Here is a 144,179-nt window from a genome sequence, read left to right on the forward strand (position 1 = left end):
CTTCATAGGACTTAATATTTAAAGCAACACTGGTTAAAATAAAATCTAGGACACCAAATTTGGACAGCTTGCTATTTTTGTTCTAAAATTAGTTAAAATAGCGATGCCTGGGTGGCTCAGCCAGTTAAGTGTTTGCCTTCGGCTCAGGTCATGATCCCAGGGTCCTGGGACTGAGTCCCACGTCGGGCTCCCTGCTCAGCGGAGAGCCTGCTTCTCCCTCTCCCTCTGCCTGCCACTCCCTCTGCTTGTGCTCTCTCGCTGACAATAAAATAAAATCTTTAAATAAAATAAAATTGGTTAAAATAAAAGGCTATCCTATATAACTCACCAAATCACATGAAATGACTTAGTTCTTCCACTTACCAGACTAATAGTACCATTTGCACAAACTGCAGTTTAAGTATTATTATTAGCTCTTCTACAGATGTTAATGAAATTGCTAAGACTTTGAAGGCTTTTGCTGGATGTGAACTGAAAGAAAAAGAATCACCCTTTTTGGCTGTTCTTTGTTGATTAAAAGGACTGAGGGGGTCAAACTCATTACTGTCAAAATAATGAAGTTTAATATGATCCAGCCATTCCACTTCTGCATATGTACCCAAAAGAAATGAAAGCAGGCACTCAGACATCTGTGCACCCTTGTTCACAGCAGAAGTACTCACAGCAGCCAAAAGGAAGAAGCAACCCAAGTATCCAAAGACAGACAAATGGATAAATAAAATGTGGTACATATAATGGAGTACTATTTAGCTTTAAAAAGGAAATTCTGGGGCACCTGGGTGGCTCAGTGGTTAAAGCCTCTGCCTTCGGCTCGGGTCATGATCTCAGGGTCCTGGGATCGAGCCTCACATCGGGCTCTCTGCTCAGCAGGAAGCCTGCCTCCTCCTCCTCTCTGTCTGCCTGCCTCTCTGCCTACTTGTGATCTGTCTGTCAAATAAATAAAAATTTTTATTAAAAAAAAAAAAAAAGGAAATTCTGACATATGCTGCAACGTGGATGAGCCGTGAGGATACTATGCTGATTGTGTTTTTGTGATTGTGTAATAAGCCAATCACAAAAACACAAATACTATATGAATCCGTTTAGATGAGATTTCTGAAGTAGTTAAATTTAGGGGCGCCTGGGTGGCTCAGTGGGTTAAGTGTCTGCCTTGCCTCAGGTCATGATTTCAGGGTCCTGGGATCAAGCCAGTGTCAGGCTCTCTGCTCAGCGGGGAGTCTGCTTCTCTCTCTCCCTCTACCCCTGCCCCCATCACAGCCCGCCACCCCTCATGCTTACCATATCCATCGCAAATAAATAAATAAAATCTTAAGAAAAAAAAAGTAGTCAAATTCATAGAAACAGAAAACAGAACAGTAGTTGCCAGGGGAGGGCAGGGAGGGGAGGGCTAATTGGGGAGTTAATGTTCAGTAAGTACAGTTTCATTTTTGCAAGATGAAAGGTTCCTGAGAGAGACGGCAGTGGCGCTGCACAGCAAAGGGCACACACTTGGCTTACTGTACGTTCAAGAATAATGACAACGGTAAATCCTCTGTGCATTTACCACAATAAGAAAAACAGTAAAGTTTAATGACCAAGAAATTTAGGAAAGCAAAAAGGCTAAGAACCTTGGAAAACAGGCAAAACTCATAAACCAAACGGAGAAGAGCTCCCATGGTACTTCGGATCCTCTAGGCTGCTTTAATCTGCAGAGAGTGTTCCTTGGGTAGAAAGCAAGAACAGACCATAAAGATTACACTTATCATGGGCCACCTGGCTGGCTCAGTTGGTACAGCACTGGACTCTTGACTTTGGGGTCGGGAGTCTGAGCCCTACGTTGGGGGTAGAGTTTAAAAAGAAAAAAAGAAGTACACTTAACCATGATGAGCACTGAGTAATGTGGAGAATTGTTGAATGGCTATATTGTACACCTGAAACTAATATAACACTATTAACTATGCTGAAACTAAAAACGAAAAAAAGAGAACAGTCCAAATTATGAAACAGTATTTCTTATGAAAGTCTTAAGGGCAAAAAAGCTGACTGGGGATCAGGCAGGCGCTAAGACAAATAACCCTATGAGAGAAACTCTATGGCTCCACACTAAGCCAAAAGACTACCCTTAAATGAACCAAAGAGAACAGAGAGATGGGAAGGTGAACCCCTCTGTAGAGCAAAGTCACCAACACCCAGGAATGCTTTTATTTTTAGTACGTCTAAAGTCTAAGGAAGGAATATTTGGGACTAGAAAAAGTAAAGCTTCTTTCTAGGTTAGGAAACTGGGCAACTGCACTGTAAAAAAAGTCAAAGAGAAAAGCCCAAGAAGCATTTAACATGGCTAATGCAGCAGGAAGCAGATTCTACACTTACCCAATCTCATCGTATCTAGTAGTAATTACGGCCGAGTGAAACCTACCACCAAGAAGGACCTAGCAATTTGACAACCAGGCAAGGTAGAGAAGAACAAGACTGACCAAGCCAAATCATCCCTAGACTCAGGGCTGAAATACAAAATCACTAATAATATAAATTCCCCTTTTCCTTGCCTTCTTAAAAAGAGCTTTAGGGAATATTTCAATTCAGTCTTTATTTTTAACTAAAAGTAAACAGAGAATAAGAAATAGCACAAATGACTCTAATGGCCAGGAGGGATAATAATGACAATACCACATACAGGAAGTAAGGAAGCAGATGAGAAGTGAAAACTGGAGAAACCTAGGTATGGATTCTTACCCGCTATGGCACAAGAGTAAATGAACACTTTATAAGTGTTAAACAGGTTTGTTTTACTACCATATAAAAAAGTGAAATGAGAAATTACTGTACCAAAATCCATGAGAGGACAAAACTCAGAAAGGTAAGATCAGCACTCAAAAAAAAAAAAAAAAAAAAATTATTTCTATTTGAGGGCATTAGCTGATTTAATTCCAAAGTAAAACTGTGAAACTGAGCTGCACTTTAGGAGGCCTGGAGGGATGGGAAGAGAATGAAGTCAAAGCCCAGGCCCTTCCCAGTGAACGGAGTCTAGGAAATCCACCCCATATTTTAAAACAAGGAGTCCAGCTACCTTTACAGGACAAGAGTGACCCAGAAACAAACCAGCCTTCATGGAAACTCAATGGATAGGTTTACGCAGATTAGACAAATTAAAAAAAAAATAAAGAAGGGGGAGGTAGGTCAGAAGAAACTACCCAGCATTAGCTTTGGAAATAAAGACCAGCAATCCAGAAAACAGAGTAGGAGGCAGAGAAAATACAGTAAGAAGGTCTAATATGTTTAAACAGAGTGCAAGAGGGAGAAGACAGAGTAAGGCAGAAGCAACATATAAGGTGACAATGGCTGAGAATATTCTAGAACCGATTAAAACCAGCAACCCACAGATTTAAGAATCCCAACAGAATAAGTAAAATTCAACCATTCACAAAAATCTACACATAGATGTTTACAGCGGCTTTCTTCATAACTGCTAAAACTTAAACACAACCAAGATATCCCTCAGTAGCTGGCTGGATAATAAACTGTGGTACATCTGGACAATGGAATATTATTCAGTGCTAAAAAGAAATGGGCTAACAAGTTATGAAAAGCCATGGAGAACACTTAAATATTACAAAGTGAAAGAGGCCAGTCTGCAAGGCTACATATTGTGTGATTCTGACTATATGACATTCCATAAACCATAAAACTATGGTGACAGTAAAAAGGTCAGTAGCTGGCAAGGCTTAGGGGAAGGAGGGATAAACAGCTGGAGCACAGAGGATTCTTAAGGCAAGAGAACTACTGTGTACGATACTATAATAGAGTAAGATCCTTACACATTTGACGAAACCCATAGAATGTACCACACCAAGACTGAATCCTAACGTAAACTACGGACTCTGGGTGATAAAGATGTGTCAACAGATTCATCAATTCTGACAAATGTACCACTCTCGTGGGAGATATTGATACTGTGGGAGGTGATGCATATGGGGGGTCAAAGAGTTTATTGGAAATCTAGGCACATTTTCCCCAATTTTGTCCTGAGCCTAAAACCTCTCTAAAAACTAAAATCTATTTTTTTTAAAGATTTTATTTATTTATTTGACACAGAGAGATCACAAGTAGGCAGAGAGGCAGGCAGAGAGAGAGAAGGAGAAGCAGGTTCCTCGCTGAGCAGAGAGCCCGATGCAGGGCTCGATCCCAGGACCCTGAGATCATGACCTGAGCCGAAGGCAGAGGCTCAACCCACTGAGCCACCCAGGTGCCCTAAAATCTATTTTTTTAAGTGAATGCTCAGGTTCCCCCCAAAATATTCAAATGTAAATAAAGCACAGAGAAGTAATAAAGGCAAAAAAGTAATCCAACATAGACATATCACCCATTCCCACTTCATAATACAGAAAATCAAAGACAAACAGAGAATCTCAAAAATGGGCAAAGACAGATTATCTTCAACAGAACGGCAATGGAACTAAAAATAAAAAGGATATAATGAAACCCAGTAGACAACAGTGAACAGTGTACTGAAAGAAAATAACAGCCAACCTAAAATTTTAAACTTAACAGAAATACCATTAAAGAATAAAGCAAAGAGGCACCTGGGTGGCTCGGTCGGTTAAGTGCCCTACTCTTGATTTCAACTCAGGTCATGATCTCAGCGTGGTGAGGTGGAGCCCCAGGTTGTACTTCACGATCGGTGTGGAGCCTGCTTATGGTGCCCTCTCTCTCTTCCTCCCTCTCCCTCTGCCCCTCCCCACCTTAAAAAAAAAGAGTAAAGCAAAAAACCCAGCTATTTTAAAGCAGATGAAATGGAGGACGATCACTGGTAGACCCACACTAGAGGAATTTCAAAGGATTTATGTTAGGAATATATTTATAATATCTTAGAAGAAAAAGTGTTCCAGATTAAAGGTCAGGGACACAAAAAGGAATGAAGAACAAAATGGTAAACACAGGTTTACCTATGTAGATTAGGTTAAAATAACACTGAGTACATAAACAGAGTCAATAATAATGTGAATCTTAAAAATATATATACAAAGAGTGGGTACATGACATTTCTTGAATTTATCAAAACCCACAGAATTGTGCAACACAAAGTGTAAACCCTAATGTTAAACTACAGATTTTGGTTAATAGTAACATAACAATATGGCTTCATCAGTTGTAACAAATCTACCACACTAATGTTAAGATTTAATAATGGGGGAAAGTAGGGATGCCTGTCTGGCTCAGTCCACAGAGCATTAACTTTTAATCAATCTCCGGGTCATGAGTTCAAGCCCATGGTGGGTATGGAGCTTACTTTAAAAAAAAAAAAAAAAAAAATAGTGGGCAGAATCTAGAGAGGCAGGGAGGAAGTATGAGAACTTGGTACTATCTGCTCAATTTTCTATAAACCTAAAACTGTTCTAAAAAATAAAGTTTATTAATTAAAAATATGTGTGTAATTAAATATGCAATAGCATGTGAGTTGGAAGAGGAATAATGGAGTTAAATCTTCAAGCCCCTTGTACTGACAAAGAATAGGACTGGGTGGCACAGTGGGTTAAAGCCTCAGGTCATGATCCCAGGATCCTGGGATCCAGCCAAGCATTGGGCTCTCTGCTCAGCAGGGAGCCTGCTTCCTCCCTCTCTCTCTGCCGGCCTCTCTGCCTAGTTGTGATCTCTCTCTCTGTCAAATAAATAAATAAAATCTTTAAAAAAAAAAAAAAGGAATAGGACAAAGGTGCTGATTAACATTAATCTTTGACAACAGATAACACATTGTAATTTCTGTGGTAACCAATAAAAGAGTATAACTTTCAAACCAGAAGATGGAAAAATGGAATGTTAAAAATAAATAATAGTATAACTGACAAAAATCTGAAAGTGGGGAAAGAAAAAGTATTAAGGGCTTATTTCTTTATCTCTCACAGTAGAAAGCTAATCAAAAAATGAAAAAAAAAATCATTTCAAAAAAAGGTAAAAAAGGCTTAAGGTTTAAAAAGGGGCGCCTGGGTGGCTCAGTGGGTTAAGCCTCTGCCTTCGGTTCAGGTTATGATCTCAGGGTCCTTGGATCAAGCCCCACACCGGGCTCTCTGCTTGGTGGGGAGCCTGCTTCCCCCTTTCTCTCTGCCTGCCTCTCTGCCTACTTGTGATCTCTCTTTCAAAAAACAAAAACAAAACAAAAACAAAAAAAGCTTCAGAAAGACTTATAAAGAAACACCAGTAAGATTTAAGCCTAAATATGTCATTGCATTAAATGTAAATGAACCAAACCTTCTAACTGAAGGACAAGAATTTTTAGACTGGAGTAAAAGGATAAGCTAGAGCAGCCAGAACAGATCATGCCTATATGGATGACAACTAACTCTACTTTCATCTTCTCAATACTCTTTTCCATTCAACAAAAACTTATTCAATGTACACAACGTGTTAAGCATTTCAACAGAGATAAAGATATCATACATGTTCCCAAGGAGACTAATAAGGGAAACAAATAGTATGTTATAATAAAAGGAGGTTATCAAGTACTAATAAAATAATGCAACTAGAATAGTGCAGGTATCTAGAAAAGCTATAAAGATGACATGTCTAGATTATGCTTTGAAGAAAAAGCTGAAAGCTCATCAGGCAAATAAAAGAGGTAAGGTAAAGGAGAAAGTATGAGCCTGTTTGCTAACATTACAGGTTAGGAGATCAGTCACAGTTTACGACAGAAGAGGGAGAGAAGACAGCCAATGAAGTTGAAAAATTAGGGTAGGAGTTTTAGCTCTATCCAACAGGGCAACAGGAGCCTTTAAAGCAACAGAGGAAAATAATAATGCTGGTACTTTTAGAGATCTATTTTTTAAAAAATTTTTTTTTAAAATTTAGAGAGTGCATGAATGGGTGGGGGGAGGGGTAAAGGGAGAGAATCCTCAAGCACACTCCCAGCTGAGTGCAGAGCTCCAGGGGAGGCTCAATCCCACGACCCATGAGACCATGACCTGAGCCAAAACCAAGAGTTATAAACCTAACCTACTAAGCCACCCAAGCACCCCTATTTTTAGAAATCTAACTGGGGACAGTTTACAGAGAGATATATGGGATAGGAGAGACTGGCTACTACGGTATGAATGAGGAAGGACTGAGAAAGTAGCAGTCAGGACAGACAACTGCTTCAGAAATTTCAGAGTAAGTAGAGACATGAGTTGATACTTGACTACATGTGAAAATGAGAGGAAAATTAAACAAATACTAAGTTAATGAAAGGGTGAAGACAACATAAAGCCAAACATAATAATAAATTTAACAGTGCCTTAAAATTCAATGGTGTTAAGTGTAGACTTTTTCTTAGAATTTATGCTTATTGAGCACTGTCTAACTATGAATTAAATATAAAACACCAAAACGTGTATTTTTTAAAATTACTGGATTGGTATGTAAAATAGCTAACACTAGATATCCATAACTAACACCTTTTTTTTAAGGGTTGGGCAGAGGGAGAATCTTTTTTTTTTTTTTTTTTAAGATTTTTTTTTTCTTTTTTAAAGAGAGAGGGCACACAAACATGGGGGGTTGGGGCAGGGCAGATGGAGAGGGAGAAGCAGACTCCCCACTGAGCAGAGGACCCTGGGATCATGACCTGAGCTGAAGGCAGATGCTTATTAGCCGACTGAGCCACCCAGGTGCCTGAGAGGGAGAATCTTAAGCAGGCTCCACACCCAGTGCAGAGCGTAATGTGGGGCTCAATCTCATGACCCTGAGATCATGACCTGAGCTGAAATTAAGAATCAGGGACTTAACTGAGCCACCCAGACGCCCCCATAAATAACACCTTATAATTGATCCGATTAACTAAATGACAGGAGAAAAAGTGTAAGTTGGTTAAACATCTTTTCAGAAGTCAAATTTGATCGTTTAAAATGATCACGTATCAGAAAAAATAAAAATAAAATTTTTAAATAAAGTGATCATGAGGTGCCTGGGTGGTCAGCTGGTTAAACATATGACGCTTGATTTCAGCTCAGGTCACGATCTCGGGGTCATGAGATTGAGCCCCATTTGGGGCTCTGTGCTCAGCGTGGAGTCTGCTTGAGATTCTCTCCCTCTGCCTCTGCCCTTCCTGTGCTCATGTGTGCACACTCTCTCTCAAAATATATAGGCAAAATCTTTATTAAAAAAAAAAGTGGTCATGTAACACAAATTTACAGAATGTAGAAAAATAGATCATTTTTCTTTAAGACATCAAAAATCTACTATGTGATACTAGAAGTATTTGGTCTTACTTCAGGCTCTACAAAGTGAAGGTTCTTATTGTGCCAAAAGAGACTGTCCCACTTTCATGGCTTTTCATTTTGTTCTTTTCAATACCATCACATACTATATAATCTTTTTTATTCAATACAACTGAAATTAATGACAGTCGAAACAGCAGACTGCAATGGGGAAATGTAAAAAAATGTAAAAAATGTAAAAAAAAATGTAAAATATAAATGTAAAAATGTAAAAAAAATTACACCTTAAACATTTTCTTTGAACTTCAAACCTATAAATGTATATTCTGTTGCCAGTCTTTGGATGCAGGCCTTCTGAGTTATAGATCCACTGACTACAGCTCCAGTCGCACACAAACCACACCCAAAATGCATTGTCCAAATTTCTAGTTTCAATTTCTTTAAAAGTGAAGCAAGACTTAAAAGATGCTTGTCAAGGATCTAAATGAAGAATTCTTCCATCTTACAAAAATAAAAAAAATTTTGTAAACATTTAAAGGTATCTCCTTATTGGCTCACCTCTTACAGTCTTTCCAAGGCAGTTAATTTAGTTTTCAGAGAATCAACAATTCTCACATTTTACAGTTACATTTCTTAGGGTTAGGAAATTTTACATTAAATTATATAATTATAATGCAAGTGCAAGTTGTCATAATGCAACCCTTTCTAAGTCTGTAATTCAACCAGTGGGCATCGGTATGTCTTACAAAAAGAGAACACAATTTATTAAGACTAGCATCCCTGTTACAAAAGATTTAAATTCGGGCGCCTGGGTGGTTCAGTGGGTTAAGCCGCTGCCTTCAGCTCAGGTCATGATCCCAGGGTCCTGGGATCGAGTCCCGCATCGGGCTCTCTGCTCAGCAAGGAGCCTGCTTCCCTTCCTCTCTCTCCGCCTGCCTCTCTGCCTACTTGTGATCTCTGTCAAATAAATAAATAAAATCTTTAAAAAAAAAAAAAAGATTTAAATTCACTTCTTATTGCTCTTATTGTACTTGGAACAATACCTGGCACAAAGTAAGTACTACTTAAGTATTTGCTACTATATTAGCATTAAAACTAAACTAGCTACAGGGGTGGCTGGCTGGCTCAATAGGAAGAGAATGTGACTCTTGATCTCAAGGTCATGAGTTTGAGCTCCACGTTGGGTAGAGATTTAAATAAATAAATAAACTTAAACAAACAAACTACAGGGTCCTGGATGGCTGTCGGGTAAGTGTCCAACTCTTGATTTCAGCTCAGGTCATGATCTCAGGGTCTTGACAATCAGACCCGCATCAGTCTCTACGCCCTGCATGGAGTCTGCTTGAAGATTCTCTCCCTCAACCCACTCCCGACTCTCACAAGCTCTTTAAACAAACAAATAAATCTTAAAAACAACAAAAAAACCCACTAAAGTAAACTAGCTACAGAGTGCATGCAATGGTGGAATTCTAGCTACTTTACACAACCCCTGGAGTCAGAGACGACCTGTACTTTGTCAAAATGGGGCTCCTGGCCAGCTCAGTCAGTGGAGCATGCGACTCTTGATCTTGGGGTTGTGACTTCGAGCCCCATGTTGAATAGAGAGATTACTTTAAAAAATGTTAAAAAAGTGAGAGAAAGAGCAGAGTAGGGAAGAGAAACTGCAATAGGTCCTCAATGAAAACACATGAATACAAGGCAGGCAGTTTCACATAACTACAAGTGGATTATCCAGTACTTAAGGGAGGAGATCTTAAAGAAAGAAGGAGGCTAGCTCACATACCAGGTCAACAAGAAATGAAAAAGTAGGTTCACAGCCCAATATAACCTCATCACCTCAAAAATGCTAAGATGGTTACATGTCCTCCTAAAAAGTGGCACTAGATAGAGAAGGAAAACCAGCTGTATTTTCTCAGGACATATTAATTAGGCTACTTTCCTCCCACTAATGACAGAAAACACCAAGCTTTTAAAAAAAAATCCATGCAGTGCACCCCAAGGCACTAAACAAATCTTTTGGTTTACCGATTATGAATTAAAAACACTAACAGAAACTGAATGCATATAAATGCAATATGCAAAAAAATTTCTAATTGGTGGATTAAAATTCTAGACATCAGTGAAGAGCAACTGAAACATAAATGATGAATGTGGTAGCTTTACCATTTTGTTTTCACCTGAGTTTTGTGATGCAGATCTAGTTTGCAGGTGTAAAAAAACTCGAAGCAACATGACGGAAGATCTATTAGCAACCAGAAGTTCAAACACCACAGCTACTTAAAACACTCTTGTCCATTAGGAAAGAATCCACAGTGGCACTAACTTTCTTCCTTCTATGGACATCAAAAAGTACTGAAAATGGTATGAATAGTTAGGAGAAACTCAAGAGACAGCCCCTGAGGGCTACAGCAGTCCCACTAGATGGCACTATCACAGGAAAGTCACTCGGTTCTCCCATTTAGAGCAAGGGCTGAAAGCTCTCTTGATCTTTGCGAAACTGAAAACTATCAATTCAATGACATCCTCGTTGGGAAATTATGTTATGACCCATAATGAGGAATTCAAAACTAGGAGGAGTTTCTCTCAAAGCACCTTTTCTCCCAGTAGCATGGCCTCCTCCTCCCCAGTCCTATTTCAAATCAGTGGTCTAAGCGATACCATGTCTTATAGGCAAAGGAAGTCTCACAAAATGGAGATTTTTTTCTTCTTCTTAACTCCAAGCTACAGAAAAATTTACTTGCTCCCCCCCTACCACCCAGAGATTCTTTGCTATGGAAAAAAAAAAAATCAATCTTGATCCTTGTACATTTACTGTCGTCAGTATACTTACAATGACTAAAAACATCGATATAACATGCAATTAAGGACATTAAAACATGTGGATATAAATAAATTTCTTATATATAAGAGGAAAAACTTCCTATTAAACAGGCAGATTAAGTTTCCTGACACCTTAATTACATGATTTTAACTTGGGCCTGGGCAGCAAGATTCACAATGTCCATTATCCCCATCACTTATGCCCTACTCCATCAAAAGTATACCTGGATATAGCTATCATGACCTTAAAAACTGAAGAAAAGAAAGGCATACTGGGGCGCCTGGGTGGCTCACTGGGTTAAAGCCTCTGCCTTCGGCTCGGGTCATGATCCCAGGGTTCTGGGATCGAGCCCCGCGTTGGGCTTTCTGCTCGGCAGGGAGCCTGCTTCCTCCTCTCTCTCTGCCTGCCTCTCTGCCTACTTGCGATCTCTATCTGTCAAATAAATAAATAAAATCTTTAAAAAAAAAAAAAGGCATACTAATGACAAAACCCAATGAATTTAAACAACATACAATTTGAATACAAACTTACTTTTATTCCATAGGTGATCACTTGAACAGACAGATTTGGATATGAAATTTCTGCTGAATTCCCAAATTAAAAGACACATCAAAAGTCACTATTAGATAATCAACTGAATCAGAGATCAATTTTATACTCAAATATACTGCTCACTTCCAGCTGAAGCTACTTCTCCTAGATCAGAGAACTCACGTTTATACATGTATCTTTAATATCCATCAACAGTCACTACAGCCACTCCAAAGTGCCACAAGTCCATTATTTAATAACAGTGGCCAAAGAAACCAAGAACTACAAAATGTGGGGCACCTGGGTGGCTCAGTGGGTTACACCTCTGCCTTTGGCTCAGGTCATGATCTCAGGGTGCTGGGATTGAGCCCCACATCGGGCTCTCTGCTCAGCGGGGAGCCTGCTTCCCCTCTCTCTCTGCCTGCCTCTCTGCCTACTTGTGATCTCACTCTCTGTCAAATGGATGAATAAAATCTTTAAAAATAATAATAATGATAACTATAGAATGTGTAACAAATCCTGTGTTCCCATAGCACCTTGTCACAGTTCTAATACAAATCTCACCAAAGTATCATTTCCCTCTCACTTTCTCCACATCAGAGGCTTGGAAGCACTGAGCTATCTATCATTCCTGAAACCCTGCACAATGCCTAGTATACAGGAGGCACTCAATAGCTATTGAATGAACAAAAAAACTATCAGGCTATTCCAGCTCACCAAAACTATGAGACCCTCAAAGCAGCCAGTTTTCCAACTAAACCTTGCCAACACCTTCTCCTTTAAGAAGCTGCTCACCAAAGCCTGAGACTAACATTTAGGTCACCGTAAGAAGTAAGATTTGCTGCAAAGCACAGACAGAAATGTATCGCATTAAGTCAAAGATCAAAAATTCCCAAGTCTCAAGGCCAAATAATGCAACAATCTCGGATTGGTGAAGCTTTTAAATAAAACATAACAAATATATGTTACATGTTGTATTAAAATCATAAATATATTGCACTAAAACCATCTTATGAAAGCAGAGGGGTGAACTACATGAAGACGCATAGGAAGCCATTAACGCTGCTTAATTTAACCAAACATTAATGGGGTCTTGATCTTACTTTATGCTCCTAGTACAAAAATGAGGAGCGAGTAGAAGGAAAAATAGGAGGAAGGAGAAGGCAGTTTGGCGGGTGCAGCCAGGAGTCTGCTGAACTGCCGACTGGGAGAACTAACACACTTAACAGAAGCAGATTTTTCAAAACTCTAGCATGTAACTATCCAAAAACAAAAACAAAACAAAAACCTGTAATGAATCTATGCCAAGTTCTTTCCATTAACAGCTTTTTTTTTTTTTTTTGAATGACTGAGTTTTGGCAAAATATGGCACAAAATCCAGATATACAACCCCATCAGTATCCTTGCAGCAAGACCCATGGGAAACCTCTCCCATATTAGAGGGGAAAGAGAAGCATATACCCTCACTTAAAGTCCCTTCAATACTGTTAGGTTAGTGGAATGACTGGTAGGATCTAAGAAAAGTTCACTGGAACCATGAGCTGATCTCCCCTGCAAATCTATCCGTATGGCCCACCCAAACTGATCTCTAATTGATATCTAAATGTGTTTCAATTAGACTATGAACAGTGTTCATGATCAGGATTTTACTCACCTTACTAACACCAACTCCTGTAAACCTGGCCTCTAATAATTCCTGCCTTCGAGGGTCCAGGCTATGCAATTCTTCCATCATTTCTACTGAAAAAGACAAAGTAAGTTGTAAGACCAGAAAAACGAAAACATGAGATACCAATTTTTAAATACAATAAAATGCAGTAATTATTTCACTGAATGTTCACACACAGGTAAGCCTCAAGTAAATACAGCAATACAAAGAACAATACATTTAAAGTTCAAAATGGCTCAGAAGTCCTCTTCCAAGGGCTACTTATCCTTGTCTAGTTCTGATCTGATTTTAACAGCAAAAACCCTCAAACCCTTCATATAATCTCCATAAAAGTTGAGCAAGGGCTAACTTGCAAAGTAACAACAAAAAATTCCTCCTACCAAGCTTTGAATTTAACTAAGTACTTCTGGATATTTGTTTCCCAAACCCACAGGAACTAGTTCTTAAACTAAAAATATGAATCGTTAATAATAATTTAAAAATAATGTAGCATGAATCAGTAGCTACAAATAACTTCAAATAACTCTATTATATTATATAGGGCCCTTCTCTGAAGAGCTCACAGGAGCTCATGAAAAAAGGAATTAATTATTTTAAATTTAATAGAGAACCCATGGTAAAACCATCAACCAGCATTCACTCAGGAAATTAGTAGAGCTCCATAACCATCCCTTTAGAAAATCTTTTTCTGACCACTCCCTGGAGCAGTAGGTTTCTCTAGACATCTGCTTTTAGCACTCCTTCCAAGCAGGGAAGGGCAGGAGGACACCATTTTTAAACTCCTTCCACGACCAATAAATGCACAGGCTACTTTCAGCAAATACGTCCATCCACTGCAAGAGATGAACTCTTGCAGAACCCACTGGAAACCTCTCTAGTATTAAAAGTGGAATAGGAGCATACACCATTACACAGACCCCCCTTTGAACATATTACTAAACAGCGATCGGAACGATTGGCATGATTTAAAAGTTCACTGGGAACATGAATTAAACATTCTCCTCTGCAATCTAACAACTCCACATTAACTGTAACAACCCCTACCAGTGTTCCAGTTTCATTTCCCTTCCTGGATTGAGAGCCTGGGGCAAAGGGGAATGAAAGGGTGACAAATTAAAGTTTCACCCTCACAAACAAGTGCAGGTTAGCGAGGGAATAAGGAAATTCTCGAAAAAGGCAGAAAGGCATCTTAAAAAAGAAAAAGAAAGGAAAAGGGAGATTGGGAGAGAGTCTTTTCCCCCCCAAGTGGCCTTCCCCGCGTCTGGCCCTGCCCTAATCAAGGCCGGAATGGCAGAGGTTGCAGCTTCCCTCAAACCCTAGGGTCTCTCGGAACATTTCCTAAACCTCCATCCCCAGGCCTGGTCCGGAAAATGACGCCCCAGCGGTTATTCCATTTAATGTCAACTCATGTTAAGGAAATCTCCACTCTGTCTCATTCCAGCGGGGCCTTGGACTGGGATCCTCCCTGCAGCCCTCCCTGCAGCCCTCCCTACAGCCGGGAAGCAGAACCGATGGGGCCTGATCCCGGCGCCCCTCGCCTCCCGCCGGCTCCAAACTTTCCCCAACTCCAGGCCCACCTGTCACGGAGGGAGGGCGGGCCGGCTCTCGGGGGCGCCCGGGAGGCTGCCGGGGCCTGCAGCTGCCGGGGCGTCCCCTTCGCCCTGGCGGCCGCCGGCCCCACTTCCAGGCCGGGGCCGCCTGGGCCTCCCCCATCTTCAGCCCGGCCCCTCGGCGACCCGCAGCCCTCGGGGAGCCCCTCCCGCCTCAGTGCCGAGGAGCTGTGGCCCGGCGCCAGCCCCCGGGTGGGCCCGGGCCGCAGCCTTCTCAGCTGAGGGGGTCCCCCGGACGGTTAATGCCCCAGGCCCGGCGCCCTCCCCCGCCCGGGGCTCAGCCTCTCACCTGCCGCCGCCGCCGCTCCACGCTCCTCCTGGGAGGGGCCCCGACCCGACCCGGCCGCGGACCGCTCTGCTCTCCCCCTGGGCAGGCCCGGGGCGGAGCCGGGGCCTCTCCTGAGCGCCGCAACCCCCCGCCCGGGCAGCCGCCGCCGGCGCCGGGCTCCACGAGAGGGCGGGCGGGGGAGGGGGGCCGCGGAGGCCGCAGATCCCCGGGCTCGCGTACAGAGCCAGGCGCCTGACGCGGGCCCGGGCCCGGGCGGCCGCGGGGGGCGCGGGACCGGCCTCCTGGCGCCGGACAAAGGCCAAGAGAGGCGCAGGAGGGCCCAGGCCGGGCCGGGAGGTGGGGGCCCGCTCGGCTGGGGGCCACTCGGGTGCGGCGCGGAGGGCGGGGGGGTCAGAACCGCTGGTGCCCAGGACCCGCCTCCGGCCCCTTAATCCGGATCGGTTCGGTCCGGATTAGTAGTGATCGGTGTAAACACACTAGTGAAACCGCGTGTTTCCTCGCGAGATTTGCACGGCTGGGAGGCGGGGGGGGGGGTCCTGGGGGGGTGGGGGAAGAGCCGACAGTGGGGGAGGAGGGGGAGGGGACGAGGAAGGTGGGGGGGGTCCCCGCTGCCCCGGCGCCCCGCCTCCTCCAATCAGCGGCCAGGCTGGCGGGCAGGGGTTAACCAGGGGACCCCGCGCCGGCGGAGCAGGCCGCCGCCTCGCCGGGCGGCTGAGGGAGGACGAACGGGCGGCGCCGGCGACCGGCCGCTCGGAGCCCGACCCGGGCCGGAGTCCGGGAGCCCCCGCCGCCGTCCGTGGGCTACCGGCCCCCGGCTCGCGAGACCGGCCCGGCCGAGGCGGTTGGGCCGGCGCCCTGGGCCGCGGACCGGCCCTGGAGGGGCCTCCCAGATCCGCCTCGCCGAACCCCGCTCCCGTCTAGTCCCACGTCTCCACGAGTTTGGGTGAGAACTGGGCTCGCTCTACCCGGGGATTGATCTTAGAGGAAGAAAGCCCGTGAGCCGGCGGACCCCGCCCGAACTTCCTCGGAGACGCCCAGTTAGTGAGTTCGCTGTGCCCACCGCGTTGGCTTCTCGCACGCCCCGCCACTCTCCAAAGGGACCCTCCGGCTCCCCAAACCCACACCGGCCGCCCTGGAAAGCGGACAGCCACTTTCCCTCCACATACCTGGCTGGCAGAGGGCGCCTCTAGGGACAAAAGGTGCCCTGGGATCAAAGCTGGGCCCCCACCCCCGCCGGGATGCTGCCCTCTGGAAGAGGGGGGGGGGGCGCTACCCCAAAGGGACACCCGGACACCCAGAGGGGAGGTTCTATTTCAACCTCTGACAAGAAAAAAAAAAACAAAAACACGGCCCTCTTAGGTACTTAGCGGGACCTGCGGGTAAGTGCTAGAATGGAAAATACAGGTCTGCCTTTCACAGAATGTCTACTGAGGAATGAGCTCTTGTGCGCGGTAGCCCCTGAAGCAAGGAGGGCCTCCTGCATAGGAGAAGCTCCCACTCTGATCACCCAGCACCAAATGGGAAAAAAAAAAAAAAAAAAAAAAAAAAGAAAGAAAAGAAAGAAAGAAAAGAAAGCATATTCTCCACCGACTCGTAGGAGCCAGGACACTTGACTTCGATGCAAATACTCAACTTTGTATTTTGCTCTATCTCTTCCTTGATCAGACGTGTGAAGATGATTTAAGGAATACAAGTAATTCACAAGGGGGAAATTCAGACAATGAACAACAGCCTTGAACTTTTCCAGGGGGTAGGCCAGTACTTCAAATGGAGTTTTTCTCTTATTTTTTCTTAATTCATGTTATATTAACAGAACACAGACTTGCCGAAAGGGCAGAGGATGGCAGTTTACTTTTTGTTCATTGCTCGACCTTCCATACCCTTGGACCAATTCAGGCAGGAAAAAAAATCCATTAAACCAAGAGTCACCTTGCCCCAGATCCCAGCCAGGTTGGAAAATGCACACACATATTTCCAAAGATAACAGTGTTTCAAGGGGGAGGGGAAGAGCCAACTGGGGGTAGAGGGTAGGGAAAAAGGCCAAGGTGGAGGGCTGTAAGGAGAGCCAGAGAACTGAGGAGCAGATAGAATACATAGGACTTGCCTTCCCCTCCAACACAAAACACCAGCAAATGAGGCAAGCTCTTGGGTTACGGTGAATGATCAAGAAAGCAACTCCTGGGGGCACCTGAGTGGCTCAGTGGTTGTTAAGCCTCTGCCTTGGGCTCAGGTCATGGTCTCAGGGTCCTGGGATCTAGCCCTGAATCAGGCTCTCTGCTCAGCGGGGAGCCTGCTTCTCCTTCCTTCTCTGCCTGCCTCTCTGCCTACTTGTGATCTCTGTCAAATAAATAAATAAAATCTTGAAAAAAAAAAAAAAAAAGAAAGAAAGCAACTCCTTAAAGAGACACCAGAATGTCAATGGGAAAGACTTTAAGAGAAGGAGCACTGGACAGAGTCAGAGCTGAGTTCCAGTCCAGCCCCTCCACAGACAAGCTGCATTGACCTATTACCCAAACTTCTCAAGCTTTGCCAACCTCATCTACGAAGGAAGGGTTTGGACTAGGTTTACAAAGTCCTTGCCAGGTCTAAAAGGCTATGATTCCATTTTATGAGGTAATTGTCTCAAATAATCAGTGGAATACGGGGAAAAGTTATATTTTTAGTTTCGGTTTTCCTAGTGTGTTTTTTCTCTGTGTCAAAGAACTTACACAGTCATAGGTATATTCACAGCCCCACTCTAGATTTAACACTCATCCTAGTAGGAATTGTTTGTAGGAATTTAATGAATTTGCTTACCACAAAGATTGGGTGCTTCTATTTATATGCATTGTAGAAATGAAGATATCAAGTGTTGGGAGCAAGGGAAAAGAACTTTACCCTTTCCCAGAGAAAGATGGGTAATTTCAAAATAAATTCTGCTGTCAGATGGTTCCTCTCACAATGTGATTGAACCTTGGGTTCATGAATCAATTTGTTTAAAATGTGTTTGTTCACATGGCAACTACGTCAGACTCAGCTTGTCATAGACCGGCAAATGGTGACATGCCCCATGCAAGGACCCAATTCCCATTAGCTGTGGAAGGCTCAAACACAGATCCAACTAGAAGCTGTGCATATTGATGATCTGCTCCTTGTCTCCAGGGCCCATGCAAGGACCCAATTCCCATTAACTGTGGAAGGCTCAAACACAGATCCAACTAGAAGCTGTGCATATTGATGATCTGCTCCTTGTCTCCAGGGGAACATATGACTACTCCTCCAAGTTCATGTTCATAGTCACAGGGAAGACCATGGAGAGCTCGCTGGACATGCTTTAGTCTAGTCTTGGTGTTCCCCAAGGTGTGCTCTGGAAGCTTCGATAGGTTAATATGCTTTAAAGGGAGTAGCCACACATTGGTCCTTGGGAAGCTCTTGGTTAAAGTGAAGTGGAATCTGTTACTTCAGTACTACTTGCCCAAAACATGTAATAGGCATATGGCAGTCGGGTTGGGGGAGGGGTGATGGAGGTTTTCAGTACTTTTCCATTTAATTTTGGAACCACCACTCTGGTTTTGATTGGTTGGCTGGTTGGTTGGTTGGTTGGTTGGTTGAGTGTAGTCATGGAAAAGGTGTTCTGAGACACTGGGGGAAACTGGTTTAACCTCCTTTTGCTTTTTGACCTGTACCACACTAATGACTGTCCAGCATCTCCTTGAATGTTTCATAATATCCACCATCTGCAAGCAAAAAGATCCTGGCATGTGATACTGAGCAGGCTGACAGTCTTAGTGTGATTGCACCTTTTCTAAAAGGAGCCTGCAATGTGGTGGCTTAAGACGACACACTTACTAGGCAGCGTCCTTGATTTTAATCCATTCTGCCCCTTATCAGCTGTGTAGCCTTAAGCAAGGTATTTAAGTTCTCTGTGCCTCAGTTTCTTTATCCACAAAATGGTGTTAAAATCTCCCAGGACTGTTGGCTGTTGGCGGATTAAATGAGATCCTGAATGGTCCCCAAACTCCACATTTCTGCAAAGGATTTATGTACATTTGTCATTAGACTGGTCTAAGGACACACAGTTTAACTTTGGAAGCCCAGCTGCCAGTGTACTGAGTTGTTTAGGTGTTTTGTCTCATAACAGAAAAGGGACAAAAAAAAGGAAAAGGACTTGATATCTTTTTTTTTTTTTTAAGAATTTTTTTAAGGTTTTATTTGTTTGTTTAACAGAAAGGGAGAGTATAAGCAGGGAGAGCAGCAGGCAGAGTGGGAGGGAGAAGCAAGCTCTCCGCTGAGTCAGGAGCCAGATATGGGACTCGATCCCAGGACGCTGGGATCATGACCTGAGCCGAAGGCAGCCGCCCAACGAACTGAGCCACCCAGGCGTCCCAGGACTTGATATCTTAAAGAAAGCATTACATTTGTCAGGAGGGGGGAGGACGGGTGTGGGGAGTAGAGAAAAACAGGTCACCTGCCCAGTCTCTATGCTGTTCTCCCCCCACACCCAAGAATTGTGGGTTTCTCATATGAATAAATAAGAAATGGCACGAAGGCAATATTTCCACTATAAATTGCACTAGATGGGGCAGTGTAGAATCCTAAAGTATTTGTGACTGGACAGACTACGTTTCCAATCCTGACTCCACCTCTCGGGTTCCCCGTCTGAAAACTGGCCAGCACACCTAATTCCATGAGTTGCTTTAATTAAAACCGAAACAGTGATGGGAAATGGCTTGTCGCCATGCCTGATCTACAGTAGGTGTTAAGTCAACGTTTTCTCTCTTCTCCCCATTCCTAACAAAAGGAGAAAGTGGTTGGTTCCCGTGATCCTGCACTACAAATTTTTTAAAAAATCCAGATCCCAGCCTTTGTCAAACTCTGCCAGTCATTCTCCTGTCTCTGTGTTTGTCATAGCCTCCTCCCGCCGAACTTGCTTTACAAACTTCTCTTGAGCACGTGCCCTTGACACCGTTTGCTTTATTTATCAAGTCATACATTCTTCCCCACAGTGCACTGACGGGCAGGTGGGGAGCAATTTTCTTATTCTCCTGGAGAGTACCTCCCATTTCTAATTTCCTCTTCCAACTCCCTCCCTGAAAGTTTTTTTTTTTAATAAATGTCTTTTCCCTGCATCTTGTGTTCCTTCTTCCCAGCAGCTGAAATGCAACATAGAGCAAAAGAGAGTAAGTGTACTTAAATGTAACAAGACCCTTCCCTTAGCTACTGAAACCCCCCTATTGGTTGTGCTCAGAAAGAAAACTTCAAGTTGGAAAGAACGGCAAACATGGTATTTGTGGAAAGTGGCAAAAGTATATTTTTAAAGTCTCAGTTCTGTTGGCTTTTAAAAAAAATATGTCCTCAAAGTTTATAATTGTTTAGTAACCTCTGTACCCTATGTGGGGCCAGAACTCAACTCCAAGATCAAGAGTTAGGTGTTCCCCTGACTGAGCCAGCCAGGCAGCCTAATGTTGGCTTTTTTTTTTTTTTAAAGATTTTATTTATTTTATTTGACAGACAGAGATTACAAGTAGGCAGAGAGGCAGGCAGAGAGAGAGAGGAGGAAGCAGGCTCCCTGCTGAACAGAGAGTCTGATGCGGGGCTCGATCCCAGGACTCTGGGATCATGACCTGAGCCGAAGGCAGAGGCTTTAACCCACTGAGCCACCCAGGTGCCCCCTAATGTTGGCTTTTTATGTTAGGTTTAAGTCATCAACCTTCTGACACGGTGACACAAGTCATGAGGGAAAGGGAGCCCGAGCCCCAGGCCCATAGAAAGGAAAGAAGGATCACCCGGCGTGGGGCAGGAGGCTTGGGAATGGCCAGCCCCTAAAGGCAAGTCAGAAGATGAGCCCTTTTCTGTACAGCCTCTGAGCTAAGAATGAGCTTTACAATTTTAAACTGTTGAAAGAAGATAGGAGGAGGAATAGTATGGCACATGAAAATTACATAAAATTCTAATTTTGGCATCCATAAATAAAGTTCCATTAGAACACAGCCACACTCATCCTTTACATGTCTGTGGCTGCTTTTGGACCACAGAAACAAAACAATAATTGTGACAGGCCAGTAAAACCTGAAATCTTTCTATCTGGTCCTTTACAGAAAGTTAGTCCACCTCAGCTCTGGGCCAAGGAACATTGTAAGGAACATATATAACCCCTGGGCATCTTGCTAAATGCAGGTTCTGGCTTAAAAAGTCTGGGATGGGGCCTGAGACTCTGCATTTCCAGCAGCTCCCAGGTGATGCCCTTGCTGTTGGTCTGCAGACCATACTGAATATCATGCCCTTCAAAGTCTTGTCCGTTTTATGTTAATTTTTGTGAATGATTTCTACATAAGCAAATCTTAGAAAATATGAAAACTTGGAGTGTAACCCAGGATAATAACCTCAAACAGATTTTCCACGTTTCATCCCATATTTTGGCATCATGTAATGGCCTGATGGCCATGGAAATGGACTTACTGGCAACCTTGCTGGGGCCAAAGGGATTGCAGCCCCAACATTCCTGGGATGTGAGGTTCCCTTGTATTTGCCGTAAACTTACCATTCTGGCTCCAGAAAGACCCTTCTGAGTTCACCTTATCCAACTTATTCTTAAAGAAAAAAAAAGATGATTTTATTTGAGAGAGGGAGAGAACATAAGGAGAAGGGAGGAGGGGAAGGAGAAGCAGCAGACTCTCCACTGAGCGGGGAGCCTGATGCGGGACTCGATCCTAGGACCATGGGATCATGACATGAGCTGAAGACAGATGCTTAACCGACTGAGCCATCCAAATTATTCTTACCTAGCCCCCAAATTATTCTTGATTTTTCCAATTTGAGGCAAGTCTCCTCTCTCAGCTTTTCCTTCAGGGACCAGCACTTCTCAGAGCAACTGACCCTTGGAGAAACATCCAGGTTCAAATCCCAGCCCTTCTAACATGTTCTAAGACCTAGGGACACGCAAGTTCCAGTGCCTCCATTTTCCTACCTGTGCAGTGGAGATAAAGTACGTAAAGCCACTGGATTTGTGGTAGGAGCTTCTAACCTGCAAGCATCTCAAAACTTCACATACCCCAAGCCCAAGCCTGCTCCTCCCCTGAGTGGACTTATTTTAGCAAATGTCAATTCCATTTTTTCATGATCTAAACCAGAAACCTTGGAATTATCCTCTTCTACCTTTACCCCCGGCTCCTCCACTTCAGCCTGTCTGCTCCCACCTCAGGGCCTTTGCACTTACTATCCCTCTACCTGGAATGCACTCCATCACATACCCCACTGGTGTTGGCCACAAGGCTTTACATCACATGAAGTGCATCCTATCTTCTATGTACATATGATAATGGGATATAACTGGCAAATAGCTACCCTTCTATGATAGAAAAGAGCCTCCCACCACTATCAAGGAAACCATTCTAGGCTTCTGAAGTAAGTGAGGACTAAAAAGAGCACAGCCCCAAATCAAATGCTTGCTCTTATGTGCCCGCCACTTGGAAAAACACACAGTAAACATGTAACTGTATGTCAAGGGTAATGCGTGTATGAGAAGAAAGCAAGTAGGAAACATGAATAGAACCCTAGGCCCTGGGGGTAGTGTAGATGCTACTTTTTTTTTTAGATGCTACTTTCTGTAGGCAGGTAGGTCGAGCAGAGCTTTTCTCCCATAAAATGCCATCTGAGCACGTGCCTAAAAGGAAATGAAAGTGCAAACCTTGTCAGTCTAGGGGTAGAGCCTTCCAGGGAGAGAGAACAGTGAATGAAAATGCCCTGGGCCCAGAACTTGCAGGCCAAAGTCGTCAAAAGTGTTTCTGGGCTTTCCAAGCTGTGCGTGATAGACACATGCCGCAGAGCAGAGAACACAGGTGGGCCACAACTGCAGCCAGGTTCTGGTGTAATGGGGTACTTAATGCTGTGGTGCGTTTCAACAGTTTCGAGCCTGTGTATAATGTCTAGTCCCAAAGGATAGGGATTATAACAGAAAGCACTTACTGAGCATTTAAGGACAGGCACCAGAATGAGATCATGTTCATTATCACATTTAATCCTTTCAGCCTTGAGGAAGGCCCACCATACAGATGAGGAGGAGAGAGTACAGAAGAGGTATAAGGTCCCCAGTCAGCTCATAGGCAGCTGAATCAGAATTCTCCCAGAGAACATCTGGGTCCAGAGCGCAACCCCCCTCTCCCCCGCTCCACTGGGTCTAGGTCTAGGCTGTTTCGGGTGGCCCAAGTGCTCTGTTCTGCCCCTCCTGGCCTGTCCCAGGTTCCACCTGCTCTTTTACTTTAGTTCAATTAACTTTACTCCACCTCGTTCTGGTGTCTTGTTTCATAACCCCATATTTATTGTTTCCCCCATCTTTCCCATCTGCCAGCTAGTTTTAACTTCCTGTGAAGGTTTACCCATAGACGGCTGGGTAGTTACTTAAGTAAGACTCTTATCAAATTCATCATCACCCAGAATGTGGTTCTTGGTTCTTCAGGTCCCTTGCTTCAGAGCTCATCTAACTCAGGAAGAATGTAATCAAAATATGGAGAGAATGGTACACACCCATGATGTTGATTCACTTTAAAAGGAGAACATGACCGCCAAGCAGCAACATTTGACCAGCTGACTTTCCTCATAGAAAAGCTACTCAGGAAGGCAAACCACACCACAAGGTTCCTCCACAAGCCAGGGGGATGAGTGGGCTAATCTTCCTGGCTCCACCATGGTAAGCTACATTCAGCTGCTGTTCCCGATTCCTCGAAACAGGACACTGTCTTCTAAAAAGCCAGGGCGTTGGTCTGTCCCTGCTGTAGAATGACACCAAAGCCCTGCTTTTTAGACTTCTCTCTTGGGTGCTGGGTGGGCAGATCACAGCTCTTCTGAAACCACAAGCAATGTAGAGGCTTACGTTTTCTTAGACATTTGGATCGCCCATTTTTAGCCAACTCTGCTTCTTTGTAGGTGGCTGATCTCAGCCTACACTTGTTGAGTCTTCCAAGTCTTCTTCTCAGGGTTTTGCAGGTATCTTGGTGAGGCCTCGGGTTTTAGGTTCTGCTTTAACATTTATTAGCATAAGACTTTAGGAAATTGAAGTAACTTTCCTAAAGTCTTATCTATCAAGCTGACAGCTAACACCTGTCCTCCTCCCGAGCTTGCTCTAAGGATGAAACCTGTTAACACAATAAAGCTTTTTGAGATTTGGAAGAAAAAAAAAAGATCATGTAAATGCAAAAATGAAATAATTTCTCAAGGCAAGATCTCCCTAAAACAATAGTTGCAACAGGGAAAGAGAAGCTGACATCACAACTGGGCCCAGAAACCTGCACACAGTCTACAGCCTACCCAGTAGCCCAGGGTCCATTACTGATGGCAGCATGGTTCCATCTGGTCCAAGAACTGCCACCCTAAAATACACTTTCATATCTTGGTATTTTTTTAGGATTTATTTTAGAGAAAGAGAGAACATGTGAGTGGGGGGAGGGGCAGAGGGAGAGATAGAGAATTGTTAAGCAGATGCTCTACTGAACATGGGGCCCAATGTGGGGCTTCATCCCAGGACCCTGAGATCATGACCTGAGCTGAAACCAAGAGTCAGACACTTAACTGAGGGAACCATCCAGGTCCCTTCTTGATTTGAAGCCATCCACAGACTATAGAGATATTGTTTGCCTGGTCTCCCATTGTTCTTTCCCTAATCCAGATTTTGGTGCAGAGTGAATGTGATGCTGTGAAAGCAATACAAGAATCAGAGTTATAAGACCTGGTTCAAAACTCAGCTCTGCCTCCCTGTCAGTGAGGCTCAGTCCAATGTCATTCCCCTGACTGAGCTCTGGCCACCCAACTGTTAAGGGGCCCCTCAGAATTGCTGGGAGGCTGGAATGTGGTAACCTAGAGAGACTAGCATAAGGCCAGTATGTAGAAGACACTCAGAAGATGCTTAGATGCTTATTAATTTTGTTCAAAGAAGCTTGTTTAAAATAGACATGTCGGGGCACCGGGGTGGCTCAGTCAATTAAGCATCTGACTCGATTTCAGCTCAAGTCATGATCTTGAGGTTATGGGAAGAAGCCCTCCCCTACCCCATAACAGCACTCCCTCTTTCTCTCTCTCTCAAATAAATAAATATTTTTTTTAAATATTAACAATAAAAATATCTGGTCACAATCACTGATTTGTTTGATGAGAGAAAGCTGTTTATCATTAGTCTCCTCAAAACAGAGATTTTAACTTCTAAGGTTTTCCCAGACATCCCGAGCTCTTTTGCTTAAGAATGTTTTTTGTTGAAAAACACAAAAAAGAATGTTTTTTTAATCTTCCTAAACAGATAACTGTGTACAGGAGAGGGGATTTCCAGGCACCTGGGTGGCTCAGTCGGTTAAGTGTCCGTCTTCAGCTCAGGTCATGACCCAGAGTCCTGGGATTGAGTCCTGCAATCGGGCTGCCTGCTCCACAGGGAGGCTGCTTCTCCCTCTGCTTCTTTCTCTCCTTCTGTCTCTCATGAATAAATACATAAAATCTTAAAAAAAAAAAAAAAAAAAGACTTCCTTAGTTGCTGCTTTTGCTACCAAGACAATGGTGTATCAGCTCCCAGGCTGCTTAAGGGGTGGCAGGATTTTACTTTTGTTCTGATGTTCAGTTGTAGCATCAATGTTGCCAGGATATCACACGGTAACAGATTCCCCAGTCTGACTGCAAACTTGGCATCTTACTGACCAGCGCATCCATTCTACTCTTGTATCGGAGCAGGAAACACCCTGGTAGGTACTTTTTTCCTCACACATGGACGGAAGACTTGCTTGACCAACAGGTCCTTCTTCCCTGGGGTGCCCTTATACATACCCCCACATTGACAGCCAGGAGCTGGGCAGAGGCCCTGTCGCCTTCCGTACAGGTACTTGAGGAAAGGGAAGGGCGCTGGGAGGCCTTGGGTGTAAACACTGCCTGAAGGCCGGCCTCCCACCTGGCACTGATGCAGAATTTGCATGCTGCCCTGTGGGGCTGGTGCAGGGGGAGCTGGTCCTGTGCCCTCGTGGGCCCTCCGTCTCCTCTCCCTCCCCTCATTGTGCTCCCTGGAGCACCCCCCACCCCCAAGAACACCCCCAAGAAGTAGGCCTGGGTTTGGTTTTCCAGCGCCTGCACGTTTATCTCTTCCACTAGAGAAAGTATGAAAAATATGTTACGTTAACAGATTCTTGGCCAGCGTCCCTTAGTCACTGGGGGCATTGTCTTAGAGGCTGACCGGGAGCAAGGCTGACCCCAGGATCCCGTTCAAGCTCTATGCCGCTGAACTCTGGTTACTTTTCCTTCTGAGCCTCAACTTCCTCATCTGTAAAATGGGGACACAATACCCATCCAGAAGGGTATACCCAAAGCATCAAGCACAGTGCTTGGCCAAAGAGTCAGACAGTAACATGGGGCTTCCTGGAATGAGGACTTCTTTTTGCTCATTTGACTTTTAAAAAAACCATCTTCCTAATTGTGTTGACCAATATGTATTTATGATACATAAAATTGACTTTGTTTATACAGTTTTCAGGAGGTCTCTAAACTAGAGCTGAGTCCCAGCACCAGCAGCCTGAAGTGTGATAGCCAGAGGCCCCAGCAGCACCAGCCACAGGAGGGAGGTGAGGGAGCAAGGGGACCAGCCTCTCCTCACCCCCACTCCTTGGGAGGCAGCAAACTTTTTCTGAAAAGGGCCAGATACAGGAACTATTTCAGGCTACTGTCCCTGTTGCAACTACTTAACTCTATGGGCTAGCAGGAAAATAGCCACAGATGATACGTAAGTGAAGACCATGGTTATTCCCAGTTAAACTCTGTTTGCAAAAGTAAGAGGCTGGCTGCAACAGCTCCGTGATTCCCAGACTGTGGCTTATGTTAGAATTCACCTGGGGGCTGTTTCTTACCACTCTGCCCCCACCCCCCGCCAGAGTTTCTGATTCAGTGGGTCTGTGGTGGAGCCTGTCATTTGCATTTTTAATTTCCCAGGTGAGGCTGGTGCTGCTGGTCTGGGAACCACTCTGAGAAACCACCACAGCCATTCCCACTCCCTTTCTTTCTCTGTGCACCTAACACTTTATTCCTGCTGTGAATATAGCATTTATTATGTATGTATATGTGTATGTGTATATATATATATAGTTAGTGGTCAGTGTGGGGGGTCTCCAGGATTTTTTTTTTTTTTTTAGATTTTTAAGTAAGCTTTACACCCAACATAGGGCTTGAACTCATGACTGGGAGAGTGAGAGTATTATTGTCTGAGCTAGCCCAGTGCCGCTCTGGGATCCTTCCTAATCACCTTCCTATCCTAATGCCCGATGATAACAGTTGCTCATCATTTAGTGACTTCAAGGGAGGGTCACAGCCATTGAAGCCCCAGGTCCCTCCCTGCTCCTTGGTGGTCATTTCTGTCTGGAGCTCTGTGCAGCCTACGCCCAGCCCTGCCACAGAGAAAGGAAAAGGGACTTGTCTCCCTGCCTATCCAGAAACAGGCCAAGAAAGGAGACATTCCCTCCTCAGACTAGACCTTGAACCTGGACTGTTTCCTAAGGAAATAAACCAAGGGAGGGTGGGGGCTGGTTTGTTTGATTTTGTTATTATCATCATCATCATTATTATTTTGCTTCTAAATGGACTGTTCAATTTGTAAGGGGGCCAGGGTTCCATCCAGATGAGTGTTTGCTGTGGAAAACCACCATTTCTGAGTTACACTAAGGGAGCATTTAAAATGAACTGCAGGGGGATGCCTGGATGGCTCAGTTTACGTGCTCAGGTCCTGATCCCAGGGTCCTGGGATCAAGTCCCACACCCAGCTCCTGGCTCAGCAGGGAGTATGCTCTCCCTCCCACTCTGCCTGCTGCTCTCCCTGCTTATACTCTCCCTCTCTGTTAAATGAAGAAGTAAAATCTTAAAAAATAAAATAAAATGAACTGCAGGGGCGCCTGGGTGAGTCAGTGGGTTAAAGCCTCTGCTTTCAGCTCAGGTCATGATCTCAAGGTCCTGGGATCGAGCCCCACATCAGGCTCTCTGCTCGGCAGGGAGCCTGCTTCCCCCTCTTTCTCTGCCTGCCTCTCTGCCTACTTGTGATCTGTCAAATAAATAAATAAAATATAAAAAAAAATGAACTGCAGCCACAGCTTTTGCTCATATCAGACAGAATTCAGTTTGGTCTTGATAAAAAGGAATGATAGTAGAGACCTTTCCATGCTTTGAGTGGCAGGAGCTTCAGCAACTCATGGATCTGCCTCGCTCTCCTGGAACTTACTGCCTCCCTTTTGGTTTTTACTCCTGGGATGCTCTGCAAGAGGCAGGTGTGGAGTGGCACGTGCTTCCCCCAACCTCCTTTGAGGAGGACACATTGGCAGGAGCTCCGCAGAGACAGAGCTGAACAGCGGGGTAACGGGGGTAATCCCAGTCCTGGGCTGGCTGCAAACTGCAGATGTAACTTGTGACCTCCCTCTTTCCGATTCCCAGGCCTGTCTCAGGGAGGCTTACACAGGATTTCCTTTGGTCTGTGAAGTTTCATCACCATCCCTACCTAAGTCCCATCCCTCACTCTCTCCTTTCCAAATTATTAGACAAAACAGGGAGTCAGGACTCCTTCCCCTCCCCACCTCGATGGGCTCCCTGAACACTGCCCAAGGTCCAGACAACATTTGCTGCCCCTCTGGACTGTAGCGCACACGGCTAGGACCCAGTAACCTGGAGCACGGGCAGTCAGCATGGCAAAGGAACACGACTGACCCCAGCGTGGCTGGGACTCCTTCTGCTCTGCCCTGTCCCTGCCACCTCGTTACCCCTGCCTGCCAATCAGTTTTGCATCAATAAACTTTATGTTCAGGGCTTTGCAGAATGAATCAAAGGAGAGCAGCTAAAGGCTGATCTCTGACCTTGGCACATAAACAGCCTACAGATTGGGCTTGACAGTTAATAAAGGAAAGGCCCCGCAATTCTCTGATGCCTCTTTGCCTTAATTAGATCGAGCATTCATAAGCTATGGGGAAATCTTCAATTTGAAGAGAAAGACCCCACAAGACAGGCACTCACAGCTCCACTCATTCATTCACCCGTTCAGACCGTCAGTCCCTCTCCCAACCAGACGGATACTTGTCAAGCTCAGCGCTGTGCTAGGGCTTTCGAGCAAAGGGCTCTATAGAGTTCTAAGGTCTGCACCGTGCTCTCCTGGAAGACAGCAGCCGACCGGCAGTTGAGAGCACAAGCTCCGGGGCAGAGACATCTGAACTTGAATCCTGATTCTGCCGGGTGGCCTTTGGCAAGTTATTTAACCTCTCTGCCCTTGGTTTCCTCTTGGGGTTAATAATACCAACCGTCGAGGGCTGTCATCAAGACTAAGTGAGACCATCTGCACAAAGCATTCAGCACAGAGCACGGCGCCCAGCAAGCCCGCCAGAAACGGACTTCCCAGTACCGTGCACTTGGCTGGCCAGCCAGCTCTGGGTGGGGGGGGGGGGGGGTGTTTGAGAGGTGCCTTCCCTCCCCCTGGGGCTCGGCCCATAACAGGGAGCCGGTGATGACATCCCCTGTCTCTGCCCTCAATGATACTGGAAGCCGACTGCTGTCTGCTCTTAGTTTCTTCATCTCTAAAATGGGGTACAGGTGGTGATCCCTCCAGAGGCCCCGGAAAGAGCATTCACAGAGAAGCTGGCAGCTGCACCTTGCTGGGGAAAGGACCGCAGGGATATCAAGTTCCAGCGCAGCCTCTGGCTTGTCTTCAGTGCCACCGCAGCCCCGCGGGCTGTCTTTAATAATAGATATTTTAAAATTCCCGAACCCACTTCATGCTATATTTGCCCGCACACAGAGGTTTATTCAGTGTTAATCACATTAATCTGCTGTTTCATTTCACGCTGTGCGATGCCAACTTCAGTGAGAGCCAGGAGAGAGCAGAATTTACTCACAAAGGGCTTCGTGCTGCGTTCACCCAAACGGCGTCTTGTCAAGGCATCTCAGAACCCCAGGGACCTCTGGGCCACCCCCGTACTCCCCAGGGGTGCCCCGAAGGCTTACACAGCCTGCCTTTCAAGGGTCTCTCTGTGTATGTTAGTTTTTACTCTCAATTAGAAATCTCTTAGGCAAGCGTCCAGTTTTTACTAGCTATCTCTAATTCTTAAACAATGCAAACACATGCTCTTCAGTAAAACTCCCCAGCAGGTGCCTGTCACAAAGGGCCCCTGAGCGCACTGGAGTGTGGAGGGTCCTTTGAGATCCCCAAGTACGACTCCCTCCTGTTACAGATGGAAAAACTGAGGTGAAAGGACTTAAATCTCTCCTCTCTTGGCTCCTTCCTTAAGCCAATGAAGAACATTCATTCAGATCTTAAACACAAAACCACACATTTGCCAATTTTTTCTTGGCCCCATGCCCCAATCTGCTTGAACCTCCCACTTGCCCTCGGGGTCCTGTCAGCCAGCTGCCAGCCCCAGATCTTACTTGGGTGAGGAAAATGGAAGGCATCAGACAGGAACATCTACCATCAGTGACCCCCGTGGCCCAGCCCAGCATGGAACAGTGTCCCCTCAGGCCACAGGCTGCCCTCCGTGTGTTGGTGGCCCTTGTCCGCCGCCTGCCTACCCAAGGACCTTGCCCCGCACCTCTCACCCGGTTCTGACTTCACCAATTTATCTTCCCATAGGATCATTCCTCTCAACATACATATGCACATGTTCTCATTTAAAAAACTTTTTTTCATTTTTAAAAATTGTGTTTAAAATCCTGCCCTGACGTCACGTTCCGCTCCAGCTCCTGTACCATTTCTCTCCTTCAGAATTCTGTGGTTTCCCTTTCCTCATCACCTGCCGCTCACTTTTTCTAAGTTGCCATTTTCCCAATTTTTTTTTTTTCGAGGAAAAACATAAGCCTACAGCAATGTTGAAAAGTATTAAAATACCCTTGGCCTAGCCACATTTGCTTTTCTTTTCTCTAATAGATAACATACCTATATATAGTACATAACATATACATAGGTAATAGATGCATAAATGAGTATCTACAAACTATGTATATAAATACATGTAGGTGGGCATGTTTAGTTTTGTTGCTATTGTTGAATCACTGGGAAGTTGCAGGCATCCTGCTTCTTCACCCCTCAATACTACAATAAATACTACAATGTGTGTCTCCTAAAAGCCAGGATACTCTTACTTAACCACAGACCGTTATTACAAGAAATTGAATGCTAATACCATATTATTTAACATAAGGTCCGCTTTCACAGTTCTCCATTTGCACTGAAAATGTTCTTCATAATTATTTTTTAATCCAGATTCCAGAAGGATGAGGCCCGCCCCAATTTAACATCCAGATTAAACCTCCACCCAGATTGTCCAAGATCAGGGTAACTTCATTACCAAATCTAAAGGCTCTTTCTCTGGCCTCAATGGGGGTTCAGCCAGGGCAGTCTCCTCTGGACTTCCAGATCACCACATAGTCCTTTCCTCCCACGTTCCTGCTCCTTCCCCTCTCCCCGTCCTCTGATTGTCCTCCCCAGGCCTCTGTGTTGGGCCCTCCTCCCCAGCTCCCAGGTGGTCTCATCTATGCCCATGGTTTTAGCACCAGCAGCCCACTGATGCCACCCACGTTTCCAGCATCCAGGGCCAACCCATTATAACCCATCTCTCCCCAACTCCAGACCGATGTACCCCACTGCCTTCTTCTCGGCCTCTCCCCTCGGACATGCCAGCAGGGCCTTCAACCTGATTATGTCCAAATGTTAGCCCCGATGTTTCCCTTCTTTGCCATCTCAGTAACAGCGTCACCATCACCTACTTACCATTTGGTCCTGATTCTCTCCTTCCTTGCCCCCCCCCCCCGCTCCTGCCAGGGTCCTGTCTCGATTCACGTTCCCTCCATCTTGTCAGCTACCACAAAATCTGGTTCCACTCTTAGTGGCCTGGACAACCCCAGGGGGCTTCCAAACTGCTCTCTACCCTTGCCCCACCCCCACAATGCATTTTCCAGCTCTGTTAATCTTTTAAAATATAATCCAGGTCGGGCCACCCCCTCTCTTAAAACTCTTCTACAACTTCTCATTGTATTGAGTCTGTTAATCTTTTAAAATATAATCCAGGTCGGGCCACTCCCTCTCTTAAAACTCTTCTACAGGGGCGCCTGGGTGGCTCAGTGGGTTAAAGCCTCTGCCTTCGGCTCAGGTCATGATCCCAAGTTCCTGGGATCGAGCCCCGCATCGGGCTCTCTGCTCTGCGGGGAGCCTGCTTCCCCCTCTCTCTCTGCCTGCCTCTCTGCCTACTTGTGATCTGTCAAATAAATAAAATCTTAAAAAAAAAAAAAAAAACTCTTCTACAACTTCTCAATGTATTGAGAGAACATCCCAAATCAGCAGGGTTCATGAGGCGCTTGGTGGTCTTACGAGCCCTGGCTCTTTCCGATCCTCCTCTACCATTGCTCCTGGTGACCCAACCCTGGCCTCCCTCGGGGCTCTTGTTTGTACGGATCTTTGGCCTCTGCCTGCCACGCTCACCCGGGATCCCAATGGCTGCCTGGCCTTCCGCCTTCATGGCAGCCAACTGCCCCGAAGCTCACACCGCCCGGATCCGGCCGCCATCTTCAGCGGCCCTCTCTTGGCGACGTCCTGGGAAGGGCTCTGATTGGCTTAGCCAGTGTCACATGCACACCCCGTCCAATCATCTGTGGCCAGAGAGGTCACTGGACGGAAACACGGCAGCCATGGTGCCCTAGTTCCTCTGGGGTTGGAGGGTTGCGAGTGGGAGCCTTTGCTGGCGAAGGGGTTTGTGTGATGAGCCGGGGTTTACCGTCTCTGTCTCTCTGATTAGTGTTCAGTGCGCTGCGCTGGTCAGCAGCGCTTAACCTACTGGGGACTGCCTCTTTTATTTGGTCAGTGAAAAGTTGTTTTAAACCAGTATATAGTCACTGATAAAAGAATTCAAAAATATAGAAAATTGTGGGGAAAGAGACCCCAGATCTCTACCAGCTGATGACAACCACTGTTAGCCTTCTCTGGCTGTGCTGTCCTCTCTCTGGACAAGCTCCAGTCACAACCTGAAGGGCCCCTCTCCTGCCAGCTTCCTCAGAGTGCAGTTATGAGTCCCCCCCTTTTTTTCCTTTAAAGATTTTATTTATTTGAGAGACAGAGTGGGCACCCGAAGCGGGGTGGGGAGAGAGAGAGAGAGAAAGCATGACCAGGGGAAGGGGCAGAGAGAGGGAGAAGCAAGCTCCCCGTTGAGCAGGGAGCTGGAGGTGGGGCTCAATCCCAGGACCCTGGGATGATGACCTGAGCTGAAGGCAGACGCTTAACCGACTGAGCCACCCAGGAGCCCCCCCCCCTTTATTTATTTTTTTAAGGAGGCTCCACACCCAATGCAAAGCCTGACCTCAACACCCTGAGCTGAGATCAAGAGGCTTAAACAACTTAAACAGTTGTTTAAGATCAAGAGATCTTAAACAGCTGAACCAACCAGGCAACCCTTAGTTCTGATTCCTCTTTTTTTTAAGGGAGAGGGTGGGGCAGAAAGGATCTTAAGTCCCCTCCATAGCTATCTTGGAGCCCATGGTTTTATCTCACAACCTCTGATATTATGACCTGAGCTGAAATCAAGCGTCAGATGCTTAACCAACTGAGCCACCTAGCTGCCCCCAGTTCTGATTCTTAACCCCATTTTTTCTAATTCTCACTCATTCCCTGCAGTGGCTTCAACTACCACCTTTGTGCTGGTGATTCCCTCATTAAATCCTCTCCTATTTCTTAGTTACAAATTTTTATCTGTCTGTTGGACCTGGCATGTCCATGAGATGCCTGTGGGTGGCTCAAACTATAGGCTCATTACTCTCCCTCCATATCCTCAAATCTCTTCCTCTTTATCTTGATTGAAACCCTAATTACAGCATCAACATTCCCCCTATGGTTACAGCCAGAAAATTCCAGGTTATTCTCAGTTTCTCTCACTCCCTGCTTCCCTTACCTCATACCCATCGGCAATCCTATCCATTGTACTGGTTAAATGTGGCTGGCCCTGTTCCAACCTTTCTGCCCTCAGTTCCACGCATTGGTTCATTCCCTCTTGTTGGAACTAGTGGAATCTTCTTTCTGTCCTCCCTGGCACTGGTCTCCCCTGCCCCTGCATCACCCACCCACCCAACACACACACCCTTTCATCCCCTGTGATCATCTCTATGATTTGGGGCCAGAGGTAATTTTCTTGAATGCCCACGCAATTATTCTGTTGTCTTCCTTTCAGTTTCTGCAGTGGCCCTCTGCTGTCCACAGGATTAAGGCCCATTAAGGCCCAACTCCTCAGCCTGGCATCTGAGGCTCCCACCTGTCTGGGAGGAACTGACTGGAAGACATCTGTAATTCTCAGGAGACACTCCAAGACCTGCCCCACGCAGGACATCCACAACGTTGTCCTCTTGCTGCTCCTCCGTGTAAATGGGTCTTTGTGAAATTCCATTCTTTTGATCAGGCACTATCACCTCATCCCCATCCACCAGGAAAAAACTTCACCTCAGGGCACTTGGGTGGTTCAGTCAGTTAAGAGGCTGACTCTTGATCTCGGCTCAGGTCATGATCTCAGGGTCCTGGGACTGTGCCCTGCATCGGGCTCCCCACTCGTGGAGAGTCTGCTTGAGATTCTCTCTCTCCTTCTGCCCCTCCCCCCAGCTCTTGCGCAAGCCCTTTCTCTCTCCAAAATAAGTAAATCTTTAAAAAACAAAAACACTTCACTCTCCAAGACCCTGCCTGAGGGTTACCTGCTTGTGACATCCACCCTGAGAAGGCCTGTTTTTCTGTGCTCTGGGAAAATGGAATTTATAGCAAGAAACATATAAATAGAAACCACTTCTGTAAGAATAAATGCAAAAGGCTAGATTTTGTTACTTGAAGCCCTGGACGCTGCCATGCCAAGCTACTCCCACACAGATATCTTGCCCAGTTAGACCCCCTCCGCCACGTGCATATATAAATGCTAAATACTTCACCCAACACTTCTCTCCACAAATGTTTCCCTGAGGCAGTGTGAGTTGGACAGAGAGGGAAGGTGGAGTGAGAGGTCACCCACATTTAGCTCTACTAGCTCTGCCCCTGCACCTGGGGGGCTGATGCCAGCGAGATTGCATTGTGACGTACACGGGTCCTGAGCATTTCTGCTTTCGCGGGTCCTTTCCTCCCTTCCAAAAAAAAAAGAAAGAAAGAAAAAACAACTTTCTGAACTGTATCACACATACATGTTGATACAAAAACAAACATAAGGCTGCATTCACGATCGTATATTCATTAGTGTTACATTTTTTTATTTTCTGGTTTTAAAATAAATGAAAATGAAGGGGCACAGTCTGCTAAGGATCCAACTCTTGGTTCAGCTCAGGTGGTGATCTCAGGGATGTGAGATCGAGCCCCGTAGTGGGTCTGCTTGAGACCTCCCCCTGTCCCTCTGCCCCCCCACCGCCCCTGCTTGTGCATGCACGCCCTCTCTCTCTCACACATAAATAAATAAATCTTTAAAAACAAACAAACAAACAAACATTTCCCAGGGCCCCTGAGGTATCACAGGCCTGAGGCACTGTGCCATAGAGAATGTGCTCTGTACCTTATGGAGAAGCTGACCTTGACTAAGGGCAAATACCCCAAATTTGTTAAAAGCCTGAAGGTCTTACCTCCTCTATGTCACAGCTCTTTGGGACCTTAGGGAAGAAACGTAGATTAGTGATCCTGCTATCATCTCATACACACTCACACAACAACACGTTTATTCTCTCCAGGCTGAGGGACAAACCATTGATACAACTACTAAATACGCAACACAGAATGACACGTACCTTACACGAAGGAGTCATTAAAAGCAGAACAGCCCACTGAAGTTGGCATCTGACGCTGTTCCCTGCGAGGAGTTGGGTTTATGTGATGGGGCTACCAGGGCTGCCAGATCATGTGTATTCTCTCACTTAAATCCAAGTCACAGTTGCAGAGATAGACTCAGGGGAATCCAGTAACTGGGCCAAGATGGCCCAGAGAACTGACCCAACGGTGACTCCAGCATCTCACCCTCTATCTGCGCTCTCATGAGTTGTTCTAGACACTTGGAGTTTGAGGTGCCCAAAGGCCTTCCAGTGGAGAGGTCTAGGAGGCATTTGGATAAACTAGTTCAAGGCTCAAGTGAGAGCCTTAACTTATGACACAGATTAGGGAATTATCCAAGCATGGGTGGCCTCTGGCGATTCAAAGCGGACCACCTCGTTCGTTTGTTCGCTGTGCTGGTTTCTCCGTGTCACGGGGCCAGTCGGCCGGTTTCCCTAGAGCTGCTTATGTTTTTTAAACAGATTTATTTATTTATTTTTTAGAGGAGAGACAATGCACATGCGTGGGGAGAGGAGCAGAGGAAGAGGGAGAGAAATCTCAAGGCAGACTCCCCGCTGAGCAGGGGAGCCCACGTGAGGCTCGATCTTAGGACCCTGAGCATCTAACCAAGAGTTGGATGCTTAACCGAGTGAGCCACCCAGGTGCCTGTTTCTGTACCTTTAAACTGTTCTGACTGGTTCTCGTCTTGGGAGCTGGGCAGCCTTGCTCCCTTGGTGGCTCTTGCTCCCTCCTCTTTCGCAGGGATGGCTGGTTTCTGAGAGAAGTTTAGGGGGCACCTTCCATCCACAGCCTCGGGGCTTCCATCTCCAGACCCACTACTCCTCGCTGGATGAAATGACAGCATTGGACTTTCTTCACTTTGGTGACATGCTCTAGGGACCCAGTTCCTGGGTGACATTCTATGTACCCACCCACCTGAGAAATATTCACTGAGCACATTCTATGTACCGGACATCATTGTAGGTACTAAGGACACAATTGTGATCAAAGTAGACAAAATCCCTGACCCCAAAGAGGTCATATCATAGTAGAGAGGCAGGAGATAGATAATAAAACATTAAGAGCGATGCTGTTTGTCAGGAGGAAGATAAGGCCATATGATGTAGTAGGATTGAGGGCCAGGAGAGAGGGCTCTAGGGGGTGGTGGTGAAACTGGTCAAGGGTGTCAGCAGAGAAGGACTCTCATGAGTCAGGGGACATTCGAGTTGAAATCTGGGCGAGGAGAAGACACAAGTCATGGACAGGTGGGGTAAACGCAGGGCCCTGAGGGCAGGAGCAGCAAGTCCTGAGGGGTCTGGGCATGGACTGTCTGGAAAGCCTGCTTGACGGGAGAATGGAGAAGGAGCTTGGAAAGTCAGGAAGAGCAGAGGGCGGGCAAGGGGTCCTGCCCCGGCCAAGAGGGCCCCACCCAGAGCAGCCGAGAGTCCGCAGATAGGTGGGAAGGGACAAGTAAGTCAAGAGAACACCACTCCTTCCTAAGAAAGGAGAGAGAGGGAGGAAGAAGGAGCAAGAAGGAAGCAACAGCAAGACTGGCTAAGCAATTTGCCGGGCCCTTTGTTAAAACTTACCAAGAATTTCCAGATGGCAACAGCAAGAGCAGTGAGCCTTACTGGCCCCTCTGAGTGTGGCCGGCGCGACAGAACAGGACCCGGCCTCTGCTGCCGGCCCCCTCCCGGGAAGATAAGGCGCAGGTCCTCCCTGCACCCCAGGGGGCTCACAGACAGGCCCCCGAGCACAGGGTCAAGGTGGCGGATTACGTTTCTCTCTTTTCATGAAAATGTTGCAAATTGTACCATGTTGTCAAACCAACACAATCGCCATAGCTGATTTTGTGGCCCCTCCATAATCGTGGGACACTTCTGAGAGTTGCGCTGTTTTCTTTTCCCTTGGGGGGTGGGTAGAGGGGGCCCGGTACCCTTTCTCCTCCCTCCGCCCGCACATGGCAGGCTGCGGGGCTGACCTCTGAGCAGGCGAAGCATCTTCCAGACAGGCGCAGTAGGCTGGAGCCAAGAATGTTTAAACCCAGGCACTATGTCAAATACCATTTATATCAAAACACCCCTCCTTAATCTTAGGCTAATTACCTTACAATTAACACTCGTCGTCTGACCTTGGTAAACCATGTATTCCCCCCAACATCGGAGTTCCTCATCTGTAAAATAGAGATAATTACACTAGATTTCACAGGGGTGCTATGAGGATTAAATCATATGAAAAGCTTTTTAAAGAGTATTAAGGTCTAAACAAATGTCTGCTAACGTGCCCGCAGATCCGCTCAGCAGCCGCTCACGGGGTGCGGGTGCGGTACCTCGGTTTGCCGGGAACCTTGAGGCCACCTAACTCCTGGGCTCTAGTGTATTCTTAACCATGAACTTCTGATCTTCAGTTTCTCAAGTAGCTTCCTTTCCTGGGGGGAGTCCCCTCCCCTTTCAGTCATGCTTGAGGTCAAGATCAATAATCCTGGCTTATGTGCCAGGTTCTTGCGAGTCGGGCTGGCTTCGTAATTTTTTTTTTTTAAAGATTCTATTTATTTATTTGACAGAGAGAGGGAGAGAGATCACAAGTAGACAGAGAGGCAGGCAGAGAGAGGGAGGGGGAAGCAGGCTCCCCACCGAGCAGAGAGGGTTAGGGTTCAGAGCCTTTGGGCAGTGATGGCATCCAGCTAGAACTTATAAGATTCTTTCGTTTTCACTGTATTTATTTATTTAAAAGATGTATTAATTTTTTAGAGAAAGAGAGAGACAGCACAGGGTGGGGAGAGGCGGATGGAGACAGGGAGAGAATCCAAGCAGACTCTGGACTGAGTACAGAGCCCAACATGGGGCTCGACCTTATGACTCTGAGGTCAAGACCTGAGCCAAAACCAAGAGTTGGATGCTTAACCCACTGTGCCATCCAAGTGTCCCTCATTTTATATATATATATATACTTGTATATGTAATATATATGTATATATAATATAATTAATATATAAATATATTTATTTTAAAAAATACCATCCTGGGGGCACCTGCATGGCTCAGTGAGTTAAAGCCTCTGCCTTCAGCTCAGGTCATGATCCTGGGGTCCTGGGATCGAGCCCTGCATCGGGCTCTCTGCTCAGCGGGGAGCCTGCTTCCCTCTCTCTCTCTCTGCCTGCTTCTCTGCCTACTTGTGATCCCTCTTTCTCTCTCTATGTCAAATAAATAAATAAAATATTAAAAAAAAATACCACCCTGGGTGGCTCAGGGATTTAAGCAGCTGACTTAAATTCAAGAATGTAAGTTATTTAATTTTTATTATGATTTTGTGGGCGAGGGGCAGAAGGAGGAGAGAGAATCTTAAGTAGGCTCCACACCCAGCGTGTGAGTCCAATGGGGGGCTTGATCTCACAACCCTGAGATCACGCCCTGAGCCCGAATCAAGAGTTGGACTTTTAACCGACTGGGCCACCCAGGTGCCCCAGGATATTTTAAGTTTTAATGACGAAATCCAAACTCAGAGGAAGGAAGGTGGGGAATGAAGGACTGAATGCAATTTGGAGGCTCACCTTGGGGTGAAGCTGCGGAGTTCGAGCCTTTGTCAAGGCTACTGGCTTCTGTGTCTTAGGTCCCCCCTGCTGGGGCCCGGGATCTGACTGTGGCTGTTTGCTCGGTGACTTGATCACACACTTGGTTCCACTGACTACAGGTGAGACAATGTCCAATCTTGGACCTAGAAATTTATGGAAATGACGTAAGCTGGCCACGGCGCACCCCTGCAGTGTTTTTACCCATGAAACTTACTGCGAGGGCTTCTTCTACCGCCTCCCCAAGGTCCCCACATCAACCTGCACGCCAGCTTCAGAAGCGTAGAAAGAGCCGGCGACGCATCAGTGCAGCTGGGCTCTGAAAATAGCAGCCGAAGCCACAAACCAGAGAACAGACCTTTGTGAATAGAGTGAAAGAAGCAGTTTGCCCCGGGCTCATCTTTTAAGCCACAGATACAACTCCCCGCTATTACTAAAATAACATAGTAAAGGTAGGAATCAGCTGGAGAAAAGTAGAAAGTAGAATGTCTTAATACATTAGCTTTTCCTTTCCTGATTAAGTTTCCAAGGCCCTAATTTGCCTGCGGGAGCCCAAGAGAGTGAACTGACCAGAAGGCGGGTCATGGAGTCAACGCAAAGCAGAGGTGTGGCCCCGCCCACAGAGGCCAGGCTCAGGATGAAGCAGATGAGGCCCCGACGATGAATAGGTTCACAGGGCAAGAGCTGGCACTCTCCAGATGCCTGACCCTGGGTGCCAACGTGGCTTTGCCAACGTGGCTTTACTCCCGTGGTTCCAGAGCACTGGTCTCAAATTAAACTGTTATTCATTTTCCAAACACCATCAAATTTATCTCCTCAGCCAAATTACGACTACGTAGGCAGAGCAGCAGGTTTCAGAAACTTCTCCATTCGACCCGAATCTAAACCACAAAACTTCCTGAGCAGCTTCACACGTGGAGCTGCCTTCCCAGCCAGCGCGGCATTTTTCTTGCACCAAGAATATCAAGAGATCAGACCTGAAAATACAAAGTACCAACTGGGGGTTGCCAGACGGGGAGGACGGAAGAAGTGAAGAAGGGGGATGAAAGGCATAGCCTTGGGAACAGAGTCAATGCGACTAGAGGACTGTTGTATGCTCACATTGGGAGCTCCACACAGCATAACGCAGAGCTGTTGAATCACTGTGTTATACATGTGAAACTGACGTAACATTGCTTGTTGACTATATTAAAAAAAAAAAAAAAGAATACCAAGTGATACTTTTGGGAGTCAGACCTATTGTCTGGACAGTCTATGTGTTTTTGAGTGGCACCAAAGTCATACTCTAATCATTTCTTTTTCTTTTTTTTTTTTTTTTTAAGATTTTTTGTTTATTTATTTGACAGAGAGAAGAGACACAGCAAGAGAGGGAACACAAGCAGGGGGAGCAGGAGAGGGAGAAGCAGGCTTCCCACTGAGCAGGGAGCCCGATGTGGGCCTCGATCCTGGGACCCTTGGATCATGACCTGAGCTGAAGGCAGCTGCTTAACGACTGAACCACCCAGGTGCCCCGCCATACTCTCATCTTTCCCTGACCATATTTAATTTTCCTCGGACCATTACTAGTGATTCCAAGGCTAAAAAGTTATGCCGAGTCCCTTACGGAGTTTGAGGTAGCTTGACAGATTAAAAAGTCAGAGAGGAAGGGAAGAGAGCTTAGCAGATGACAGAGAAGAAAAGAGAGCAACAGGCAGGAAGAGGCTCATTTTTTTTATACTTTAAGCCCAAAACCCAAGCCCGGTGGCCCGAAGATGGAGTAAAACCTCTTCCTGTTACTTTGAAGTGCCTCAGAGATGCCAAAGGAAGGTTTTAGTGGATCATTTAATATATCTGTTCTTGCTTCCAAAAGATAAATGAAATACCATCACCTCCATTAAGGGATCAAGGTTACCACCACCAGCAGGGTAATTCAAAATTCTGTTACCTCAATAGGATGCAGTGGGAGGAGCACAGAACCACCGATATTCCTGCCAGAAATGTGTAACTGGAACCCAAACCCTGAGAAAAGCATCAACAAACCCAAACTGAGGGACAGTCTGCAAAACAGCCTGTAATCTTCAAATGTCAAGGTCATTGAAACAAATGTGGATTGTTCCAGACTATAGGAGACGGAGACAGGACTACTCCGTGCAACATTTTTCTGGTGATAGAAGGTATTATTGGGCTCATTGGGAAAATCTGTGGATGGTAGTGTTTTCAGGTTTATTTTTACTTCTGATGGATTTATTTGGTGATATAGAACATCTTCAGTTATGGGAATTACGCATTAAAATATGCAGGAGTGTTGGGATATCGCCTTGCAACCCACTTAATCTTAAAAGATTCAGAAGAAAATGGCCTATTCTTGTAATATTCTTGGTAATTGGTTACTTTTAAATTCAAAATTATCAGGGGCATCTAGGTGGCTCAGTTAAGCATCCAACTCTTGATTTTGGTTCAGGTCATGATCTCATGGTTGTGAGATCGAGACCCACCTCAGGCTCTGAGCTCAGTGGGGAGCTGGCTTGAGATTCTCTTTCTGCCCCCTTCCCAGCTCCCCCATCCCCGCTCTCTCTCTCAATCCTTAAAGTTCTCTCAATGCCTTTTGTGTCAAACATTTAGGAGCACAATAAAAAATAAATAAATAAAAAATAAAAAAAGAGACAATTTTGCTAAAAGTCAAAATTCTTTTAATTTTTTATAAAGAGGTTATAAGGGAAACAGTGCTTAAAATTCCACAGAACTAAGGTTAAGTGGCGACCATAACCAAATAAATACACAAGGACTCGTTTTGACACTCTTTAAAGCAGTATTTTTATCCAAAGAAAGATGGTTCTTCTTGATGTGCTTCTCGTTGAATGAAACTTTTATTGACCTTTGTATATATCAAATGCCTAGCTTACGTATCTGAACTCTGAAATAATTTAATGAGACTTACAGTCAAGTGACCTGTTATTGATAATACATAATAATGTCTTGATTTATTATATTCATATATAATAAATTCTTGATGCCTTTAAGTTCATTTCCATGACCATTTTAGTTATGATAAATTACAAAATGGCAAGGAAGATTCTGAGGGAGCTTCTGGGTGGTTCAGTGTCAAGCATCCGACTCTTGATCTCAACTGAGGTCTTAATCTTAGGGTTGTGAGTTCAAGCCCGGTGATGGGCTCCATGCCAAGCACGGAGCCTGCTTAAAAAAATAGAAAAAGAAAAAAGAAAAAGACCCCCCTCCCCCACAAATCCTTAAGGAAAGTATATAGTAAAGGGCTTCACAAATAAGGGCAATTATTAGAATAAAAAAAAAAAAGATTTGTTCGAGGTTCAAAGTTCAAGTCTGAATCCTTGAACTTATAAGATCAACGAAACACCGTTTGTGAATGTTCTTTCTTAAAAAACCGCCGATGAACTCAGTATCCTGTCAGCAACGGGTGGCTCTGGGCCAGCACCAGACACAAGAGGCTTGCGGTATTTGCACTGAATCCAAACCCGGTACATTGTCAGCTGCTTCCCTCGGTTGACTTGCAGTCGGCGATCCACCAGGTTCTGAACCTTTTCCAGTCCAGCGGCAGTGAAAAGCGTGTCCAGCTCCTCTGGTTTGGAAAAGAGATGTTTATGTACTTCCCGCTGAAGAAAAAACATTGTCTACCACTTCCTATGTTTAATGGGGCTCTGTGAGACCATTTTTATTTATATTTTTCAAGTGGCTTGAGCCGGGCTGTTTATTTATAAATGCAGTAGCAGCTTGGTAACAGCAAGCTCGCATTTAAACGGGGGAACCCAAACCATCTGCAAAGGGCAGCTTGATATCCAGAGGGAGAGCTGAAGAGTCAGCTCAGGGGAGGAATGTTCCAGAAGGGCTTTATGGACACCTTAAGATGACATGCAAAAATCTACACAAATGTAATAACAAAGCCACTTTTTTAGGGGAGAGGTTCTGCCACTTTCACCCAGGGCTCAACAAAGCAACACAATAAAGGGTCCCGGAATGGCAGTGGGCATGAGAGGCAGGGCTGGCCACCGAGGAGAGCCATTCTGGGCTACAGCTGGAGCCGGGGAGCACAGGCCTGGCTCCGGGCACCTATAGGATGACCCAGTCTGCAGGGTGACACCAGTTGCACTTAAGTCTCGCAAAATGGGACAGCCTTCCTGTTTGGGACAGAGTGACAGGGAGGAAGAGGAGACAGCAGAAGGGCCCTGCGGAGGGCGGAAGGCTCCTGGAAGCAGTGAGCGGGTCCCGGGCGGCTGAGCGCAGGGGGATGAACGGCAAGAAAAGGCTGCCAAAGGCGGGAGGGGCCCCCCAGTCTTCCCTCTGAGGGTGAACAGAGCAATGTCCAAGCTGGTGTCTGGGGGACACTGGCACATGTAAAGAGGAGCGTTTTTGTACCTTGTGTGAAGAAGTAAACTCTCGTGCCGTCCCCTCTCACATAGAAACTTTCGGACAAACACTGACCTGCGAAGCGAGGTGATAAAAATCAGAGAAACTTTCTGGCGCCTCTTTGACTCTCACTGCCAATCCCATGTGCAGCACCGACACCGATTTCTTGGGCAGAGAACAGAAGGCTTTCCTCGTGACGCGGGGCACCTGTGGGCTCTTGCTGTGGACATGGGCAGCCCCGGGGGCGCTCAAACCCCAGTGCTCCGTCCTGCGGGCCTCTGCCTTCTCGTCTAGAGCCGGTTCATGCTGCAAATGTTTTGCCCCCTCCCGCATTCAATAAATACCAGACTCTTTGTAAAACAAAATAAAAATCAGTCAATCGATCAAAGCCACAGACTGTAGCTAGACCGACGGGGAGGAAACCTGAGCCACCACGACCGTTCCCCACATCTCTCCACACTGCCACACACACTCATGGGTACGGTCCGCGTGCCCGCCCCTCAGCCAGCACGGCCTCTGACCTAACATCAGCTTACCAGCCTGCTAGGTAATCCTACACCTCTGGAACGTCACTATAATCTCACTTGCTTTGCTTATTCCTCCCCAGCCACTCTTGTACGCGCGAACCAGTTGGAGACAGTCACCCCGCACGCTGCTTTTCTCGTCTGGGAATGCAGGACAGAGACCCCCCCACCCCAGGACCATTGGTGTGGGGTCCACCTCACGCGGCATGTGTGATGCCCCCCTTCCGCAGAGACATTCACTTTGTTTCGAAGACTTTGCCTAAACCCACATTACGTGCTAGTTCTTGAGTAATTCCCCAAAGGACTTTCAGACTGAGTAGATAACACCAGTGTGCTTAAAAAAACAAAACGGAACAAAACAAAAACAAAACCCAAACACCATTTAACAACTTATTTCTACCAGTAATGGAAAAGTGTATCTCCTTCTTTGAAATGGCCAGCAGTAGGTTTAAGAAGTGGTTATCTCACTCTTAAGTTTTGTTACCTTTGTTTCTGGCCACTTGGATCTGCCCTTCGGTGAATCAACTCTAAAATTTTCCTTCCTGTTGTTTTGGGTGGGAGGCCGATCTTCTCCTTATCAATTTGCCAAGAGGCCCTTGAAGAGCAGAGATAATAACTAAGTCTTCATCTGTTCTAGACACGGAAATGTTTTGTCTTTCAATTTATGAATGGCATCTTGGGCCATGCCACGTTTAAAATTACTTATGCAATCAAATCTTTTCCCCAAGGTAGCTATTCTGAAAGTAGCTGTCTTGGTTAAGGGATCCCCCCAATACCTAGAGGGCACCAGTCTTCAAAAACATACGGCTCTCATCATGTATTAGGTGGCTTTATATACGGAGCTCTAGTTCTAGAGTTTCTATGCGATTTCACTGACTTGCAGGTCTAGTCTGATGGCACAACTGTTGCTTTGGTTATAGCAGTAAAATACCTTTTTTAAACCGAAGCTGTGCCATGTCGTAGCGGCCGTAGTCTCGCAGAAGCATCATCCCGCCGGGCTTCAGCAGCCTGCTCAGCCTGCTGATAGCCTTCTGCATCCTGCGGGCCAACAGAGAATGAAGACCAGGTCTCCTCAAGGACAGCATTCCTCTTCCTTGCAGCGTGCCTGGAATAGCCAGAGGACTTCCTAACCCTGACACACACAAACCCCGACATTTCTGCTCCTCACTTCGATGACAATGGGAGCACACACCCTGCTTCTCAGGTGCCTTCTGCTGTCCGCTCACGGACATGGCTTTGACCCACTCCCTTCGATATGCAGAGGCCTGAGGATAACCTGCTTCTGCTGGAGGGCTCCAACTTCCATACTCTGCGGCTGGTTCACTTCCTTTTCCTCCTGGGACGGCCTCATGGGGAAGCCACCCCTGCCCTGTGCTCCCGGGGCTCTCAGGGCACAGCCCTAAGAATCCCCGGTGAGGACTGCTGGTGAGCTGACTCATCCGTCTGCCCCCAGGGCCTGAGCGCTCCGAAGGCACAGACTGCACCTTTCCATTTCTTAAATGAAGACGAAACCTCAAGCACTCACAATTTACACGGTGAGTCAGTAGGTGAACGGGTGCCACGGGCAGAGCACTCTACCTTCTGACTGCATGATCCACACGCAGGCCCAGTGCCGGTTTCGGCTGTACTAACCTCCAAGTATCAATGCTACAAAGCCCACTTAAATATTGAATCAAGAGTTTTAACTTTAATGTTTTGTTTCAGTCCACGTCAGCTTTTAAGTCTGTAGCATTTAAACTTCTACTGATATTTTAGCTATCAAACTCTATCGCCAACATGGGACTTGAACTCATGACCCTGAGATCAAGAGTTGCGTGGTCTACCAGCTGCGCCAGCCAGGTGCCCTGAGACCTCTGCAGTTACGAATATTTAGAACCACACCTGGCCTTTTGGGTTGTCCTGCACCTGCCTATTTGCACGCTCACAATATCCCTGTTAGGTCAGATGACTCAGTGCTGGCCTCAAGGAAATGTGGGACAGAGACAATCGCTCATTCCTCTGGGTCTCTGGCTGACGCTGCTTCCTGAGGACAGTATCTCATCAGGACAGCTGGCTCCCCCACGTCCAGGAAGCTCTAACAGTATCCTGCAGGGTTCAGGAACTGACTTTCATTTCACCTGAACTTGATCTTACGGAATTCCCCTATACTGCGGTTTTCCAAAGTGCTTAAACATAAAGGAACCCCTGAGTAAGGCTCCACTATAAATTCTGTGTTAATAAGCCTGCTTTACTGAAAGCATATGAAAAGCCCAACAAGGGGAGGCCGGCTGGTTCAGTCCGTAGAGTGTGTGGCTCTTGATCGTAGGGTTGTGGGTTTGAGTCCCACGCTGGGTGTAGAGATTACTTAAAAATAACATGTTATAGGTTTATTTATTTATTTATTTTTCAAGATTTTAGTTATTTATTTGAGAGAGAGAGAGTGAGTGAGAGTGAGACATCACAGGAGGGGGTGAGATGGGGGTAGGCAGACTCCCCACTGAGCAGGGAGCCCACTGCAAGACTTGATCCCAGGACCCCGAGATCATGACCCGAGCCTAGGGCAGACGCTTAGCCACCTGAGCCACCCAGGCGCCCTGTAAAATAACATCCTAAAGAAAAATAAAAAAGGCCAACGAGGGGATGGTATCTAACAGCTGTGGCACACAGCGTTCTAAAACAGCATGCTGACACTATCAGCAGGAGGTGTCTCCACACACCCACTGGCGACCGCTCTCCTATCCCGGGACGTTCAACCTGAGCACTGAAAAGAAGAACCACCGCAGCTAGCAGGCAGCGGTTTACAGGCAAACAGGTTCAGGAAAAGGGGTGAGGCACTTGCATCGCTCTGACAGAGTGGCCTTTCCAGGCCCATCAGATCATCCTGCTTACTCAGGGTCCAACCCTGCTATCAAGGTGCCTGACCTGAGCTTCGTTTTTGTCACACTACTGGTTAAGGGACCCAAAACTTACTTGTCTGGAATGACCGCCGAGAGAACAAATATGAGGATGATGACATCAAGGCTACCCCCGGGCACTGGGTAAGTCGCGTCTTCATCACACAGATCGTGAACAAAGGCAAAGCACCGACAAGGATCATATGCTGAATTTGTCTGCACAGTTGGAAGACCACAGGTTAGAAAATGTTCACACATACACACACACACACACGAGCCCGGAGGAAAGCTTATCTTGCTTTAAGTGTAACTGAGGCTACTGCGTGCCGAGGGTTATTGCCCTAAATCATGAAGGCGTGCATTCTGACTCAAAGGCTAAGAACGCCCAACAATTCCGGGGAGGAGGCTGTGGAATCCAAGTGGCATTTTCATTTTATTTACTTATTTTTAAAGATTTTATTTACTTATTTGACAAACAGAAATCACAAGTAGGCAGAGAGTCAGGCAGAGGTGGGGGGAGTAGGCTCCCTGCTGAGCAGAGAGCCCAATGAGGGGCTCGATCCCAGGAAACTGGGATCATGACCTGAGCTGAAGGCAGAGGCTTTAACCCACTGGACCACCCAGGCGCCCCATTCATTTTATTTATTTTTTAAACTTTTTTTTAAAACAAGATTTTATTTGAGGGAGAGAGCAGAGCGAGTGAGAGAGCATGGGGTGAGGCAGAGGGAGAAGCAGACTCCCAACTGGTCCTTTTTTTTTTAAGATTTTCATTTATTTGGGAGAGAGTGCACGTGAGAGAGAGAGCATGAGCCGGGGAGAGGGGTAGAGAGAGAAGGGAACCAGACTCCCCGCTGAGCAGGGAACCTGATGTGGTGGCTCAGTCCCAGGACCCTGGGATCATGACCTGAGCTGAAGGCAGATCCTTAACCCACCGAGCCACCCAGGTGCCCGCACCCCCCCAAAAATGGTACCTTTAAAATGGAATGTTTTAGGGGCACCTGGCTGGTTCAGTTGCTAGAACATGTGACTCTTGATCTCAGGGTTGTGAGTTCAAGTCCCATGTTGAGGGTACAGCTTACTCAATTTTAAAAAATAAATGAATGAATGAATGAATGGGGGAGGCGCCTGCGTTGCTCAGTTAGTTAAGCATCTGACTCTTGATCTCAACTCAGGTCATGATCTCAGGGTTGTGAGATGGAGCCCTGTGTTGGGGTCCATGGAGGGGGTGGAGCCTGCTGAGGATTCTCTCTCTCTCTTCTGCCTCCCCCACCCCCACTCTCACACACTTGCAGTCTCTTAAAAAAAAAAAAAAGAATGTTCTTGATTATTCTGCTTTTATTTTTTTTTTAAAGATTTTATTTATTTGACAAGGAGAGATCTAATGAGAGAGCGGACACAAGCAGGGGGAGTGGGAGAGGGAGAAGCAGGCTTCCCGCTGAGCAGGGAGCCTGATGCGGGGCTTGATCCCAGAACCCTGGGATCATGACCTGAACCGAAGGCAGATGCTTAATGACCGAGCCACCCAGGCGCCCCTATTCTACTTTTATTCTTTATTCTTACTCTGATGCACAAAAATTAGATTTGAGGACTGCAAAGTGCTCAGGGAGGTAAATGGCCACAAGGAAAAAGAAAAATCTCATCAGGAGAGAGAGAAAACACACTGACACTGAAACATTTAAAAGCATGATTTAAAACAACTCCCAACCCAACTATAGCATATTACACAGATCACAGAATTCTCCAGGAAAACCTATTAGATGTGGAAAATTTAACTTTATATTTTGTCCTAAAATTAACAAAAGATAAAAATAAATAAAATTAACTAAAGAGAAGTCTCAATATTCAACTGGTCTAGATCCATAAAAGTAACTCACTCCAGAAAGACATGGAGTTACAACTCTGGAGCTCCTGTGCTAGGAGCAGTAGACATGATTGTAACAGACTTATTTTAGGGTAATTCCTCTTTCTGTATCTCTCTTCTCCAAAAATGTGACTTCGCTTCTCACTGGCCACAGCTAATTCAAACAGGGCAAGTAGATCACCAGCTTGGCCAGGTCAACCAGACTCTTTCTGGGGACTTTGGAATCAGGACAAGCCGTTCTGGTGAGGTTCTGAGAATGCCTGAATGGGGTAGATGTGTAAGGGGCAGGTATGTCGGGATCATGTGAAAAACCTATTACGGAAAGCTGGTCTGTAAAGAGAACAAAGGACAAATCGGCTGTGGGCTATGTGAGATACGAAACCATGAGCTTGAGGGAGTTACTGTGACAGGAAGAGGAGGGAGTAGTAACATGTCACCAGCTAGTCAACCTCCTTGGTATCTGCCACCTCTTCAGGGCTGAGTGACAGCCCTGGCTACATTTTATGCCCTTGGGTTCTAGGACCTTCTCTTTCATTGACTGAGTTGGTCTAGGTGTTTCTGTGACTTGTAACTCAAAGAACCCTGACTAGAAACAATCTTCTCATTTTAATACTTAAAACCTATGTTTACAGAGGTCAGGACACCTGCCGGAAGCTCCACAGCGGCCAGTGACACCTTCCAGGTTCACGCTTCGTTCTTTCCTCTAGTCCCAGCTATTTCAGTAAGTCTTTTACTTTCAAACCACATAATAATAAAAATTTGCTAGAGACCTTGATTTTTAAGAGACCCTCTCCTCTTTAATCAGAGACAGTCACAGACAGGAACTACTGCACTTACCCGGACCAGTTCTATGGCTGTGGAAGAAAAATCACAACAGTAAACAAAGAGTCCCGGATCACTGAAATGGGCAGAAAAAACAGAACAATTAAGACTAGAAACTGAATTATTTCTGTTTTCTCTCCTGTGTAGCAAAGTTAAAATATCAAAGGCATCAGATATTAGCAGTCAAACAGGTTTTGAAGCTCACCAATTTTCCTGATGACAAAGATAACTTAGAAATTGACACCTCCCGTCACCCATGGTTCCCAGTAACCACTATTACCAGTCTGCTGCAGTAAGTTTTGAGAAACAACACACCCCTTTCTCCTCTTTGCTGTCCTATAGTTAAACTTTACAACACACTTACTTGTTGGTTTGTAAAATCGGAAAGACTGTGTTTCCCACACCACAACCAACCTGCAGACAGAAATGAACTTTTAGTTACAGGACTTTCCAAAGAATGAATTTTAATTCCCTAGCGCTAGATAAATAATCAACAATAGATAATCTTGCTTAATTGTGACCATAGTTGAATAGTACCCATAACAATCCCTGACCTTGACCTCAGGAAGTTTAAAAAGAGGTAGCCATAAAAGACAAGAGCATGGGCTCTTGATAGCAGAAGGGAGCTGATGTGGAAAAAAGGGCATGGATTGCTTTTACTTTTTGAGTTTTAGCAAATGGTCCTATAGATGAAATGATTTTTTTTTTCTTATTAATACAGTATTTATTTGTCTTCCCTGTCAAACCCTGAGCCAACCACTTGCCCCAGGCTGCCTGGGAGGTATAGGAAAAGGAACATACAGGACAGACGAGATACAGAAAGGACTATGGGAGGCGGAGACAGCTCCTCCCCATAATGGGAGAGGAGAAAGGCCACCATCAGGCAAAAGAGCCCCATGGCCTCTGAGACGGCAACACCCAGAATGGCATGGGAGAAGAGCTGCTGCTTCAGAGAGGGGGCATGACCAGTGATGAGGTTCCCAAACAGTCCCAATTCCAGCCCCAGAGCCAGTCTCCCTGACCGTGGCAGCCCCAGCCCCAATGAACTTGGCTACCATGTCGATGTCCCTTGAAATGGCATTGGTTTGGAAGCTGCACCTAGTAGAGAGGTCAGGGGATGTGGGGCTGCCGAGCTGCTACGCTCTCATCTGTCAGTGTCTCGGGGCTTTCAGCACCGCTGCAGTGATCGACTCAACAGCTGAGAGGTGCACCTGACCAAGGAGGGGGTGGAGACGATCTTTGCACAGGTGTACATTTTCCGGGGATGAGGGGCTATGGCAGGAGAGCCGCTCCCGGTGCAGAGAAGACAGAGAGAGCAGATAAAATATTTTCTTACTGAACGGCACTGTATCATTATTGGAAACATGCTTCTCAGACTTAGCAGAAATATTCATGAAAAGGGGATCATGGATCACAGTGTCCTAAACATGGTGCTGGGTGTCCTAATAACAGTGACCATTTGGGATTGGGTGCCTAACCCTTGGTTTCAGCTCGGGTCATGATCTTGGGGTCATGGGATGGAGCCCTGCATCAGGCTCTGTGTTCAGTGCGGAGTCCACTAGAAATGACCTCCCTTTCCCTATCCCTCTGCTTCTCCCCTCTTTCACGCATGACCTCTTTCTAAAATAATGAATGAAATCTTTAAAAACAAAAACAAAAACAACCCCAAAACCCCCCCAAAAAAGAGTGCCCATTTACTAAGGTCTTACTCCACGCCAGGCACTATTGTTAGCCATTTTACATCAACATCTTAATATATGTAATTCTCACAACCGCTGTGAGGCAGACAGAGCGGGAGAAGACCCCTTCCGCTTGGGGAGGAGAAGGGATTAGGAACAAGGTCAGGACTAGAGTACTCAACCCCAAGGCTAATCAGCCTCCAGTGGAGTGCAGAGTCACCACTTACAAATCTGCATTACAGTCCCTACCCAGACATGTTTCCAGGTCTAGCCTGGCCTCAGCACCAACATGCACACGAAGAAGACAAGAATTCTCCTCTGCCTGAGAAGCAGGCACCATCCCAACCAACCCCCTCCCCACCCCAGGACTCCTCCAGTGGCCGGTAGAGCAAGATACGACAATGTTCGGATGCAAGAGGAGGTTCCCAGGAAGCACCTCAGGTGATCTACCTTTGCCACAACACCCAGCTATCTGGACTGAAATCAGGGCAAGTCATTAGTTCCAAAGTGGAGGTGTTTCTAGGCCAACCTAAGGGTCAGTGCTAGTCAGCGTCTTCAGGAAGAATCACTTTTGGGGTCTGCCTCTCTAGGCCGAGCACGTGTACAAGAGAACAGCCTCATTAACCCCACTATCAGGACAACAGAGGGGGGTTACCTCAAGTATTCTTTTTTTTTTTTTTTAAAGATTTATTTATTTGAGAGAGAGAGAGAGCACGTGTGCATGTGAGAGAGAGATCACAAGTGGGGGGGGGGAGCAGGCTCCCCGTTGAGCAACGAGCCTGATGCAGGGCTCGATCCCAGGACCCTGAGATCATGACCTGAGCCCAAGGCAGAGGCTTAATCCACTGAGCCACCCAGGCGCCCCTACCTCAAGTATTCTGTAGGTGGCTGAGGATCCAGGGAACTCATCGGCACGGATTTCCAGGTGACTGAGTTTCCGAGTCACATCTTCTTCCAAAGGAGGCATCTGTGTTTTATGTCCAAGGCTATCTGAAGGACACGTGTGCTGTTCTTCTGTTTTTAAACCAGGTCCCTCCTCTTTGCTCCTACCTTCAGGTACTTCACTCCTCTTGTTCTCTGAGAGCCAATCATTCAAGTCATTGTGGTTTGGGTTAGGTGCCAACTCTGGGAATTCAGTGAAAAGCCAATGTCTATCCTTGAAAAACCCATTTTCGTGGATTTTGTAGAACTCGTTCCAGTATTTGTGGGCATTGACTTCATAATCAACTGTAAACATTAAAGAAAGAATTTAAAAACCCATCTCTTGGTATTTTATGTACCCTTAATGTCAAATGTCATTCCGCTTCACTGAGTGTCATTTTATATCAAAAGCATCCTCAAGTGGCGCCATAATCTCAGAGCTGGAAACCTTGTAGTCCTAACCACCTACCCTATCTGAATTCCCTCTGCATCTTGTCCTTCTAGGGAGAAACGTCTACCAGGGAACTTTCTACCAATTCTTCACCCACAACTCTGGGTGACTCTTAGCTATTAGAAAATTCTAACATTAAGGAAAAAAAAAATTCTGACAATTAAGCAAAAAAAAAAAAAAATCTACCTTCTGGTCAGAAAGTCCTACTACCTTTTTTTTTTTTTCCCTAAGATTTTATTTATTTATTTGACAGACAGAGATCACAAGTAGGCAGAGAGGCAGGCAGAGAGAGAGAGGGAAGCAGGGTCCCTGCTGAGCAGAGAGTCCGATGTGGGACTCGATCTCAGGACCCTGAGATCATGACCTGAGCCGAAGTCAGCGGCTTAACCCACTGAGCCACCCAGGCGCCCAGAAAGTCCTACTACTTCTTATGGCCACACAGAACAATTCTCTTGTATTTAAGGGCAGTTATTTTCCCCCTCTAAATCCTCTATTTTACAGGCGAAATGTTCCAGGTTCTGCAGTCATTCCCCATGTGAACTCAAGTGTTAATGACACATACGGCTCTTCTTTACATACACTCCTCTGTCTGCGGTTTTTATTGAATGTGGAGCTAAGAAATGAATTCAATACTACTAAAAGATCCTAAAAACGGGAACAAGGCTAAAAGGAAAGGAGAAATGCTGAGAAGAGGGAAAAATATCTTCAGATGATTATAGAGTTTTGATGAGAGAGGACAGGAGAGACTTAAGAAAGGTAGACTGTTTCCATTGTAGTTTCAGGTGATCAAGGCAGTGGCAAGTCCTAGACGTCAGTTTTCTCTTTGCAATACAGGGCCTTGACGAGAGTAGTAGAAACGGAAAAAAAAAAAAAATCTAAGGGGCGCCTGGGTGGCTCAGTGGGTTAAAGCCTCTGCTTTCGGCTCAGGTCATGATTCCAGGGTCATGGGATCGAGCCCCGCATCGGGCTCTCTGCTCGGCGGGGAGCCTGCTTCCTCCTCTCTCTCTGCCTGTTTCTCTGCCTACTTGTGATCTCTGTCTGTCAAATAAATAAATAAAATCTTTAAAAAAAAAAAAGAAGAAAAAACGAAAAAAAAAAAAAAATCTAAGAAATCAGATTTTAGTTTCTCCACTCCTACTACTATCTAACTGCTTACCTCTGGGTAAGGCACTTAATGTCCTGTGGTCCAAGTTTCTTTAACTGTAAAAAGAGGATATTGGACTACATGATTTTCAAAATCCCTTTCAATTCTAACTTACTTTGATCTATCTAGTTTCTGTCAAACTATGTAAGGTGAATATTTTATAACTGGAATCTTCTAATTGCTATAGTGAACTGTGGGATACTACTCTCCCAATTTCAAGTCCTACTTGCAAATTTTCTTTTAGGACATAGGCTCAGCCAGGCCTAGTTTTAGTATCTAGAGTTATTTTGCAATGAAATCACTCGCCTCTCCAGAAGTGTTCTCTTTTTTCTTTGGCCACACTTACCTACACGCCTCTTCACCCAGTTTTCCTTGGCAGAAGCCCTAAAACCTCACAGCCATCACACCAGTCATTAGCTCCCTCCCGGAATAAATTGAGAATCTGATCGCTAGAATCTAGCTTCAATCACATCTCCTCAGCCAAAAAAGTATAATCATATAGACGAAGCAGAGCCTCTAAGTGGACCATGTGACCACTCGCTCGGATAGTCATATTAATATGGGTCTAGTCGACTAGCTAAAAATTAATCGGTAGAAAATCAAGATACAGTTACTCCCTCTCAAATAAAGCCAAAACCAAAACTCCCTCTTCGCCCTAACAAGATTTCAGGGTGAAACTCTTTTGCGTCCTCACCCATCCCCTCCCCTCCCGTTCTACCCCCAACTTCGGGGTCAGTCTTGGCGATCTAGGTTCTCTAGCCTCTCGGGGAGAGCGCCTCGAGCAGTACGCTGGCTGCTGCTACCACTGAGGGCCCACCTAAGCGCACCTTGCTTCTCCTGGCACACCCGCGGGGTACTGTTCTCCTGGACTTTCCTCTCCGCTGCGGCGGCCTGCTCTTCTGACCACTCCACATTGTCCCTGGGAAAATCAAACAGGCAGCTTAGGGGCCTCACGTTCCAGCTGCGGGCAGGATAAGTCTGGCCATGCAGCGCCTCTCCCGTGGAAGGACAGCGCCTCAAGCAGGGCAGCGGGACTCGTGGCCCGCGATCAAGGGATTTTCAGAGCACACGGGGATGCGGGACAGAGGGCGAGCCGCAGATCGGACGAGGGGTAGGGCGGTTACCAGGCATTATGGTGGAAAACGCGCGCCGGATCGCTCAGGAATCTGCTCCCAAACTGTTGCCGCTTCTCGCCGACAGCAGCCAGAGCGCATTCAGGGTAGGAGTCCGCCATGACACCGGAGCCGGATATGCCTGCCTTTCACACACGCGAAAACGTCCTGCGGGGCCACGCCCCCTCCGGAAGTCGCGGGATCTGGGCGGGAAAAGAGCAAAGAGGGGCGGGGCAGCTCTGAACTCCCGGGTCTAGGTTGGAGCTGGAGCTCCGCCCTGTGGGGGCGGGCCCTGAGTTGGGAGGTGTTCTCCCGGGAAGGGTCGCTTGCCCACAGATTTTCTCTGAGCTGGCTTTCTCCCTTCCGGGCAAAGGGGCTGGAGGCGGTGCAGGCCCGTTCGGAAGTGGGAGACAGGGATCCTTGGGTGGCTCAGTCGGCTAAGCGTCTGTCTTTGGCTCAGATCATCTCAGGGTCCTGGGATTGAGTCCCACATGAGGCTCCCTGCTCAGTGGGGAGCCTGCTTCTCCCTCTGCCTGTTGCTCCCCGCCCACCCCGTGCTTGTGCTGGTGTGCCGTCTCTAATAAATAAATAAATAAAATCTAAAAAAAAAAGGGGGGGTGGGGAGGCATTGCACTTGAGCCTCCTGTCTATGCTGGGATCCTCTAACAGGTTTCCCAGTTTCTCTCAAGTTTTAAGACGGGAAATATCTTGAATCACTTTGACAATTAAGGGTGCCTAAGTTCCATAGGTCCATTTAGACCCGATGGCGGAAGAATTTAAGGAAAATAGCAAGCTGGCTGAGGAAATAGGACAATTTTCCAGCTTCTGTAGTAAGCTTTTCATACTGTGAAAAGCTATGAAAAAGAATAAAAGAATACTATTTTTCTGGGGAAGGCGGAGTATGGAATGAATTCTGAGGACATGAGGTTAATTTATATAATTATATAATTTTTAAACTATTTTCTAAAAGGCTATTTGAGAGAAAGTGAGAGAGAAAGAGGGAGGAGCAGAGGGAGAGAGAGAGACGCAGTCTCCCTGCCAAGCAGGGAGCCCAATGAGGGGCTGGATCCCAGAACTCTGAGATCATGATGCTTAACGGACTGAACCACACAGGGGCCCCTATAATTATATAATTTGTAACCACCTACTTTTTGGAATTATCCATACCCAAGCTTGTTCACACAATCAGGACTATAATATAATACAGTTTGTTATACTAATAATTTTCAGCCTTACATTTGTTTCAATAATTACTATAAACTGATTCTGGAAAGAATCTATAAGAAAGTATCCTGTTGATATAAAGTTAGTTGAGAAGAGTTCCAGGGGAGTAAGGACTACCATTAGGAGTAAGTTAAGGAAAGGGTTAATTAGTTATTTAAGTGGTGCAGTACCAGACAGCCCACTGGTAATGAGTGATCATTTACTTAATTGCACATTCTTTCCATAGGCAAAACTGAAGGGAGCTATGAGAGATTGTGTATCTTTCTCAGAAAAGAAATGGGAACAAGCCCTAAACCCTCCTAATCACAAAGAAAAATATGTGAGTGAATCGAAAAGATAAGATAGTAAAGAACTTGTACCTTATTTGAAAACATGTTTGCCATTCTCCTAGTCTTTTGAAACATTTTGAACAAAAACCTCCTTTCCAAAAAACAAGTACAAGGATTTTTATCTTTTCTCAAGGCCAGTTGTTTGATAGAGTGGTTGGTTTTATTTATTCTTGGCATCTTGTTCTCTCTTTCACATGCTTTTTTTCTCCCTACACCAAAACCTGTTATTTTTCTTAGCAGTCCTACCACATATTTTCTTGCATGGGGCTCACTGTCTGTTTTCCCTTGAAGTCATTTATTATATTAATTTCAATAATTAGTCATTTAAATGGTCAACCAACTTGGGCCCCTTTGATGAAATGTGATAAAAGTATCCTAATCTTAATTTTTATACAATTGTTTTTGGTTGACCTGCACAACTCACTTTTCTTCATCTTTTGAAGCACCTAAGATCATTTTTCTGAAGAAATTTGGAAGACATGCGTGGGCATCTTTTGTGGTATCAGACTATATACTACTTCAGCAATACTTTTCTGGGGACCTATGGGTCCCTCTGGTGGTGAGCCGCCAGAGCTCTTCTAGCTGGGAGGTGTGAGTTCAAAGCCTGGAAAGGTTAACAGCTCTCAGTCTGGATTATTGCCTTGGGTGTCAACCTGGGACAGGAGTAGTTAATTATTTCATGCCTTTCTTTCAGTTCCAATCAGTGAAATTCTGGTCTGTTTAAGCATGTGCTCTGGAACTGAGAGGTGGGGGAAGGGTGTCCTAATTTGTTCTTAAAGTTTCATGGAACAAGCAGGAGCCCTTTTAGGGAATTGAATACTCTGGTTTAACAACTTTAAACAGACTTTGTGGGTTTTTTCCTTATTGCAAAATAAATATGTGTTTATTGTAGAATATTTAGACAAAAGAAAAAAAGAAACTATCCCATTCCATCCTTAATCCATTAAACACTTTGATTTATATCCTTCCAGTCTTTTATTCTAATTGATTTATACAAGTAACTTTTGAGTTAAAATAGTTTCAGAGTTGCATTATGGCCTTTTTTTTTCAGAGCTTTATTGAGGTTTAGTTTACATACAATTAAATTCATCTATCTTAAGTGTTCGGTTTGATACATTTTCATAAAAATCTGTATTTGTGCAACTACCATCATTATTAGGTTTTAGAACAACCCCATAAAGTTTTCTCGTGGCTCTGAGCAGTTGTAGCCTATTTTATAACTTGATAATAGTTTGTGAATATCATTCTTCTGCTTGAATGTTCTTTTCTTTTCTTTCTTTTTGAATGTTCTTTTCTAACATTGTTTTAATGACCTTGGTATTGTATTATAGAGCTGTACATGATTTGCATTCAGGCTACGTTAAGCTTCTCACTATTAAAAATCCAACATGATAATCATCTTTATAAATCATTTTTAAATCGTTTGTATGTTCATGATTACTTCTTTAGGAATAATTTCTAGAAGTGGAAGTACTGAGTCAGTGGTTATAATTAGCTGCATTACTCAGCTGTGAGGTCCGGGCATTTTCTCTGTTTATTCACTGTTATACATCCAAGTCCTAGAACAGGGGCCAGCACACAGTATGCAACTCAATAAATAATTGTTGAAGGAATGGCTGGATGCCTGTTGCTATACTGTATTTCATTCACAAGATGCCATTTTCTACTGTCAACACGGTGTGGGACAGACTGATAGACCGCATTACTATATATCGCAGATTTTCCAGGACAGATAGACTTAAAAATATTCTCTCCTGTTATCCCATTGATCCAAGAAAATATTTCAGGAATTTTAATATTTTGTCATCCAAATTATCTCTCTTAGATGGCCTATTACAGTCATAGTCATATAAAAAAAATGTGTGAAACCATAAATCTTGTTTTTTGGGTAGGAAACAGTAGTCACTTGTTTATAAGATTCTTTAAAAAATATTTTATTTATTTATTTAAAAAATATTTATTTGACAGGGAGAGAGAGAGAGAATACAAGCAGGGGGAGCGGCAGGCAGAGAGAGAAGCAGGCTCCCTGCTGAGCAAGGAGCCCTACGTGGGACTCAATCCCAGGAACCTGAGATCATGACTCAGCCTAAGGCAGACGCTTAACTGACTGAATCACCCAGGCATCTGAAGATCTTATTTGAGAGAGACAGAGCGAGCAAGAGAGAGCATGAGCAGGGGGAAGGGCAGAGGGAGAGAGAGAAGCAGACTCCCGGCTGATCAGGGAACCTGACATGGAGCTCAATTCCAGAACCCCGGGATCACAATCTGAGCTGAAGGCAGACACTTAACTGACTGAGCCACCCAGATGCCCCAGGGTTCTCTTTATCAACATCATAATATTGTAAAGAATGTCAACTATATTTAGACAGTTTTGAATATTCAAGGTTAACAAAATTTACTTCAAGTGCGTTTCACGAAATAGTTTCAGGAGCCTTCACTATCTTCTTGCCTTTTTTTTTTTTTAAAGATTTTGTTTATTTGACAGAGATCATAAGTAGGCAGAGAGGCAGACAAAGAGAGAGGCGGGGGGGGGGGGAAGCAGGCTCCCCGCTGTGCAGAGAGCCCGATCGGGGCCGGATCCCAGGACCCTGGGATCATGACCTGAGCCGAAGGCAGAGGCTTTAACCCACTGAGCCACCCAGGCGCCCCTATCTTCTTGCTTTTTTCTGGCATGGTATGATTTTATATTATAAGCCACTGTCTCCATCAATATGGGACACGTCTTTTCCTTTTTCTAACAGGAAAAAAAAAATGTAACGGATGATAATTCCTAAACAGAATTCAAATGGTAAATTTAAGCGTATTTTTCTACAATACAAAAGTACAAACTTGTAATAGTTATACATGTGCATCTTTACTAAATACACTAAAGAACGGCAGCAACCAGGGTAGTGGGTAAGATGAACTATTTTTAGCGGGATCCAGGAGATCAGCCTAATGACATGTGACAAAGGAGCCTTAGGAACACCCAAATTTAATCAAGATTCCCCGGGAGATGGTGATACAGTTCCCTGGAACTGAAAGATCATTGTCATCTGCCGCCTGTGGCCTCTTTTACAAATAACCAAGAACCTAGTGTCACTTATGGTCACATAAACTCAGATGCTTATTACTGGGAGAACCCTTAGGGGCTCACAGGGGCAGCCCTATGTTGAGGTAAGTGCCGGCGTTCTGCTTTCCTCCTTCTGTCCAGGCAGTTTCGAGCCAGGTGGGGGCAGCAGAGCGCAGCTGTTTGCTGGGGAGATAACCGCATGACTTCTGTTTACTTGTTAAGAAGAAGGAAAGGGAAACCACATTATGACTTAAATTTTTTTACTGGTCAGAATTCAAAAGATGTCAACATTTCCAGCTGCTAAGAATGTACTAGACAAAAGCAAGAAACCATAATTTTGATATCTATGAAAAAGTAGTTTGCAATGAGCTGTTTAGAAAATGTAGAAATTTCATTGTCGGAACCCTCTGGAACCTTTCCGTTTTCTTTTTCTTCCTGTCTCTATGTCACATTCACTGATACCCGAGGAAGAAGAGGATACAGAGTTGTGGAAGGTGTTCCTATTCATGTAGGCATCATATAACCTTAAGTCCTTCCGCGAAAGTAATTCTTGGCAAACATTCCAGGACCATGTATAGGTAGAAAAGGTGTCATAAAAGGCCTCATTTTTAGTGTCTATTCCAATCAGATCTCCTCGGATCTTCCGCCAGAGGTTTAGCATGTCTTTCCGGTGCTCAAGGGCAATTCCCAAGTTATAGGCCTCTGTAGCCCTCTTCACCTGCAGTGAGAGAGCAGACATTTGCAGTAGTTACATGAACATATCTTTGATTTATGAACCACAATTGTAGATATCCCAAAAATTACCTTCCCAGGCTAGTTGAAAATCACTGAATTTATACATTGGGTGGAACCTCTGAAGGACGTGGGAGTTAGGAGTTGACAGACAATCAAAATGTATGCTTTGGGAATAATGAGATAAGACATTTTAAGACAATATTAAAAACACAATAAACTAAACCACGGAGGAAAGGGGGGATGGAGATAGTCTCTAGATATAAAAGGAGTGTCTAGAATGGCACTCAATCCCACCTAGGGCAGGGAGGAAGAAGATACTGAGAAGTTCCTCAAGGATTTGACCAGATTGAGGGAGCAGTGGTGATGGGAAGGTGTTCCAGGGAAAGGAGACAGCATAAACAAAAGGATAGAGGTAATACACCTCTGGAGTTGGTGGGAGGCACAAGCATGCATTGCTAAAGTGTTAAGTTTTGAAAGTGAGAGGGAAGGAATGATGCAGGTAAGGCAGGCAAGACATCGTCTGCCGTAATGGCCCTTCGACTTGATCTCAGTGAGGCTGACAGAGCCCTTCTCTTGGTGGAAATCATGCTGTAGTAAGCCAGTGTTTCTTTTTTTTTTTTTTTTAATTTATTTGACAGACAGAGATCACAAGTAGGCAGAGAGGTGGGCAAAGAGAGAGGGAGAAGCAGGCTCCCCGCCAAGCAGAGAGCTCGATGCGGGGCTCGATCCCAGGATCCTGGGATCATGACCTGAGCCAAAGGCAGATAAGCCAGTGTTTCTGACGGGAAGTGAGACAAATCTCGGTGTGTGGAGCAGAAAATATACTTAAGAAACCCTGCCTTTAGGGCGCCTGGGTGGCTCAGTGGGTTAAAGCCTCTGCCTTCGGCTCAGGTCACGATCCCAGCATCCTGGGATCGGCCTGCATCAGGCTCTCTGCTCAGCGGGGAGCCTGCTTCCCTTCCTCTCTCTCTGCCTGCTTGTGATCTCTGTCAAATAAATAAAACCTTAAAAAAAAAAAAAAGAAATCCTGCCCTTGTCGAGAGGGGAAGATTCATTTGTAAGCAGGACAGGGACGTTGTTGTATTTTCACGGTAGATCATTAGCAGCTGTGTGGAGAAGGGGTGGAGGGGAGCAGCTGCGAGGCAGGGATGGGGGTTGGAGGGTATTGTCCAGGCAAGACCCAGTGAGGGCCTCACTTAAGGCAGCGGCAGTTAAGGCAGCATCCTTCAGTAAGGATGAAGGGGAGGAATTTGAAAAATCTTCGGGAGAACGCGAGTAGCCACATTTGGTCACAGGTGGATGTAAGGAGTGAGGACAATCTATAAATTCGGATGATTCCTTGCCTTCTAGTTTCACTGACAGGGTAGGTAGTGGTATCAACACCTGATGTTACCAAGAATCCCCAAGTGAAGAGCGAGTCTGATGCAGATGATGAGTTTGGTTTGGACGTGCAGAGTGTGGAATGCTGAGACAGTGAGGTGAAAATGCTCGTCAGGCAGTGAGAGAAGTCAAAAGTACTGGAGAGAAGTCTAGGCCAGTGACAACTTTAAGATTTATCAGTATACAGGTGGCAGCGGAAACAAGGGGGGTTGACTGAGATCGTTCGAAGAATACTTGCCCCAGCTTTTCCTCACTTAACGCAGAGATCCCCAATGTTTGCCCGCTCCTTCGTGGCATGCAGTACTAGCCACCTGTAGCTTCATGTCCCCGTATCTCCTTATCCCTACACATGTGGCCTTCTCACTCACCCTCGCTTCAAGCTCATGGAGGGCAGGAGCTATGTGTTTTTTTCTCCCTATGGTATCCCCTAATCCTAGAACTTTGTTAGTAACGTATAAATATTTACGAAATATTTATTTTATTTTATTTTTTATTTTACATATTTACTAATATTTACTAAATATATACTAAATAACATAAAAATATTTACTAAACAAATGAAAAGATGAATGCCTATAATGGGAGGAGCAGTAGGATGGGACTAGAAGACAAAGAAATATCAAGACTAAAGGGATGAACATTCAGGAAAGAGAAGCAAGAGGAAGGGACACAGAGCCACGAGATGCAGTGTTGTAAAGGCCAAGGAAGTAGAAAATGTCTAGTGTCAAAGGCAAGAGGGAGGCAGCATGAAATACACACACCCTGGTCCGTCTCTGGGAAGCACAAAAGTTGCTAGGGCACAAAAGCAGACAGGCGGCATGGAGTTGTGGCTAAAAGTGTGGATTCCAGAGCCAAGCTGCTCATGCTTATAATTCTGGCTCTATGACTTCCTCTGTTGCTTCTGCCTTTAGCCAAGTCAACCTCTCTGTGCGCGTCTATACAATGATAACAGCACCTACCCGGAAGGAGACTGCTGTGATCAGTAACTGAATTAGCGCCCATAGAGTACTTGTAGAGTACTTCTAGAGCACTACTGCCTGGCACCTAAGAAGTGCACTCAAACTCTCCTTCTTTTAGCTGCTATAACCAGTTTTCACGCATCATGTATCTCTTAGCACATCACACTCACTGTGACTGCTGGTTTACTGCCTTAACTCTTCCCAGCATGACACAAACAAAGGTCCCAGAAACGATGCTGGGTGTCGTTCCCTGGGTGATTAGCAGGATGAATGGTAACAGTTAATATTTGAATCCATTTGATCATAGAGCAAGAAGCATCATTACGATGGGTAAAAACAAGAGATGGTCTCGTCTTATTTTAAAGACACAGAGCGGAAAAAATATCTTTGGTCTGGGTGGTTGTGATATTGAAGAGGAAAACATTCTGGTCGATGCATTCTGGGAGGGCGGGCAACAGTGAATACTCACATGCTGTTTAATAGCGGCTGCGTCGGTCACGGTCCAGTTCTGCTTCTTCTTGAGTAGTTGGTCAATGGCGAGGATGTCATTTGGGTAGCCTGAGACTGGGTCGAAAGGCTTTATATTTGCAGCCTTTATGCACATTTAAAAAAACAAAGGTTGGTGATATATTTTGGGTTAAATTATATAACAAAGACATAATACACAGAAATATGTCATACTAGGAAGGGGTTTCTATGTGATTGGGGACACCTGGTACAGCACCGTGTGTAACTGAGCATTCAGCACATTCTCTTTCTTAATGATGACGCCTTCTCAGAAATACCAACCGGAAGACGGTTTATGTGTGGAATGGACATGGAGGGTAGAGAGGAGCCAACTCCAGCCTCACCAAATTTCCCAAGCCAACACCAAGCACTGAAAAGTGAAGAAGGTGCCCTCCACAAAGCACAACCTGTATTACTTCCAAACTTGCCCTGGGGAACCAGATGTCCATTTTCCGTGTTCCTGGAAAATGTGGAATCCTTTCTTGGAAAATGTGTAGTTCCCATTCTCATCCGTCTTAGTACTGCTTGACCCTACTTTTCTTCACTGAATGCTGTTAATTCTGTTACAGATCTCACAGCTGTCCTCTCAGTGCCTGCTGGAAGACCGATCTGCACACTCCCTCGGCTAATGATTATCTCTCCAGGACTAGCTAAGATGAATTCTTTTTGCCTCCTCCGTGTGAGAGTTTCTCCTGATTTCCAAGGCCAAAGTCTCCCCCTGAATCTTTATTAATTCCCTTCCTGGACCATTTCCCTTCAGTTTTCCTTGTTCCATTGCTGGCTTCATGGGTGTGTGACTTGTGCCATCCCACAGGACCATTTGCTTAGAAGGGCCCTGAATTTGCTTTATTGCTCTGCTGTTGCAGTCTTTAAATTCTTAGTAATTTTTGGACAAAGGGCCCTCTATTTCCATTTTGCCCTTGGCTCCACCAATTACGTAGCCAGTCCTGCCTCTCTACTATGTCTTCAGTTTCTCTCTTTTCCTGTCCTTTTACTTTCAAACTTTATTTTTTAAAAATTTATTTTAGGGGAGACTGGGTGGCTCAGTGGGTTAAAGCCTCTGCCTTCAGCTCAGGTCATGATCCCGGAGTCCTAGGATCGAGCCCTGTGTCGGGTTCTCTGCTCAGCAGGAAGCCTGCTTCCCCCTCTCTCTCTGCCTACCTCTCTGCCTACTTGTGATGTCTGTCAAATAAATACAATCTTTTTAAAAATTTTATTTTATTTTTTTATTATATTAGTCACCATACAGTACAACATTAGTTTTTGATGTAGTGTTCCATGACTCATTGTGTATAACACGTAGTGCTCCATGCAATACATGCCCTCCTTAATACCCATCATTGGACTCACCTATCCCTCCACCCCCTACTTTCAAACTTTCTGTGTCATATTTTAGGTATATCTTTAAAGAACAGATATCTGAAAATTATTAAAAATCAGTCTCAGTATCCTTTCTTTTAGACTTGAAATAGACTTGTCTATTTTTTCTTAATACTTTTTAATTAAACTAGTATGTTTTAATCTTTTATTGTTATTGATGTATTTGGATTTTTCTGCTTATTCTCTTTTGCACTTTCTATTATTTCATGTTTTCTCTTTTTTCTTGTTCTTCCCCCTTCTATTCAAAAGTTATTCATTATAATGATTACTCATTAAATGATTCATGATTACTTTTAATGATTATCCTTACACTTTTAACACTCATTATAAATTTAACAAAATAGAGAAAGCTTTAATTCTGAGTACCACCCTCTTCATCTCCTGTGTCACTCTGATAAATAGTATTTTAGTTCGTGTTGGCTAGTGATTCAAACCAGTGATTCTTCTTTTCTTTTTTTAATAAAAGATCTATTTATTTATTTGAGAGAGAGAGCGCGCGTGTGTGCGCACGCGCGTGTGCGCCCACCCAGGAGTATGGGGTGGGGCAGGGCGGACTCCCTGCTGAGTGGGGAGCCATGTGTGTGGATCCATCTCAGGACTCTGAGATCATGACCTGAGCCCAAATCAAGAGTTGGATGCTTAACCTCCTGGGCCACCCAGGTGACCTTTATATTTAAATTTAAATAGCCTCTGTGGCTACCATCATCGGAAGACTCGGGTTTAGATGGTGTAGAACCCTGAGTGTTACAGGAGAGATTTTGGCTTTTACTTTGAGTGATATGAAAACCTGTTGGCAAATTTTGAGCTGATTTTAGTAGAGCCACTTTGGTTGCTGTGTTGAGAGCGGACTGCAGAGGATGAAGACAGAACCGACCATTCAGGATGCTACTGACACTCTCTCTGCTGGCTGATATGATTAGAGAAAATCTTGCTCTCAATAAATAAAGACTTTGTATTATAATTTCCTTTCATCCAAAACATACTGAGTCTCCTATGGGCCAGGTTCTGTTCTAGGTGATAGGGATCCCTCAGTGAAAGAACTATACGTAACATAACCCTACATAACCTTATATTCTGGTTGGAGAGACTGACAGTAAACAGATACAGATCACAGGTGGAGGAGGGCTTAGTGCTGGGAAATAAATTTAAAGGGGAATAAAGTTCCCGTTATTTCCAACTTGTCAGTGACATCTGCTTGTGGGTATGACTTCATCTGGAGAGATAAATTCAAAGTCTGAAGTTAAGGTCATATGTGACTGCGATACTCCTCTAGAGTCTGTTTTTTTTTTTAAAGTTTTTATTCAAATTCTGGTTAGTTAACATACGATGTTCAGTACCTGCATATAACACCTGGTGCTCATCACAACAATGTGTCCTTAATCCCCATCACCTATTTAACCTGTCCTCCTACCCAGCCTGCTTCTGGTTACCATCTGTTTGTTCTCTGTAATTAAGAGTCTGTCTCTTGCATCTCTTTGTTTCCTCTTCCCTTGTTTGTTTTGTTTCTTAAATTCCACATATAAGTGAAATCATAAAGTATTTGTCTTTCTCTGACTTATTTCTCTTAGCATAATATTCTCTAGCTCTGTCCACATGGTTGCAAATGGCAAGATTTCATTCTTTATGCACAATGGAATATTGTTCAGTCATAAAAAAGATACACACACACACACACACCCCACCTCTTCTGTATCTATTCATGTATCAATGGACATTTGGGCCGTTCTCATAATGTGGCTATTGTAGATAATGCTGCTATAAACATTGGGGTACATGTATCCCTTTGAATTAGTATTTTTGTATTCTTTGGGTAAACACCTCATAGTGCAACAGCTGGGTCGTAGGGTAGTTCTATTTCTAACTTTTTGAGGACCCTCCATACTGTTTCTCCAGAGTGGCTGTACCAGTTTGCATTCCCATAACAGTACAAGAGGGTTCCCCTTTCTCTACATCCTTGCCAGCACCTATTTTCCCCTAAAATCTTTTTTTTTAAAGATTTTATTTATTTGACAGAGATCACAAGCAGGCAAAGAGGCAGGCAGAGAGAGAGAGAGAGGAGGAAGCAGGCTCCCTGCTGAGCAGAGAGCTCGATGTGGGGCTCAATCCCAGAACCCTGGGATCATGACCTGAGCCGAAGGCAGAGGCTTTAACCCACTGAGCCACCCAAGCGCCCCTCCCCTAAAATCTTTAAAAATTTTTTATTTTACTGTGGTAAGAACACTTAATGTGAGATCTATGCTTTTAACACATTTTTTTGGTGTACAATACGTTTTGTTAACTACCGGCACAGTATTGTACAGCATATCTCTAGAATTACTCATCTTGCATAACTGAGACTGTAAGCCTGTTGATATTAGCAGCTCCCCGTTACCCCCTGCTCCCAGCCCCAGGGACTATTAAACTCTGTGCCTGGGGGGCCTTCTAAGAGGTTTCATAGTGATGTGAATACTACATGGATTTCTGGAACCCAGAGATGTCTCAGTGGTCTCCAGTCAGTCTCCTGTCTCCTTCTTTTATTTATTTTTTTTTATGATTTTATTTATTTATTTGACACACAGAGAGAGAGAGGGAGAGTGAGCACAAGTAGGGGGAGCAGTCGAGGGAGAAGCAGACTCCCCACGGAGCACGGAGCCCGATGCGGCGCTTGATCCCAGGATCCTGGGATCATGACCTGAGCTGAAGGCAGATGCTTAACCCATTGAGCCACCCAGGTGCCCCTCCAGTGAAATCTTGATGTTGTTTTGCAGGCTGGCAGGCCTGTCATAAACCCCGGAGTAAGGCCACAGTTTCCTCAGAGAATATCCAGAAACCAAGGCGTGGCTGCCTGAGACATAAACACGGAGAGGTTGAAGGAGGCCAGAAGGTGTAGCCGGGACTGTAAGTAGGCTTCTAGTCCAAGAGCAGGATGGCCACTCCATCACAGATTGCTCCACTGAGTTGTGGACCTGTTCCTCTCATCCCATGGTGTGTGGCCCAACCACAATCTAGAGCCAGTTGAGGGAGCCCAAAATGGAGCTTCTGGCCGATAGGTTGAAGGGAGAGCAGGTGTAGGTAGGATCTGAGGGCCTTTTTATTGTTATTCTTATACTCCCCACCTCTAACCCCGAGTCTAGGGTTGTATTTTTCAGTAAGTTTAACTATTTGCTGAATGTTTTTTTTAAGATTTATTTATTTGACAGAGATCACAAGTAGGCAGAGAGGCAGGCAGAGAGAGAGGAAGCAGGCTCCCCACTGAGCAGAGAGCCCGATGCGGGGCTCGGTCCCAGGACCTCAGGATCACGACTCTAGCTGAAGGCAGAGGCTTTAACCCACTGAGCCACCCAGGCACCCTATTTGCTGAATTTAAATGAAGTATTTATACCTGGCCTTAAATTTAGGAACATGGCTATGTAATCTGGTTTGAAATGTAATGACTGAAAATGTTCGTCATTAAAAAAATTAGTTCTAGGGGTGCCTGGGTGGCTCAGTGGGTTAAAGCCTCTGCCTTTGGCTCAGGTCATGATCCCAGGGTCCTGGGATTGAGCCCCGCATCGGGCTCTTCGCTCAGCAGGGAGCCTGCTTCTCCCTCTCTCTCTGCCTGCCTCTCTGCCTACTTGTGATCTCTGTCAAATAAATAAATAAAATCTTTAAAAAATATTAGTTCTAAACAAATAAAAGCTTTAAAAAAAGGGGGGGGATGCCTGGGTGGCTCAGTCGGTTAAGCCACTGCCTTTGGCTCAGGTCATGATCCCAGGGTCCTGGGATCGAGTCCTGCATTGGGTTCCTGGCTCAGTAGGGAGCCTGCTTCTCTCTCTGCCTCTGCCTGCCACTCTGCCTGCCACTCTGCTTGTGTGCTCTCTCTCTCTCTCTCCCCCCGCCACTGACAAATAAATAAAGTCTTTAAAAAAATATTAGTTCTGGGGGTGCCCAGGAGGCTTAGATGGTTAAACATCTGCTTTCAGCTCAGGTCATGACTGAGCCCCACAGTGGGCTCCCAGCTCAGCAGGGAGCCTGCTTTTCCCTCTCCCTCTGCCTCTCTCCCTGCTTGTGTTTTCTCTCTTTCAAATGAATAAATAAAATCTTTTAAAACAAATGAGTTCCATTAAGTTAGAACTTGAAAACCTAAGTATTTAAATTAACTAATGTGGCATAACCAAAATCTTACCTGTGTCTTCCAGTCTCTTTTATGGAAAAAATAGTTCTCAAAGAAATCCAGAGGCTCCCTTCTCCTTAGCATTTCTAATTTCTGTATGTCTTTGAATGGCTTTCCCATCACCACCCCATCCACATTAGGAAACAATGGAAAGATGGGTATTTTGGAATATGGGCTATCTGAAGGAGGACTGCACCCTTAAAAGATAAAAACAAAAATGGTATTACAAACAATGTAAGAAGAAATTCACATAAAGACATACATGTGGTGCCTCTTTTGCTCTTTGTCTAGTCTTCTCAGTGGCCATGACCCCTCTTTTCACTCTCCTCACCCCCCTCCCCATCCGTAGATCCTAGGCTTCATCCAATCTCCAGGCTTCACCTGTATCAGGAGGATACAGGTGAAGATGTAGATTTGCTTTCAAATGATGCCTTTGTGACAGAGGCCAGTCACTCGGAATAGGCTGTGGTCCAGCTACTTTAGCGCTTGGCCTCTAGTATTTCTGACTAGTAATATACAAACAAGTCCTTTACAATAATGGGGAGGGAACCATTTATCAATGGTTCTTACTCTTGATCTCTTCAAGAAATTTAAGTAAATCCTTTTCTTTCATTATTGAGATCCGGGCAGCATTAGCAAAGGCAGCTGTGCTTGAGGCTGGAGGTGTGCTGATGTCTGGCTTCAATCTCCTTTTCCCATAACCCACAGTGTAGGGACTCCACGGCATTCCCAATGTGGTATCCTGGAATTTTCTTTGGAAATAGCTAAAAAAAGAAAAAAAAAAAGTAATCCAAGAATGAATAGAAAGTGCTATATAATCCTACTGAAAAAGTGTCCAAGTGTTGGACAAAAAGAAAAAATTCCAGTTGCAAGTTATATGCTGAATACACTAATTCTTTTAAAAAAGATTATTTATTTATTTGAGAGTGAGAGAGAGAGCAAGCGAGCAAGCGAGTATGAGCAGGGAGGAGGATCAGAAGGAGACGCTGACTACCGGCTGAGCAGGGAGCCCAATGTGGGGCTTGATCCCTGGGACTCCAGGATTATGACCTGAGATGGAAGCAGACACTTAACCAACTGAGCCAACCAGGCATGCCTCCCCCCCTTATGATTTCTTAACTACCATCTTAACTACCAAATCTAACTCTACCTTTTCAGTCCTGAATTCCCTTGGCCTCACTTTAGCATTTAATCCTGGGGGAAGTCTGTCCTGGTTTGGATTTCTCTGTGGCCCGGGCTTCTCTGACTTCACACCATCCTGGTTCCCTTCTTGATGACTAATGTTTCCTTTGTTGAACCCTCTTTTTCTTTCCATTCCACAAGGGAATTCCTTATGGTTCTGTCCTCAGTCCTCTGCTTCTTTGTGCCCCCTCCCCAGCCTCGGGGTAGAGAGAAGTGCATGGTTACGAGGCAGGTTTAGGAGGTCAAATAGGTGGGATTTCATGATTAGTTAGATGTGGGGAGTGACAGAGCAGCGGCAGCTGAGGACGATGGGTCTTCAGCAGTTGGATAAACACAGTGAGAGGGTGGACCGTTCACTGAGATTTGGAACCCAAGTGGAAGAACTAGTGGAAGTGGAGGTGGGTGACGGAGGACAATTAGGTTTTGACATTTTGAGTTTGAGGTACCTATGGGACTACCCAGTAGGCAGATGGAAACTCTAGAGGGGGATCTGGGCTAGGTAGGTATACAGCCTGATCTTTCCCATGCCTTGTTCTCCTTGCCTGTCAGTGGGATGTTGGAAACTATCTCACAGTGTTGAAGTAGTGATTAAATAAGATCATTCAACAGAGAGTTACTGAGTGTAAGTTTTTTTTTTTTTTTTCCTAGACACTAAGGATATAATAGTGAATAAAACAGACAAAAATAATCCCTGCTTTCTTGGAGCTTACATTCTAGCATGAGAAAACACATTACAAACAAAATAAGTAAGTAAATTACATACTATATTAGAAGGTGATAGATAGCATGGAAAAATAGAGAAGGGGAGACGGGGAATGGTAGGAGGGCTGAATTTTAGATAGGGTGGCCAGAGAAGGCCAGAGAAGGCCCTACTGAGATGACAACATTTGACAAAGACCCGGGGGTGGTTTTAAAAGGATCATCTGGTGCTGTAGGCGTCAAGGCTTCAGCTAGGCAGAGGGAGTGTTGAGAACAGACTGTGGAGTGGGCAAGTCATGGGGGTGGGAGTCAAAAGGTACAAGCAGAGGGACCAGTCAGGAGACCGTGATCCAGGAAAAAGCTAATGCATGTAAAGTGCACACTCACAACTCTGCACAGAACGCTCAAAAAATGCTTTCGTCAACCACGGGAATACCTATCAAATTCTACCATATCCAGCTCAAGACTGGCTTTCTTGGACACTAAATGAATGAGCTTTGCCACTCACTGGACAGTAATTATGTGATATACTTTGTGTCTTTCACTTTTGTATATTTCGTAAGTATTTTTTTTTTAAAGATTTTATTTATTTATTTGCCAGAGAGAGAGAGAGCACAAACAGAGGAAATGACAGGCAGAGGAAGAGAAAGAAGCAGGCTCCTGGCTGAGCAGAGAGCCCGATGTGGGACTCGATCCCAGGACCCTGGGACCATGACCTGAGCTGAAGGCAGAGGCTTAACCCTCTGAGCCACCCAGGCGCCCCTCATAAGTATTTTATATTTACTCATGGCTTTTTCTCTCAATTTATATTTTAATTTCCTTAAATGCAAATGCTACATGTTAAACACTTGATCTCCTTAGAAACCAGGTATATGAAAAGTAACAACATAATCGTCATCCTAATAAAAACACCAACATTGGCTAAGATTTCCTGAGAGGCAGTCTAGGGGGATGGATAAGAGGATTGGTTCTGGAATCAGACTGTTGTGCTAAAATCTAGGCACCATTGTCTCTTGGGCAAGTTACTTAACTAATTATACTGCAGGTTTTTCATCTGTAAAATGAGGATAATAGTGCCCATTACGGAGGTGAGGATTAAAGCAGATAATGTATTTGTTCTATGACTATGCTAGCTACTTCTGCATAATAATAATATTTACTGAGCTCCAGGAATATTTATTGGACCACTTCACCTGTATTATTACATATCCCCACAACTGCCCTATAAAGTAGGTATTATTATTATTTTAAGGTAGGTATTAATATTGTTGTTCCCATTTTTTGGTCCCATTTTGTAGGTGAGGAAACCAAGGCTGAGAAGTTAAGCAGTGTGTCAAATTTGTGTACCAACAGCAGGCATTTAATAAATGCCTTTGAAATGGAATGAAGAATAGAATTTTGTGTACCCGCTGGTTCCACATCTGACAAATATAGGATAGCACAGAGAGATTATCCACTGAGGAGTCTGAAAACATTCTGTATTTTTAAGTCTAAAAGGGGAAGCAGAATGCTTTGAAAGAAGATGAGCCAAGGATATTCACATTATCCTTGAATAATAGCAATTATACTGAATAATAGCAATATTCAATATAATGCAATGATATAAATAGTTTGAGGAAATTTATCTTTCGTGGTATTTGCTGGAATAAAGCACATTTGGGTGTGAGAATGTTTCTTCATCCTCTAGTCTCAAGTCCAGTTTGGGCTCAGCTCCAGTCCACGGCTGCTTTGGGAGGTCTAAAATTGCTCTATGTCCTCACAGAGTCAAAAGATCTCTTGGGAGCCCCTGGCAGTTCCAGCATGAATGGGAGTGTCTTCCAAACTAGATTTCCAAGCCCACCCAAAGTCATCCCTGGAAAAGTCTTACTCTTCTGGAATTCTCTAGCCTAGGGTAAGAGTGTGAACTTTCTTGGCTATCTTAGGCCCTCAGTGGGCCCTGAGATGGTCTGAGGTCAGTCTCGCAATTTCAGAGTTAGCACAGTTGGGATGAAGGAATAAGGTCCCATGGGGCATGTGAGCTTTGCCACAGACCCTTCCTCCTTTGTTTTGGAGCAGACCCTGTGGGGTAGGATGTTAAGGTGACTGCCTTGTAAATGTCCTCATAAGTGCTTCTGAGAAGGCCGATTTTACCCTTCTTTGCCACTTACCTTACTATTTCCATTATAGCCCTTCTGGGTAAAGCTGAAGTCTCTACAAGCTTTGATAGGATTTCAAACAACAGGATCCCTGGGTTGCCGGCTAAATCTAAACATTTCTCCTTTTCTGGAACTACAAGGGGAAAAAAAAATTCAAAGTGGCTTCTGAAAAAAAATCTGTCAAAAAAAGTCATAAACTGACAGTCTTTTTAGTCTATTTACAATATTAATACTGAGCCAGGTACTAGAGAATTAGAGAAAAACATTCAAAATTTGTTCTATTGGGTAGAAAGGTCATTTTGATTACTGAACAGACACAATAATCATTAAAAAATGCTTTTAGTGCTATGACTTCTAACTAAATATTGACTTGTAAGTTAATACATTTAACATGAACATGATTTATGTATTAAGGACTATTGTCCCGTTCTTCTGGGTAAAGGAATTGCTGATAAACGAGCCTCAGGCTTGCAGGCAAACCCTCGTTACTACAATAGTACTTGAAGCAGTAGCTTCTGTCTCTTCTAAAGACAGTTTACAGCCTATGAATGAATGTATTTTCGAAAGCATACACAGTATTTGGAATTTAGAATTTATTTACCCCAGAAAACATGATACAAATTGCGGTTAGTTTTTCCAAGGTAGACTGTTAAACTCCTAAAAAAACCATCAGAGGGGGCGCCTGGGTGGCTCAGTGGGTTAAAGCCTCTGCCTTCGGCTCGGGTCATGATCCCGGGGTCCTGGGATTGAGCCCCATGTCGGGCTCTCTGCTCAGCGGGGAGCCTGCTTCCCTTCCTCTCTCTGCCTGCTTCTCTGCCTACCTGTGATTTCTGTCTGTCAAATAAATAAATAAATAAAATCTTAAAAAAAAAACCCATCAGAGGACTAATAACAGCATGCCAGGGACACGTCTACATCACTTATGACCTTGTGTGAGATCACGCTCTCTAGCCTCCAGCCGACTCTCCTGTTGTCACACTGAGGACAGACTTCCTCAGGGTGAGGAAGATATTTTTTAGGAATAGTGAATTATCGATGCCCCAAATTTTCAGGAGAGAGAACATTTTTCTTTTTGTAAAAAATTTTTTTTTCATATGTAAAGGGAGTACCTCCCAGAGTAGCACATGCACTGGGTGAGGAATATTATAAGAGGGGACCGAATTTTTCTACACTATTCCATGTGTTCTGCATTGGAGACCAAAAAGCAGTGTCTCCTGCAGAAGGACTTGATGTATTTAAGTTAAAATTATAAAATTGTATCACTTTGCTTAGCAAATATTGTTTTGGAGTTCCTGCCAGTGTACACCTCCCTCACTTGTCCCTGCTTGGAGGCCTAGAGGAATAGTGGTTACTGTGCGGCGAATCGCAGCCACACAAGGGCCACGTTCAGCAATATCTCTACTCACCCACAGCTTTCAGGAAGCGGTTCGTATCTGTTAGGACTTTTATGAAATCTGAGAAATTCACCTTCCCGTCTTCTGCAACAGAAATCAAAGGCTCAGAACAAGAATATCAGATGCGTTTTAGTCATCAGATTATATACTAAATAGAAAATGAAAACACACGGGACTGTCCAATACTTAAAGTCAGACCACACGTTAAGGCTACAGATGCGCTCAGGAAAGCACTGGTCTTCTTGAAGTGGTTTTGGCACCATTAGGTGAGTCACCCACAGCTGCCAGAAGCAATCGTGGGGTACAAACACCAAACTAGGGGCCCCCAGCCCCTGCAGTCCTATTCACTCACACCTTTTTGAGAGACTTGCCATTTTTGCAAGGAATCCACTCCTGCTTTCCCAATCCCTTCTAACCTCTGATATTTCTATTATTCTAAAACCCCCAAATTGTACCCAGTCTCTTCTAACTAGGATAGTACTATTAGAGGCAGGTGTGCATGTTTTGAGGCAAGGACAGGAAAATTGGGCAGAGTTAGTGGCAACAAGTGACACCTTAATTAACTGGTGACACTGATTCACACATGGAACTTACGCTAATTAAATGGGGCACTGGCAGTTGGGTGGGGAGAGGTGAAGAGGAGATAATTTGCTGACTATATATTCCATATCAGCTTGGGTTATAATCATACATATCAGCTCAGGTTATAATCACTAGGTCCGTATATTCAAAGGAAATAATATCTAAAATTTTAAAAAATATCAACATAAATGCTGTGGCATTTAAAATTCAATATAGGTGGGCTCCATGGATCAAAGGAAGATTTGTACTAACGTGATTCAAATGGAAACAAAGGGCTTGGATTTTCTTGGTAACGTGTCATTTTTTGAAACTGTCAATGCCTTTGTATCTGTTATTTCAAGGCACCCTCCAAAGTGTACATCACGATAGGTAATCTGAATTTAATGTTGAAATGTGATAATCATTTTTAGTTTCCACATAGGATTTTTCAAAGAATAGTCTACTTGGTAGCATTAGATTTTTTTTGCATTAATTTGATTTTGTAACTTGTACACATACCATACTGATATCTTTAAAGAGGAATGCATATATGTACTTTTGATAATGAAGTTTTTCTTCTGTTTTTATAATCATTGAAAGAAAAATATGTATTTGTAAAAAGCTTTTATGAGAAAAATAATTACAAGTTAAAGTACTCACGATCAATATCAGCACATCTTAATTCATTATAGACATCACGCTTCGTTAGATTCATTCCCAGCTTAGCTAAAGTGCACATCATTCCATGTAAATCAATACAGCCAGTTTTATCCTTGTTAAAGAAGTTGTAGGCATCTTGGAAGGCTGAGGAAATGTAATTAAGTCAGTTGGGCAGTTAATCAAGAATAAGTACATATTCTAATGGAACTAGGACTGATTATATAGTCTGGACATCATGTTCTGAAAAGGTATTGAGAGAAAAATGAGTACTTAATAGACATTTCATATAAGGGACAGTGTCCTTCCATGAGATTTGATTTGGAATAAACTACTTGGTTGAAAACAAAATACGTTGGTAAAATGGTCTTTGAAAGCTGTCCACACCTTAATTCCTGGAATCTGTGAATGTATTACTTCCATGACAAATGGGACTTTGCTGATATAATTAAGATAAATTACCCTGGATTACTGAGTGGGCCCAATCTAATCACAGAGTCCTCTGGGCCGCTAGAAGCAAGAGAGCTGTGGCAGGAGGAGAGATCAGAGAGATTCAAAGCATGACAAGGACTCTGTTGTTGGTTTGAAGATGGAAGGGACAATGTGACATGGGACACAGATAGCCATCAGGGGCTGAGAGAGGCTCCTGGCTGGCAGCTAGTAAGGAAGTGGGACTTCAGCCCTAGAACCACAAGGAATTAGGTTCCATCAAGAACCTGAATAAGCTTGGAAGCAGATTTTCCTTCAGAGTCTCTGTTTTTTTCAAAGACTTTATTTGTCAGAGAAGAGAGAGAGAGAGAGAGAGAGAGAGAGAAAGCGCACAAGCAGGGGGAGGGGCAGGCAGAGGGAGAAGCAGGCTCCCAGTTGAGCAAGAAGCCCAATGTAGGACTCAATCCAGGACTCTGGGAATATGATCTAAGCTGAAGGCAGATGCTTAACCAATCGAGCCACCCAAGCATCCCCCTTCAGAGCCTCTTGATAAGAAGCCAGGCTGGCCAGTTCCTTCAATTTGATCTTGGAAGACTGGGAGAAGAAGAACTAGTCAAGCCCACCTGGAATTCCAGTCCACAGAACTGGGAGATAATAAATTTGTGTTGTTTTAAGCTGCTAAGTGTGTGGCAATTTGTTACGGCAGCAACAGAAAACTGATGCACTACAATGGGCCCAAATTATATGCAGGTGAATGTTTTGAATAGACTCAATGTTTTTTTCTAAGACATATGCAGGGTATTAACTGGAGCCCAAATTAGACCTGTATTTTCTTTTATTTTTTTAAAAGATTTTATTTATTTTTATTTGACAGAGATCACAAGTAGGTAGAGAGGTAGGCAGAGAGAGAGAGTGGCGGGGGGAGCAGGCTCCCTGCTGAGCAGAGAGCCTGATATGGGGCTCGATCCCAGGACCCCAAGATCATGACCTGAGCTGAAGGCAGCCCGATGCGGGGCTTGATCCCAGGACCCCAAGATCACGACCTGAGCCAAAGGTAGCCACTTAACTGAGCCACCCAGGGGCCCCTTAAATTTTGTTTTAGATTGGTTTTGGATATAGTTGCAAAGATAGCCCAGAGAATGTGCTGGTCCCTCATTCAGTTTCCCCTAATGTTAGCACCTTACATTACTGTGGTACATTTACTGCATTTAAGAAGCCAACATTGCTGTAGTGCTCTTAACTAAACTGTAGACATTGATCAGGTTTCATCAGTTTTTCCCTAAGGCCCTTTTTCTCTTCCAGGATTCCATCCAGGATGCCATATTACTTTAATTGTCACATTCTTTAGCCTCTTTTCTGTAACAGTTTCTCAGACTTTTCTTGTTTTGGGTGACCTTAACAGTTTTGAGGAATATTATTCAGGTATTTTGTGGAAGTCCTTCAATTTGGGGTTTTCTCATGTTTTTCTCATGGTTAGCCTGAGATGATTCATTTTTGGAAAGAAGGTGACCAAAGTGAAGTACTACTCTCATCATCCTATCAAGGCTATGTATTGCCAAAGTGACTTATCACCAATGATGTTTATCTTGATTACCTGGCTGAGGGAGTATTTGTCAGGGTTTTCCACTGTAAAGTAACTTCCCTCCTTTCCATATTTTACTCTTTGGAAGCAAGTCACTAAGGGAAGTCCAGACTCAAGGGACAGAGGGCTGGGAACATGGGGATTTACGTTCCACCTCCTGGAGGAGGTAATATCTCCATGCATTATTTGGAATTCTCTTGTAAGAGAGATTTGTCTCTTCTTCATTAAAAAATTCAGTCATTTATTTCTGTCAGTATGGACTTGCAGGTATTTATTTTGTACTTTGAGTTATAACCCAATACTATCTTATTTATTGTATTTTTGTTGCCCAAATTGCTCCAGCTTTCACCATTGTGAACGCGTTGAGGTTGGCTTCTGCATCCCTTTGAAAGGCTCCCGTGTCCTATTGTTTTTTGAGCACTCCCTTTCTTTCTGTCACTATAAGATGTCCCAGGTTTGTCTTGTTATCCCTGCGTGGGCCCTAGAATTGGCCGTTTATCCAAGCAACTCTGCTTCTTTCACAGGAGGCTGGCGTTAGAAGTCCAGATCTGGCGGCTGGATCTGCGTGCTGCTGGGGGGTGTCACAGCTTCTAAGTCCTCTCAGCAGACAGAGCTAGGACGTATGTGCGTGAATACTAACGCATGTATACACACACACATTTACTTCTTGATCCATCCATCGGTATCCATATGAAGTTAAACCTGAGTTCACATGAGCTCACAGTAATGTCTCAGACGCAAGCCAGTACCAGTGGTTCACTTTGGCCTTCTCCCCTTGTTTATCTGTAACTGCCCACTCCAGCAGTGGGAAACTTGGTTCCCAGCATCCACCATCCATCTACTGAGTTATTCATCCTAGTAGACATGTACAACAGCTTCAGAATTGTTATGCTGTCCTCCTAATGAGAAACAACTGTACTGGCTAGAGTACGTGGTTTATGTATAGATCCTTTGGTGTTCAGTCTTAAGAGTTTCTAGTCAAAACACCATTTTCGAAGTTCCTGAGGTCAGCTCCTTCCCTTACTCCCACACGACTCATGAGTTAACAAGATCACTCTGGCTTTTGTTAGAAAAACAGACTTTTGTAAGGGTTTGGGTAGAAGAATGGAGATTAGTGTCGGGGGCTGTTGTGGGTGAGCAGCAACGTGCCTCAGACCACGATTGTAGCACAGGTGGTAGGAATTGGCTGCTTCTAGATATATGTTAAAGGTAGAGCCAATGAGATTTCCTGATGGACTGACAGGTAGGTTGAGTCAGAAGAGTCAAGGATGACTCCAAGATTTCTTCCAGAGCAGTGAAAGGAGATGCTGAAGGCGGTGGGTAGAGCATGTTTTAAGAGTAAGAGGACGTGGGGAAGAGCCACTGTTTAGTGGGTATGGCGGGTCAATTTGGGAAGATGAAAATGTCTGGAGGTGGATGTGGTGATGGCTGTAGAACTAGTGAATATATTTAATGCACTGACCTGTACATATATACTTGAAAAATGGTTAAAATTGTATTTTTTAAAAAATATTTTATTTATTTATTTGAGAGAGACAGAGAGAGAGCATGAACACGGAGAGAGGTAGGCAAAGGGAGAAGCAGATTTCCTGATGAGCAGGGAGCCCAATGTGGGACTTGATCTCAGGACCCTGGGATGATGACCTGAGCCGAAGGCAGATGCTTAACTGACTGAGCCACTCAGGTGCCCCAAAATTGTAATTTTTATGTTATATGTATTTTATCACAATAATGAGTATGAGGAGCCCATCAGGAGTTCCATTTTGGACATGTCGATTTTGGGTGTCTATTAGACATACAATTGGAGGTGTCAAGGAGGCAATCAGATATGAGCTTGGAGCTGGGGAGAAAGGCATGGGCTAGACATATACATTTGAGATTTGTTAGCATATAGTGTTTAAAACCTGTTCCTTCCTCAGAAACCACAGGAAAGGCTCTTGCCCACTTCCCCCTACTTGCCTCCTGACTGACTATAGTGCTGTGTGGCCCTTCCTGCTGTCCTTTGCCTCTTATTTCTAGAGATCTATGAACATAAAATACTTCTTCTTCTTTGACAGTCATTTCTGTGTCTGTATGTCTGATAATACCTGATTAAAATAGATCCTGGGTCGGGGGGTGCCAGGGTAGCTTGGTGGGTTCAGCGTCTGACTCTTGGTTTTGGTTCAAGTCTCAGGGTGGTGGGATTGAGCCCTGTGTCAGTCTCTGTGCTCAGCATGGAGTCTGCTTGAGACTCTCTCCCTCTGAGTATCCCCCTCTCCCTCTTAAATAAAATAAATACAATCCTAAAAAAAATAGATCCTGGGAACCCTTAATACAAGTAGCAATGGGGGCGCCTGGGTGGCTCAGTGGGGTAAGCCTCTGCCTTCGGCTCAGGTCATGATTTCAGGGTCCTGGGATCCAGCCCCGCATTGGGCTCTCTGCTCAGCAGGGAGCCTGCTTCCCCCTCTCTCTCTGCCTGCCTCTCTGCCTACTTGTGATCTCTCTCTCTGTCAAATAAATAAATAAAATAAAAGTCTTAAAAAAATACAAGCACCAATGTATATGAATGCACGTTAGGAACCTTACAATTTTAGAAGGCTGAAACTTATTATTAAGGCACTTAGCTCAGTTTAACAATGAAAAATGTAATTCTGATTTTGATTATCTTTTGTGTTTTTCAAGCCAGCTTTCTCAGCAATATAGGTGATCCTTAAATTTCTGTTTTGTTTTCAGGTGGTTCCAAACTTGGAGGGGTGATGCACTAGCCTTCCAGAACCCAAACACAGCCATGCTTGACTTTCTCTTTCTTTCTTTTCTTTATTTCTTTCTTCCCTTTTTTTCTGTTTCTTTTTTCCAGGGAGTCATGTTTTCCCTTTCCTTTGGGCCTTTGCAGATTCCACTCTTTCTGCCCAGAACACTTCTTTTGCACTATTTGCCTCCTACTTATTATCCCACCTTCTCTGGGACTCCCCTCTTACTCTCCCAAGACCAAGTCAGGTCTTTCTTTTATGCTCCTGAAATACTTTATACTTCCCCATCATAACTTGTGTTATACTGTGATTTAAATGTTTCAGTCAAAAATTCATGGTTTAATGGCCTGACTTCATTCCTTATCTGGGCAGTGAACATGTCTGACTTGTTACTTGTTATGTTTCCCATGCTTGGTATACTGTGGGCTTTAAATAAATATTTGCTGTTTGGACTAATAAACTACAGCCAGTATAGCTATTTATACTGCCCCATTATTTGATTTCTATTTGACTTTGCATTTGTTCTTTCGTATGCTTGCGAGTTCTTATTTGAATAAAAATATTTGACCAGGATTATCCAAATTCTAGGAAGATGTCTGTTTGAAAGTCGTCCCTCTTCCTTCTCACAAATTAGACATTGAATTAGAACTTTTGCTCTCAAAAAGCAAAAGTTGTACAGATAACTCTTGAAACTGCAGATCTCTCTTAGAGAAGAAAATGGTCAGATTCATCAAGGGGCATTAGTTGATGCTTCCGTCTGAAGGATTATTGTCATTACCTTGCATTTGTGAGGCATTCAGCTTCTTTTCTTTGCTTTGGCAGGGGAGAGATCCTGGTAAACCTTTACCCCTGAGCAAAAGACATGAAAAGATTCAATACATACATGAAACCCGCAAATATTAGTTCTATTCATCGGCTTTTGCTGAATGGAATGACTGTACGCGTCACAATATATCCAGAGTCTCACCTCCTAAGGGACCTGTTACTGTCACCTGTCAATAGTTATAGGAGGGACAGTGAGGAAATGCTGGCCAGTGAGGTCCACATCTGCCCTATACCTGTCCATTGCTCTTAAAATATCTGATTTTCTCCATTTTACAGAAGAGGAAACTGAATCTCAGAGGGATTAAATAACTTGTCCCAAATTGTACAGGTAACAGGTGAAAGTCATGGGATTCAAACTCAGGTTTATCTGACTCCGAAGCTCAAGGACATAAGCCCTACACTATTCCTATTGCTAGAAATAGAAGTTGTTTCAAATTTTTCAGTGGTATAAATACTCTTACAGTGAATATCCTGAAAGCTTTGTAATGATATTTATCTTATGACTTTAATTGCTAAACTATATTTTTACCAGCATATTAGATAGAGGTAGATATATCTACAACTACATCTATAACTTATAGCATCTATATATGTATCAACTATCTATCATCTGCCTGTCTATCTATTTATCTGTCATCTGAGACAGAGAGCACTTCTGGAAAGTCTGGAGCCCTGGGTGACTTTTCACTTTCTCAGAAAAAATCTGGAAAAAGAGAAAACGTATTAATACTTTGGGTATATTTTGTACAGATCTGCAGGAGGTTATTAGTTTAGGAACATAAAAATATATTATGCAAAACTGAGTTTGCTTATAATATGGTCATTTACAAGTAGACTTAAGTAATCATGATTTTAGAAATTAATTTAAAAAATATTTAGCTTTGGTACAAAACTGAAAATTTTAACATGGAATCTCTGAGTTTTTGTTTTTACAAGAAGCAGTTTAAAAAGTGAAGCAGGAAGAAATAATAAACATGGTGCACTTAAAAAGTTATGGTTTATGAATTTAGTATCCTCTAGAGTATCTGGTAGGTTCAACTCATTTTCAAAGATGGGCCTAGTAAAATTGAGGTGATAAGGTCTCAAAATGCACCATTCCTTTTCGACATGGAATTTTACCTAATTAGTCTTATTTTCTCTGCTTTTACTAACACTGACTTCTTCTTCTGATGTTTCTTTTCTAATCACCTATCTGAACTTCTGAATACTCAAGTTGGCCCTTACTCAGATACGTTATTTTATATTTGCTGTATGTCTAAATATAAACAAATTTCTTTTGCATGATATAAAAGTTGCAGTAGATGGAGAAATATGGAGTTCTGAAGAAGCAAGAGGAAAGTAGCAGGCCAGGCAGTATGAAGTCTTTATTAGCTACATTAAAAAAAAAGGATACTCTTGGCAGAATTTCAAATCGTATCTTGGCTCACACAATCTTTCAATTTTATAATGTTTCAAAGGTTTGAAATACCTTAGATTTGGAATGAGCTCAGTCTAGCCTCTCATCTCATGTAGGAATTCCCTCTATGTGTGGTATTGTCAAGTCTTTGCTTGACTATTTTCAATGACAAGGATGTCACTAGACAGACAGCTTGTAATGCAGGGTAAGGGAATAATGAGATCAAGGGATTTGGCAGCTGTAAGGTTTTCTTACCCACATCCCTCGAAAAAGGTCAGTAATCTATTCTTGTAGCAGTGGCACAGTCAAGGGCTCTAGGGGAAATACTCTCAAAGTCGTCCAGAAAATGGATGTTTTGAGAGAGAAGAGAGGCTTTTCTTCTTATGCTCTGATAAAATACAGATCAGGATCGTATTTTCAGTCATTAGTGGCTTTGGTTTATTGGAATTTGTAGTTATCAGGCTGAGAAAAAAGCTAGTATTAGTGTCACAGACAAATCTCCCTTCTCAGTTTTAGCTCAAGGTTAGTCATGACTAACCAAGATTTTGTTTTACTGGCTGTATTTGAGCTATAGACCCTTTCTCTATACTGACTTGCTTAGGAGATTAGGTCTTCTTCCTGATCCTCTAACTTTATTCTCCTTTAAATTGGCACTCAAAATATCTTAATGTATTACTGACAACTTCTTAAGCCCTCCAGGATATTCTGATCCCCCACACAAAAATTCCCTCTCAATCGGGGGAATAGGAAAAATAACTTTTGTTTCTCCAATCTAAAAGGATACATATCCTTTTCTTTTCATAAAAAACCCCTTTATCTTCAATTCATATATTTGGTTTTATAACTAAATTTATCACAGGGTACTTGAAGAGCCTTCTAACTTGTTTACTCATAGCCCTTATGGGTATTTAAAATATTTATCACCTTAATAATTCTTCATCTTAATCTATTTGAGGCACCTATGGCTCAGTCAGTTGGGTGTCTGACTCCTGATTTTGGCTCAGGTCCTGATCTCAGGGTGATGAGATCAGGCTCCTAGTCGGGCTGTATGCTCAGAGCAGAGTTGGCTTGAAGTTCTCTTTCCTCTCCCTCTGCCCTTCCCCCTGCTCATGCATGCATGTTCTTTCTCTCTCTAAACTAGTAAAAGATTTTATTTAATTTGTGTGTGAGAGAGAGAGAGATCACAAACAGGGGGAGTGGCAGGCAGAGGGAGCAGCAGTAGGCTCCCTGCTGAACAAGGAGCTCAACCCCAGGACCTTAGGATCATGACCTGAGCTGAAGGTGGACACATAACTGACTTGACCCACTAGGCGTCCCTAAATAAGTAAAATCTGAAGCAAAAAAAAAAAAAATTCTTTACCTTAATCTATCACCTGAATACATTCATTACTTACCTCTTGCCATGGGAGCTGGGTACTTTAGTTAGAGGATTCAGCTGAAGTTTTGCTTTAATGTCAGAAACTGCCATGGGGTCAATAACTCTGTCTGGAATTCAGATACAAATAGGATCAAATCACAGATTAATTCTTCAATTTTCTTTTGCAAATTTCCTAGCTCAAGATCTAGAGTTTGAAGTCCAGAGCCTTGAGGAATGGTTATATGCGCAAATTCAAGTTAGAGGTGTGTGCAAAGTTGGAAGGCCGTGTGGAAGGACAGCTTCACTGCCCCAAGATCTCTAAGCAAAATGTCTTATCATTACAAATTTTTGGATTATTTGCTCCAGCTCTTTGAAGAATACCGGTGGAATTTTGATTGGAATGGCATTAAAAGTATAGATTGCTCTAGGCAGTATAGACATTTTAACAATGTTTATTCTTCCAATCCAAGAGCGTGGAATGGTCTTCCATCTTTTTGTTCTTCTTCAATTTCTTTCATGAGTGTTCTGTAGTTCCTCGAGTACAGATCCTTTACCTCTTTGGTTAGGTTTATTTCCAGGTATCTTATGGTTCTTGGTGCTATAGTAAATGGAATCAATTCTCTAATTTCCCTTTCTGTATTTTCATTGTTAGTGTATAAGAAAGCCACTGATTTCTGTACATTGACTTTGTATCTTGCCACGTTACTGAATTGCTGTATGAGTTCTAGTAGCTGGAGCAAATAATCCAAAAATTTGTATGGAACCAGAAGAGACCCCCAATCGCTAAGGAAATGTTGGAAAACAAAAATAAAACTGGGGGCATCACGTTACCTGATTTCAAGCTTTACTACAAAGCTGTGATCACCAAGACAGCATGGTATTGGCATAAAAACAGACACAAAGACCAGTGGAACAGAGTAGAGAGCCCAGATATGGACCCTCAACTCTATGGTCAGTTAATCTTCGACAAAACAGGAAAAAATATACAGTGGAAAAAAGACAGTCTCTTCAATAAATGGTGCTGGGAAAACTGGGCAGCTATATGTAGAAGAATGAAACTCGACCATTCTCTTACACCGTACACAAAGTTAAACTCAAAATGGATAAAAGACCTCAATGTGAGACAGGAATCCATCAGAATCCTAGAGGAGAACATAGGCAGTAATCTCTTCGATATCAGCCACAGCAACTTCTTTCAAGATATGTCTCCAAAGGCAAAGGAAACAAAAGCCAAAATAAACTTTTGGGACTTCATCAAAATCAAAAGCTTCTGCACAGCAAAGGAAACAGTCAACAAAACGAAGAGGCAACCCACGGAATGGGAGAAGATATTTGCAAATGACAGTACAGACAAAAGGTTGATATCTAGGATCTATAAAGAACTCCTCAAACTCAACACACACAAAACAGACAATCATATAAAAAAATGGGCAGAAGATATGAACAGACACTTCTCCAATGAAGACATACAAATGACTATCAGACACATGAAAAAATGTTCATCATCACTAGCTATCAGGGAGATTCAAATTAATACCACATTGAGATATCACCTTACACCACTTAGAATGGCCAAAATTAGCAAGACAGGAAGCAACATGTGTTGGAGGGGATGTGGAGAAAGGGGAACCCTCTTACACTGTTGGTGGGAATGCAAGTTGGTGCAGCCTCTTTGGAGAACAGTGTGGAGATTCCTCAAGAAATTAAAAATAGAACTTCCCTATGACCCTGCAATTGCACTACTGGGTATTTACCCCAAAGATACAGATGTAGTGAAAAGAAGGGCCATCTGTACCCCAACGTTTATAGCAGCAATGGCCACGGTTGCCAAACTGTGGAAAGAACCAAGATGCCCTTCAACGGACGAATGGATAAGGAAGATGTGGTCCGTATACACTATGGAGTATTATGCCTCCATCAGAAAGGATGAATACCCAACTTTTGTAGCAACATGGACGGGACTGGAAGAGATTATGCTGAGTGAAATAAGTCAAGCAGAGAGAGTCAATTATCATATGGTTTCACTTATTTGTGGAGCATAACAAATAGCTTGGAGGACATGGGGAGTTAGGAGAAGGGAGTTGGGGGAAATTGGAAGGGGAGGTGAACAATGAGAGACTATGGACTCTGAAAAACAATCTGAAGGGTTTGAAGAGGTGGGGGGGTGGAAGGTTGGGGGAACCAGGTGGTGGGTATTAGAGAGGGCACGGACTGCATGGAGCACTGGGTGTGGTACAAAAACAATGAATACTGTTATGCTGAAAATAAATTAAAAAAATGATTAAAAAAAATAAACAGTTGGAAGAAAAAAAAAGTCTTATCATTGTCTCCCCCCTTCAAATAATGTCATTCTGATCATATATAAAAATAAGTGATACCACGTGACATAGATAAAGCATCCTGGAAATATGTACAAAAACTTATTTAAATAACTTGAATAAAGACAAAATTTATTTTTGAAATCAGTAGAACATTTCATGTTATAATCAACAGAGAGTAAAATGTTACAGCATCTTTAAAATATTTACCTGATTGTTTATGTCTTGGATACCTGCCTGGTAATAAATAGATTTTTCAGAATTTCCTTTTGGGAGGTCCGGCCCTGTCCTGTCAGTTCTTATGAACTCACTGTATGGGAACCCATTTGGTAAGTAGGAGCAGAGGTGGAATACAATGCTGTTTTGCCAGCCTAGACCTTCCTGGATGGACTTTTAACCACTAGAGCCTCCCTAGTCCTCCCTTTCCACTTCAGCAGCCTATGGACTAGAAGATGGGTTGGTAAGGCTTCCCCCTTTTATTGTTGGTTTTACCTCTCCAATTACAATTTTCAAAGTGTAGACTGTACTAGGTGGTTCACTGACAAGAATACTGGGTTGCCGATTTAGGAATGATAGACAAATACTATGAAACTACAAAGAAAAAGTCTTTGGATGTGTGATTACAGTTTGGTCCATTTTCCTATATCTTCACCTCAGAGCCTGGAAAGCCAGTTGTTTCTAAACAACTCAGTTACATTGTTCAAAATCTGGAAACCTACCACAGAGCTGGGGACTCCGGAGAGGCTCAATAACTTAGGCACTTGAAATGTGCTGTGAAATCATCCTCAGGGCGCAAAATAATCATTACTTAAAAAAAAAAAAACAAACTACCTTCAATTTCTCATAGAGACAATTGGTTAAAAAAAAAAAAAAGGACTCAGCATCGATTCCTACAAAATCCAGATATTTGCCTACTTTTAAGCCGTGCTACCTACCACTTCTGGGCTTCAATCAGATCAAGAATCCAATAAAGGGTTTGTTCCATCATACAACTGTGACCTCATTCACTTCTCAGGCTCAGGCCCAGGTGAGAATGACCTGTAAGCTCCTTCCAGCTCTAGAGCAACCATGTTTTCAATGTGGTCTATCTAGCACCCTTGGGGGATGTGTGGGTGAGAACATTTTGACACTGTGGGGATTTCAGGGAGGGGGAAGTTTTTTTGTTTTTGTTTTTGTTTTAATTCTGTATTAATATATTTCCATGTATAAACATTAGTGAGTTGGAAGTTGTTCAAATGAAAAATTTTACTCAAATGCCTTGATTTCATTAATTGCTTAAGCCTAGGGAGAAGGACAAAAATACCCCAAACTCTCATAGGTTTGCAGACTATAGTAGTATTGGAAAGAGTGATTTAAAAAGAGCAATTAAATAAAGATTATGATTGCTTTAATTAGAAACTTTAATATTCAAGATCTCACAGGTTTCATGGCATTGTAAATCATCTAGCATAGGAGTTAGGCATGTCCTTAGTCTTCATTATGGCCAAGCATAGATGCCTTTGGCACCCAAGGTTTAGCTTGAGACCCCCAAATTGCTTCAGGTCTCACTTAGTAGCTGCAGTTCTAGTGGCTTTCTATTCCTACTCTCAGAGTTTGTTTACTGTGAGCATAGTTTGACATTTCTCTAGTCTTTCTGAATTTGGTGCATTGCCTCCTATTCTGCTTTGGGATACAAAGGGAAAGAAAGTGGTGGTTTGATTTACAGATTGATTAAACAAGTATTTAATAAGGGCCAACTATGTTAGGGCCTACCAAGATTAAAATGGGAATAATGGCAGCTCCTATTGGATGGGATGGTTGAGAAATAAGTTAATATTATTATTTTAATTATTAATACTTCAAATTGTGGTAAAAAACACATAAAATTTATGATCTTAACCATTTTAAGCATACAGTTTAGTACTGTTAAGTATATTCATATTGCATGCAAACAATCTCCAGAACTTTTTTATCTTGTAAAAACACATCTCTAACCTTCACTATACAATAGCTCACCATGTACCCCCTCCCTTAATACTGGCAACAATCATTCTATTTTGTATGAATCTGACTTTAGAGATCTCATAAAAGTGGAATCACACAGTATTTCTCTTTTTGTGACTGACTTATTTCACTTAGCTAATGTCCTCAATGTTCATCCATGTTAAAGCCCGTGTCGGAATTTCCTTCTTTTTTAAGCATGAATAATATTTGATTTTATGTACCACATTTTATCTATCTATTTGTCTGCCAATGGACACTTGAGTTGCTTTCACCTTTTGGCTACTGCGGATAATGTTGCTATGACACACTGGTATACAAATACCTCTTTGAGACCTTGCTTTCAATCTTTTGGATATACACCCAGAAGTGGAATTGCTGGATCACACAATAATTCTATTTTTAATTTTGTGAAGAAATGTTGTTTTCCATAGTGGCCACCATTTTACATTCCCACCAACGGTGCACAAGGGTTCTAATTTCTCCATATCCTCTTCTGTTTTTTTGATAGTAAAACAAACAAACAAAAAGTAACCACCCTATTGGGTGTGAGGTGATATATCTTATTGTGATTTCAATTTATATTTCCCTAATGATTAGTAATGTTGAGTATCTTTCTTTTTTTTTTTAAGAGTTTATTTATTCATTTGACAGATAGAGATCACAAGTAGGCAGAGAGGCAGGCAGAGAGAGAGGAGGAAGCAGGCTCCACGCCGAGCAGGGAGCCTGACATGGGGCTTGATCCCAGGACCCCGGGACCATGACCTAGGCGGAAGGCAGAGGCTTTAACCCACTGAGCCACCCAGGCACCCCAGTATTTCTCTCTTTTTAAAAAAGATTGATTTATTTATTTTAGAGAGAGTGCATTTGAGGAGGGGGAGGGGCAGAGGGATGGGGAGATAAAGAATACTGAAGCAGACTCCCTGTTGAGCGGGGAACCTGACTTGGGGATTGATCTCAGGGCTCTGAGATCATGAACTGAGAAATCAAGAGCCAGTCACTCAACTGACTGAGCCACCTAGGCACCCCAAGTATTTTTATATGCTCACTGGCTATTTGCGTATTTTTTTGTGGAAAACTGTCTATTCAGTTCTTTTGCCCACTTTCTTTTATGTTCTTACTGTTGAGTTGTAGAAGTTCTTTATATATTCCAGATATTAAGCCCTTATTATTTAAAATATTTGTAAATATTGTCTTCCATTCTGTAGGTTGCCTTTTCAGTCTGTTGATTGTGTTCTTTGATGCACAGCAGTTTTAGATTTTTATGTAGTTGAGTTTATTTATTTTTACTTTTGTTGCCTGTGCTTTTGGTGTCATATCCAAGGGATCATTCCCAAACCCAAATTCATGAAGCTTTTCTCCTGCGTTTTCTTCTAAGAGTTTACTGTTTTAGGTCTTATGTGTAGGGAGAAGTAGAACTGTAATGTGTAGCACTGAGGGAAGAGCAGTTTAGAGTGAAGGAAGACCAAAAGCATGTAGAATAATCACAAAGATTAGGAGATGAGGAACAGTGCAGACACAGTAGAGGACAGGATTACACAAAGTGAGATGATGGAAACTAAGAAGATTAGGTATCATGGGCTGGGCTTGGTAAACAGAACAGAGATTGCGAATTTGATCCTTATACAAGTTTCTTTTGGCTTACAGAGCATTTAAAAACTTGAATTTCATAAGTGAAAACATGGATAAATTAAAACTTATCAGTTTAGAACTTTGCATGAAAAACCCAAAGATCAGAACACAGGGCTCACTTTCTGGTGTAGCAGTAATTGGTTGGAGCAGAACAACTGTCACTCTTTTAGTTGAAACCCTAAGATTCCTGATTGCCATAGTCCCCAACATTTTTTCTAGTTTCTTATATCAGCCATGTTACTCATTTAATCTGGTTTTTAAATTAAATTTTATTTTTTAAGACACATGCACATCTTCATTGTTAAGCTAAGGCAATCTGGTATTTATTAGCACTGGCTAGAATCCTGAAGATATTTGAGTAGGAATGTTGAATGAATATAGCTGTTTTTGATTGGAATTAATTCAACCATATTACTCTAATAGTTGTCTAGGCTCATATTCTCTTCTGACCTTATAAAGAATAGAAAGGAAATGAATATCTGGTATAAGGCTTCTTCCTATGTAGTACTGTTTTGCTAAAGGAAAAAAACTTCATGACAAAAGATTGTGTCTCAGCGTGATTTATAATTTGCAAGTCCTGAAAACCTAATATCTAATGTCTAATTCATCTTGTGAAGTTAAAGATATATGAGCCTCAAGGAGAAGATAATCTCACAAATTCTATCATTTACCAGATTGATGGAACTGAACTTTTCAGAATTAAAAGAAAAAAAATGTAGCTACCTCCCTGTTAGAGATACTGCCCCAGTAGGCCAATTTCTTTACAGGAAGGTTCCTTCCCTTCTCTCCCTGGCTGTTTTGCTTTCACTGAGCGTAAGCACCTTGAGGTCGAAAGCTCAAGGTTGTATGACAGAATCATAGGTGGTGTTCGGTGAATGACTGGAGAAAGGCAAGATGTTCCTTTTTAGGCAGAGATACTGTGCTTCATCATTACTCCCACCTCTTTGGCTTTTCTCAGCCTTTTATCATCTAGAAATCAACAGGGTATGTTAGCATGAAGGAACTATTTCCAACTTCAACTCTGGTAACCTGGGTAGGCAAAATCCTCTGGGATGGCCTAATCCTGATGAGCTCCAATACCTCTCTTGCTCCCTCCTGACTAATCTAGATTAATGAAAATGGAAATATTTGCAGATATAGAAGGGCTTACTCTCCTTTATAAAATACCACTTTAGTTATTACTCATTTTGACCAAGAGGTATAATTTAAAATATTTATGTACACCAACATGGTTGGTTTGTTTGTTGAGCAGCAACAGTGAAAATACATAGCAATAAACACTTACCCCCACACCATTCAAACAAGGCATGGAGTGTAAGGGTGTGAGGGGGATTATAAGAATCAACATATGTAGGCAATAGGAGGAAAATATAAAATAGGAGGAAAATATAAAATATATTCCTCCTTATTGGTTTATTCTCAAGAATCAATCCAAAGTACCAGAAAATTTCACCAGCACCAACTTTATAGCAAGTTTTAATATTACTGAAAGCCATTAAATACTCTGATTATCTATTTATCTATCATCTATCATCTATCTATCTATCTATCTATCAATCAGAATGAGAGAGAGTGAGCACAAGCAGAGGGAGAAGCAGATTACAGGCAGAGGGAGAAGCAGGCTCCCTCTTGAGCAAGGAACCAACTTGGGACTCGATCCCAGGACCTTAGGATCCTGTCCTGAGCCGAAGGCAGCTGCCCAACCAGCTGAGCCACCCAGGCGTCCCAATACTCTGATTTTTTAAAAAATTTTATTTATTTGAGATAGAGAGCGAGGGGGCAAGATAGCATGAAAGGGGAAGCAGAGGGAGAGGGAGAAGTAGGCTCCCCGCTGAGTAGGGAGTCTGATGTGGGGTGATCTCAGGACCCTGGGAATCTGACCTGAGCCAAATGCAGATGCTTAATGACTGAGACACCCAGGTGCCCCTAAATACTCTGATTTTTTTTATATCTCCTCTTCTTATAGTATTTGCATCCATATGGATTTGAATTAATTTCTTCACTAACTGAGCAAATATAACACCATGTATCTGGTCACTTATTCATTCATCTCTTCATCTTAGGAAGTGGCAGTTCCATCCTTCCAGGCCTGTGATCCATCCTCTTTTCTGGCTAAAACCCCTGGAATATGCTCCAATCCTCTTCTATCTGACATCTAATCCAATCCATTCATTCTGTAAATACTTTTTTGTGCTTCTAGGCCCTGGGATATATCAAGGAATATACCTAGCAGGAAATGCTGTTGATTCCATCTCCAAAATATATATGTAATCAGGTTACTTTCCACCATCTTCACCTCTACCTGCTGTTCTGGTCTAACTGGTCTCCCTGCTTCTGCTCTTGCCTTTTCCACTACCTGCCAAGTCTATCCTACACATAGAAGCCATAATCTCAAAACTTAAGTCAGAGTATGTTATTTCTCTGCTCAAATCCTCCAGTAGTTTTCTAAGTCACTCAGGGTAAAAATCCAACCTTTACAATAGCCTTCAGGCTTATATGATCTGTTAGTGGCTGCACCTGCCCCACCCTCTTACTGGAACACCTTATTGCACAACCCGGGAACTGTGTATTGCATAGGCTTATGTGACTGAATGTGATGGTCCTGTGCCCAGTCCTATGACCTTATCTCTTCCTACATTGCCTTTGCTCACTCTGTTCTAGCCAGAATGGCCAATTACCTTTTTCTCAAATACTGCAAGCACGCTCTTGTATAAAGACATTTACATGTGCTCTGCCCTCTGCATGGAGTGTGCTTGCCTCAGATTACGAGTGGCTCACTCCCTTACCTCTTTAACCTTTTTGCTTAAATGTCCTTTATCAGCAAGGCCTTTCTTGTTTACCTTCCCTCACTTCCAGAATTCCTTATGCCCCTTTCCTTTGCTTTATTTATTCATTAATTCATTTTAAAAAATTTACATTTTAGGTAGTTAACTGTGCAATACTGGTTTCTGGCGAAGAATTGAGTGATTCATCACTTACATACAACACCCATTGCTCATCATAACAGTGCCCTTCTCAATATCCATCACCCATCTAGCTCATCCCCCACCCACATCCCTCCAACAATCCTCAGGTTGTTCTCTACCGTCACGAGTCTCAGAGCACCTGAGTGGCTCAGTATATTGAGCATCTGACTCTTGGTTTCAGCTTAGATAATGGTCTTGGGGTGGTGTGCCCCATGTTGGGCTCTGCATTCAGGAGAGTCTGCTTGAGATTCTTTCCCCTCCCTCTTCCATCCCCTTTGTTCCTCTCCCTGCTTGTACTCTCTCTCTCTAAAAATAAATAAATAAATAAATAAGTAAATAAGATCTTTAAAAAAAGTCTTTTATGGCTTGTTTCTCTCTCTCTCTCTCTTTTTTTCTTTTCCCCCTTCCCAGATGTTCATCTGTTTTCTTTCTTCAATTTCACATATGAGGGATGCCTGGATGGCTCAGTCAGTTAGAGTCTGCTTTTGGCTCAGGTCATGATCTCAGGGTCCTGGGATTGAGCCCCATGTCAGGCTCCCTACTCAGTGGGGAGTCTGCTTCTCCTTCTGTCCTTTCCCACCTGTTTGTGTTCTCTCTCTCTCAAATAAATAAATACAATCTTTTAAAAATTTCACATATGAGTGAGATCATACAGTGTTTGTCTTTCTCTGACTGACTTATTTCACTTAGCATAATACACTCTTGGTCCATCATGTCATTGCAAATGGCAAGATTTCAGTTTTTTGATGGCTGAGTAATATTCCATTGTATATATTACCACATCTTCTTTGTTCATTCATAAGTTGATAGACATTTGGGCTCTCTTCAGAGTTAGGCTATTGTTAATAATGCTGCTGTAAATATTGGGGTACACGTACCCCTTCAAGTCACTATGTTTGTATCCTTTGGATAAATACCTAGTAGTGCAATTGCTGGATTGTAAGGTAGTTCTAATTTTAATTTTTTGAGGAACCTCCGTATGGTTCTCGAGTTTTGACACATGTGAGGTGGTATCTCATCATGGTTTTGATTTGTATTTCCCTGATGATGAATGATGTTGAGCTTCTTTTCACGTGTCTGTTAGCCATCTGGATGTCTTCTTTGGAAACATATCTTTGCTTTATTTTAATCTCCGTAATCTCTGTCATACTATTATCTTATTTTTTGTTGTTGCATATATCTCTTCACTAGAGTGTAAGTTCCCTGAGAGTAGGGATTTTTGTCTTAAGCATGTAGAATAAAGCTTGACACATGGTAGACACTGATTGTGCATCCATTCATCCCTTCAGCAGATACCTACTATCTGCTAGGAAAAGAACATAAGGACTTAAAAGATGGCATGCCTACCCAAAAGTAGCTGACAGGGAAGTGGGACAAGTTCATTCAAATTTGCATTCCCATGATTTATGAGTGAATAGTGGTGACAGAAGTCATCAAAATTAATAGGGTGGTGTACATGAGAAATTAAAATATCCCAGGGAGGAGGCATGTATTATAATTTAGCTACACCAATAATCATCTAGCCAGAACCAAATGGGATGAAGGGCTGATTTCACTTAATTTACTTATGGGCATATTCTAGGTAGCTTAGAACTGGTGGACTGGTGTGGTATTTATCTGTGGGGCTGATAGTACTAGGACATAAGCTGGGTTCCACAGATAGGTACACTGGATATATGGAAGGTGCTTTGTGGCTAGGACTTACATTGGGTCCAGCCTATTGTTTATTTTTTCCACCTACAGAGCTTGACAAATAAACAGGTGCAGATCTGGCATTCTTGTTTTTTAAAATATATATATAAAATATATATTATATATTATTTATCAACTATTTATTAATAATTATTTTATATTATTTATACATATATTATATATAAACATATAAATAAATGAATAAATAAATAAATAAATAACAATATATTATATATATAAACCAATAAGAATGCCAAATCTGCACCTGTTTGTCAAGCTCTGTATATATATACTATATATATGATATAATATATATACATATATTATATATATATTTTTTTGGTCAGTCCTATACTTTAAAAAATTAAAATATAATAAAATAAATATAATATGTTATATATTAAGATAAATATAATAATATAATAAAAAATTAAAATATAATTTGCATACCATAAAACATACTCTTTTAAAAGTGTGAGTTCAGTGGTTTTTAGTATATTTACAAACTTGTACAGGCATCACTACCATCTACTTCCAGAATAGTTTCATCACGTAGAAAGTAGCCCTGTACCACTAGCAGCTACTTCCCACACTCCCCTCTCACAGTAGTTGCCTGCAGGCAACCACTAATCTATCTTCTATCTCTATAGATTTGCCTATTCTTGACATTTAATATAAACAGAATAATATTATATGTGGCCTTTTTGTCTGGCTTCTTTCACTTAGTATAATGTTTGCAAGGTTCATCAGTGTTTTGGCATGTATCCATACTTCATTCCTTTTTATGGCTGAACAATATTCCATTGTACGGATAGGCCACATTTTGTGTATCCATTTATCAGTAGATGGACATTTGGATTGTCTTCACTTTTGGACTATTATGGGTCATGTTTCTATAAACAATCTTGTACAAGTTCTTATGTGGACATATGTTTTCATTTCTCTTGGGTATATCCCATGGTGTAGAATTTCTGGGTTATATGGTGACTATGTTTCACATTTTGGGGACTGCCAATTATTCTCCATAGCAGCTGCACCATTTTACATTCCCACCAGCAATATATGAGGTTTCCCAATTTTTCCATGCCCTTATCAACATTTGTTATTGTCTTTTTTTTTTTATTATAGTCATCCAAGTGGGTGTGAAGTGGTAGCTTGCAGTTTTGATTTGCTTTTCTTTAATGACTAATGATGTTGAACATCTTTTCATGTGCTTATTAGTCATTTTTATATCTTCTTTTGAGAAATATCTATTTAGATCTTTTGCCCATTTTAAAAGTTGGGTTATTTGCTTTTTATTGTTGAGTTACAAGGGTTTTTTTTTATATGTTTGGATAGTAGACCCTTATCAGATACATAATTTACAAACATTTTTCCTGTTCTGTGGGTTGTCTTTTCATTTTCTTGATAGTGTCTTTTTAACCACAAAAGTTAGAATTTTACAGCTGAGAAAGAACTAACAGATCATTAATCTAATTCACCTTTTTCATTTTATTGATAAGGACACTAAAGCACAATGAATTGAATTAATCTCTTTAGTGGCAGAGTTAGGAACACCTGCTTTGTGTTTCAAATAAATTGCACCAAGTAAGTTACAAAGTAACTAGAGATAAAAACAAGTCCATCACAAATAAATATGTTAGAAGACAAAGTAAAATATTTGATAATCAGGGGTGCCTGGGTGGCTCAGAGGGTTAAAGCCTCTGCCTTGGCTCAGGTCATGATCCCAGGGTCCTGGGATCGAGCCCCGCATCGGGCTCTCTCCTTGGTGGGGAGCCTGCTTCCTCCTCTCTCTCTCTCTGTCTGCCTCTCTGCCTACTTGTGATCTCTCTCTGTCAAATGAATAAATAAAATCTTTAAAAAAAATATTTGATAATCACCTGTGATGCAGCGTGGTATGGACTATAAAAGCAAAAGGAACTCAGAAAAACAACTGGAGAGATAAGTGTACAGTTGCCTAGCAACAAGTAGATAGAGGGCAGTGACTGACAAAACTATGAGGGAATATAACTATGGGATTGAAATACAGAAGTCAAAGTATTAAATACCTTCACGTCAGGTCTCACACTCACCTTTAGTATCATGTCCAGTTTTCATCAACTTATGCAGTGGCACCATCCCTTTTGCTTAAAGATAAAATTAAGAGTCAAAGTTATATACATTTCTGAAGTTTTGAAAAGTAGAATAGGAGCAAATTACAGTTTTCTTTTAATTTTTCCTCCTATGAGTGGGAAAGTGAAAATATCAGTTATATGTGACATATCTCTTGGTTTTTCTTAGAGTTTTTATTTAAATTCCAGTTAATTAATATTCAGTGTAATATTAGTTTCAGGTGTACAATATAGTGATTCAACACGTCCATACAACACTGGTACTCATCACGATAAGTACACTCTTTCATCCTCAGTTAGAGATATACCTCTTAATTCATATTGCCTCTTTTGGTGCCTTTATGTATCAAACTCCAAAAAAATTGTCTTTGAAACAACAAACAGAGTCAACACTGAAGGAAAGACTATTTGCTTATCATCTTTTAGGATGAAAAGAAGTGAAGCAATTTTGAAAAATTGTTGACTCAAGGAGGACAACTTGCTACCCATTTCATTTTCATTAGTGATTTGGTTATAACCTGTTGACTAATTACGTGCCTTTTTGTGATATAGTTCTTTCTTTCTAGTGAATTCTCCTGTGAAGTGTGTACATGTAATATTTGTTATAATATTGACTACGAAATCTATCTGTCTTGCCCTACTCTATCCTATGGCCAGAACAACAATGAAAAAAGTACTTTAATAGTACAGATTCAATTCTTTTCTTTTCTTCCTCTCAAAATGTTGGGTAGTTTTGTTTTCTAGGCACAAGGCGATTAACTCAGGAGAAAAGTGCTGTGTATAATAGTTCAATGCTCTAAGTTTGGTTTAGTTTGGCCAGATAAAGCCAATAATGTTATTTTGATATCAAGAAAGGTCAGTTGCAGGTTATGGAAACATGGAAAGGTTCTGGTAGTACCTTTAGGCTGTAAAGCCTATACAGGGTAGTATATCAGGCAGAAAGCAGGACACACAAAATGGCTACATTTTCTTTATGCAAAGGGAGAGATTAATACTAACATGAAACATAATTTATCGGATTAAGAAGAACCTATCAGGGGCGCCTGGGTGGCTCAGTGGGTTAAAGCCTCTGCCTTCAGCTCAGGTCATGATCCCAGGGTCCTGGGATCGAGCCCCGCATCGGGCTCTCTGGTCAGCGGGGAGCCTGCTTCCTCCCCTCTCTGACTGCCTCTCTGCCTACTTGTAATCTCTGTCTGTCAAATAAATAAATAAAATCTTAAAAAAAAATAATTTCTGTTAAAAAAAAAAAGAAGAACCTATCAAACACCTTTATTCCTCCCTTCTCTCTCGTCTTCTCTTCTCTATTGCTTGGTTCTTTTCCCTGCCTAGACATTAGTTTGCTAGAGGGATCCTGTGCCATCCTGGGATGCTGCACGTGCCACCACACGGCTGGGAATGGGACTGGGAAGATTTCTGTTTCTGACAAGAGGCAGCCTTTATTTTTACACAGTAGATTTTTTCTAAATGTTTTTAGAGTTTCTCTATAGTCCTAATAAGTATGGTTTTAGAAATTCTCATATAAGTCAATCAGAGAAAGATAATTATCATATGATCTCCCTGATATGAGGAAGTTGAGAGGCAATGTGGGGGGTTTGGGGGGGTAGGAGAAGAATAAATGAAACAAGATGGGATCGGGAAGGAGACAAATCATTAAGAGACTCTTAATCTCACAAAACAAACTGAGGATTGCTGGGGGGAGGTGGGTAGGGAGAGGGTGGTGGGGTTATAGACATTGGGGAAGGTATGTGCTATGAAGTGTATAGACCTGGCGATTCACAGACCTCTACCCCTGGGGCTAATAATACATTATATGTTAATAAAAAAAATAAAAAAAATTATATATAAAAGAGAAATTCTCATATAGAACTCTACAACCTACACCATTATAAGCCAGAGTGGAATTTTGAATGTTCACCATCAAATGACATGAAATGTTAGCAGGTCTTGAAGTTGTTCATATAGAAGTATCATTTTCATGTTATTATGTTTAGGTAACTGAAATTTACTTTTATTCCTTAGAAAAATAGAAATTGTGAAATGGGGATTGGAGAAAAAAGATAACTTAAGTATAAAAAATGCCATTGTCTCAAAAATGAGTATATCTAGTCATCAGAAATTTGAAAGTGAAAACTTAAATCATAGGTAGCACATGTTTGAATGTGCAAAAAATGTCAATACAGTATACAGTATTCAGAAATAAAATTTGTTCTTTTAGTACCTGTATCTATAAAGAAAACACAGTAAGTGGACATTGAGTAATATTTGGTGAATTTGTGGAATACACACGGATGTTGTAAGTTTCTAAAATTATGAAACGCACTTTTCAATGTCTACATTTTCTTTAATGCACTGTGGACTTCACAGAATAACACATTTTGAAGGCAGCAAGTGGAATGGCTTACATAGTGAAGAAAGCAAGTGGGAGAGCAGGGTGGGCATGTGAACCATGTATGTTTGACAGAGACTAGAAAGAAAAGAGAAAAAGGCAATACTAGTCAGAAAACAAGTAGAAGCAGGAATGAGAGAAAAATAATCTATTAATAGAGATAGGAAGAAGAGAAGAAGAACAGAGAAAAAGAAGAAATGGAAGGGGACAAAGAAGAAGGATGGAAAAGTAAGCAGACAGGACTGGGAAGCCATGCTTTTTTGGCTTGGTAGAAGGGTTTTAACAATTGATTCTGATTTGGGCGACTCACTTACATGCCCTGGGGTTTTACATGGTGTTATCAGCACCACGCTCTAACCAACTGAGCTAACCAGCCAGCTTACATGGTGTTATATAACTCTTTCAAATGGCCCAGATTGGGAGGGTTATTATGAGAATGACCTTGATATAGCTGCTTGGGTTAGTGAATCTTCCATTATCTGAAAGCAGGAGACTAGAACCTTTATTAGTCAACCCACAAGCATTTATTGAGCATGTACTATCTACTCAAAAACAGCCTTGCTGAGAGCAGGAACTTTGTCCCTTTTTCATTGCTGAACTTTATTTTTTATAGTGGGTGGGTACTCAATAAATCAAAAACATTGATCTTATACATGATCACAGAGGATTGCTTCAGTATCCATAAATTCAGCATCATGATTTTAAATGCTGGGGTTAAAAGCTACTAAGCAGACATTTTCAAAAGTTTTCTGGCACCAGTGACAGAAGCAGCAATATATGGGATAGAATGGGACCTAGTCAAAGAGATCTTTTTTCTTTTGCAAATAATAAAATACAACAGGACTCATTTGGAAATGTTAAGTGTGGGTGCCCAGAATTTAAATTTATCTTCTCTTATTAACATTCATTTTGTAGATACTTACATAAAGCACCTTAAATTATTCTTAAGTTCTTCTTTTTGAAACACGATCAGGCTTTCAGAGACAAATCAATTAAAAAAAATCATTCTTGTTGAAAAAATGCAGAGAGCAAATCAAAATTACTGGAGAATGAAGTACAGATTGAGGTCGTGTGTGGGGGTAAGAGGGCAGAAGACAAGTCTTAACTTGCCTCTCCTGATGGGTTTCACAGCATCATTTTCAAACCTCCCATTCATTCTTTTCTAAGTAAGTACAGACGGTGGCATTTGGCATTGGGAAACTTATTTTAGAAATAAATATGCTAAGAGGCCTGCAAACAGAAAGTTCTGAGGTTATGTGTTAAATTTCACAGGCATCCAAAAAGGAATTTTAGGTATTCACACATACCTATCAATAGGTATTTTAGCATTAATAGGAAAATGGAAAAAGTAGTTTGAAAGTGGGGCTTTAATGCTGAATACACAAAAATTATGTGTGTACAAGGAAAAAAATTAGGGGTGAGAAAAACTATAGAATATCACCAGGTGATAGAATTAAGAATTACTAAAATTTCCCTTTTGCATTCTTTTGTTTTTTGGATATAGAAATTTTTTATAATGAACATGTATTACTTTAACAACCAAGAAAACACATGTAAAAATAAACTCATAGCACCAGATTATCCATTTTTATAAAATGAATCATGGATTCCCACTCACGTTTAAACTTCTTTAGGCCCTCCATTATTGAATCCACTGTAACCTTCCCATTTCCTGTAAAACATTTGAATCAGACACAGAGGAAGTCACATAAAAACTCATAAAAACTGAGTAATATTCCGTTGTATATATACCACATCTTTTTTTAAAAAAAGATTTTATTTATTTATTTGACAGACACAGATCACAAGTAGGCAGAGAGGCAGGCAGAGAAAGAGGAAGAAGCAGGCTCCCTGCTGAGCAGAGAGCCTGATGCGGGGCTTGATCCCAGGACCCTGGGCCAAAGGCAGAGGCTTTAACATACTGAACCACCCAGGTGCCCCAATATATACCACATCTTCTTTATCCATTCATCTTTAAACGGACATCTGGGCTTTTATTTTGGCTATTTGGGCATTGCTGCTTTAAACAGTGGGGTGCAGGTGCCCCTTTGGATCACTGTGTTTGCATCCTTTGGGTAAATACCCAGTAGCGCAATTGCTGGGTTGGAGGGCAGTTCTATTTTTAAACTTTTTCAGGAACTTCCATACTGTTTTCCAGGGCAGTTGTACCAGCTTGCATTCCCAACAGCAGTGTAAGAGGGTTCCCCTCTTTGTCCATATCTGACATGGATGGAACTAGATAGAGGGTATTATGCTAATTAAAATAAGTCAGTCAGAGAAAGACAATTATCATATGATTTCACCATATGTGGAATTTAAGAAACAAGACAGAGAATCACAGGGGAAAGGAGGGAAAAGTGAAATAAGATGTTTCAGAGAGGAAGACAAACCATTTAAGAGACTTAACTCTAGGAAACAAACAGGGTTACTGGAGGGGCGGTGGGTGGTGGGATGGGGTAACTGGGTGATGGGCATTAAGAAGGACATGTGATGTAATGAGCACTGGGTGTTGTATGGGCTGATGAATCACAAAACTCTACCTCTGAAACTAATAATATACTATATGTTAATTAATTGAACTTAAATAAAAAACTCATAAAACTGATAAAAGTTGTGAAATTATTAAAATGACATGGCAGACTGGAACTTCTCCTATGAGTTAGAACTACTAGAGAAACTGGTTTGCTTGGAAATTGCATTTGTTTTTCCCTCAGGCAAGTATGATGGAAGAAAGGATAAATCTTTAGTGAGACAAATCTCTCTACTTCTTCAATACAGTTCCTCTTTTCTATGTTTCAAAGTATGAAACTCCAAAAATTACATGTAGAGAAGGGATATTACAAGAAGAACCAAGGCTCAAATCTGATATCATCTTTTCCGAACTCAGACAGATGACATTAAAAAAAAAGATATGAAGTGACCGTATTGGCAAATTGCTCAGAGTTGGAATAGGTAGAGAAGGACCTGCTCTGTGTTTTCTTCTACCAAGGATTTCTTGAGAACCAACATATTTGGGTGGTAGGACTTGTCACTCTTGAGGGTACAGAGTATGTTTCTCCGGCTGGAATGATCTTCCCATACTTGTTCAGCGTAGGGTCTTCTCCAGAAAATCTCAGTCTTGGCTAAATGCTCCCTTAGCACCTTATGCATACACATAGCACCTTTTTTAAGATGATGGAAATGTACTAGAATGACTGTGGTGATAGTTGCTTATATCTGTCAGTACTAAAAACCATCCAATTACATACTTAAATGGAAAATTGTTTGGTATGTGACCTCTATCTCAATAGGGCTGTTAAAAATGTTGATTGAAAAAAAAGAAATAGAATGAGTTTTATAGCACAATACCATTTAAGGAAATTAAATACCACACACATTGCATTTTAATTTTTTTTATTTTTAAATTTTATTTATTTATTTATTTATTTAAAGATTTTATTTATTTACTTGACAGACAGAGATCACAAGTAGGCAGAAAGGCAGGCAGAGAGAGAAGGGGAAGCAGGCTCCCTGCTGAGCAGAGAGCCAGATGTGGGGCTTGATCTCAGGACCTTGGGAGCTGAAGGCAGAGGCTTTAACTCACTGAGCCACCCAGGTACCCTCACATTACATTTTTAAAGGGATAAACACATCTAAAATACACATATCTAAAATACATTAGCTATAATAGAGAATGTACCTATGATGGGGGAAGGAAATAGGAATGGAAGTAGGAGGTCAAGGGGAAAATAATAAAACAAAACACAAACTGTCCTTGCATGGACCAATGATGATAGTGTGCCATAACTGAGGAGTTTGATTAGCTCAGCTATATGCATCTGCTATTTAAGGAGAAGTCCACTCTCTCCCCACAAGAACAGCTTAAGGTGCTGGTGGGACAAAAAGGAAGAAATAAACAGTAGACAGCTGGAAAAAGTGGTGACAAAGAATAATCCAGAGAACAAAAGTTTTCAAACATTTTGGTCTCAGGACTTTTTTGTATTCTTAAAAAATTTTGAGGACCTCCAAGAGGTTTATGTGAGTTATAGCTATTATGTGGGTTATAATCACATTAGATACTAAAACTGAGAAATTTTAAAAACGTTTTAAAATAGGGATGCCTGGGTGACTCAGTCGTTAAGTGCCTGTCTTCGGCTCAGGCCATGATCCTAGGGTCCTGGAATCAAGTCCCACATATGGCTCCCTGCTTAGCAGGGAGCATGCTTCTCCCTCTGCCTGCTCAGCCTGCAGCTCCCCCTGCTTGTACTCTCTCTCTCTCTGACAAATAAATAAATAAATCTTTAAAAAATGTTTTAAAATAGCAATAAATCTAGTACATTTTTAAATTTTTAAAAATTTTTTATTTTTAAAGATCTTATTTATTTATTTGACAGACAGAAATCACAAGTAGGCAGAGAGGCAGGCAGAGAGCCTGATGTGAGGCTCGATCCCAGGACTTTGGGATCATGACCCAAGCTGAAGGCAGAGGCTTTAACCCACTGAGCCACTCAGGCATCCCAGTACATTAAAAAAAAAAAAAGATTTTATTTATTTATTTGTCAGAGAGAGAGAGAGAGCGAGCGAGTGAGCTCAGAGTGGAGAGGGTCAGAAGGAGAAGCGGACTCCATGCTGAGTAGGGAGTCCAACTCGGGACTTGATTCCAGGACCCTGGGATTATGACCTGAGCTGAAGGCAGGTGCTTAGCCGACTGAGCCATCCAGGCATCTCTAAATCTAGTATATGTTAACATATTTTTTAATGAAAAATATATATTAATTGAAAATGAAAAAAATTAAGGCATTAAAATTAGGGGGAATGGTAGTGTTACTGACTGAACATTGGTGTCCCTCCAGATTCATATATTAAAATTCTGTCTCCAATGTGATGGTATTAAGAGGCAGGGTTTTGGGGAGGTGATTAGGACTGGATGAGATCCTGAAGACAAACCCTCATGAATGGGATTACTGACCCTATGGGTGAGGAGAGAGACTGCTGCTCCGTGCTCTCTGCCATGTGAGGAAACCACCAGAAGGTGACAATCTGTAGCCCAGGAGAGGCTTCTCACCAGAACTCAACCTTGCTGGCACCCTGATATCAGGACTTCTGGCCCAGAACTGTGAGAAATAAATTTCTGTTGTTTAGAAGCCACCTAGTATATGGTATTCTTGTTATAGCGGCCTAGGCAAAAATAGCATTGTTTTACATTTTTGCAAATCTCTTTAATGTCTGGCTTAATAGAAGACAGCTGGGATCCTCAATCTGTTTCTGCATTTAGTTTGCTGTGATATGTTTTTTCAGTTGAAGAAAATCTGGCCTTATAGAGTTATGCAGTCAGAAAAGAAATATTTTATTATTTTATTTATATATTTTTTTTTAGAGAGAGAGAGAGAGAGAATACATCAGGTGGGGGGAGGGGCGGAGGGAGAGAGAGAATCTTAAGCAGGCTCCATGTCCAGTGTGAGCCTGACAAGGGGCTCAATTCATGAGCCTGAGATCGTGACCTGAGCCGAAATCAAGAGTCTGATGCTCAACTGTCTGAGTCACCTATAGTCACCCAGAAAAGAAATATTTTAATAGGTTTTTCAGATATATCATGTGTGAATATATCATGTAGCTTATTAGAAAAGTTACTTGTGAGTGAATGAGAATGATAAAGGCAAATATTGTTTTAGTGTTATTTTAAAAATAGTTTTAATCTCATGGTAATTTGAGAACCGCCGCCATAGAGAGCTGATAATGAAGCAACAATCAAGGAGTGATATCATCAAAAGGCGGAAGGAATTAAAACTGAGAAGACTGAGAAACAAACCCTCGATTGTTCCTATGTTCGGAAGATAGAATAAGTGAGGCTGGCAAAGGAAATTATTCGTGATTTTGGATTCTAAGAGCTATTTCTGTAGCCTCACAGGCTATGTGAGTGGGGAAGCCAACTGCAAGGATTCAAAGAGAACGTGAAATAAGGAAGCAGAAGTGGCTCCTGTAGACAATTAAGAGGCAGATTGAGAAAGGAATAAGGGATGAATGATCATAATTAGGAGGCAGAAGAACCAGCTGAAGGTTAGTGTGTAAAAGGACTGAGGGACCATGTGCTTCTTCATAGGCAGAGTAGAGAGAAAGGGATGAAACTGAATGTGTTGGAAAGGAATTATGGAAGAAATGATTTTTGTAAAAATATTGAACCATTGTTGTCATTATGTCATAGACCTGAAATAAGATATAAGGCTATATGTCAATTATATCTCAATTAATAAAATAATTTTTTTTAAAAGATTTTATTTATTTATTTGACAGAGAGAGATCACAAGTAGACAGAGAGGCAGGTAGAGAGAGAGAGAGAGGGAAGCAGGCTCCCTGCTGAGCAGAGAGCCCAACGCGGGACTCGATCCCAGGACCCTGAGACCATGACCTGAGCCGAAGGCAGCGGCTTAACCCACTGAGCCACCCAGGCGCCCCTAAAAAAATAATTTTTGACAAAGTGGGAGATGATCAAGTCAAGAGCAATGGATTTGGAGGTGCAGAAAGGAGCCTTTTCTCCACTGGAGAGTGGAGAGGAAGAAAGTCTAGGTGAACAAGAAGAAATGGTAAACTGGAGAGAACAGAAAGTAATGTTTGCCATGAATAGGTTCAAACTGATTGCTTTAAAACTGGGATTTGAGAAACATATTGTTGGTTCAGTGTTTTACTTCCTATTTTCAGTTAGGCTTAGCAGAGAAAACCAAGCCTGCACTCCCTGCTTCACTCTTATATTCCTTGCATCTAGTATAGTGCCTGCACATATTCAATGATCAATAAATATTTGTTGGTTGAATCAATCAATATACAATCTTATACATTCAAGGTCAGAATTCAAGTAACATCACTGAAGCATTATGGTAAGAAATGTTACTCCCCAAATGCTCCCAGATCACCTTTTTTTTTTTTTAAAGAAATCAGAACAAAGAAAGTAGTAGAAATAAAAGAAGACTAATCTAAAGTAGCTATAGAACAGAACAGTCTGCAGATAAGTCATGTAGCCAGATTCCATAAACGATAATAAAAATCTCAATAAGCAAACAAAAGAGCAAGCATAAATGAAATCAGTTAACCCTTAACTACCCTGCTTCCTCTGTGTACCTCTCCCTAATACTCATTTTTATTTTTTAATTTCAATTACCCTAATATTTTTTATTCTTATTTTTGGGCTGGAATCTCACCCTTAAGCACAAATTAAATATTGCTTGTACTTGTGACTTAAGAAATGAAAGGCCAGGTACAATTGTAATCTATCGTTTCTACATCTTTGAAGACCTTCATGGGCAAGTGTTGTCCATACAGCGGTAGCACTGGCATCATTGGGAACTCATTAGAAATGCAGAATTTTTCAGGATCCAACCCAGACCGAAATCACGATCTGCATTTTAATAAATGCCCAAGTGACTCATATCACGTTCAAGTTTGAGAAGCATTGTTGTAGATGATAAAAAGACAAGGATCAGGCACCTGGATGGCTTAGTCAGGTAAGTGTCTGCCTTTGGCTTAGTTCATGATCCTGGAGTCCAGGATTGAGACCTGCATTGGGCTCTCCACTCAGCGGTTAGGATTAGTGGGGAGTCTGCTTCTCCCCTGACCCTCCCCGCTCTCATCCTTTCTCTCTTTGAAATAAATAAATTAAATCTTAAAAAAAAAAGATAAGGATCATTCCTGAGGATCTTATATACAGGATAACAAAGACAGTTCTAGAAAGACAAGAGAATTTTTAAAAACCTCACCATTAACAGTCAAATGAGACATCAGCTCCTTCATGTCTTCTTCTGTGAGCTCGATCCCCTCACTTACTAGAAATTTGTCTAAGTCCTGGATATCAATCACCTCTCCTTAGAAAAATTAAGAAATAAATTTTAGAAACATTACAGAACTATATATAAAGGATAAAAAAATGCCATCTGTACTTATATATATGATTGTCCACATAGGCCCAGAATTAACAGTAGAGTCAGAAAACAGTCCTGTGTCAGGGTGCCTTCTGACACAGTTGGTTAAACATCCAACTCTTGGTTTTGGCTCAGGTCCTGATCTCAGGGTCCTGAGATAGAGCCCTGTGTCAGGCTCTGTGTTCAGTGCAGAGTCTGCACCTGGAGCCTGCTTGAGATTCTTCTTTTGCCTGCCCACTCACCCAGCTCTCTCTCATATGAATAAATAAATCTTAAAAAAAAAAAAAAAAAAAGAAAGAAAGAAAAGATGGGCGCCTGGGTGGTTCAGGTGATTAAGCCTCTGTTTTCAGCTCAGGTCATGATCTCAGGGTCCTGGGATTGAGCCCTGCATCGGGCTCTCTGCTGGGAAGGGAGCCTGCTTCCCCCTCTCTTTTTCTGCCTGACTCTCTGCCTACTTGTGATCTCCCTCTCTGTCAAATAAATCAATAAAATCTAAAAAAAAAGAAAAAGAAAAAGAAAAAGAAAAAGAAAAGTCTTATGTCTTTAATTCTGGTGGCTACAAAAAACAAAGTATACCATGGGTTAGGAACTGACTGGGATTTATTATAAAATCCATAGCAAATTAAGCTGCATACAGGGATTTGGTTTTATTTTTATTCTTCCTCCTACCCTACTTGAAAAATTCAGGGTTTTCTATAGAGCAGCTTTTTTTTTTTTAAAAGATTTTATTTATTTGACAGACAGAGATTACAAATAGAGAGGCAGGGAAGACAGACAGACAGATAGACAGAGAGAGAGAAAGGGAAGCCGGCTCCCTGCTGAGCAGAGAACCTGATGCAGGGCTCCATCCCAGGACCCTGGGATCATGACCTGAGCCGAAGACAGAAGCCTTAACCCACTGAGCCACCCAGGCACCCCTCTATAGACCAGGTTTTAAAATTTTATTTTCATTTAAAAATATTTGTTTGGAGTTTGCTTCTCTGATCATTATGCATTCAAGATTTTTATTCATCTCAACACAGAAGTAATTTTCTCTCATTCATCATAAAAACAATACAACATTAAAGATTAACAAAGGGGGAAAAATACAATTCTACTACTCTACCACAAAAACCATTGCAGTTTTTTATATTCCATTTCTGGTCTTTGACAATAAGGCTGTACTTTCATTGTGTGGAAATCTAATATATACACAATTCTGTATTTTGCTTTTCCAACCTGATATTACATCATTAACATATTTCCAAAGTGCCACATAATCTTTATAGTTGACATTTCAACACATGTTTCTCCACTAGCCTAACAGGCTGTGGAGTATATACTAATTCCTGTACTGTTAGATAACTAGGCTGTTCCAAGTTTCTCTGAAGGGCTTTAAGCAGAGTTTTTTTTCCTTTTTATTCAGCTTAACTATTTCCAGAGGATAAATTCCTGGGAGTGAGGTTTGTGCGGGAAAAGGAATAGTTCTTTGACCCTTAATACCTAGCCCTATGTTGAAAAACTCTTTTGGGGAAAGTTTCAGAGAATGTCATGGGCACTGATATATTAACACACATTAATTACTGTTTACCCAAGTTCAGAAGCACCCATAAAAATGGAACACATATGAAAGAATTTAAATATATATGAAGGGGAAATATTTTTCTCCACCAAAATATTGTATTTGCAATATAGTATTGCAAAATATTAAGATGTTATTTATAGTATCATTTCATCATAGCTTGCAACTTACCCCTGAACCCACTGATAGCATCCATCACATCATTCAGACCAACTGTTCTATCACCTGTAAGGCAAGGGAAATAAACTTCAGAATCAGATAAACTGATGTTACTGAGACCCTGACACTATGAAGACCAGAAGTATTCAGCAGTTTCTCCCCAAATTTTTCTTAGAATGTTACAGACTTCTTAGAGATAATAGTGCTATCTTAGAAATGAAGAAAGTTTTCAATCTGTAACAAATCATTCTTATATCTCCCTTTTTTTTGCTTTAGATTAAGGAGTGATTTGTTACAGTTAAGTATAGGGAGACAGGACAAATGAACCTGACCCTGAGTATTTTTTTAATGTAGTCAGTTAATCAACAAATATTTAGGGGGTAGTTTCTATGTGCCAGGCACTTTGCTAGGCTTTGGGGATACAAAAGTAAACCAGCTGCCAGAGTTCTTGCTGTCAAGGAGTGTGAATCTAGCGGAAGGATACAGACAGCATGTAAACAAAACAAAAAGGATCATTTGAGATACTATTGTTAAGATGTTATCAAAATAAAATAGGGTTGCATAATAAAGAGCAATGGTAGGATGCATTAGACAGGGAAATCAGGGAAGACCTCTCTGAGGAGAGTCTATTTGGGTTGAGGCCTGAATAATGAGAGGAGGATGGTCATGGAAAGGACTAGGAGAGGAAAAAACAGCACGTGTGGCAGCCCTAAGATGGGGATGAAACTGAGCTATTTACCTGGGCTGTCTAAGCTTCCTCACCCAGTATCAGTTGCTGCTTTTTGTTGTAACTGAGGGGCAGAGAAAAGGCTGGGGCGACAGGGGCCAAATCATGAAGGTAACTGTTGGCCCCGATGATAAAGTTGGGGTTTTATTATGTTGCAGTACAATGTCATCGGAGGGTGTGAAGAAGGGGAGTAATTTAACCTGACGTCAGCTTTCAGAAGCTCACCCTGGCTGATGTGTGCAGGATGGGGAAACCGGAGGAACGGGGACGAGACAGGAGATGGTTTCAGTGGCCCAGGAAAGAGATGCTGTTCTCTTGGGCTATGGCTGCAGCAGTGGGGACGCAGATGAATGGATTTAGGACATATGTTTCAGGTAGAGCCGAGATTTAAATGTGGGATATAAGGGAAAGGAGGAATCAAGGAAGAAAACTATTCATCTCCCCTCACCCGCTGCCTTCTCACGCAGCAGAGTAGAAGGGATGCCATGACTGAGAGGGGGAGGGCTTAATCCTTTTGAGGGGGATTAATTACTAATCCATTAAATTCATGATGCCTTTTGGATATCCACGTGGAGATATCAAAATAGCTAGTTTGAGATACCATTCCTGACTGAGGGAGGTTGAGTGGGAGACAGAAATTTGCTCTGGTCCGCTTCAAGAAGGTATCTGACCCGGTGAGGCTGGAGGCAGTCTCCTAGGAAGAGGACTGAAGAAGAGTGGAATGGGAGTGAGGAAGTGGAGACAGAAAGGAGCCGTAAGTTTGGGATTTCTTTTTTTGAACCACAGCTGACACACAATGTTGCATTAGCTTCAGGCGAACAGCATGGAGATTTGACAACTTTGCACATTATGGTGCGTTCACCGCAAGGGTGGCCACGACCAGTCACCACACAACTTGAAGCAATGACAACGTTCTGAGAGGTTCTGCTGTGAAGAGAGCTAAGAGGTGGAGTGGTAGCAGCAGGGGACCAGGGGAGGACGAAAGCATGATCTGCAGGGCAGTGGCATCTACGGAGAGAGAGAGCAGAGAGGGAGACCCTGAGGACGTAGGAGAGAAGGGGAAACTGGAGCAGTCCAGTCCTGGAGGAGGCAAGGGGAAATGAGATCCGGGGCACCAGCGGCAGGGCCCGCCCACCACAGGGGCAGAGATGGCCTCTAGGCGGCGGGGAGCTAGAGCGGGAGTTCTGCCCTCCGCTGGGCTCTAGCGCCTGCTCGGTAACTCGAGTTCATCACATTCAGTTGTGGGATGGAATAATGTCCCTGCAATCTGGATGGTGAGTTGGTCCACACACCTGTTTTCTAAGTGGAAGAATTAAAATTATGAATGTCAGAAGGAAAAGAAAAAATTCTGGGTTGGTTATGGCAGGGGCCTTTTCAGTTCTATTTTAGTAAAATTATAAAAAATACCTGCCTGTAATATAGGAAGGGGAACCAGGTTCCGTGGCTCAGTGTTCTGCTTCCATCTACGTGATTTTAGAGCTGCAAGCCAGCTTTTCAACTCTTTCCTTGTGGGTGTGTATGTACATTTAAAAAAAAAATAATCTCCAGCTACTCTGAGCTATCTGCCCGTGACGTCTAAGCTTCTTCACACAATATCAGCTGCTGCTTTTGTTCTGGTCACAAGGTGGCACATATTTTGAATGGGCTTCTCCAATTTTCCCCATAAGCTCACTTTAGTGGGCAATTTTAACTTTCTAGAAAGGGAGGTTTTTCAGGCATTCCTGTATTGTGTTACAGCAGGAATATCTGCAAGTAAATAAACTGGAATGATAAAGGTCAGAGAGTGTGTAGATGAAACAGAGATTTTGGGGGTGATAAAGTATTAGTATTAGTAAAGTATTAGGTGAGCAATTAAAGAGATGGGAGTAAAAGATGATTAAAATTAGAGAGGTCAAGGAATAGGAGGCCAGTGTGTTGCATGGGTGACTTATATCAGGAATTAATTAGGATTTAATCAGGATTTCTTAACCTGGGGTCTATGGACTCTCTAATGATAGAATTCAGGGAGTCCTTGAGCTTGAATGGGAAAAAAATACAGCTGACCCTTGAATGACATGGGTTTGAACTGTGGGGGAACAATATTATGTGGGCTTTTATGATAAATACAGTACAGTTCTGTAAAAGTATTTTTTCTTCCTTCTTTTTTCTAGCTTACTTTATTGTAAGAATACAGTATATAATACATACAACATATAAAATACGTGTTGATTGACTTACATTACTGGTAAGGCTTTGGTCAATAGTAGGCTATTAGTAGTTAAGTTTTGGAGGAGTCAAAAGTTATATGCAGGATGGCTCAGTCAGTTAAGTGTCTGCCTTCAGCTCAGGTCATGCATGGTCCCAGGATCCTGGGATAGAATCCTACATCGGGCTCCTTGCTCAGCAGGAGGCCTGCTTATCCCTCTCTCTCTGCCCTTCACCCTGCTTGTGCTCATGCGTGCTCTCTCTCAAAGAAATAAATAGGTAAGAATATAATGAACATAGGGGCCCCTGGGTGGCTCAGTTGTTAAGCAGCTGCTTTCGGCTCAGGTCATGATCCCAGGGTCCTGGGATTGAGCCCCATGTCAGGCTCCCTGCTTGGCGGGAAGCCTGCTTCTCCCTCTGCCACTCCCCCTGCTTATGTGTTCTGTCTCTCTCTTGCTGTGTCTCTCTTTGTCAAATAAATAAATAAATAAAATCTTAAAAAAAAAGAATATAATGAACATAGATAAGAGCATAATGATGCCTTAACACTTACCATCAGTTGGTACTTGGGTCATTATTTCCTCAAGGTCATCCTCTTTGAGTTTAATCCCCATGTTTTCCAAGACGGATTTCACTTTTCTGAGTTTGACCCTTGGTCCTTAAGAAAGAGGGGCATGAAATAATTTCATGAATATTGGTGCTTAAGACTGAAGAATGCTAATCATGGTCATGCATCATAAATCCCAACTGGAGGGTAAACCACAAGGGCATAAAGAAACTATTAATACATATATATCTCTCAGATTTAGGTAGGTCTGTTGAAAATAGGAAAAAATTGAGAAAGATAACCTTTGAGAAAAAGGTAAATAGTAAACAGTATTTACCTTTATGGGGAGGGATGAGATTGGTGAGAGGTAGAGGACTCTCATTTTTAAAAAAATTCATATATAATTGACATATAAACATTTTCATATGTATATGTATAGCTTCATATGTACAACATAATGATTTAGTATTTGTATATATTACAGTGTGATCATCACAGTAATTCTTGTTAACATCCATCACCATACAAAGTTACAGTTTTTTTTTTTCTGGTGGTGAGAACTTTTAAAATCTGTTCTCTTAGCAACTTTGAAATATACAACATGATATTACTATCTATAGTCACCAAGCTGTACATTAGATCCCCATGACCTGACTTACACTTCTTTTATCTGTTTTCCAACTGGTAGAACTGGATAGTTTTTCTTGTAGTATTTGGTGCTTTAACAATATATTTCTAATTAAAAATTAAAAATAAAATTGTTTACAGCAGAATTAGTATAAGGAGTAGAGATAGGATATTTTCCTTAATACCCACCCAGGGAATTTCAGTTTTTTTTTTTAAGATTTTATTTATTTATTTGAGAGAGAGGGAGTGAGAGAGAGCATGAGAGGGGAGAAGGTCAGAGGGAGAAGCAGACTCTCTCCAGAGCTGGGAGCCTGATGTGGGACTTGATCCTGGGACTCTAGGATCATGACCTGAGCCGAAGGCAGTAGCTTAACCAACTGAGCCACCCAGGCACACTTTTTTCTTTTTTTAAAGATTTATTTATTTGACAGAGAGAGAGCACAGCAAGGGGAGCAGCAGGCAGAGGGAGGAGGAGAAGTAGGTCCCTGCTGAGCAGGGAGGTCTATGCAGGGCTCAATCCCAGGACCCTGGGATCATGACCTGAGCTGAAGGCAAATACTCAACTGATTGAGCCAACCAGGCGCCCTTCAGTTTTCCATGAGAGGTGAACAGGGAGGAACTGGCACGTCTACTTACAGTTGAAACAACAACCAGTCTGTACAATTCTACCTAGAAAACAGTGTTAGAACTTCCTATAGTAAGTTGATACTTCTCCTTATATCCCCAAATGTCAATGTACCCAAAGAAAAATGGCAAGTTGTAAGTCCATAACGATGGATCAAAAAATTGGCAAGAAGCAGGGGTGCCTGGGTGGCTCAGCTGGTTAAGCACTGGACTCCTGATTTTGGCTCAGGTCATGATTTTGGGGTCATGAGATCGAGTCCTCCATCGGGCTCTGTGCTCAGTGGAGTCTGCTTGAGATTCTCTTTCTCTTTCTCTCTTCCCCTCCTCCCACTTGTGCAGACAAGCTCTCTCATTAAATAAATAAAATCTTAAAAAAAAAAAACGGCAAGAAGCAAAGTTGGAATGTTTAATAGCAAATCGTAAACATGAGGATTTTATTTTTATTTGCTCTTTCACTGTGTTTCTCACTCACCATTGAGGGCCTTCACGCCTTTTAGCAACCTGTTTTTATATATTTTTCCATCAGCTGTAAGACAAGACACAATTAAGAACAGAGGTTAAATGAAGGGAAGATTAACAAAGACAGCACAAGACAATACAACATCTATAATTTCAGGGGGGAAAAACCCTTCAGATTTCTTCAGGATTTTATTTATTTTGCCCTCAAATAAGAATGAAATCAAAGATAAAGCTTTCACTGATATAAATCTATTTGTGGTTGAATTTAAAAGTCTTTATCTCCTTATTTCTCCCCCTTTCCTTCCTACTCTTACTCCCCTGGTTTTCCTCTTTCCCTTGGTCATGACTTAGGGGAGGTGATGCTCCCAGGGGGACGGGATAATTTAGTCTTGATGGTGGGGACCTGTGAAAGATGTTGCCAGTTTCCAATATTAAAATGTAAGTGACAAGAACAGGATTTCTTCTTTTTTGTGAAACTGTGCTTTCTAAATGTGTTTTACTGGACATACACATAATTTCAGCAGTTTTCACACACAAGCCCATAAATCTGGGTTTCAAAGATGTGCTAAATACTCACCATGAATGGGCAGAGTTTTCATCAGCTGCTTCTTTTCCTCATCAGTGATTACCAGTCCCATTTTCCTCACCACATTGCTCAGATTATTGACATTAACTTTCTCTCCTTTGGAAATATGGAAATTGTTAACATATAAGAATTTTAGGAATGGATGAAGGATTTCAAATGATGAAAAAGATGACCTATGGGCTATAGGCTTAATTAGAAGAGCAAATTGACAATGAAACTTGTTAACTTATATAGATTCTGAGTACATGCATGTGTATAGATCATGTCAAAAATAAAATTTATACTTTTAATACAAGCAAAAAGAAAAGCACATATAATCCTAGGTATAAGTCAAACGCCAATATATTGCCTGAATTATGGGGTCTTTTGACACAGTGATCATGTTTCCTGGATGGCCTACAAAAGCTTCACCTTGGGATTGAACAGAGTTCCTCTATAGTTTTGTTGTTTAAACAATGGTGAAGTAGAAAATATTATTGGCCCAAACTCCCCAAAATATAGGTCTATACAGGAAAAATACCAAAGCAAACTGTAAGGTTATAAAACAAACATTTAATCATTAAATTTGTAGGGATTCATCTTAACATGTCAGTAATAGTCTGAAGGGAAAACTTCTACTTAAAAACATTTTTTTTTTTTTTAAATAAAGCATTAGGGTCTTAGTTAATAATGAATTCCCTTTTTACCACAACTTACCTGTAAAAGCTTTTGCATCATCCATCACCACATTCAAATCAACCATTTTATTCTCTGTAAGAAAAGACAATTTAGGCACAGAGACCAACCTTAGACTTAGAAAAATGATATGAAAAATTTAAGTTGAGGGGGGTGTCTGGGTGGCTCAGTTGGTTGGGCGTCTGCCTTCAGCTCAGGTCATGATCCCAGGGTCCTGGGATTGAGCCTTGCATTGGGCTACCTGCTCAGTGGGGAGCCAACTTCTCCCTCTCCCTCTCCCTCTCCCTCTGCTGCTCCCCCTGCTTGTGTTCTCTCTCTGTCAAATAAATAAATAAAATCTTAAAAAAAAAAAAGAAAAATTTAAGTTGTAATACAAAGGGTTCCAACTCAGCAGTTACAGGTGGGGGCAGCAGATGTTTGCTGGTGACAGTGGCCTCCCTTGGCCACACCTGCCAACTTCCTATTAGTTGAGAATAGGAACCCTGAATTAGGCAAGAAGGACAATTTGTTTATTTTGGTTTGGCATGTGCTGACTGTGCTGGAAGATGTGCTGTCTGGTTCTCTTAGAAGTTGTTTTTCTTCAAGTTTTTTTTTTTTTTTTCAAAGATTTTGTTTATTTATTTGAGAGAGAGAGAGAGCATGAGGGGGGAGGGGAGGCAGAGGGAGAAGAAGACTTCCTGCTGAGGAGGGAGCCTGATGTGGGGCTCAATCCCATGACCCTGAGATCATGACCTGAGCAGACACTTACCCAACTGAGCCACCTAGACACCCCTTGCATCAGGTTTTTAATGGGAAACCACTGGCTCTATGTTTGAATCTAAGAGTTCTCTAACTCAGGAACTTTTAGCCTGGGACTCACCCTTTAGCAAATTCTCTCTAATGAATTCTACCATCTTTGCCTCTGTGACATTTTTATCCAGCTAAATTGGTCTTATTCAGTCATTGATGAAACCTTATCTTATTAAAAAAAAAGTATACAAGAAAGGAAAGGAAGGAAGGCAGATATAGGAAAGAAATATGGCAAAATGGTAACATTTGTTAACTCTAGCCAGTGGATACACAAGTGTTTGTCATAGTGTTTGTTTTCTGTTAGATGTTTGAAATATTTCATAAGTTTTTCAAAGAGATTAAAAAATAGCTTTATTTTCAGAAGACCTCATAGAGAGGCCCTAAGATTTGCCCTGTGGTACACTGGTTATCTGAAAGACTTACCATCAATAGGCAGGTGGTTCAGTAAGTCCTGATAGTCCTCTTTCTTAAGCTGAACCCCCATGTTCTTTACAATAGTGTTCAGGTTCTTGACACTGACTTTTTTCCCTTAGGAAAGAAGAAGATGTAAATAATTCAAGTAAGTCCAGGAAGTGGATGATTCCAGCCTCGAGTGTGCACCCACTGTAAGCACAGTGGAACACTAGCCCTTTGAATGAACCCAGATAGTCAGTGTTGGAGTTGAGAGGAGAAAATGTGCCCTCAACATTGTGCTATAACTTTTAATTGAAATAATCATGGATGAAAAAGAAGAATTAGATAAGTCCGATGAATTGATAAAGATAACCAGAGTAAATGAAATAAAAATCTCAAAGTTGCTGCATATTACTAAGAATAAATTCCTCAAATGTAGTTATACTGAAAGAAGAGTGGTGGGTTATGAGGCGAAGTTCAGTGTCACTAAACCAGTGGAATAATGACACAGCACGATTCTAATCAGAAATCTAAAAAAGCAAATGCAAAGCATAATAAATTTTAGCTGCTGTTCCCATGATTCTTACCTTTGAGAGGCTTCACACTCTCCAGTAATCTCTTCTTATACACCTTTCCATCTCCTGTGAGATAGGGTAAAATTCAAGTCAAAAGAAAAAGAATAAGGAACTCTATAATTTTATAAGACATTTTATATAATTCTAGAAATTTATTCTGTCTCACCCTCAAATAATTATAAAAGGAATGCCCACAACGTGGTCAGTCTATTCTCTAATTGGAACACATGGCAGTAACTGATGCAGGCTACATATACACCCACATATGTGTTTCTTTCTTCTTATTTTTCCCTTCTTGAACTGCACTTCAACCCCTCTGTCTTTCTCTTTTTCTTGCCCATGCTCTAGGCCCATAAGGTATTCATATATGTTTAGCCTGAACAGTAGAGTCTATAAAGGGATTTTCTTAAAAATAGCAATCAACTCAAACAGTAGCATAAAACAATATTTAAGTATATTTTGTTCCTTAAACAAACTTTTCATAAATGGAGGGGAAATTCAACAAGGGCAGAGAACATGGGACATTTGCCAGCCCAATCTATCTCCACAGGTGCTGTCTGTCCCCCCCTTCCTGTGGAAGGAGTGTCTATAGTGTTGACAGAAACAGTGCTTGGCATGTGGCTATAGTTGTCTCCATTATAGTCCATCTGCTTCTTTGTGCATCTCTACCCTGTTCCCCCAGAGCCAATATCCTAAGCATGCTGCAATTCTCAAAACTGGCCCCTTGAGAGCGATCTGGGGGAACGCAGAAATAGGGAGTGGCCACAGCCTTAGGTATATGTGAGGGGAATATGGATGGGCATTGAGCATTTGCTCCCTGCGCTCCTGCTTCTGCCATCAGGAGTATTAGCACCCACCAAGATGTGTAGGCTTTCTCTTGTTCGGGGGACAAGTGGGGACAGGTGTGATAGGGTGAGGGGAAGGACGTCTCCATGGAGGTCCCTGAGAGTGGGCAGGAGGCACAGGTGAAGCACAGGCTGGTCTCTAGGGTCTCTGGGGACAAGCATATGCAGGTTCCCTGGAGATAGAATTTTTGAGAGACAGACTGGTTGGATCACTGACCAATCCGAATCAAATACTGACAGTTTAACATATGGTCCTGGTGGTCCCCTGCTCTCAGGTGTTTATCTTTTAGTTGCTGGATTATGGGGAGATGGGAGGGCTATCAGGGGTAGGACTGAGGATGTGGGGGCACATTCAGGAGGCTACAGAAGAATTTATCTGTGTAGCATTTGAGATATATATCAAAGGGTCCATTGACTGAATGGAAAAGAGAGGAATTTCTCACTTACAAGCTTCTCACTTCCAAACTAAAACACAAGTGACAATAATGGGGTTCTTATGTCTGTACTGCATTTTCCTTAGGGAGTTTCTTAGGGCATTAGACAATTCTCACCCAGAAGCCCACAGAACGACAATTCCCTGAGCACCATGACGGCATGTTAAACACTCACTAGAGACTGGCAGAGTTTTCGACAGCATCAACTGTTCTTTTTCAGTAATCTCAATTCCCATGTTTCTCAGCACATTTTTTAAGTCATTGGCTTCAACTTTTTCTCCTTTGAATAGATGGGAATCATTTCAGGTGACAATATTAAAAAATACAATTATTCTAAACTATGAATGACATAATCCAGTACAGGATTATTTCTAACTGCAGGATGAAGTTGAAATACATGAGCTGATTTCACTTACACAGAGTTATTGTAAAATTCAGTACCTGAAAATTTTCTTTAGTCAAAATAAGAATATAACACTCCTATTCTGCATATGGGTCAATATAGCATGGAGTATAAATGCCTGATGATTTATGATGGTATAATGAGTATACATAATTGTACTGTTAAGGAATATCTCTGTTACTGCTCCATGACCTGAATTATGAGATGGACCGTTCATAGTGTCCATATTTACTGGTGCAAAAACTTCACATTGAGATCCACTGTGTTCGTCACCTGTATTTTGATTCTTTGAACACTAGAGAAATGAACACATGACTGGCCAAAATATTTGAGAGTGCCCACACTTCTAAATCTCTAATGATCTATATTATTGTCAATAAGACAAAATCATCAATAAATAAGTAAAAGAGCAAAGCAAACTTACTAATGATGGCTGAAGGAGGTAAACTACTGCTTTAAAAAAATAATTCTCGGGACGCCTGGGTGGCTCAATTGGTTAAGCGGCTGCCTTCGGCTCAGGTCATGATCCCAGCGTCCTGGGATCGAGTCCCACATCAGGCTCCTTGCTCATCAGGGAGCCTGCTTCTCCCTCTGCCTCTGCCTGCCATTCTGTCTGCCTGTGCTTGCTCTCTCTCCCTCTCTCTCTCTCTGACAAATAAATAAATAAAATCTTTAAAAAAAAAAATTCTCTGCAAGGTGTCAAGATCTCAACTTTATGATGTCTTATACAAGTTCTCACTCACCTGTAAAAGCACTAGCAGCTTCCATCAACGTATCCAAATCAACCTTTTCATCTTCTGTAGGAAAATTCAGGATTTAGATTCAGATGAACATAACTAGACTTGAAAAATTAAATTCTTTTTTTTGAAAATTAAAAAAATTCTTTTAAAGATTTATTTATTTGTCAGAAAGAGAGAGAGAGAGAGAGAGAGCAAGCAAGGGAAGCAGCCAGCAGAGGGCAAAGCAGGCTCCCTGCTGAGCAAGGAGCCGGATGCAGGACTTGATTCCAGGACGCTGGGATCATTACCTGAGCCAAAGGCAGATTCTTAACTGACTGAGCCACCCAAGCACCCCCAATATAGGAGTCATTTTTAAAATAAACTTTTAAAAATATGGCTTTACAAGTTTTTAAAAAGATTTTATTTATTTATTTGAGAGAGAGAGAGAGAGAATGAGAGAAACAGAGCATGAGAGCGGGGAGGGTCAGAGGAAGAATCAGACTCCCCGCTGAGCAGGGAGCCTGATGCAGGACTTGATCCTGGGGCTCCAGAATCATGAGCTGAGTTGAAGGCAATTGCTTAACTAATTGAGCTACCCAGGCATCCTTAAAAGTTTTTCTTAAAGATTATTTATTTGACAGAGAGAGAGAGAGAGAGAGAGAGAGACAGCACAAGCAGGGGAAGCAGTCAGCAGAGGACGAAGAAGCAGACTCCCTGCTGAGCAGGGAGCCTGATGTGAGGCTCAATCCCAGGACCCCAAGATCATGACCTGAACTGAAGGCAGATGCTTAAACGACTGAGCCACCCAGGTGTCCCTTAAAAATTTTTTTAAGTAATCTCTACAACCAACATGGGGCTTAAACTCATAACCCTGAGATCAAGAGTTGCATGCTCTACTGACTGAGCCAGCCAGGTGCCCCTATATAAAATTCCTAAATAAAATTTGGTGTATGGAATCCCAATAATTTTGCATGCTTTTTTTTCTAAAAATTTTATTATAGTTTCAATCCACAGGAACATATAACAAAAAGGTTTGAGCTTTAAGTATATATCCATTCAATTAGCATAACTTCTTTCTTATTTCATAAGCTATTAAAATTTTTTTAAAAAAGATTTTATTTATTTTGAGACAGAGAGAGAAAGAGAGCATGAATGGGAGTGGAGAAGCCAGCTGCAATCAGCATGAACGTGGGGAAGGGCAAATGGAGAGGCAGAAGCAGACTCCCCACTGAGGGGGGAACCCAATGTGGGACTTGATTCCAGGACCCTGAGATCATGATCTGAGCTGAAGGCAGACATTTAACAGCTAAGCCATCCAGGTGCCCCAGCTATTAAAAATCTTTAGAATGTCATGGTGAATGGAATGTTTTGTTTGTTTGAAGTCAGTTCTATCCTAGAGGTCAATTTTCCTTTTTTCAGACCTGGTTCTCTTGCACTTAGTAGAAGGCTGAGATGGGTTAGAGCCACAGTTCTCAAAGTGTGGTCCAGGGACCTCTGGTGTCACCCACCCTTTGCCTTTTACACTTTTTTTTTTTTTTTTATCAGAGAGAGAGAGAGGGAGAGAGAGCAAGCACAGGCAGACAGAATGGCAGGCAGAGGCAGAGGGAGAAGCAGGCTCCCTGATGAGCAAGGAGCCCGATGTGGGACTCGATCCCAGGACGCTGGGATCATGACCTGAGCCAAAGGCAGCTGCTTAACCAACTGAGCCACCCAGGCGTCCCTGCCTTTTACACTTTTGACATTTGCACTGGTGGTGCAAAAGCAGGGATGGGTGAAACTGCTGGCATCTCCCATGAATCAAGGCCATGGCAACAAATGTACTACTAGTCATGGTGTTCTCCATTGTACATACTGGGAGTAAAAGAATGTCAGTTTCGCTTAAGAATGTTCTTGATAATGTAGCAAAAGGTATTGATTTTATTGAATCTTAACCATTGAGAACAAACTTTTCAATATTCTGTACAATGAATTGAGAAGTTTGTATAAAGCATGTCAGTTGCTTAAGAAAATATAATGATTTCTTGAGGAAAAGAACCTGTATGATTGTTTGAGTCTCAAGCAAATTAGCTGCTTTTTTATGAACACCATTTTTAGTTGGAAAAATGGAGAAAATCTAGAGTTTGGTATTTGGGAAGCATCTTCTTGAAAATGAACAAAGTGAGCCTGTTATCTTAAGAAAAGAATTGGTGGTAGATGTTTTAATGGTGTAGTTTAAGCTCTCAAACAAAAAACAAAAATTTAAATTTAGAGAACCTTATATCCACATCATGACTTGAAAGGTTCTCAATACTTAAACACTTTTTTTTTATTAGATTGGTGATATGATTAGATGTGAACGAATGTGAGTTTTTATTTTTATTTATTTATTTGTTTAAAAATTTTTAAATTTTACTTGACAGAGATCACAAGTAGGCAGAGAGGCAGGCAGAGAGAAAGAGGAGGAAGCAGGCTCCCCACTGAGTAGAGAGCCTGATGTGGGGCTCGATCCCAGGACCCTGGGATCATGACCTGAACTGAAGGCAGAGGCTTTAACCCACTGAGCCACCCAGGCACCCCAAATGTGAGTTTTTAAAAGATTTTTAAAAAAAATTATTTATTTGAGAAAGAAAGTCCAAGATGGCAGAGGAGTAGGAGACCTTAGTTTCATCTGGTCCCAGGAATTCAGCTAGATAGCTATCAAATCATTCTGAACACCTGTGAATGCAACAGAAGATCTAAGAAAATAATAGTCACAACTCTACAAATAGAAAATCCACCACTTCCTGAAAGGTAGGAGGTGCAGAGAAATGAATCCAGAGCGATATATGGGAAGATGGAATGCAGGGGTGAGGGGGGAGGCAGCCTCTGAAAGCCGGCTACTGGCAAGTAATATAGCAGCACAGCACACAATCAAAACTTTTAGAAGTCTGCTCCAGTGAGGGACTTCCCAGCCTGAAAGGTGCTGAGGTGGCTAAGTGGGGACAGTGTGCTCTCAGGATCCCTGGGGTTACAGGAAGACCAGAGGCGCCTGAATGTGGCAGAGTTCTCAGGCATTGGAGTGGGGAAGCCAGCTGCAATCAGCAAGCCCAGGAGTAGGCTCTCAGCTCAGGGTTGCCATAAACCTCAAACAGCAGAACAGTCAGGTGGCTGATCTTCCAGCAGGGGTGCAACAAGTGACAGAACCATTGAGGACCCCCCCCCCCCCCCAATTCCTCCATGGGGAATAGCGGCATGGGAGCACATCATAGGAGTCTGCAGGGTTGGGAGACTGGAAACAGTGTTGTGTGCCTGAGATGGAAAGGCTTGTCACAGGCTGGGTGAACATGGACTATGGTGGGAGACCAGGGAGACGGGAGTGATTGACTGCTTTTCTCTGAGGGCACACTGAGGAATGGGGCCCTGAGCTTTCACCTCCAGGACTGATCGGAGATTGGGAGGCCACCATTTTCATTCTCATTCTCTAAAGCTGCACAGAAAACCTTCAGGGAACAAAAGCCACATAGAGTAAGTGGGAGCAGATTATTTAGTGTGGCCCCCTGGCAAGGGTGTTATAATTCCACCTGGGGCAAAGACACTGGAGCGTCCCAACAACAGGCCCCTCCCCTAGCAGATCAGCAAAAACATCTAGCCAAGACGAAGTTGAGTGACAACTGCAAAACTCCAGCTCTAGGGGAATATAGCACATAGAATTCATGTGCTTTGAAAAAGCCACATAGAAATTATGGCTTTTCCCCCATGATTCTTTAGTCTTAAAAAAAATTTTTTTAAAGATTTTTATTTGTTTATTTGACAGAGATCACAAGCAGGCAGAGAGGCAGGTAGAGAGAGGAGGAGGAGGAAGCAGGCTCCCCGCTGAGCAGAGAGCCTGACATGGGGCTCAATCCCAGGACCCTGAGATCATGACTCGAGCTGAAGGCAGAGGCTTTTACCCACTGAGCCACCCAGGCGCCCCTAGTCTTTAAATTTTAATTAATTTTTTTTCCTCTTCCCTTTTTCAATCAATTTCTTATTTTATCCATTCTTTTAAAAATCTTTTTAAATTTTCATTTTTAGAGTTATATTCTATCCCTTCATTGTATTTAATTTTATTTTTGCATATATATAAGTTTTTCTTTCTTTACAATTTTGGGATGCAGTTTCTTCTAACAGACCAAAATACACCCAAACTCTAGTGTATGGCTTTGTTTGCCTATCTGATCATATTCTCTCTTTTTTCCCCCTTCTTTCTCTTTTTTTTTGTTTTGTTATAGTCTTTTTAAATTTTTATCTTTACAGTTCCATTCTAACTTCTCAATGTATTTAATTTTATTTTTGTATATATATGTTTTTCTTTCTTTACAATTTTGAGATGTAGTTTCTTCTAACAAACTGACCAAAATACACTCAGATATAGTATATTTTTCTGTTCTGTTCACCTGTATGTTTATATCCCTTTTTTTGTTGTTGTTTTTTCCTCTTTTTTTTGTTTTGTTTTTTTTTAATTTTCACTTTTATAGCTATATTCTGTCCTTCCATTGTATTTAATTTTATTTTTGTACATATATATGTTTTTCTCTCTTTATAATTTTGGGATCCAGTTTTCTAACAAACAGACCAAAATACAACATAGGATCCAGTGTATTGCTCCATTCTGTTCACTTGTCTGATTATATTCTCTCTCATTCTCTCTCTATTTTTAAAACTTTCTTTTTTTGGTTTTGGGTCTCTTCAGATTTGTTTAGTGTATATTTCTCTGGGGTTACTGTTGTCATTTGAGTACTTTGTTCTCTTGTTCACCTATTCTTCTCTGGACAGATTGACAAGATGGAAAAACTCACCTCAAAAAAAGAAGAAGAGGCAGTACTGACTGCCAGGAACATAATCAGTGTGGATATAAGTACGATGTAGGACTAGAGTTCAGAATAATGATTACTATTATTATTTTTAAAGATTTTATTTATATATTTGTCAGAGAGAGTGAGCGAGCAAGAGTACATGAGGGGGAATGTCAGGCAGAGGAAGAAGCAGGTTTCCCAGTGAGGAGGAAGCCCGATGTGGGACTCATTTTAGGACCCTGGTATCATGACCTGAGCTGAAGGCAGATGCTTAACTAACTGAGCCACCCAGGCACCCCCAGATTAATGATTATATATATACTAGCTGGGCTTAAAAAAAGCATAGAAGACACTAGAGAATCCCTTTCTGGAGAAATAAAAGAACTAAAATCTAACCAAGTTGAAATAAAAAAGGCTACTAATGATATGCAATAAAAAATGGAGGCTCTAACTGCTAGGATAAATGTGGCAGAAGAGAGAATTAGTGATATAGAAGATAAAATGGTAAAGAATAAAGAAGCTGAGAAAAAGAGAGATAAACTACTACTAGATCACGAGGGGAGAATTTGAGAGATAAGTGATACTATAAGGCAAAACAAAATTAGAATAATTGGATCCCTGAAAAGAAGGAAGAGAGAGAGGGGCAAAAGGTATATTGGAGAAAATCGTAGCAGAGAACTTCCCTAATCTGGGGAAGGAAAGAGGCATCAAAATCCAGGAGCACAGAGAACTCCCCTGAAAATCAACAAAAATAGGTCAACACCTCACCATATAATAGTGACACTTAAAATCTTAGAGACAAAAAGAAAATCCTGAAAGTAGCCTGGGACAAGAGGTCCATAACCTACAAGGGTAGAAACATTAGACTGGCAACATACCTATTGACAGATACCTGGCAGGCCAGAAATGACTGGCATGAAACATTCAGGATGTTAAATGAGAAAATATGCAGCTAAGAATACTTTATTCTGCTAGGATGTCTTTTAAAATAGAAGGAGTGATAAAATGCTTCCAGGACAAATGGAAGCTAAAAGAATCTGTGACCACCAAACCAGTCCTACAAGAAATATCAGAAGGGATCCTAAAGTAACATAGACAAGAAAGGAATAGAGGCAATATACAGAAACAGTGACTGTACATGTAATACAATGGCACTAAGTTCATGTCTTTCAATAGTTACTCAGAATGTAAATGGGCTAAATACCCCAATCAAAAGACACAGGGTATCAGATTGGATAAAAAAAGCAAGACCTATCCATATGCTATCTGCAAAAGACTCATTTTAGACCCAAAGACACTTCCAGATTGAAAATGAGGGGGTGGAAACCATTTATCATGCTAGTAGACATCAAAAGAAAGCTGGGGTGGCAATCCTCATATCGGACAAATTAGATCTTAAACCAAAGACTGTAATAAGAGATAAGGAAGGACACTATGTCATAATTAAAGGGTCTATCCAACAGGAAGATCTAACAGTTGTAAATATTTATGCCCCTAACATGGAAGCAGCCAATTATACAAGCCAATTAATAACAAAATCAAAGAAACACATTGATAATAACATAATAGTAGTAGGGGATTTTAAAATCCCCCCCACTACAATGGATAGGTCATCTAAGCAGAAGATCAACAAGGAAATAAGGGTACTGAATGACACACTGGACCAGATGGACTTCACAGATATATTCAGAACATTCTATCCTAAAGCAACAGAACACATGTTCTTCTCTAATGCACGTGGAACATTCTCCAGAATAGAGCATATACTGGGCCACAAATCATGTTTTAACCAGTACAAAAAGATGGAGATCATTTCTTCCATATTTTAGGACCATAGTGCTTTGAAACTGGAACTCAATCACAAGAGAAAAGTTGGAAAGAACTCAGATACGTGGAGGCTAAGGAGAATCCTACTAAAGAATGAATGGGTCAACTAGGAAATTAAAGAAGAATTTTTAAAAATTCATGGAAACAAATGAAAATCAAAACACAACTGTTCAAAACCTTTGGGATGCTATAAAGGCAGTTCTAAGAGGGAAGTATATAGCAATTCAAGCCTTTTTCAAGAAACAAAAAGGTTTCAAATATACCTAAAAAAAGGTTTCAAACCCCCTAAAGGCTAGAGAAAGAAGAGCAAATAAAGCCTCAACCCGGCAGGAGAAGAGAAATAATAAAGATTAGAGCAGAAATAAATGAACTAGAAACCAAAAGAACAGTAAAACAGACCAACAAAACTAGGAGATGGTTCTTTGAAAGGATTAGTAAGATTGGGGCGCCTGGGTGGCTCAGTGGGTTAAAGCCTCTGCCTTCGGCTCAGGTCATGATCCCAGGGTCCTGGGATCGAGCCCCACATCAGGCTCTCTGCTCAGCAGGGAGCCTGCTTCCCTTCCTCTCTCTGCCTGCCTCTCTGCCTACCTGTGATCTCTGTCTGTCAAATAAATAAATAAAAAATCTTAAAAAAAAAAGAATTAGTAAGATTGATAAACTCCTGGCCAGACTTAATAAAAATAAAAGAGAAAGGACCCAAATAAATAAAATCATGAATGAAAGAAGAGAGATCACAACCAACACCAAAGAAATACAAACAATTATAAGAACATATTACAAGAACATATTATAAGAACAACAAATTAGGCAATCTGGAAGAAATGGATGCATTCCTAGAGACATATAAACTACCAAAACTGAACCAGGAATAGAAAATTTGAACAGACCCATAACCAGCAAGGAAATTGAAGCAGTAATTAAAAAATCTCCCAACAAACAAGAGTCCAGGGCCAGGTGGTTTCCCAGGGGAATTCTACCAAACATTTAAAGAAGAAATAATACCTATTCTTCTGAAGCTGTTTTTAAAAAATAGAAATGGAAGGAAAACTTTCAAACTCTCTCTATTACCTTGATCCCAGAACCAAAGACTTCACCAAAAAGGAAAATTACAGACCAATATCCCTGATGAACATGGATATCTAAATTCTTACCAAAATACTAGTCAAGAGGATCCAGTAGTACATTAAAGGATTATTCACCATGATGAAATGGGATTTATTCCTGGGCTGCAAAGGGGTTCAATATTCACAAGTCAATTAATGTGATACACTACACAAATAAAAGAAGGGACAAAACCATATGATCCTCTCAACAGATGCCAAAAAAGCATTTGGCAAAGTAAAGCATCTTTTAAAAAAAATTTCACTTATTTATTTGGAAGAGAGAGAGATAGCAAGAGAGAGTAGGAGCTGCGAGGAGTGATTAAAACTCTTCACAGTGTAGGAATAGAGGGAACATAATCTCAAAATATCATAAAAGCCATATATGAAAAGCCCACAGCGAATATCATTTTTTTTTTTTTTTTGACAGACAGATCACAAGTAGGCAGAGAGGCAGGCAGAGAGAGAGAGAGAGGAGGAGGAGGCAGGCTCCCTGCTGAGCAGAGAGCCCGATGCGGGACTCGATCCCAGGACCCTGAGATCATGACCTGAGCCGAAGGCAGAGGCTTTAACCACTGAGCCACCCAGGCACCCCGTGAATATCATTCTTAATGGGGAAAAACTAAGAGCTTTTCCCCTAAGGTCAGAAACAAGACAGGGATATCTGGGGCGCCTGGGGGGCTCAGTGGGTTGGGCCTCTGCCTTAGGCTCAGGTCATGATCTCAGGGTCCTGGGATCAAGTCCCGCATTGGGTTCTCTGCTTGGCAGGGGGCCTGCTTCCTCCTCTCCCTCTCTCTGCCTTCCTCTCTGACTACTTATGATCTCTCTCTGTCAAATAAATAAATAAAATCTTTAAAAAAAGATTAAAAAAAAGGCAGGGATGTCTGTTATCATCATTGCTGTTCAAAATAGTACTAGAAGTCCTAGACTCAGCAATCAGCCAACAAAAAGCAATAAAAAGCATCTGAATCGGGAAAGAAGTCAAACTCTCTCTCTTTGCAGATGTCATGATACTCTATGTGGAAAACTCAAAAGACTCCACCCCAAAATTGCTAGAACTCCTAAAGGAAGTCACCAAAATGGCAGGACATCAAATCAATGCACAGAAATCAGTTGCATTCCTATACACTTAAAAAGAGATAGAAGAAAGAGAAATAAAAAATTGATCCCATTTACAATGGCACCCAAAACCATTAGACAGCCAGGAATAAACCCAACCAAAGAGGCAAAGGATTTGTACTCAGAAAACTATAGAACACTCATGAAAGAAAGTGAAGAAGACACAAAGAGATGGAAAAATGTTCCATGCTCACGGATTGAAAGAAAAAACATTGTTAAAATGTCTATGCTACCTAGAGCAATCTACACATTCAATGCAATCGACCTTGAATGGCCAAAAGAATGTTGAAAAAGAAAACCAAAACTGGTGACATCACAATTCCAGACTTCAATCTCTATTACAAAGCTGTAATCATCAAGACATTATGGTACTGGGTGCCTGGGTGGCTCAGTGGGTTAAGACATTATGGTACTGGCACAAAAACAGACACATAGATCAACGGGACAGAACAGAGAACCTGGAAATGGACCCTTAATTCTGTGGTCAACTAATCTTTGACAAAGCAGGAAAGAATGTCCAATGGAAAAAAGACAGTCTCTTCAACAAATGTGTTGGGAAAATTGGACAGCCACATGCAGAAGAACGAAACTCAACCATTTCCTTACACCACACACAAAAATAGACTCAAAATGAAAGACCTAAACATGAGACAGGAATCCATCAAAATCCTAGAAGGGAACACAGGCAGCAACTTCTTTGACCTTGGCCACAGCAACTTCTTCTTCTTCTTTTTTTTTTTTTAAAGATTTTATTTATTTATTTGACAGACAGAGATCACAAGTAGGCAGAGAGAGAGGAGGAAGCAGGCTCCCCGCCAAGCAGAGAGCCTGATGTGGGGCTCAATCCCAGGACCCTGAGATCATGACCTGAGCTGAAGGCAGAGGCTTTAACCCATTGAGCCACACAGGCACCCCATCCACAGCAACTTCTTCTTAGACATGTCTCCAAAGGCAAAGGAAACAAGGCAAAAATGAACTATTGGGACTTCATCAAGATCAAAAGCTTTTGCACAGCAAAGGAAACAGTCAACAAAACCAAAAGACAACTGACAGAATGGGAGAAGATATGTGCAAATAATATATCGGATAAAGGGCTAGTATCCAAAATCTATAAAGAACTTACCAAACTCAATACCTAAAAAACAAATAATCCAGTGAAAAAATGGGCAGAAGACATGAACAGACATTTCTCCAAAGAAGATTTACAAATGGCCAACAGACACATGAAAAAGTGCTCCACATCACTCGGCATCAGGGAAATACAATTCAAAATCACGATGAGATACCACCTCACACCAGTCAGAATGACTAAAATTAACAAGTCAGAAAATGACAGATGTTGGTGAGGATGTGGAGAAAGGGGAACCCTCCTACACTGTTGGTGGGAATGCAAGCTGGTGCAACCACTCTGGAAAACAGCATCGAGGTTCCTCAAAAAGTTGAAAATAGAGCTACCCTATGACCCAGCAATTGTACCACGGGGTATTTACCCCAAAGGTACAAAAGTAGTGATCCAAAGGGGCACCTGCACCCCAATGTTTATAGCTGCAATGTCTATAAACATTGGGGTGGAGCCCAGATGTCCATCAACAGATGAATGGATAAAGAAGATGTGATACATATATCACATATATCACATCTTCTTTATATATATATATATATATATATATATATATATATAATGAAATATTACACAGCCACCAAAAATTGAAATCTTGCCATTTGCAACAGTGTGGATGGAACTAGAGCATATTATGCTGAGAGAAGTAAGTCAATCAGATAAAGACAATTATCATATGATCTCACTGATATGTGGAATTTAAGAAATAACAAGAGGATCATAGGGGAAGAGAGGAAAAGATAAAAGAAGATGAAACCAGAGAGGGAGACAAACCATAAGAGACTCTTAATCACAGAAATCATACTGAGGGTTGCTGGAGTGGGGGAGAGGTGGGGGTATGGGGTAACTGGGTGATGGACATTAAGGAGGGCATATGATGTAATGAGCATTGCATATTCTATGAGACTGATGAATCACTGACCTCTACCTCTAAAACCAATTAAACCAATAATATATTATATGTTAATTAATTGAATTTAAATAAAAAATATAACAAAAGATCAATAAAAAAAGGGAAAAAAAGTTATTCATTTGAGAGAGAGAGAGAAAGAGCAAGAGGCAGGAGGGTCAGATGGAGAGGGAGAAGCAGACTTCATGCTGAGCAGGGAGCCTGCGGTGTGGCTTGATCCCAGGACCCTGAGATCATGACCTGAGCTGACACCAAGAGTCAGATGTTTAACTGACTGAGCCATCCAGGCACCACTGTTCTAAACATTTTTGTCTTCATTCTGTTCCTTTTTCTGTTTCTCCCCCACTCTCACTTTTGTGTGTATGTGTGTGTTCATCATATAAGCAATGAACCTCTGTTTCACACTTCAGGCATCTTTCTTCCTTTCACCAACCACATCCCATTAGCCCTCCCCCTTTATCACCAGATAAAGGTCTTAATAGACCTTTAAAGACCAGATAAGGGTCTTAATAAAGACCCTTATTATCTGGACCTCGGCAGCAGCCTCTAAATTTATCTCTGCCCCTGGTTTTTCTCTCCCCAGCATGTGTTTCTTCATTGTTTTCAGAGTAGACTAGTCATTGTCTACAGGATAAAGGTACTTATTTATCTATATCTGTATCTATATCTATCTATCTATCTATCTATCTATCTAGTAGGTTCCACACCCAACATAAGGCTTGAACTCATGACCCTGAGATCAAGAGTTGCATGTTCTGGGGCACCTGGGTGGCTCAGTGGGTTAGGCCTCTGCTTCAGCTCGGGTCACGATCTCGGGGTTCTGGGATCGAGCCCTGCATCAGGTTCCCTGTTTGGTGGGGCGCCTGCTTGCCCCTCTCTCCTGCCTGCCTCTGCCTACTTGTGATCTCTCTCTCTGTTAAATAAATAACTAAAATCTTAAAAAACAACAACAACAAAAAAGAGTTGCATATTCTACTGACAAAGACAGCCAGGTGCCCCAGCATAAAGGAATCCTAAAATGCTCACCAGTAACTGGTAGGTGGCTCTGCAGGTCCTCGATTTCATTTTCTTCAAGACTGAACCCAGTATTCTGTAGAACATTTTTTAGGTTACCGACACTAACCCTTCCTCCTTAATAAAAACAAGAAAAAGTAAATAAGAATGTCACAAATGAAAAATGCAGGCCATCAACCTTTCCTAGAAATGGAAGTACAAAGAAGCTATTTACAGCAAGTTGTATGGGAGTCAGAAAGAGCACATGATACCATAACTGAGCTTCTGAGAGAAATTTATACGAGGGAGAAAAAAGTAAAGAAAGAGTTTGGCTCCTGGTGAATTAGGCAAAGACAATCATGTTATTCTGGCCAAAAAGTAAGATTTAAAACTTGCTACAGTAACAACAGATTACCTACTTAATATAATTATACTTAAAGAAAAACACCAGTTAATAAGCCAGAATAACTGAAAACTACTGTTGTAGTTTTGATCAAGTCACTATAAAATAGGATTTATAGAGTCAATTTCAGATGAGTTAAATAATAAATGAAGGAAGTGAAATCTTAGGAAATCAAAGATTAAGTATATATGTTTTTTATACACTGTCTAGATAGTAAAGGACTTTCTAAATACAAAAAAGAAGAAATCACAGAAGAAATGACTGACATAATTAAAACCATAAAAATGAAAAATGTCTATATATCAAAATGAAACATAATGGACAGAGAGTAGATTTGTGGTTGCTCATCTGGGACGGCTGTGGGGGAATGGAGAGTGATAGCTAATGGGTACAGTATATTTTTGGGGTGATGAAATGTTCTAAATTGATTGTGGTGATGGTTATGCAACTCTGTTAGTAAATTAAAAACCAGTACACTTTAAATGGGTGAATTACATGGTATGTAAATTACATTTCAATAAACTTTTGTAAAAAATACAAGATAATAAAGTAAAAATGCAAATAACCACCTGGGAAAATATTTTCTATAGCTATGACAATTGTGCTAATATCTTTAGTTTATAAAGTGGTCATTCAAATTAATAGGGAAAAAACCAAATTAATAGGGAAAGTGTTGGTTTCTGATAGGATAATGGGCAAAAGATAGAAACAAATAATTAAAAGACTGAAAGACAGAATGGTATAAAAACAGTTTATCTTCATTGATAACAAAAAAATCGAAACATTAATTAGATTCCATTTTTCATTTATCAAATTGGCAAGGATCAAAAATTGTGAAAATAATTTATTGTGGCCAGGGCAAAATGGGAACCTGTACTTTTATCCACTTACATTTATCGCAGCCTTAAACATGTTAAGATTTACTGGATTTACCAGAAGAATCTATCCAAAGAAAATGGCTTAAAGTTGGACAAAGATCACAGATATATAAGAGCAAATCATTGGAGACTTCCTAAGTGTTCAATAAGAAAGGAATGATTAGGTAAATTATAAATACGACCTGATGATAGAGCATTAAAAATGGTGTTTACAAAGAATTTTTAAATGACATGGTGGAATTCTTACACTAAAATTTTAGGATTAAGTATAGGATATATAAAATATACAGCAAAAGTTTAAATATCTATACATACATATATACAAAAAAGAATAGAGAGAACTATAATAAAAAAAGGTAATATTACCCGGCATTATGGGTAATTGCATTTTTTTCTCTGTACGCTACTTTATATATTCCAGATTTTTCTCAAATAGCCAACACACAGTAGAGACTTGGATATTTGTTGAATAAATGCATAATTTCCTGATTATTTATATAATCAGAAAAAAACAGTTACAACAATCTCAGATTTTGTCCTTATCCTTCTTCTCACTCACCTTTGAAAGATTTCACGCCCTCCAGTAATTCTTTCTCAAACACCTTTTTATCAGCTGTAAGATAAAACATTATTGAGTTTTTGATGATTCATAGAAATTAGTGTTTACTTTCAGAAAGGGGAAATTTAGAAATTCATCACAATTCATTCTCAGTGAAATGTGAAGTATTTAGAAAACTCAGTGTAGTGACTCTATCCCTGGACAGAATACAAGGCTATTGTTAGTGGCTAGTTTGTTGAAATACACACAGCTTTTCCTTTCTCATTTTCTCCTCCCCAGTTTTACTTCATCTTTTCTTTGTTCAGCTTTCCCACCCTTCTATCCTTTCATTTTCTTCCAGTTTAGACTTTAGATTTCCCTGAAAGGGAAAGAAGTTGTCCTATGATGGGACCCTGACTGAAGAGGCCCCAGCTCCCTAGACCAAAATTTAAATGGTAAGAACAGGATTTTTTTAATTGCTAAGATTGAGTCTTTTAAAAAAATATTTTTAATTGACATAAAATGTTTCAAACAGTAGAATTTCTTTCTTTTTTAAACAATAAGATTTGTTTATTTATTTGAGAGAGAGAGAGAGAGAGAGCGCACATGGTGGGGGGAGGGGCAAAGGGAGAGGGAGAAAGAGAATCCTCAGGCTGACTCCCCACTGAGTGTGGAGCCTGACTTGGAGCTGGATCCCAGGACCCAGAGATCATGACCTGAGCTGAAACCATAGTCAGCTGCTTAACTGACCGAGCCACTCAGATGCCCTAAAGAGCAGAATTTCTAATACAAACTTTAAAACAAACCTGTGAAGTTTTGAGGACTTGAGGAGATAGGAGACACTGCAGACATGGTCCCTACTTTCCCAGAATTTAGGATAGTGCCATGCATAAAACAGATCTTCAATAAATATTTGTTAAATGAGTAAGCTTTTAGATATCAGTGAAATAGAACTTCAATGCTTACCAGAAACTGGCAAAGTTTTCAGAAGCTTTTTATGTTCCTTGTTTGTGATCTTTATTCCCATATCTTTCAGAACATTTTTCAGGTCCTCAGTAGGAATCTTCTCTCCTTCAGAAAGAAATACATATACATAATGAAACATCCTTCCCAGGTAGGGTTGGGGGGATGAACTAGGCACAATGAAGCCTTGTTTAGCTAATTTTCTTCCACATAAACTTATATTTCTGGTAAGTTTTTCCAGACTCCACTGGCACGTTCATCCTTTTAGTTGGTCAGGACAAAAAAATCTTAGGAGTCATTCCTGACTTCTCCCTTTACCTAGTTTCCATCAGGAAACTCTGTTGACTCTTTTTATTATTTTTCAGAATTGAGATATAATTGACATGTAACATTATTTTAGTTTCAGGTATACAACATAATGGTTTGATATTGGTTTAAATTATGAAATGATCACCACAATAAGTCTAGTGAAATCCATTACCACAATAACTCCTTTAAAAATATATCCAGAACCCTAAAGATACAGACGTAGTGATCCGGAGGGCATGTGCACCCGAATGTTTATAGCAGCAATATCTACAATAGCCAAACTATGGAAAGAACCTAGATGTCCATCAACAGATGAATGGATAAAGAAGATGTGGTATATATACACAATGGAATACTATGCAGCCATCAAAAGAAATGAAATCTTGCCATTTGCGTCGATGTGGATGGAACTAGAGGGTATCATGCTTAGCGAAATAAGTCAATCGGAGAAAGACAACTATCATATGATCTCCCTGATATGAGGAAGTGGAGATGCAACATGGGGGGTTAAGGGGGTAGGAGAAGAATAAATGAAACAGGATGGGATTGGGAGGGAGACAAACCATAAGTGACTCTCAATCTCACAAAACAAACTGAGGGTTGCTGGGGGGATGGGGGTTGGGAGAGGGGGGTTGGGGTTATGGACATTGGGGATGGTATGTGCTATGGTGAGTACTGTGAAGTGTGTAAACCTGGCGATTCACAGACCTGTACCTCTGGGGATAAAAATATATTATATGTTTATAAAAAATAAAAAAATTTAAAAGCCAAAAAAAAAAATATCCAGAATCCAACTACTTTTTACCTCTTCATTGCTTTCTGCCCTGGTAAGAATCACCATCATTTCTCACATGGATTACTTTAAAAGCCCTTTTAGGGCTCTACTCCCTACTGCTACCTGTTCTCCACACAGAATCCAGGAAGATCTAATAAAACCAGAGGGCAGATTATGTCATGTTTCTGGTCTAAAACCTGCAATGGCTTTCCATTTCTCTCAGGAAAAACCCCAAGTCTTGGCAGAGATTTCACAGTCCTGACCAATTTTGCGTCCACCACCTCTTTCTCCTCATCTCCTATTATCTTTTTCTTTCCTTATTCAGCCTCAGCTACATTAGCCTTCTTGTTGTTTCTTGAATAGTCCAGGCATGCTCCTGCCTTTGGGTCTTAGTCCATGGCCCCCTGCCTACAACTCTTTTCCTAGAAGTCTTCACATGGATAAAACCCTCACCTCCTTTAAGTATTTGCTCAAATGTCACCTTTTCAAGGAGGCCTGATGATCTGTTTAAAGCCACAAGTGCCTCTTTCCCCTTCCAATCTCCTTTAGTTTCCTTTTCACTGTTTTCTAAAGCATCTATCACTTCAAACCTACTTTATAATGACTTATTTATTATGTTTATTGCTTATTTCCCCGGTAGCATGTAAGCTCCAGAGGATCAATGATCTTTATTCTGTTTGCTGATGTATCATAACTGTGTAGAACAATGCCTGGCATGTAGTAAGTGCTGAATAAACAGTTGTTTGGTGAATAAAGGAGGAAGGAATCACAACTGTGTTAAAAATATAGTTCGATTTAAAACTTCAAGACCACATAATATAATCTTCATCGTAACATCTCACTCACCTGTGATATTTTTAACTTCATCCATCAACACATTTAAGTCAGTCTTTCCATTATCTTTAAGATAAAAAAGTGCCAAAAAGATTCTTAGAAAAATTGTGAAACAGAAACCCAAAATTCAACCATTTAGAAACATTTCTCCTAGAAGTTTATTATTTTTTCATGTCATCAATTTAAGTTAATATAGCTCCTGCATTTTATGCTATCAAAATCTATACAGCACAATACATGAGGCAAGGTTTAAAGCACTCTCCTGTCCTTCAAGACAATCTGCTACTTATTAGGCTACTCTTTCCAGGCACTGAAATGACCTCTTTTCAGGGTCTGAAATTAAAAAAAAATGTATTATCATTATTTTTCAAGATTTCATTTATTTACTTGTCAGAGAGAGAGAGAGAGAGAGCGAGCACAGGCAGAGGCAGATGGAGAATCAGGCTCCCTACCGAGCAAGGAGCCCAATGTGGGACCTAATCCCAGGATACTGGGATCATGACCCAAGCAGAAGGCATCTGCTTAACCAACTGAGCCATCCAGGCATCCCTCAGGGTCTGAAACGTTTTGAGAGTTTAAAAATCTTGTTTAAAAATGATGCTTCCATTTTGTCAGTGCTAACTTCACCATTGGGCTTATGATCACCTTGGTATCAAGTGATCCTCTTAAAGGACAGCGTGCTGGTATGCGTGCCTGGCTGCTCTTAGGTTGCAACATGATAATCATCACGTTGATGTATTCAGTTAAATTTCCAGTGTATGATGACAACACTTTTGTTTCGCAGTGCCTATTCTCAATTGAAAGTCTTTTTCATAGATGATGCACTTAATTTTTTTAGCATATTTCTCCAAGTCTGAAGTTATTAGAGGTCAGTGGATACATTTTTAGTAGTTTGTAAAATTGCACGTTTGAGAAACACTGGTTTGCAATGTTAAGATAGTAGTTAAAAGATGCTACTGCTGGGATGCCTGGGTGGCTCAGTGGGTTAAAGACTCTGCCTTTGGCTCAGGTCATGATCCTAGGGTCCTGGGATCAAGCCCCGCATCGGGCTCTCTGCTCAGTGGGGAGCCTGCTTCCTCCTCTCTCTGTCTCTGCCTGCCGCTCTGCCTACTTGTCTGGCAATAAATAAATAAATAAATAAATTAAATCTTAAAAAAAAAGATGCTACTGCTCTAATAGGAAAGATTCTGTTTGGAACCTTAAGCTGTCTACAGACTTACTCTTTCTCCACTTATAACTTAGTCAACGGTGTCAATCCATCACCACTCAAACATGTTCACATTCTAATTTTATGTGTAATAACAATCCAAAGATTGTAAATTCCCCCAAGGGTGAGAAACCAAGAATCACTTTGTACTCCTACTATTACTTCAGCATTGGTTTAAGGGTCTGCACAAGATTGATGACCCGAAGAAATATTTACTTATAATTAAGTTCCAGTAAAATGCAAACATATTATAGGGGCGCCTGGGTGGCTCAGTGGGTTAAAGCCTCTGCCTTCGGCTCGGGTCATAATCCCAGGGTCCTGGGATCGAGCCACGCATCGGGCTCTCTGCTCAGCGGGGAGCCTGCTTCCTCCTCTCTCTCTGCCTGCCTCTCTGCCTCCTTGTGATTTCTGTCTGTCAAATAAATAAATAAATCTTAAAAAAAATGCAAACATATTATAAAGAATGAATTAGCTTTGAAACCATACACATATCCTAGGTTCTCAGATATGGAATTTTTCCTTGCTTGTTCTTTTTTTTACATCTTTTCAATTACGATAATCTTTTCTTGGTATCCTTTTATAATTTTATAGCATTTATGATGATGATGATGAAGAAGAATATTATTATTTTATGACTTTCAAGCAGGATAAGGAAGAACCTTTAGTGGAGAATATTCTGTGCCTATAAAGGACAGATCCCCTTATGTCTTTTACTTTGTGGTCTCTAATCAGCTCCATTGAGGCCCCTGGACCCCTGAAAGAGTTTTGCATTCTGTCTCAAATGATGCCACAGATATACAAAGTAGTCTGTAAGAATTAGTTTAGAATTAGCCTCACACTTTAAATCATTGTGCTGGTATCTTTTCTCATGTTTCAGTATACTAGAAAAACAAGGCAATGACAACTATCTGCATTTATTGAACTGGTTGGTAGATTAAATGAGCTATGAAAGGGATAAAAAAAAAAAACAAAGAAAAAGTCATTTTTGGAAAAACTGCTTACCTCTTATTAAGGCAAATGATCTGAGTGTCTAGAACAGTGCCTGACACATCATAGGCATTCAATTCAAGTTTATGGAATAAAAGAATGAAAGGTACTACTGATTTAGAAAAGCCCCTATTCACTGACTTGGATCAATCTTGCATCTTTACTATTTCTTCAAGGGCACAGATGTCTCTTAAAATATCCTCATGAATTTTCCTCAGTTTTACTGGCATGAGTCTAATGTATGCCAATTAATGACATGAAGTACTGCTATCTGTCTTCTTAAATTTATTAGTTCTGGAAGTTCATGGCAGTATGACAGAGTGGCTAAGAGACAGTTTCTGGATCCAGATTATCTGTCCACCATTTACTAGCTCTCTGACTTTAGGCACACTACTCGACTTCTCTATGCCTTCACATATAAGTTTCCTTATATGTGAAATGGGAATAAAAAGAGAACCTGCTTTGTAGAGTTATTTGCAAGATTAAATAAGGTAATATGCGCAAAGTGCTTAAAACAGTGCCTTGCATATCAGGACCATGTAGTGTCAGTCATTGTTATTTAATGCTGGGTTGGCAGTAGGGACTCAAAGATTAAAATCTGAGTATTCTCTGTTAGACCCTGGCATTCCTGTGAAGAGTGACACTTGCCATCTATATGGCGCAGCATTCTTGGTGATCCTTCCCCAAGTGATAACCACTGGGCCCAGTTTGGTAGCTATGCTAAAGGCCTCGCTCTTTCTTTTTCTTCATCTCTTATACATCCTATCTTCAGTCATTCCAGGTCTGAGACCAGCCTTAAGTCCAATGTTTGGCTCACGGGTATACTGCACTCAAAACTCTCACCATCAACTGGTAGACAGTCCTTCAGTTCCTGAACTTCTTTCTCCTTGAGATCAAGTCCCATGATTTCCAAGAAAGTGTCCACCTTATTTGGAGACACCTTCGCCCCTTAGGGAAGAAAGGGATGAGACATGAAAAATATTTGCAATGATGTCAAGAGTGGGTGATTACAGATCATGCCTAGGTATCGGTACTATAGACAATGAAAAGCAAAGAAAAATTAAACCAACCAAGTCAGTGTGGTTTTGGTAACTAAGTCAGGAATTCCTAAACCCTGATCTGTGTAATTCTGTTAGGACTTTGAGGAAAACATTTAAGAGAAGAAAGTGAGTGGTTATGGGTATTTGTAAGTCATGGCAAAGACTAAAATCAGCCTCTTTACATGTGTTCACACAGAAGAACTCAAAACTTGCCAAATTAATGGAGAATTATAAATCCATCTATCCACCCATCCACCCATCCAGCCAGCCAGCCATCTGTTGAGCCAGATAGACAGCCAATCCATGGATTTACTCTGTCATAATCCTCTGGGAAACTTTTAAAGAACATATGTTTCTAAATACTATCTCTGGAAATTCAAGATCAATATGACTGGAAAGGAGCCTAGCTATTTGAATGCTTTATTTCCCCCCTTGTGATTCTGATATACAGCTTTATTTGGGAACCACTGCTTTTCGGTTACTGTATTTAAACCATTTTGGTGATGGCAGTGTGCTTGAAGCATATAAAGAATAACCACTGACTTAACAAATAGTTGGAAAAGTTGGATTAATAATCTGAAAATTATAAAACAGGATGAAATTTTGAAAATCAAAGCAAAGCTTGGTGACCTGTTTTACTTGCCTTTTCATCAAGCTTCTTACTCACCTTCAAGAGATTCTAACTCTTTCATTAATCTCTTCACATATACCTTTCCTTTGTCTGTAAAAAAGGGAAAAATTCAAGTTTCAGGCAGTAGTGCTGATATTTAAATGAATTTAGATGAAACATGCCTAAGTTCAGAAACATAGACTTTGAAATGTTTTATTCTTAAAATTTATATTATTTTACTTTCAAGAATAAAACTTAAGAGTGGAGACAGCTGTTTGGTGAAATCATTTTGGTGATGGGGGCAGGGGTGGGGGGCATGAAACATTCCTTATAGAGAGAGTATTAGTTATAAAAAGTCCACATACTTAACTCTCCTTGAGGGTCACTGTGATTTTTTTATGCCCCACCCCCCACCACTATGATATTTTTAATGCTTACCATCGACTGGAAGCTTGTTCTGCAGGTCCAGGCCTTTATCTTCTGGGAGCGTTATCCCCATTTTCCCCAGAAAACTATCCAGGTTACTAGTATCAACCTTCTCACCTTTAAAAAGTAAAAGGTGGTAATGGTTGAAAAGCTGAAGAATAATGATCCTATATTATAAAAAAAATGTCCATATGACATTTGCTGATTAAACAATGAAGTAAACCCAACACGAATGGCAGGTAAGACATAATCTTAGAGCTTTCTGGCTGAAACAGTGATGATCAAATGTAGGCTGGGAGTCAGGAGATGCAAACATTCACCAGTATATGGGTAGAGTGAGAGAACAATCAATAAGGAAAATAATGCTGTTGAAATATAATTTTCTGCCAACATTAAAATCTTGATTTTGCAGAGACTTCTTAATTATATATCATGGAACCATACGGGACTTTTCTCCAGGGGCTTCTTTCTAAGCCCAGACTGGCTCTCTGTCGAGCCTCAGGGATTCGGTGGGCTTCCTTGCTTCTCTTCTTGCCAGCTACTACCACCCAGTATACTTTTTGGGCTTCCCTAAGGGTGGCTAGGAAAATAGATGCAGTCTTCCAGCTCGTTTCTTTTTAGGGTCCCAGGAATACTAGCACATAGATATTTTTATTCTTAGGGCTTTAATATAAGTGCTACAGCGAGACAGACAAGGGAACACCAGACTATCCCCCAAACGGGTAAGACACAAAGCTAACAAGTTTTGTTTGGTAATGGACTTGGTTTTAGTTGCTGGGTACAAGGGCAGGATCACCACTTATCCTTGCCTCCTGTAGCTATTCCCCAATCTGCTTGTGGGATGGCTATGCGAAATTTTCCTTCATGATGGCTCTTCCCTCTAGCTTGAAGAGGTGGTTTAGCAACAAAAACAACAAAATGGTAATTATGTGAGGTGAAGAATGTATTAACTAACCATATTGTGGTAAACATTGTGAAATACATATGTGTATCAAATCATCACGATGTATACCTTAAACTTACACCATGTTAAATATCAATTGTATCTCAAGAAAACGAGGGGGAGGGAAAGATGCTATTTAGGTAGACAGTTTGGACCTCCTAATCATTTCTAATTACAGAAAAAGAAAAGTCTTGCTTTTATTTATTTATTTTTAAAAAGATTTTATTTATTTATTTGAGAGAGAGTGAGCGAGAGAGAGCATGAGCAGGGTGGAGGGAGAGCAGGAGAGAGAAAAGCTGACTCCCTGCTGAGCAGGGAGCCCCATGCAGAATTCAATCCCAGGACCCTGAGATCATGACCACAGCTGAAGGCAGAAGCTTAACCGACTGAGCCACCCAGGTGCCCCCAAACTCTTGCTTTTCATCCTCTGGAACCATGCTGCAGTGCTTCCATTGGAAGGATACTATCTGGGGAGTTAGCCAGTTTTCTGCACAAGCGCCTGGGAGGAAATGTTTACAAGGGTTGTTCCCCCGCTCGCCCCCAGCCCCGACTGCTTCAGACCTCTTCTGTGATGGCTTGGACTATTGGAGCTTCTGATACCTGCCCCCCCGACCCAGTAACCAGCCAAAAGAATGACTCTTCAGACACAACAAAGCAGTTCTCTAGTCTGCTATGCTGATCACGTTTTGACAGACATGGGCCTTCTGTCTCAAGATTGTCTAACCACACCATTCATCTGTATCATTCCCATTCTTCAAAATATAAGCCTGCAACATTTTCTATCCTCTTGAATCTATTCTGTGTTTTACCACTCTGATTTTTCTTTCTATTTTAAGCTTTCTTTTCGCTCTTCCCATAGTGCCCTCTCAGAGTCATATTTCATTAAGTATGAATTTTTCGATATCTTCAGTCTCTTTACATACTCTTATCTTCTTTCCTAACTGAACTTTGCCTGTTCCTGATATTTTCTTTTTTTATTTCATTTTTTTTCCTTGTGATAGAAAGCTGCTCTTTTTTCTACATCCCATTTGCCTTAGGTCTTGCAATCTCCTAGATCCCGACTGCTGTTTTCTGGCCATACTCAAACCCCTCCCCTTGTGAGAATTACGGTATTTGGATTTCTTTTTATTGTCACTGACTTTTTGGTCATTAAGGAGCTTGTCCCATTACTCACAGTCTTCCTCTGCACCCACATTCCTGGCATCATTATAGGGAATACCAGTCTTCATATGGAGAGTTCATTCCACAACCTGGCCTCCAAATTTCTTGAGCTCCTTATCCTCCATGACTGTCTCCTAAATTCTATACTAGTTAACCATCATGGATAGCCTGAACTTTGTCATCACCTGGAAATGCTTTGCCTCTAAAATCTCAAATTCTAACCTATCTACTTTTGGCCAGAACCTCATATTCTTCCACTTCTTTTACTTCCTTACTCCTACCACACCCATTTCTATAGAGACTTTCATTCCCTCCTCTCTCACTTTCCACCAAGTTCATAATTTCCATCATAACTTCACTTCTCTTATCCACTAGAGAACTTAACCACTCTCTTGACTATACTTTTAATATCTTTATGCTTTCATCCTTTCGGCACATCAGCCTTAAGAATCTTTGACTTTGGTGCAACTGAAGAATATCATAATCATGTGAAAAGTTGCCATTAGTTATTTTTTTATTTTTTTTCAAATTAAATTAAATTCCAATTCAACTAATTAACATTTAGTATATTATTAGTTTCAGAGGTAGAGTTCAGTGATTCCTCAGTTGTGTATACACCCAGTGCTCATTATATCATGTCCTTGTCTCAATGTCCATCACCTAACTACCCTATCCCGCTGTTGGCGAGGATCTGGAGAAAGAGGAACCCTCTTACACTGCTAGTGGGAATGCAAGCTGGTGCAGCCTCTCTGGAAAACAGCATGGAGTTTCCTCAAAAAGTTGAAAATAGAGCTACCCTATGACCCAGCAATTGCCATTACTTATTTATAACATCCGACTTTGGTTAGACTCTTGGCACTTCTCAGCATGGTTTTCATATATATATTCCTCAACTCTAGTTCCTGTTCTCTATCAGAGCTATCCCAAATCATCCACACTTTCCTTAAAGTCTTGTATCTTGCCACTTCTTTTCATGGATAATTCTGTTTCATAGATGATTCTGTTTCCTACTATACAGAGAAAATTGAAGCTTTTAGGTAAAATCCTCTGAATTTTACCTACACATGTATGTAGATTCTCTCTATCTGTATCCTTCCTGACTTGAAGTCTGCTGGCCTCAGAAAAAGAGGTGGCCTCAGATTCTTACATATTTTAACTGCCTAAGGTTCAGTCTCCCTTAGGTGTCTTACAGGAGCCTCAAACCTGATATGACCAATGGAAACTGTATCTTTACTTCTAAATTTACTTTACTGAATTCCTTATTTTGTTCAATGTCACTGTCATCCACCCAACTAGCCAGCTCAGAAACTGAGGTGTCACCCTTCATTCCATCCTTTTGCTCTATCTCTATACCTGATCAGTAACCAAATTCTATGGATTCTATATCCGTAACATCTCTTCTCTATGTCCCTTCCTCTCAAGTCTCACAGAGAATGATTTACTTCTGCCCTTTATTGTCTTTTGCCTGGATAATTACAACATGCTCTCTCACTAGTTTCCTTGACTCTATTCTTGTACATGTACCTTCATCTGTCCTTTATACTTCTGCTAGAGCAATATTTCTTTTTTTTTTTAAGATTTTATTTATTTATTTGACAGAGAGAGATCACAAGTAGGCAGAGAGGCAGGCAGAGAGAGAGGGGGAAGCAGGATCCCCGCTGAGCAGAGAGCCCGATGCGGGACTCGATCCCAGGACCCTGAGATCATGACCTGAGCTAAAGGCAGAGGCTTAACCCACTGAGCCACCCAGAAGCCCCTAGAGCAATATTTCTAATATGCAAGTCTAATCACATAGACTCCTGCTTAAAACCCTGGAATGCCTCCCCATTCTGTGCAGATCAAATTCATACTATTCTACTAGGTATTCAGGGTCCTCCGTGATTTATGAGTCTCCTATGGCTGTAACAAATTACCAAAAACATGGTGGTTTAAAACAATACAGATTTTTTTCTCTTATAGTTCTGGAGGTCAGAAGCCTCAAATTAGTTTCACTGAGCTGAAGTCAAGGAGTTAGCTTGGTTGTTCCTTGAGGAGACTCTCAGGAAGAATCCGCTCCCTTGCCTATTCTATTTCTGGAGGCCACTTACACTCCTTAACTTACTCTTCTTCTTCTATCTGCAAAGCCAGCTGTGTAGCATCTTGCTTCTGTTGTCAC

The 144,179-nt window shown here is 42.1% G+C and overlaps 3 protein-coding genes across 7 annotated transcripts in view; all 3 read right to left on the reverse strand.

The window, feature by feature from the left end:
- Positions 1-15,138, reverse strand: part of LOC111158073 (tousled like kinase 2) — a 115,690-nt gene extending 100,552 nt beyond the window's left edge. Inside the window, exons 1-2 of one of the 3 annotated variants that reach the window (XM_022519891.1) lie at positions 15,083-15,138; positions 13,169-13,251 (exon numbers count right to left, since the gene is read on the reverse strand). In XM_022519891.1, coding sequence (XP_022375599.1) covers positions 13,169-13,249 — 81 coding nt within the window. In that variant the 5' untranslated portion in view covers positions 13,250-13,251; positions 15,083-15,138. Of the gene's footprint in view, positions 1-13,168; positions 13,255-15,082 lie in introns of those variants that run through there. The other 2 variants (XM_022519890.1, XM_022519889.1) reach the window with 2 other exon arrangements.
- A 27,477-nt stretch (positions 15,139-42,615) lies between these two features.
- LOC111158133 (methyltransferase like 2A) lies at positions 42,616-55,292 on the reverse strand. Of its 3 annotated transcripts, none has more exons than XM_022520008.1 (9): positions 55,176-55,292; positions 54,879-54,970; positions 52,404-52,762; positions 50,221-50,270; positions 49,872-49,932; positions 47,250-47,389; positions 45,232-45,338; positions 43,786-43,851; positions 42,616-42,991 (listed from the first exon to the last, which is right to left on the reverse strand). In XM_022520008.1, the coding sequence occupies exons 1-9, from the start codon at positions 55,283-55,285 to the stop codon at positions 42,789-42,791; spliced, it is 1,188 nt and encodes a 395-aa protein (XP_022375716.1). In that variant the 5' UTR covers positions 55,286-55,292; the 3' UTR covers positions 42,616-42,788. The 3 variants fall into 3 exon arrangements, with proteins under 3 accessions (XP_022375716.1, XP_022375717.1, XP_022375719.1); XM_022520011.1 differs by lacking the exon at positions 42,616-42,991 and adding an exon at positions 44,785-44,895 and having other exon boundaries at positions 43,794-43,851; XM_022520009.1 differs by lacking the exon at positions 42,616-42,991 and having other exon boundaries at positions 43,788-44,895.
- Positions 55,293-60,053: 4,761 nt separating this feature from the next.
- Positions 60,054-116,203, reverse strand: LOC111158196 (EF-hand calcium binding domain 3). Its single transcript, XM_022520111.1, has 15 exons — positions 116,143-116,203; positions 114,952-115,005; positions 113,683-113,736; positions 108,514-108,567; positions 106,620-106,724; positions 96,468-96,521; positions 83,845-83,935; positions 81,008-81,078; positions 75,493-75,636; positions 74,284-74,355; positions 72,890-73,010; positions 69,432-69,625; positions 68,874-69,058; positions 63,312-63,434; positions 60,054-60,486 (listed from the first exon to the last, which is right to left on the reverse strand). The coding sequence occupies exons 1-15, from the start codon at positions 116,201-116,203 to the stop codon at positions 60,160-60,162; spliced, it is 1,710 nt and encodes a 569-aa protein (XP_022375819.1). The 3' UTR covers positions 60,054-60,159.
- Between the last annotated feature and the right edge of the window lie 27,976 nt (positions 116,204-144,179).

Source organism: Enhydra lutris, unplaced genomic scaffold, assembly GCF_002288905.1.
Source record: "Enhydra lutris kenyoni isolate GAN:26980312 unplaced genomic scaffold, ASM228890v2 scaffoldscaffold57, whole genome shotgun sequence".
Classification (NCBI taxonomy): Eukaryota; Metazoa; Chordata; class Mammalia; order Carnivora; family Mustelidae; genus Enhydra; species Enhydra lutris.

Bases quoted from the DNA above. Each gene is read 5' to 3' on its own strand.
- LOC111158133 (XM_022520008.1), bottom strand. From the start codon at position 55,285: ATGGCGGACTCCTACCCTGAATGCGCTCTGGCTGCTGTCGGCGAGAAG. The intron at 47,390-49,871 runs GTAAGTGCAGTA...CCAACTGTGCAG, and splicing joins CAGCCATAGAACTGGTCCGG to ACAAATTCAGCATATGATCC. The intron at 42,992-43,785 runs GTACAAAAACGC...TTTCCAAACCAG, and splicing joins AGTTTACTTCTTCACACAAG to AGGAGCTGGACACGCTTTTC.
- LOC111158196 (XM_022520111.1), bottom strand. From the start codon at position 116,203: ATGGGGGTTCAGCTTAAGAAAGAGGACTATCAGGACTTACTGAACCAC. The intron at 75,637-81,007 runs GTAATGACAATA...ACATTTCCTCAG, and splicing joins GAATGCCTCACAAATGCAAG to CCTTCCAAGATGCCTACAAC. The intron at 63,435-68,873 runs GTAAGATTTTGG...ATGTGCATAAAG, and splicing joins AAAGAGACTGGAAGACACAG to GCTGCAAATATAAAGCCTTT.